Here is a 144,179-nt window from a genome sequence, read left to right as displayed (position 1 = left end):
CATTTTTGTATAGTGATAGGACGGGCGCGTTAGCAATATATAAGCGCCAGCGGAATGCTGGCGAAACTTTAACACCCTCTGCTTTCCTTTGCCTTGTTATTTTGTTTAGAAGAGTCGAGCGCTAATTCTTACACACCTGCCATAAAACAGAAGTGTGAGCTTTAACTATAGCGACATTTAACATTGTTCACTGGTAAAAAAAGACACTGTAAATGAAACAATTACAATTTTACAAGGATAATAAATGTATATAGTATTCGGTACTACCCAAAATAATAAAAATGATCCATGCTATTTTTTGGTGAAGAGACAGAATGCGCGCGCGCTTTCCCATAGGAATGCACAGCAGTACCGCAAAAGTAGACTGGCTGCTGACTGCTTCAATTTGTATCCCGGAAGTCGCATATAAACAAGCGCCCGTTAAGCCTCTAGCGTACATTTTAATAGGGAGTTTTAGCTAATCGTTTTCACACGCACGGTTCATCCTCGAACGCAACGGCGCCACCACTGTGCATGAGCGCGCGAGTCGTTGGGGGCTTCGGAAGGCTCTTCTCGTTCGTATCTCTCACTTCGGCCGCTGGAGTCGTCACCGGAATGCCGCCAGCACCGTTCCCGACTCGGGCACGAAAAGATGGCGGTCGGTTTGTCCGCCGCCCCAGCAGAGCGTTGTACCCCTGTCAGAGGGGCACCTAAAAGGACATTTACGCCAAAGGAACTTTAGTGTAAATGTCATTTAAGCAGTGCCACACGGGAACTCGTATGGCATTTAGCCTAAAGTTCCTTTTCGTAAACCCGAGTTCGCGCAACCCCTTTACGGCTGCTAAGGGCGTACTTTTTTTAGCAGTTGTCTACACTAGAGAAGCGAATTGAAATAAAATATCGTACGGGTATCTAATATCAATGTTTTTTTTGTATTTTTATTATTAAAAAAGGGTTTGTTTTACGTATATTCTGTACAGATCTCGCTCTACTATTAGTTTTCTGTACTGCCGGCCCCAGGTATCTAGTAGGCCTCGTCGTCCCGCTGCTGGCCTGCTCGCATCGTCCGCTTCGGCACTTCGGTTTTCCTCCTCTCGACTTTCCTTACAACCATGGTTATCTGGTTTTTGTTTCTCCACTTTACATTTTATCACGGTTTAATAGTGTATTGCTAACTGTTTTTGTACATATAAATTTCTTTATCTCACTCTTGCGTCATGCGATATGTCGAACGGCGGAGGAGCGTCCACGACTAGGAAGAGTTCGCCGCGCATCCATTGGAGCGTTGAGGCGACCTGGCCGCGGATGCGACTTTGGGAGGATCGGCTGGAGGACCTCCGACGCTTGCGATGAAACTCAAGCGCGAGCATGACGCCGTACCGTCCAGGGCAACGCGTAGCAGAAGCGTAGCAGAAGCAACGTTAGGACTTGGACGGAGTGAGCGGGGACGCTCAGGGTTGCCGCTAATTGCCAAAAATAAACACTTCTCTTGGGCTTAAAGTGATCTTTGTTGTAATCACTTGACTGAACTGGTCATTTTGTAATTTCTAATATGTTGTTTGCTTAAGAAAAAATTTAAGAAAATATTTATATTGCAAACATATTATTTTTCTGGCATGAGCGTGATATATGCGTTTGAAAGAGCTACGATACTTCAGTCGCTGTAAACATCCTCTGAATGAGATTTACGTGCGGCGTCTGGCACGGCAGAACGTAAAGGTAATTTGAAAATCCTAAAGGTCTTTGGCGTAAAGCTCCTTTTAAGTGCCCGTCTGACAGAGAAATTAGGCTTATGACAGCGGGTGTCAATTCACTATCTATGTTACTTTGCTTCATTTGAGAGGTTTAACCAAATCATTCCGAAAACGGCTGGCAATGGATAGCGATAGCGGATGCTCTTAAGTACGCACGCTATTTATTGTTTGCGACCTGCGGGCTGATTAGCGGCGTGGCGAACCCGAGCAGGCGAAATGATTCGGTTAGACTGAACAGAACGTGAACGATCATTCAAGCTCAAGACGACGCTGACACACCACCTACATTTTCAGCCGTTCACTTTTTACTCTATCTAGCTTCGAAGACCTTTAAAGTCTGACCGGAAATGTTATGTCGGCCGTCCTTTTTATTTATTTATTTAAATTGACCTTCAAGTACCCCTCAGGGAGGGCATTTCGAAAGGTTTTAACGCTTTCGTTTGTAAAATTAGTGAAGAAAACAAGAACGGCAGGAATAAAATGGTAAAAAAAGTTTACATAATTAAACTGAATTCAGTCAAAAGCCAAACATTGTAAGGACACTTTCGTTCTCTTTCTCTTCTTTTTTTTTTGAACTATGAGGCAGCCGTGAGAATGACTTTGCTCAATTTCTCTTTGAAATGAAGAGGATCAGATATGGAAACGATGCTGTGGGAAAGTCATTCCATTCCTTCGTTGCGCGTGGGAAAAAGGAAGCAGACGAGGTCACTGTTTTAGTTTCGGTGCGCATCACGATGAGTGGATGACGGGTGCGATAAGGAGTTCGTCTGGATGGCATGATGTAAGCTGAATCAGGTCGGGAATTGGAATAAACTTTGTTATGGAGTGTGTAAAATATTTTCGGCGAAGGGATAGGTTATCTAGTTGAGCACATTCCTTTATGACCGATGGCGCTCATTCACGTGAATGGATAGAAAAAATGAGCCTGACTGCACGATATTGAATTGCTTCTAATTGATGGCCGAGGTATTTTTGCAATGTTTCCCATATAGCGGCAGCATACTCTAACAAATCTTAAGTTTATTGGTGCGAATTTGAGGTAACGTTTTAGTTGTCCGAGTGATCGGTTATACTCGGAGATGACATGATTAACATGTGGTGCCCGAGATAGGTTACTAGAGAAATGCACACCTACAGGGTGATTCAAGGAGAGGCCAGGCTCTTTAAATCAACCGCAAAATTCGGTTTCTTAACCTATCGCGCTACAACTTGGTGCAGCGTTGCCCACTGATGGTGCATTTATTTTGTAAAATTTGCAAAGAGCGAACTTACCTGAGGAAAAAGTAAAGAAAGAAAAAGGCTTAGCTCCTATGGAAACGCAGCGAAGCGACCGGTCTTCAAACAGCACGGCGCCGTTTCGCACGGGAGACAAGAGATGGCGCAACGAACGCCGCCAACGAACGAGCATACGGCTCCGAGAACCGGTGTCTTTAGCAGACGATCTTTTCGTCTCAAAAGCGGCGCGCGTTCCGCAGGCGGCGGCAATCGCAGAAACAAAAACAGGCGCGGTAACAACCAGGAAATGCAGTTCCTTGTCTGCTAAAGACGCCGGCTTTCGGCGTCGTATGCTCGTTCGTTGGCGGCAGTTGGCGCCGCGACAGCTTGCGCCATCTCTTGTCTCCCGTGCGAAACGGCGCCGTGTTGTTTGAAGACCGGTGGCTTCGCTGCGTTTCCATAGGAGCTAAAAAGTTTTTCTTTTTTTACTTTTTCCTCAGGTAAGTTCGCTCTTTGCAAAGTTTACAAAAACAAATGCACCATCTGTGGGCAACGCTGCACAAAGTCGTAACAAGATAGGTTAAAAACCGAATTTTGCAGTCGATTTAAAGAGCCTGGCCTCCCCTTGAATCACCCTGTGGATACATCGGTCATACGCCGGACACACGAGCCGTCATGGTTTTGTACGCTGAAGAATGTTTCATACGTTTACTAGAAGATGGCGCTGTCGGACTAACAGAATCATCGTCATCGTTTGCACAGTGGCTCCAGTTTTACGGTTTGCTGAAATATGTTACATTTCAGGTACGGTTTTGCGGAATGGACCAGCTGCACCGTTCATGACTTCGGAACCGTGTGTCTCAATAACGACTCGCTAAAACTCTATGGTTGCGCCGTCCGGACGACAGGGCTACTCGGGCGCGCGCCGATAGGACTATCTTGTTAATCCCGTCACAGTGCTCGCCGTGTATATATATATATACATAATGCGTGATATATAATGCGTTCCCCTCCTCCTTTGGGGGAAATATAAGATTGCGTGATTGATTGACTGAATGGATGATTGATTGGCTAGCAGGTTTTGAAGTGATAGTTTTATTCGGGGGCCCTCACGGGCCTTAGTTGCTGGTGTTGGTCGCACCGCAGCAAGGTCTTGGGGGGGAGAGTTAGCAAAAAAAGCGCAGGTGTTGGTTTGTAGTCAAAGCGCTCCGGCCAATGGCGTAGCGTCGCGCGGAGTGTTCGTGTGTGTGTGAGGGGAGGGGGGTGTCAGTGGTACTATAACACTACCATCTTTTTCCTTTCTTTCCGAAGCGTCTGAATGAGAACCGCGCAACAGGGTAGGAGCTGCGTGTTTTTCAAATGATCTAGAAGGCGCGGAAAAACTTTATGGTCAACGTGTACGCGCGGCGCCATTTCTTAAAACAAATTATCAAATCCCCCCAAAGAAGAACTGCATGGATGCAGAAGAAGTCCTTCATACATTTACAATTTCTTCGCTACGTATAACGCTGCTTGTCACTCCAGTAGTGAGTGCTTCTTGCTAAAAAAAAGTATATGCCCTTAAAGTGCTACCGCAACTTCGTAGCGCTTGACAGAATTTCTAAGCCAGATGATGTATTTTTCTTGCGGGAATGAAAATGCGCGTTGTACATGTCGGGCCCGAAGTCTTACTGCTTGCGCGCTGGTTTTCTGTTTATTTATATATATATATATATGAACAAATATGTGCAGATGAATGAACCGTACTTAATCCAATGAATCAAAGAATCAAAGCTTCCAGGAACCCGCCAAAAGCCAAAAATTGGCGGAGCCAATTTTTGGTTTTCGGCGGTTTCCTGGAAACTCTGATTCTTTGATTCATTGGATTAAGTACGGTTCATTTATCTGCACATATTTGCTCATATCCTCCTCGGAGACCACGTACGATGGTGTGAAGTGCCCCTGTTGTATATATATATATACAGGGTGTTTCAGAAAACGCAAGCCAAATCGCTCCTGCGAAAACTACTCATCTCAACGAAAAAAAGGCTTGTGGCGTTTTGGTCCTGAGCCAGGGGCCTATTTGGGAAAATTATTAAAGTCCGGGATAATTAAGTTGTTAATTATTTTTGCACAATTAACTTTTTTAATATTGTGTTTAAGGGCATAGTTTAAATTACAAAATTGGTCAGCATCGTCGAAAAGTACTAAATCATCAAAATGCAGAACGATAGAAGGCACGCGATGCATTTTACCGCTTTCTGAAAAACTGCACAAAATCGACGGGTTTTAAAGTTTCGGTCTGCTATCAGAGCGCATCTCAGCCCCGGCGGCACCGCGCCCCGTGGAGAGATAGTGCAACCAACCTATATATATATATCATGTTTACATTTAGACGGCGGGCGGTTCGTCCGCCCAAGAGGGCATTAAGCATCTCCGCTGTAAGTGAAAAATAAAGACGGTGCAATACGACTGCTAGCCTGGCGTTTTTGTCATGGTTCGCACAAGGTAGAATATAGTTACGCGCGGCCTTATATATGCGAGTACGACAACCGTAAATATCAAAACATCCCTGGCTTCTGCAGCGCGAGCTTTCACCTAGACGTACTCCGAGAGTTGGAGTGAGGAGACCCACTCGGCCGCCGATATATGCTCTAGAAACGGCGGCGACTCATTGACTCGGTTTTCGACGCTGGCGGACCGTGCACACGTGCAGGGCCGTGGTCACTCTGGTGCTGTACCCGGTCCTCTGCTCGACGGGCTACGACCTCACTTGGAAACACTGCCTGGTCCTCGTCTGGGTGAACTTCAAGGGAGCGATAGCCCTGAGCTTCAATCTGGTCCGGTTTAGGCCCAATCTGAGTGTCGACTTCGCCCTCACGGTACGGTGACTCAACGAATACTTTCAGTGGACTGGAATGAACGAATGACTTCAAAGACGTCAATTTTTTGTGGTCGCAGCCTGCAACCGCTACGCCTTGAGGACCCAGAAAGAATCTTTAAAAGATGCGTGGAGTTCCATTTTTACGCGGTGCACGCGGATACCCAAGCGTGGCGATCGCGTCTTTCGTGATTCTAGGTACTGACAGTTTAAGAAACGTTGGGCGCCTCAAGTTCCTGAGAAGGTTATTATCTCTCCGCAGTTAATGAGTTTGCGGAGTCCATAAAAGCGCTGACGAACGACGTGCGAAGCAAGAAACTTGCTCCTAAAAAGCTACGTCCCTAGTTTCTCAACCTCTCAGTGACCGAGGAAATTTTAGAAAAACTAAGACGTTAAGGTTAGAAAACACGCGGCGTGTGGCTCTAAAATGTTAGATGTCCCAGAAGTCCTTGTATTGTAGAAGTGCTTCTAATTGGGCTAGTTCGGGAACGTTAGAAAACATGGCGTAAGGCGCCAAAGCAACGGACACACGGAAGAAGACACACACAGGCGACGGTGCAAAGCTTTCTGTGCTTTCAGTAAATACGACATGCATTCTTATAAAAGAAGCTAGGAATTTCAGCAGTGACTACCTTTTTTCTGATAATTACTAGCTTTTTACTACAAGTTACTACATCAATCTCGCAATAGCTCGTAAAACGTTGGTAAGTGCAGCAGTTACTACCTTTTCCCGACCATTACTTCCTTTTTACTATCTATTTATTACCTCAAACGAGAACATGACTGCTGGGAACCTATGGGTATGCTGTTTTATAGAGTCGCAAATCATTATTATTTTGTGTACACTTACTTCTTAGTAAGGGATACATTCCCTGAAATGTTTAAAAACAATTTTGGAAAAAAATATTGCTGCGAAGGCAGCACTACATGTGTAGCATCGTTCACGGACAAAGCGGTTACTGACCAGACGACTTCTTTTGAATAATCTGTATAAAAGACGCATAGCTAGCCTTTGGCAGCAGCTATCGGTTTAGCTTGTTGTCGCGTCTGTGTTGTGCGTGTGTGTCATCTGAGTTTCAATTGCTTGTCTGAGTTAAATGTATAATGCTTTTGCAAATGTGCTCGTAAGCAGCGTGAAAAAAACAAACAATTCTATATTGCGATAATAATTTGCCAATCTTGAATATGACGTTAAGTAGCGCTACCTGGGTGCTGTGAGAGTCGGTGCCAGTTACTAGCTGAAAGTAGTGAAATATACTAGGTTGATTAGTAACCGTTACCAGCTCATTAACTTAGTGACTTTACTAGCTTGACCGTTACAACCTAGGGTAGTTACTAGCTTTGACCTAGTAAATACTACTAACTTTTTTTTAATATAGTGTATCATTAATGTTTCGCTTTCATAACATACAGAACAAGCATTAGTTTTTATGTTTGCTCAATGGTATGCTCTGTTTCACATTGTGTTGTACCGCAGAAAAGGCTACAAGCGCGAGCTCCTTGCTCTCGGGCACATATCGGCTGCACAAACTGTCGTGCACCAAGGCCAGCTGCCAAGGCTATAAGCTCGCGCTTCTAGCCTTCGCTGTGGTACAACATAAGGTGAAACGGAGTATACGGAGTATTCACTTGCGGCCATATCCGTGCGCGCTGCTGTTGAGCGCGTGCTGACGGCGAGCTTCCGCAGTCCTTTTGGAGCGTGCATTTGGCACCACCAAGGTCGCCGGTCTTAGGAGGCTATTCATGTGAGCTCGTTCTGAGCATGCGCTCTACACATCGCCCTCAAATATGGCGTCCAGTGAATACCTCCTATAGTCTCAGACAAAAATCGAGGGTTAAAGGCGCAATGATTCACACTCTTCAATCACTTTCGGAACAAGCGGTCACTTGACCTAGGGCCGACTATCTGCCCTCAATGTTCACCATAGACAAGCTCTTGAATCGGCAAGGCAAAACATACGCGCTGATTTTCAAACATAGTGATATGAAGTTTTTACTGGCGGCCATAGCTGTGTGCGCGATTGCTGAGCGTGATCTGATGGAGAGCTTCTACAGTTCTATTACAACGTGCGTTCCACACCATCAAGATGGCCCATCCTCGCAGCCTAATATTTTAAGATCGTTCTGAGCATGCGCTCTAAACAGCGCCCTCGAATATCGCGTCCAGTAAATATTTCCTTTAGACCTTTTCAAACAAAAGTGTGTGGTCGGCGCCATTTTGAGTTTTCGCGCGTAAAGCGCGTGCTTTGCTTGCTTTCCGAAGCGGTGGAGACTCACGTGCTGATTTGTGAAGGTCGCACCTGTACTGTGATTTTGTAAACATTGAAAAGGTCTATATGAAGCATTCACTGGCGGCCGTAGCTGAGCTCACGACAGCTGAGCTCGCGCTGACGGCGAGCTTCCACAGTTTTTTTGCAAGGTTCATTCCGCATCATCAAGACTGCTTGTCTCAGCATCCTAATATTGTGATCTCGTTTTAAGCATGCGCTCTAAACATGGCCCTCAAACATGGCGTCCAATGAACACCCCCCTAGGGTTATATACCTTTCCAAAAAAGGGCTCCTGGCGGGTTGCTTCTTGAGTGCTCTCGCGAATGGCGCGTGATCTGCTTGGGTTGCGAATCGACGAACGTGCGCATGCCGGGCTGAGGAAATCAAACGCTAGGCTGAGTACTTGTAAATATTAGCATCGTGCATACACCGTTTCAATGTTTACAAACTCAGAGTCCAGCGTGGAAGCATCGCAGCTCAGAACGCGCATGGTCATATACCCCAGAAAGCGACCGAAACCTTCGCCATACGCACCAGTTCTGAAAGTTTCACAGACCAGAAGCCTGTTTTTAGAATAGTTTGTAATCTGTTTACCCCAACGTTACTAGAACATTCAGTTGGGAAACTCGCCGTTGAAACCTGGGCCGCTGGCGTCCACCGAGGCCGAGCTAAATACGACAACAGCGCCACTCTTTCTCAGTTGTCTGTGCTGTGGTCACTGTATCGTGCAAGTCACGCACGCGCTGCATGTAAACCGCGATGTCACATCTCGTTAACAGATAAACTGTTGACACGTGCTGCGCTGCCGCGCAGCCGCGTCGTACTATATAACTAATCGCTTCCTGAATAAACGTTGTTGTTGGCTTGACACATCACGACTGATACATGGTGTCAGAAGTGGGATGCCGTCCACGTCGGCGGTAGCTCAAAGTAACGACGTCAGTCACCATAGCTATGGAACTACTCAAGCCACCGGAGCCACTGCTGCTGTCTGGGAACATCGCAAAAAACTGGGACCTGTTCAAGCAGAAATTCGAGCTCTTTCTGAGGGCAACGGAGCCAGCCAAAGAACCAAGGTCGGCATCGGTCAAGACCGCTCTCCTGCTGAGTGTAGCCGGGGATGACGCTTTGGAGGTATTCAACAATTTTGTGTTTGCCGAAAGCGAGAATAAGGAAGATTACGCGACGGTCGCACTCAAGTTTGAGGAGTACTGTAGACAACAGCAGAATGAGGTCTACGAGAGGTACATCTTTCGAACAAGAACGCAAGTTGAAGCAGAACCTTTCGAGCATTTTTTGAGTGAATTGAGGAAAGAAGCACGCGGCTGTAACTTCGCGCAGTTGACCGACACAATGATTCGGGATCAGATTGTGTTCGGTACAAACAATTCAAAGTTGAGAGAGAAAATGCTCAAAGAAAAAGATCTAACGCTGCTCAAGGCTGAACAGATCTGTAAAGCAGCGGAAGTATCCGCCCAGCAGAACGAAGTGTGGGCGCAGGCGGAAAAACAAGTGGCGCTGGTGAAAAAGAAGCAACAGTACAAATGTGCCAAGTGCAACCGGCCGCACGAGCCAGGACGGTGTCCGGCATTTGGAAGGTCATGCTTCTTGTGCAGAGGTACTAACCATTTTGCGGCTTGCTGCAAGAAAGGGCCGCAAGTGAAGGAAGTACGCGAAGACCACGAGACCTTCGACATCCTCGACCTGAAGATAGACAGCGTCGGCAACCATGCGGACTGGATCATCCACGCAATGGTGGCGGACCAGCCAGTCGTCTTGAAGGTGGACACGGGCTCCCAAGCTAACCTGCTGCCTTATTCGATCTATCGGAGGTGCAGGAACAAGGCGAACTTGAAACCAAGCGGCTCTGTGCTTCGATCATACAGCGGGGACGCCATCAAGCACATCGGGGTTGCAACTCTACGAGTGGTAATGGACAATCGGTCCGGCGACATCGACTTCTTCATTGTCAAAAAAGGCAGCCAGGCACTACTCGGACTGCTAGCAAGTGAGGCGCTGGGACTTGTGTCGCGCTCGGTGAGTGTTGTGAACACCAGCAATACCGAGAAAATAGTGACAGAATTTCACCAGCTATTTCAGGGTACCGGCTGCCTGGCACGTCAGTATCGGATGGTCCTGCGAGATGACGCAACACCGGTAGTTCAACCGGCACGACGAGTACCTCTGGCGCTGCGAGAGCCTCTTCGAGAGGAGCTGGAGCGTATGGAACGAGCTGACATCATCCGCAAAGTCAATGGGCCAACGGACTGGGTAAGTCCATTGGTCATTGTACGAAAAAAAGACGGAAAACTACGCGTGTGTATGGACCCCAGGCGCATTAACGAGTGTCTAAAGCGCGAGCACTATCAGAGGCCTAAGCGGGAAGACATTGAGGCCGAACTAGCAGGAGCTAAATATTTTTGACGCCTCGACGCGAACTCTGGGTTTCACCAAATTCCCTTGGATGAGGATACCTCGGCAATTTGCACGTTCGGTACGCCTTTTGGTCGCTACCTGTTTTTGAGACTTCCATTCGGGATTGCGTCGGCACCCGAGGTGTTCCAAAAACTCTAAGCGAGATATTTGATCCGTCCCCAGGGGTGCGCGTATACATTGACGACATTTTGATTTGGGGATCCACTAAAGAAGAGCACGATTCACGCCTCAAGAACGCACTGCAGTTAGCCAGTCGGGCGGGTTTGACATTCAACGCCGCAAAATGCAAGTTTAAGCTAACTGAGATCGAATTTCTCGGTGACGTCATCAGCCAAGAAGGAATAAGGCCGAGCTCGGCATTGATCACGTCACTGGGGGAGATGTCGTGCCCTACAGAAAAGACAGCAGTGCATAGAATGCTTGGAGTCGCAAATTACTTTGGGAAGTACCTACCGAATTTGGCAGGAAAAAAAGAACTTCTGCGCAGTCTTATAAAAAAAGAAACAGTTTTTGAATGGACAGACAACCACGCCAAAGAATGGAAAGATATCTGCCTAATGCTTACCAGCACGCCCGTGTTGGCGATCTTTGATCCAGCCAGAGATACGAAGATCTCGTCAGATGCGTCAAGGAATGGATTAGGGTCTGCACTTCTGCAGCGTCATGGTGACAGCTGGCGGCCGGTCGCCTACGCATCACGCGTTATGACTGACGCAGAACAGAGGTACTCGCAAATAGAAAAGGAAACGATGGGTATCACGTTCGGCTGCGAGAAGTTTCATCACTTCGTGTACGGGCGTAAGATCACTATTGAAACTGACCACCGTCCACTGTTAGCAATTGCCTCAAAAGGAATCGGTGATATGCCCCCGAGACTTCAGCGTTTCTTTCTGCGGTTACTGATGTACGATTATACCCTTCAATTCGTACCAGGAAAACTGCTACTGCTGGCCGACATGCTATCAAGGTCGTCACCAGTTACCACAAAGGACACCGCTGGCTCTACGGAAGACGTGGAAGTCCACGCAGTGAGCGTCGTCTCAGACTTGGTAAGCAAGAAAACCCTGGATCGCCTTGCTGAGGCGACCGCGAAGGATGCAGACCTGCAGTCAGTCATTTGTTACATGAACGGCAAGGGTGACATTGACGGCATGCTGAAACCGGCCTCCTTGCCCACAAGACCGCCTACGCCGGGTTTGCAGGACCACCCCCTGACGCCGGTCCCACGACGATCCACAAGGCACACCCGTCAACCAGAGCGCCTGCAATACGACAGCAATTTCAACCAAGTGCATCCCATCTACCATTGGAACTCCTAATGTTATTTATGAAACAAAGGAAAATGTATCGTGCAAGTCACGCACGCGCTGCATGTAAACCGCGATGTCATATCTCGTTAACAGATAAACTGTTGACACGTGCTGCGCTGCCGCGCAGCCGCGTCGTACTATATAACTAATCGCTTCCTGAATAAACGTTGTTGTTGGCTTGACACATCACGACTGATACAGTCACTTTGAGCTTTTATAAATCATGTTTTTGCGTAGAAACAAGCGGAAAAAACCTTTTCTATTAACTTTGTTTGGAGTTTAGTACAAAATGACGGGAGCGTGACATTTTCTAAAATCTTAAATTTGCAAGGTTTTGCGGCACAATACACCAATTGCTATATTACCCAAGCATCAAGGAAAATGCAGGGATTGGTGTTCCACGCGCCGCACGTGCTGGCCTCAGCTGTAATAACTTTTCTAAAGTAAATACCTAAAACAAATTGCATATTGCACGAGCGTTCGTCAACGCTTTATTTTCGTTATTTACTTCGAATCTTTTATACGGGGAAGGCGTGCGCGTTTGGCGCGTAAAACACCAATCCTTGCATTCGTCTTGATGCTTGGGTAATATAGCAATAGGTCTATTAATATTGTTTTTATACAACCATGTCTCACCGGTGATTTCAAGTAGCGCCTCCCGACCTGTGCGCATCGTAACTTCGGTAGGAATTCGCGGCGCGTCCGCTTGGGAGATGGGGGTAGCACCCCTAAAACCACTTCCATCGTGTATGTTTCGGCGCCAAAATGGCCGATTGAAGCCAAGTAAGTAGGTAGGTAGCACAGCTTTATTGAGTCAAAATAGAAGTCACGCGCAGTTCCCCGAGTGGCCGCTGCGGAAGAAATGGCGGCGATGCGATTGCCACTAGCTCGGTTCTCGAGTACGGATCGGGGCCACTTTTTCACAGCAGGCTCTATAGTAGTTTCCCAACTGAGTGGCTCTAGTAACGTTGGTTCACACTTAGGCTGAGACTGCAGTCGATCCATGGTGTAAGATAATACTTTTACATCGTGAGTAGAACCTACACGCGCGAGATTGCCCGCGTTCCTGGATTTGAGGCAAGCATTTTTAGCCCGAGCGCTCGTTCTGCGGAAGAACACTTCAAAGCAGCGACCTCGATCTTCCTTGCTTGTGGAATTGCGTGCAGTCTCATCGCTACTGATGAAATTGTTATAAGTTCATTTCTGATATGTTGATTGGACAGCTTTTTATATCAGAGCTTATTGAGTATTTCGAATCAGTTTCACATTTCGCATATTAGGTTTTTGATGTTTCATATTAGTTTCAGCTAGGATAGGTGAAGCAAGGAACCGCCCAGTTCATATGCTACAAAAATGTTTTTATTTGCTGACGCCACCATTACACTTCGGGCCTTTCGGGCACCTTTATTATAGACACATATAAATGCATTGCCACAAGCATCAGCTGAACATATTCATTGAGCGCATATACGCCTACACGGTACAACAAACATGAATACAACAGCACACCCGCTAACTGCTAAAGCCAGAGCCGTGTATACAGAAAGTTTGGTCGATGGGAGGCGCGGGCAGAGCGAGCGCGTGCACCGGACACAGGAGGAGGGCTTGACATACTCTCTTCGCCAATCAGAAGCCGAAAAGAATCCCCCAGTGGTGGTAGCGTAAAACAGTTTTAATCGTTTTAATAAGCGGGTAAGACCTGAATGTTGTAACCCTTCGTAGTTCAAAATAAGGTTTGCGTGGTGTTTCGATCATAATCACGCAGAAAGATGTAAGAAGCGAATGTGCCGCTCGAACTCTGTTTTGTTCGAAAAGGGTGTGGCTGCTCGGACGGCAGATTCCGGACACCTCGGCACCTTGATTATGTCGATCATTCCGGTAATTGCGCTCTTCCAGCATGATTTTGTATGGCCGTGATTCAAACATCACGTGCACCATATTTTCATTCACCAAGAGTTACTCTAACCTACACCACCTAGAAACCAAGGCCTGCGCAACACGTTTCGTTAGTAGATCCCCAACCTGCCCCAAGTGGCAAATAGGCTGAAACATGAGGAGGGCATGAGCCACGTGCAGCCACAACTGCTGAGCCAGAGTGTTGGCGCGAGCTGATAGCGAGGTTCGACAGTTAATTTGCAACGTGCATGCGACACCATTAAGATTGCCGGTCCTAGCAGTCTCTTAAAGGGCCCATGAAACGATTTTTGGGTTGGGATAGATCATTTTAGATTGGGACTTTACTAATAGAACATCGTTCAGTGGGCCAAAAGAAAAAAAGTAGGAAGTTAAAAGCCTGAAATTCAGTGCGAAAATTTGAAAACACAGCCGACTATTTCGTTCCCCCTCCCCTTCGTAACCGCTCTGCCTTTTCACTGGGATACATCCGCGGCCCCAAAAGCGTGTCGTCGGGTCCAAACTGACGTCACACAAAACCGGACCTCATTTAGACCCTTCACCCCTAAGCTGACATTGTGGTGGAAGCTACGCGCTTGCCGGACCAATTGGCCACCTTCGTTTCATCACCTGACTTCATTCTCTGCAGCCACATTTGCCACGCTTACGTGGCAAAAGTGTGGTTAGCCCAAGGAGCACGAAGCTTTTACAGCACTGTCAGCTTAGGGCTGAACGGGCTAGGGAAAGAAGCTTTTGTCTGAGTTTTGAGCGACGGGCTAATCTTCTAGGGGGACAATGGCTCTCTCCGGGTACACAAACCAAGTTCCGAGCGAGAGGGGCCTCCCGTCTTCTTGAACTGTTTGGTGGAATGCATGATTTATGAGTTGAGGAGGAAAGCGAAACAGGAAAAAGTTGGAAAAGCGTTTCACGACCCCTTTAATGTGAGCACATTCTGAGCATAATAACTGAAGCAGGCGATGGAGCAGATGATGTCGCAGTACAATGTCGATCATCCGGGCTACCTAGGGTCGCTGTGGAAATTTAGTAGCGATGACGTTTAGAGAAGAAAATGACAACGTTACTAGATTTTTATTTTGTTTCTTTTTTAATTTATTTATAGTGTTAGCCCGTAGGGGCTCTTACAGGAGTGCAACAGTATACAAAATAGAACACTAAGTAGTACATATGAAGGCACATTTTTGAAGACTACAACCCACGGAAGTCAAGAGTAAACTATTTTGGTAAATCCCACTAAATACACAACAAAAGCATTTTTACGTATAATATCTTCTCAGTGCTAAAACTTACAAGAGCGTGCGCCACTGAACGCGCAAAAACAACATCGAACAAAGGCAAATAAAGAAAAACAGACAAGAACAGATGAGCGGATAATAATTATGGAGTCACGGAAGTCCCAATCCATTTAAGTATCAAAAATATCTAACTGAAATTATCCAGTGCCAGAGGGAGCAGGTTCGCTAGTACTGCTTATACAATTTGGAAATGCATGTTTCAAAAGAAGCTAGGGTATCACTTCATACTATTTTTTCGGGTAGGTTATTCCACTCTGATATAGTTCAGGAAAGAAAGAATACTTATAAGTATCATTATTTGGTTTCTCTAAATTTATTTGACATGAATGAGTACTTCTTAGATGCCTACATACACGGAGCGTTATGTAGTTACTTGTATTAAGGTGAAACATGTGATTTCTCAACAGGAATAGGAATTTTAAACGAGCTATTTTCCGGCGATCAGAAAGGAGGGGAAGACTTAGCTGCTTAAGCAGTTCATTTACTGATTCGGTTCTTCGATACTTCGACAGTACAAACCTAGCAGACATTTTCTGCACCCTTTCTAATTTGCTTCTTTGGTAACTTTAAAAGGATCCCAGATAACAGAAGCGTATTCTAAAGTTTGCCGTATTAATGTTTTGTGTGCAGTTAATTTTGTTTCAGGTGGAGCGTACTTAAGGTGGCGCTTAAGGAACCAGAGCTTTTTTTTTTGGCCCCATGTTTGGAGATTTCCTCAGTTGTGGAACTCCCGCGGAAGGAGGTACCCCACCTCACTCACTTTAGTCCACCTCCCGTCTTTCGAAGTTCCATCTAGATATTTGTTTACGAACTGTGTGTTCCATAGAGTACTGTGGAACACCATCTAGACGGTGAGCTTCGAAACGTACGAATCCCATAAAATATACTGCAGTTACCAAAGCAGCCGTCTGGCGTGTCGAGTTGAGTGAAAGGGGAGGGGGGAGGGTACTGCTCGTGCATACAGCGTTATGAGCAGTTCCATAGCGGAGCTAATCTGATAACGCTGGGAAATGTGCAGGCCTTGTCCTCTAGATGGTATTGCTACGACTCACTTATTAAGCTTGTTTCTCGCGACCACCGCCATGGTATTATTTCAGGATTCTGGTTGGCTACATTCGAATTTGTCAAGACGCAATAAGACACTTTCCGGCCAATGGCCGGAAAGAGTCCTAGCCCAATTTCCGGCCAATGGCGCCTCTTCATTTCTCTCCTATACTTTCCAATGAATGTCCAAACTCTCTCCACAAACGGCTCTGACTAAGGCCCCTATATCTAAAGCCCCTTCATGTTTAAAAAGTGGCGCAAGCTGCGTCGATCCACGAGGGACGTTCCACGTACAACCCTTGAGAAGATGACGGCGGCACAGTGCAGCACTGAGCTAGATTTCAGATGCCATATTCTTCCCAGAAGGGGCGCGCGGCATGTCTATCGAGCATTTCCACAACAATGATTGGCGCCACTTTTCACAGGATAGAGGGGCGTTACTTCGATCCTGGGAATCGTGGCGCTATTCATTGTTCTTGAAATGCTCGACACACCTGCCGCTCGCCACTTCTGGGAAGAACATGGCGTCTGAAATCTAGCTTTGTGCTGTGCTTTGCCGCTATGTTCTTCCCAAGAGCTGCACGATGGACGCGCCTTGTGCATCGACGCACTTTGCGCTACTTTTGAAACATGAAAGGGCTTTAATAGACAGTTTTAGTATAGCGTTGCTGGATCTTACGTACGCAATACGCAATAGTATAGCGTACTCTAAAATGACCTGCTAAGACCGAATTTAGTTGTGCGTTACGTTTTCGAGTGAACATCGCACATGAATTCCGCGTGCTTATAGCGCAACCATGCTCCTGGAAAGAAATATTGAAAAAGAAAAAGTGTCCAATCATTTTATTTCAGATTAAACCAAGCCACAGCTGCCTCGTCAAGCGCGCTTTTCTGCGGGGTACAGAGGCTACGAGTATGAGTGCGTAGCCAAAATCGATCACGGAGCCTCCGTCAGTCGTCCCGTGGGAACGGCACCTTTTATCAATGCTATCGCAGAATGAAATTCATGACTCTGATGTCCAGTGCATAGCGAGAACTTCGGCGATTTCTTTTAGAGTCCGTCCGTCGGCGATGAACTGTGGGAATAGGCTTAGCGTTGAGCAGATCGCAGCGTCGACGCACACTGCGAGCGGCGAACATTTCCACTGTGCACTCCTTCAGCTGCAGGGCGATCTGATTCGACCGCGGTAGGTCCCAGAAAGAATCGCCGAGCTGAACACCACGCAATTTCACGTAAAACAGAACTTCGAAAGCACCACGTCGCCCTTGCTGCGCCAGTCAAGGCAACCGCCATCTTGAAACTGGCGCTCTCGTTGGGTCCGAGATCTCTCGAGAGCGTCCCGCAAGGCCGGCTAGCCAGCAACGCAAAATCAACAGCGTTGCGTGCGTACGCAATACGTTAGCCCTTCTATTGCGTTCTACGCATGCGCACTCACGACCCGCAATCTCCGTGCGTACGCAAAGCTATAGCGTACGGTCCACTAAAACTGTCTAATAACTACTACTGAGCTTTGCGTTTCCGCCTTTTATAGTGAACATTTTGAACGTACGGATTTTCTCGGTGACCACCTAAGCAGTAAATAATATTTCTAGAATGTTGATCTGTGGTTGTAGTGTCACACCTCTGAGAGTATTTTATACGGCTCAGGGGAGTAATTTCTTAGTAGAATTATTTGAAGCGAATAAATCAAGCCGCTCCAATGCGGTTCCAAGCCACGTGCTTGCTGGGCCGCGCGGCACTCGTATAGTGAAAAAAAAAAAAAACATATGAAATTATTTCTGATATGATTATTGGACACATTTTTATATCAGAAGTTATTTCATATGAAAATATATAAGAGCTCATATGACTCAAATCATGTATTAAAATACAGTGATGGACTAGCAGGCAAGCTTATTATCAAAAATATATTGCAAACGACAGAAAAGTAGCAGAAGTATGACAAACAGATATGAATTGAGATATGATTTGCATAATGTGGACATCCTTGTTAGTTCTCATTTAGGCAGTGTGACGATTCGTTCTGGTCGTCAAGAGAAAAGGGCTTCGAGCTCAGGAAAGACACGTCAACCTCCGAGATTCCATGCAGACCTACTTTTTCTTTAATCTTTTGATATCCTTCTCTCGCGCTCGCACGAGCTCGCACGAGCCGCGCGAGTCGTCTATTGCGGCTGTCACATGCCGGGGTTTTTGAAACTGTCGACCCGACAGTATGGTGCCTGGAGCGCGTCTTCGACTGGTGTGTTTAGCGTCCTATCCCGCCCATACATCAAAAGTGGTCCCGATGTGGCAACAAATGACGCGAGTGTCATGCTGTTGCCTGTCGCGATCCTGGCGGTTGGCTGTAGAAATGCTGGCGAAAAGCACGAGCGAACGCGAGTGTCGCTGTCGTCACGGCGTCCCGTTAGGCGTTTCAACTTCCGGCTGCACTAGCTTTCGTGAACTCTCACAGTGGAAAGCGACCTGCAGCAGAACAGGCACCTGCTACATACACCACAGCTGGTGGGACGCCACCAGGGTCGTGACCGGCGACAGCATGACACTTCTATGACGTCATCAGGCGGAAATCGAGGGACCACTTTTTTGGCCGCAGTAAACACACCAGTCAAAGACGCGATCCAGGCACCATACCGACAGTGCGCTTTCATGAGACAAAAACAACACAACATTAAATAAATACCGCGCTCTGAGATATGCACGAGAGTGAATGAATATGTACATACAAAATGCTAAATGAGAAGGCACGCTAGAGACAATAGCACACACTATAAATTCCAAAAGTTCAGTCATCGGGTAGAGGCACTTCAATTCGCGGAAAGGAGTAGACAGTGTCATCAGTGACCGCTTTGATCCTTCTGTAGTCGACGCACATTCGTGTTCATCCGTCCTTTTTCGTGACTAAAACCAAGGGGGATGCCCACGGACTGCGCGATGGTTGCACAATCTTGGGATTGATAAGATCCTTGATCATCGCCTTGACGACATCACGCTGCGCCGGCGACAGCCGACGTGGTCTCTGGGAGATAGGTCTCACATTACCTGTCGGAATGGAGTGGTGCTCAAGCCGACAGTTTCCAACGTCAGTGCTGCTTCGCACGAAGCAAGCCATGTTTTTCGCAAGAAGCTCTTGAACTTTTTGAAGCTCTTCAGGTGCCAGCATTAAACCAATGTTGAACGTGACACCCTCAACCGATAGCGGTTGATGTTGAGGGCCGACGATTTCCAAAGCATTTGAGCGATCCAGGTCCTCTGACGAAGGCAGGCTTGAGCCACTTAAGATGGAAGCAATTTCGTCGTCGCTAAGCTCGTTGTCTTCGACACTTGTGACCCCCCTAGCGACTCCGACAGTAGCATCAGAGGGTAGAGCCACTGGTCGAGATGAGGGGTTGGCCAGGAGTACGAAGAACGTGCTCTCGGTCTTATCCATAAACATGGGTTCAACTAGAAGGCAGTGACGGTCGTAGAGCAATTTCGTGCCGCTCACGTCTATCTTCCTTGATTGTCCTCGGACAAGCTTTCGTGACCGCGGAGGTATCAGCTGCTCCGTAACCAAGATGACATTATGATGACATGTCGTAGGCGGAGGAATCGAGAAGCTATTTGCACCGCAATCGATCATGGTCTTGCACGCTGTCAGGAAATCGTCACCAAGGAGCAACTTTTCTTCCTCCAGATGTGGGACCACGACGACTGCCTGGTTCAGCGTCTGTCCGTCAGCTGTCACTGTGGCAGTCGCTTCGCCGAGGTTCGTGAGGGATTGATCACTTGCACCATGGAGATGGATGGAAGAAGATTGAATCAGAAGGTGCAACTGGTCGGCAATGGAAACGTTGATGAGACTTCTCATTGCCCCTTAATCCAAGAAAGCTGTCAGGGGCTGTCCGTTTAGTTGAACCTGAATTGTTTTGGTGCCCACCGCTGCGCCACATGGGATGCGCCGAACTACTGATGACCTCTCGCAGGCGTCAGAGGCATCAGCTAGTCGTTTCCCTGCGTCGGTGCTGCAGTGGACTCGAAGCGCTGTTGCCACCCCAAAAATTCTGGTGTGAGCTCCTGCCGACACCGTGTGACGAAGTGGCCGCTGTTCTTACAATTGAGGCACAGCGGACGAACTTCCGGGTGACGAAACGAAGAACGCCGAAAATTCTGGGAAGCTTTCGACGGGTGCTGAGGCGACACGTGCTGCTTCTCTTGCTTCTCACGTGAAGAAAGAGGCTGCTGACAATGGCCGTCGTCCGCGTTCTGACGAGACGGCGACCGGTCCTGCCTCAAGAGCGGGAAGGAGGACGCTTTCTTTGTTACCTTCGGAGCCTAAGCTGGCTCTGCAGCTACCGTTAATGCCGGTGTCTTTGGTTGGCTGAAAACTACCTGGTCGAAGCGGAGGAATCAGACTAGCAACTCATTCAATGAAGCAAAGAGTCTATCGAAGTAGTGCTTTCGTGCTTTGTCAGACAGTGTTGCCAGGATAACCCTGCATTTTTCCGCCTCCGTCTCTGGGTAGTTATACTCGTCGATGAGCTCCAGTTTGCGGAAGGCGAAGTCTGTGCAGGACTCTCCCGAACGCTGACTTGCGCCGGACATCTTCTGTTTAGCTGCAACTTCGTTGTCCAGGTTGTAACGACGACGGAAAGCGGTCTTAATTTGTTCCCACGTCGTTACTTTGGTTGTCTTCAGGTGGTACCTCACCCACATGAAGTCCTTAGATGGTAGCTTGGATACAATCAATGGGATGGCCTCACTTAGCGCGACTTCAAACGTCTGGAACCAGAAATCCGCCAGGTGAAACCAGGCGATGATGTCCTTGCCTAGCTGAGGAACCGAGCTGACAGCCACGTTGGTCAGCGACTTTGTCGGACGATCTGATGCGACGGCAGTGTCTGCGGCTGACTCAGTTTGAACAGAAGTTTTTTTCTTGGGCGCTTTGGGCCTCTTTTTCTTGGCGGACTCGCTCTCGGAAAGGTCTTCGATAGAGATTGCGCTGCACAGCGATTCTGCCGACGGAGTTCTCCTCATCTTTGCCTCGAGCTGATCAAGACGATCCACGACAGGCGCCAGCAGTCCGCATGTCAAATTCTCTGTTGCCTGTAGCTGTCTGTTTGTTGCGTCGTCGCAAGGGCGCGATATGTCCTCCAGCCGGTCGATCGGTCGTGCAGAGGTCGCGTTCTTGAGCTCTGCTAGTTGTAGGCGTAGCTGATCCACCTCGGCTTCCAGGATCTCCGTGTCGCTGACGACTGATTGGTATGCGGCGTCTTTGGCGGCGTCATCCAGCCTTCGAAAAGCTTCGATAGAATGTTCCGCCATCTTGGAGTTACCTTGAAACCTTGGCCGTCCAGGGGACAGTGGTTGGTAGAGACCTGGTCTAAGTGAGCGCCGACCCCACATAGGTTGTTAGCGTGAATTTTCTGAAGACCGGGTCCCAGTTCGGGCGCTATATATGACGACTCGTTCTGGTCGTCAAGAGAAAAGGGCTTCGAGCTCAGGAAAGACACGTCAACCGCCGAAAATCCATGCAGAACTTTTTTTTCTTTATTATTTTGATCTCCTTCTCTCGCGCTCGCACGCGCGGCACCCGAGCTCGCACGAGCCGCGCGAGTCGTCTTTTGCGGCTCGTCACAGGCAGCATATGACATACCACAGTTTAATATAAATGCCATATAAGTTATCATTTAAATCACATATGATCTTGTGTGGTACATATCAGTTGGCGTATCTGGCATAATTAAAACAAGAGCAGTGGCTTGACACAACAAGAAAAAAAAAAGTTTCATTGCACATCTCGCCTTCCATGCGGGAGGCATCTTCAGTAGTTACGAACCAAATGCGAGGTTCAAGCTCAAGTCGACGCTATTTATCAGGAGTGTCCGTATAAGCTTCGTGGGGAGGGCCGCGGTTTCTGTTACACATTAATGTGTCCCTGCGGACAAACCACGATTCTAGGAGTTTCCCTCGCCAAGGTCGTCGCTGCCGCAAAGTCGAAAGAATGCCGCAATGTCCATGCATGGTCCACAAGTTCAGTCTTCAGTCGCGTCGCGAGGGATGCGTACGTGACGTCACGCTTCTGTTCTTTGAGTCTGGTCTCTCTCCTCCGTCCGGGTTTAACAATGTAGGACGCTCGGCAGTCGTTGCACGGGATCTTGTAGATGACGCCTCTCCCGACGTTCGCAGATTTTGGGTCCTTTGGTTTGGAAACGAAATTTCCTATAGTTCTGTTTGGCTTGTAAACAGTTCGAAGGCCAAGGGGCCTCAAAGCGCGAATGAAAGGTTCGGAGACTCCTTTGACATATGCGATGCAAACTACATTCTTATATCTTTCCCTTTCGCACGGTTGTACATTTTGATTTATTTGGTTGCTGACCTTGTCAACAAAACGCTTTGGGTAGTGACGTTTGTTTAAAACTTCCTGTAAATGAGTCATCCCATTTGCGCCATGGAGCTCGTTAGAGGGCGCGGTATTTCATCTGCGTTCAAACGATCGCACTACTGATTTCTTGTGTTGCAATGGGTAATGGGACAAAGAATAAAAAAAAAATCTGTTTTATATGGTTTGCGGTACGCACCCGTTCCAATCCTGTGGTTCGGTTCGTCTGTCTTTATCACACATACATCTAGGAAGGGCAACTTTCCCTGCTCTTGTGCTTCACAGGAAAACTGTATGGCGGGAGGAACACTGTTTAACTCTCGGTGACAATCGTTAGCAGGTCATGCTCCCGGAAATGAAGTCGTCGTGTTAAGTTGTGGATGTTGCAATGCTGGCAATTAATACATAAAATCACCCTCCACCTCCCCCCCCCCCCCCCCCCAAAAGAAAACAACAACAACAAAAACAACAAGAAGCGATCGAACGGGAGTATTGCTTTTATCGCATAATCCTGGCTCCTTAAATTTCCATTACCTTTTAAGCTGGAAAACGACCTTCTACAAAACAGACGTTTGCTACATTCACCATCGATTTTCTGACACCGCCAGGATCACGGCCAGTGACAGCTAGACTCTTCTTGAACGCTATTGGTCGGTAGTCGAGAGACAACTTTCTTAGGACGCAGTAAGCACACCAGTCCGAGACCCGCTTCAGGATTATAGTACGGGAAATTATCATGCCAACGTCGACCTTGTCCCGCACCATTTGCGCAGGAAGAAGCCGTGCGTCTGGGTTTGGTGTTTCTACTTCAGGCGATTAACACGACAACACTTCCGTGGCTCATGCGCAACTTAGGTAAGCACAGGAACGGTCATTTGACTTTTCCGATCTGGGAGTTTTTCCGTAGTGTAAGAGGGGCGCTTTTTAGGGTCCAAAATAAATTACAGCTGTCGGTGACACTGGTGCGCCAATAGTCGTCCATACCCGCCTTATGCGTTCACCAAACGGTCACCATTCTTTAAACCTTTTGAAGCTATCTAAAACTCAGTGTCTATACACCAACGAGGTAGAGGGGTTTAGAGCTATAAACCGGTTTCCCGTTCACCAGGCAAAGGTGACCCCTACTTGGCTGCCGCCATGTTATACAATTTTGATCACTGGACAGGTGATCGTGCCAATCCTGAGGCTTTTACGCTTAACTCAGCCGAGATTTGTAGTGCGAACGCTGTAAAAAACATAATGAAGTATTTTTTAAATACTGAGAGCCCCAGAGATCAGTGCCTAACTCCCATAAAATCCCACAATACAGCACCGCGGCTGGCGGGATCTAGTGGAGGCATAGCGAAGCTGCTCGAGTTTTTCTCGTAAAAGCACATTTTCGACTTCAGACAAACGTAACACAACTTAACTCGTCGGTACTGTTATTAAATATCGTTAGGAAAGAATTTGTGCGTGATACGTCGTTAAACTATAGGCGTGAAACGATAAGGTCACGTGTCTAGCAGTAAAAAATATGCAACATGACGGGAGCCAATTCGGGTCACGTTTTGCTGACAGTTTATTGCTCTAAGGCCCTCTACCTCTTTTCTATACGCTCAGTGAACACTGACGTGACGCCAGTACGGGGGCGCTGTTGTTGGCACCCCGCGTGCTCAGGCACTTTTTGTCACGCGAATCTGGTTTCTGTACCGGCGCAACGCGCATACCGGGCGATAGTGATGGTGATAGCACTTGATTTATTTTGGCTCAGGAGAGCCGCGACTACCTAGAACAACTAGTCGCCCATATATTGTGAAGGCCCGCTGCGCCCCGTCTGCCGATGATGCGACAGTGCTAAACAGATGAATTAAAAAAGAATGGTGACGATGGTTTAAATTGAGCTTGTGTACGAAGGCGAGGGGTTGATGTTGCGGTTGCAGGTGACAAGTGTTAGGCTTGCAGTGGTCTTCGTGACGGTGGTCCTCGTGGGGCCGCCATGGGCTACTGACTTTTAGCCGGTGCGGACAAAAGCAGACTTTTTTTGTGAACAGGGTGTAGGCGCATCACTGCACACTATTTATTTACATTGTATAAATCTGGAATTTGACTTGTACTAGGGAAAACAACGTAAGGCTAGGAGAGCACCCCCTTTTAGGAGCGATCGTGTACACCGTTAAAATACTGTGCTGGAAATCCCAGCATCATCCTTGAGCTATTGTTTCTGCGAAGGACATGTTTACGCACAACAGTCGCCAGACACAAAAAAAAAAGACAAATACAGGCGCAAGAAACCTCGCACGGGACCATAATGACAGAATCCAGCCGACTCGCAGAAAATCATTTCGTCGACGGCCACTTCGTCGAAGGTCACCTCGTCGAAGCCACCTCGTCGAAGGCCACCTTGTCAAAGGCGAACTTGTCAAAAATATCAACCCGTCATAGGCCAATTTGCAGAAAAGGCAGGTACTCGAAGGGGACAAGCCGATGGAGGGCAACTTGTGGAATAGCTTAACCAAATAATTTACGAAGAAAAGACAGTACACCCTCCCATTTTGTAACAGACAGTTTGTTAAGAGCGCAAAATTTTACCCCAGCGGTTCGGAGCCCCCGCGTTCAAGAAAACGAATGTGCATCGCGCTGCGCCTAGGAAGAGGGCTACTGGCACCGCAAACAGATATCGGATTTGCCAAGGCTGCTTAGACGGCTCTCCCTGCTGTCTCTACGGGCTTTCATAGCGATCGTTGGCGGCAGCCACACTTCAAGATTCCGAGGGAAAACCCTGATGCTCTGCGCGTCCAGCCATTCCAACCACGCAAAAGTTGCTGGCGCCAATATTATTGGATTTACTCAGAATGTGTTGAATTCTCCGGTGAGATATTTCGCGCAACAGGGTTCTTGAAAAATGGAAACTAGAATGGAAACCGTCGTGTTAAGATGAGTGTATTCGTTCGCCCGTCCCTATGTTTTGCGTCGAAAGTGCTTCGCTGGATTGCAGGCCTGGTGGAGATGTCCGAGGCCGACAAGACCAACATCGACATGGTAGTGGAGGCGCTGCACACCAAAGCCAGGACGTCCACCTCCACGCAGCGCCGAGAGAAGAACTATAGCGGCGCAGACTGGAAGTGGGTCCAGATGCACACTTACATTGAGAACCCGTACGACCGGGCGGTTCCGGTCCAAGTCAGGGTACTTTCTGTTCCATCTTTTGTGATCGAGGTAGGGCAACCAATTACACTGAACACGTCGGCGCCGCGGGAAACAACCCGTTGGACCAGGGAAGAGGAGATTAACAAAAAGGGTAAAAGAAAGGGGCCATGTGCTCTCTAAATCATTGCTAGCGCGGGAGCTTGGGACTGTTTGGCACCGAGTGGTTTAGACACTGACAGCCCTTTCATAAGGAGGTAGAGACTCTTGGGTATCTTCTCTTCCCTCGCTCGCTTTTAAGATTGCGCCGTTAGCCGATGCGAACGACAACGAGCGAATTTCAAAGCAAGAGGCGTGATTATCCTGTGCTTTATAAAGAGATTTTTCACCTTGTGCTTCTTAAAGGGAGACAACCGAAATTTGGATTTCGCAAACTAAGGCCACAAAAGCGTTGAACGGGGCGCTACGAACTCCTTAGCACCACCATGCATTTTTTTCAAACCTATGGCCATCCGTTTGAGATATCAATTGATATTTCAAACGAATAACCGTAGGTTTGGAAAAAAAAAAAGGACGAGATCAAGCGAGGGCTATACGCTGTTGTCCTGCTGTAAAATTTGAAAATGAGGGGAAACGGCCTCGCTACTCTCCTCCTTGCTTCAGTTCGCTAGTTGAAAGGAATGGCGCGAGGAGGCGACGGAATGAGAATCGTAACGTGACTCGTCTCGTCGGCCTCGTCGGCCGTGTTCAGTCGCAAACTTCTTTTCCAAAAGCTACGGCGATTCGTTAGAGATATCGCTATATGAGTGATGGTTTGGAGTTTTGCAACATCCCGCCTATTCCTCGAGCCTTGTTTTGTGAGCACGAAATTTCGGTTCAATATCACTTTAAAGGGCCCCTCAAAAGAAAAAAAAAGTTTTTTTTTAGAAACAGTCTGGTTGAGACACGCGTGTCAAAAAATGAATTTTACGCGCCAAAAAAATTTTAGAGCAATATTGACTGCGCCAGACGCAATTTAGTCGGTAGTCACCTCCTTTCAACGTTCCTTTCCACCTTTCTCTCTCTCGGCATTTCGGGCGCGTGGAGGAGAGGTAGTCCCCGCCTCTTCGTAATGGATCGGCTTGGCTGCTTTCCTGGCTTGGCTGCGCCCCGCATGAGAGCCATTGCTACTTCATGGCCGTGTTCCAAAATTTACTCGATCTTACCCCAGGGTAACGGTTTTGTACCCTTGGCGTTCTAAAACTTACCAGCGTACAGCGTTTTTCAACCTGTGCTGTCACGTGATACGATCCGCCGGAGAAACTTGGATCCATTTGGAGATTTGGAACATAGCCCTTGGCCGCTTGTCTGCCGGTCGCACGACGTGCCGCGTCGTATCGTGCGCGTACCGTGGTCACCGTGGCGCCGTGGTCGTACATACAGTACATAGTCGTCGAGGCACCCTCTTAGCCGCGGCGAAGCGGGTGCCTCGACGAGTTCGTCCGAGCCGCACGATCCTTCAAGCCGCCGCGAGGACACGCTGTGGTAACTGATTTTTTTATTAAACGTTGAGTGCGGTGCCGCGTGCCTCACTAAACTCCTTTACGGTAACCGACATCTAAACAAAAATTGGCACTGGCGCGCGCCAGAAAACAAACAAAAGATGGGGTAAACGGGACACACGAATCGCGCAAAGAAGAGCAGAAAAACAGAAACCTGTCACCCCGCGCCACTTCCTAAGTACTTACGATGACTGACTAACTAACGCAAGCAACAAGCCCTTTTCAGAACGCGAGACACGAAGCGATGACCATGACAAAAAAACAAAATGGCGAAGCTTTTGTTTGTTGTTTTGTTGTAGTATCCGAACGGAAGTTACGATTTTGTAAAACGTTTGTAAACAATTGCGACATTCATTCGATGGATTCTTTCTTAAGCCTAAAAATATGTAGTTCAAAAGGCGAGTTCAAGAGATCACGAAAATTTTATAACCAACATCTAAGCTGTCACTCATTCTATTGGCCAATGAGAAGCCGATTTCAATGACCATGGTTACCAATGAGAAGCCGAGCTGAATGACCTGGAATTTGCGCGCAAATTTTCAAATAAATCTCTCGCCGTCAATATTGCTCTAAAAAAAAACTTTTTTTTCGCGTAAATTTTATTTTTTGACACGCGTCTCCCAATCAGACTGATTAAAAAAAAAACTTTTTTTTTCTTTTCAGGGGCCCTTTAAGAAATCGGTGACTGTTTAACGCGCCTCTCAACGTCCCGGCGCCAAACTGCAGCCCATCCGCATCGCTGCAGTTGCACTCAGGGCACTTAGACTGCTCTGATATTAACCGATGTCATGCACTCCAATTTTGCAGCTAACTTTAATTAGGAGAGTACATAACGTGACTCGATTTTGCATTCTAAGAAAACAAAGTCTGTGAGTTAACTTCCCTGCATAGCATGCAGACAGTCAATCAGAGCGAACAATGGAAGGATGCAGCGAATGACCAAGTACAGAATGGGATGTTATCTAGGAAGATACGACGGTCGCAACGGCAATGAACCAGTGAAACGTCATGCTCACTGAGCCTACGCATATCACATTATTTCCTCTCTAAGTGTGTACCTAGCTTTGCAATTAGCTGGTACTTCTATTCTTCACCGCGATCAGCTGTATCCGTGGTTGCAAGACTGTGAACGCAGGTATGAATTGTCACCCTAAAAATGGTCTTCTGACGTATTTTTGAAGGTTCAAGTGTGCAATATTTCAGACCACTGGTACATCAGGTTAGAAAGTGCTGGTTCAAGAGCCAACTGATTTTGTTGGGACTAGTGGACTCTCGAGTACCACTCTCTACCGCGGATGGGGGGGGGGGGGGGGGGGGGGGGGGTGGTAGATGCGGTGACGTCAGTCTGAAGGTTATGAAGGGGACAGAGCTCTGGGGTGTGCCGTCCAGTCATTGACATCGGACAAGTGAGCGCCTTGACCGTTCGGGAGGCGGCTCCGTAGAACCTCTGGGGCCTGGGCACCTCAACGGAGGCGATCCATTCTGCAACTTCGAGTTAGTACGTCGCTGCATGCCCCGGATTATTTTTCGCGTTACCCCATGCCATACGCATCCCTTCTTTTGTGACTTCCGGTTCCATCTCCTCATACTACAGGAATGAGTTGAGCTAGTTGGTCATGATACATTATGGGTGGAACCAGCTGAACATTTAAGGAAGGAGACACAGAAAAGACAACCACTCGCTGGACTACCAACTCTTTTAATAGATCGTCCTCCTCTTCTACTAAATCTGATGTGTATCAATTGTTTTTTTCTATTCCTATTTTTAGTTAGCAGAGAGGGCGCCCTTCAAAAAGAGCTTTTCTTGCGGCTGTAGGGTTATTGAAGTGGAGCTCACGCAGTTTTCTTCTTCGTTGACTATAGCCAAGGCCTCCAACATCTCCCTTGCAGGCTGGTTTTTATGGTGCCCTATGATGCTGACTTGCTCAAGGTTTGGTTTGCACTTGCAAGTTCTACAATGGGCAGCGAGGTGTCCTGGTCCCGCGAGATTTTTAACGTTGGCCGCATGTTCACGTGCACGGTCATTTATGCATCTCCCCGTCTGTCCAATATAATATCGTCCACATGTTAACGGTATGCTGTAAACGACTCCTTTTTGGCACGGTAGGTATTTTGTCTTGTGTCGGGTGTCACACCTGTCTTTTATGTCCGTTTGTGTCCGATTAATCTTGCGGCAGAGGAAATATGCCTTGTTGAGTATTAGAAGAAGGGGAGAGCCCGGCTACAGCGCGGGCTCGCGAGCCGACGCACCGGCAATCGAGTCTTTCTTGTAGATAAAATGGACGCAAACGGTACGGAGCGGTTCTAGTCCTTTCTTTAACATCTGGTGCCGAAACCCGGGAAGGCTTTGAAGGACCGTTCCGGCCTCACAACGAACACCGACGTTCATGGACCGCATGAAGAGGACGCGCGCCGTCGTCCCTGATTAGTTTCGTGCGCTCATCGGGGATCGCCTGTTACCTTTAGCCTCCTCCCCCTACCCTTCCCATAATCCCCTTCCCCCGTCACGATTGGATGACTTTATCAAGAAATCGTGATGTATCCCATTCCTTTAATAAGTACGTTTTCTCACCCACTCACTCCGTTCAGCCGTTACCCGTACACTGAACATGCTCACCGATCTACTACGAGGCCCTGACGCCGACTCCACCGACCTGCAAATAGACCTCGATTTCCTGCTCCAAAAAGAAGCGCAGCTGATGGACCTGGACAAGGAGATCAGCGATCTGGTGGACGACGACGGCCTGGAGAACGAGGTTGCCGGCACGCTAGAGTACAACATGAACATCAGTCATGCCGTCACCCGAGTTCGTTGTGCTCTAGCTCGAAACCATATCGCCAGCGATCCATCCCAAGTCACGGACAACGCTACCGTCATCGGCGACCAGGGTCAAGTTTCTGCCGGAGCAGGAGGCCCCTCTCACACACCCGTTCAACGAACACCGCGTACCGTCGCTCTACCGAAGCTGCAAATACCTCCTTTTTCGGGGAACCTCCGGGACTGGCAAGGGTTTTGGGATCATTTTCGAGCGACGATTCACGACAACGTCGACCTTCCACGCATAGAAAAATTCAAATATTTACAGACTTATCTGACTGGGCCAGTGAAACAAGCAATTGAATTTCTGAGGCTATCGAAAGAAGGGTACGAGCTCGGTATCAAAAGTCTTTTTGAAAGATTTGGACGGAACAGCATTCTGGTAGACGAGCATATCGACCAACTGCTAGCGTTGGCACCCGTCCACAGCTCCAACAACATCGCGCAGCTGCGACATCTGTATGACTCTATACAGTTCCGCACAAGCTGTCTAGAAGGCTTAGGCGTCCCATCTACTCAGTACGCTGTCGTACTCAAGCGCGTTCTTATGAGATCGCTCCCCAATGACCTCGCTATTTTCTTTAGACTGAACCTGAAGGAAAGGGAGTCACTGAACGACTCGGGCAATTACCAGACCGGTGTCAGCGCCCCAGATACAACCGAAGTTGCCACGATTTTGAAGTTTCTTCGAATACAAATAGAAAGTCGCGAGGAGAGTCAAGGAGGGAGTCAATGGTCTTCGTCTGTGCCACCGCAAGAAGACCGAAGGGGGACACGACCTTCAATCGCCCATCCCAGTTCTCCATCGGCTCTCGCCCTGCCGACTGCGTCGATAACGCCAGGGCCTGGGTCATGCTTACATTGTAGCAACGTGGGACACGAACTCCAGGACTGCGATTCTAATATATTGCCAGATATGAAACGGAACCGACTGAGGGCTGCAAGGTGTTGCTTCAAATGCGTCAAGATTAACCACGTAGCCCGTAATTGCCGTACATCGACACGACTGGTTTGCGGTACTTGCAGCGGACGTCATATAACTATCCTCTGCGACATATGGCGCTTCCCTCAAGACGAGTCCAGACCGAACCTCGCTGCGCTCAGCGAATCACGTAGAGACGAGAACAGACTCCGATAACCACGCGACCAGCGCTCCCACTAGCAGCGCGGGAGCTTCATCGATTTTCCTCCAAACCGCGAAAGCATGGGCTACGTGCACCACTGACAGTACCCTGGTAAGAGTTCTCCTGGACACCGGAAGCCAACGGACATTCATAAAGCGAGACGCCGCCGAGAGGCTTCAATGCGAAGTCCTCGCTACCGAAGAGGTCACAGTCTACACATTCGGAAACACTGGACACCCGACAAATTATCGTTGCCGCCGTGCGAGCTTGACGCTACAGAGTCAGTACAGTACGAGCGAGGTTACCATGGAGGCGCTCGAAGTACCCGACCTCTGTACCGTACGAACACCTCGCCTCGACAATGATATCTTGAATCAGCTACATTCCGAAGGGCTGATTGTGGCTGACGTCGTTCCCCCGAGTTTACAGGCCGACACAGAGATAAGCGTACTTGTCGGCTCCGACCTCTACTGGAAGGTAGTAACTGGACAAATCCGTCGTCTAACCGAACAACTGACAGCAGTCCATACCCTTTTTGGGTGGATGGTACAAGGGCGCTACAATTGCTCAACTGATTGCCGGAGTAACACAACAGCCCTTTCATTAATCAGCTACGAAATAGCGAACACCGGACCGTTTCCTGATCCATCCGAGATGTGGCGACTGGATGCAATCGGAATCTCTGACCTTCCCTCCACTGACCCGGCAACTCACCCAGCGTTGCTTCAATTCAGAGATCAGATCATTAAAAAGGGGGACCGCTATGAAGTACCTCTGATGTTCAAGTACCCAGAACTTGGTATCAGTGACAACAATCGCCTGACAGCTGTCACTCGATGACATGCTCAACTTCGGCGATTTCAGCAAAATCCAGAACTTCTGATACAGTACGACGACTCTATCCGACAGTATTTTCGCGAAGGGCACGCTGAGCGAATTCCAGCCTCTTCCACTCCTTCTTACCCCATCACGCCGTGGGGAGCAAGGGGGCAGTCACAACTAAGCTTCGCGTAGTCTTTGACGCTTCGTCCCACGCTCCGAATATGCCGTCATTGAATAGTGTTTTGGACAAGGGCCCCAAACTGGACACGGACCTGCTACAACTCCTCCTCACGTTCCGCAGCAGTCCAGTCATCCTGACCGCTGACATTCACAAGGCCTTTCTTCAAATCGGCATCCGAGCACAAGACCGTGACGCCGTTAGATTTCTTTGGATCGAACATTTGCCACCAGAAGATGGGCTTCCACCTCCCATTGTCGAATGGCGGATGACTCGTGTTCCATTTGAAGTGTCATCGAGTCCGTTCCTTCTGGCAGTAACGCTCCGTTATCATTTTGAATCAATGAAGAATCACTACCCCTCAGTCCTGTCCGAGCTACAGAACTCATTCTACGTCGACGACCTCGTTGCGGGTGCTGCGTCAGAAACGGTGGCCCTTCACATTTACCGCGATGCCACGTCCATCCTGGCGAAGGCTGGGATGAAACTCTGTAAGTGGTCATCGAATTCTTCTCGCCTCCAGAGTTTGTTCCTGCAGGATGGTGTTTCGTACGACAATGCGACAACGGAAACAGACACGATGAAGGTGCTAGGTCTGGAATGGGACCGCACAGCTGACGAGGTCCTTATCAGCACAAATGGAGCCTCCTTCCCACCGCATCGAGCGACAAAACGCACACTCCTTCAGGCATTTTCACGAATTTTCGATCCCCTAGGATACCTCGCGCCATTCGTGATCCGTGCACGACTTCTGTTTCAAACACTTTGGATTATCAACCACGCATGGGACAGGGTCCTTACCCCCAAGGAACAAGGGGAATGGGAATCTTGGTATTCCGAGCTTCCGTCGCTCTCCTCTCTGCGTCTACTACGAAACGCCCTACCCTTAACAATCGAGAGAGATACGCCGGTGGAGATGCACATTTTTGTCGATGCTAGCCCCCGCGCTTACGGTGCAGCAATTTATCTGCGAACACCCGTCAAGCAGGGCTCGTTCACGACAAACATCCTAATCAGCCGCTCCCGCATCGCGCCCATTAAACCAGTGACGCTACCCCGCTTGAAATTGTTAGCTTGCTTGTTAGGAGCTCGCCTCTTCGACTACGTAAAGAAGACAACAAGAATTGCCCACCTGCAAGTCCGATTTCGGACGGACTCCGCGATTGCTTTATGCTAGATCGCCGGTGACGCAGCAAGATGGCAACAGTTCGTCCGCAACCGCGTGACCGAAAACTAGCGTCTCACCGAAGGATTCCCTTGGTCTCACTGCCCGAGTCACGATAACCCCGCAGATCTACTCACACGAGGGGTATCAGCTACCTTTCTACTCAAAAGTCAGAAATGGTGGAATGGACCCCTCTGGTCAACCCAGTCGTCGACAGATTGGGCCGTCGAAGGAACTCGCAACCAACTCACCATTCTTCCAGAGACGGTAGCATCGTCGAGCACGATCTCTCCGGTCACGACGTCAAACAACACGAGCCCGTTACTCGAGTTGTCTAATTGCGGATCGCTATCTCGCGTCATCCGTCTCACTGCGTGGATTCGGCGCTTCATGAACAATGCGTCGCCCAGTCGTATTTCTGTCTCGGGACCCTTAACTTCGACAGAAGTGACATCTGCTGAGACTTACTGGATTCGCGTCGTCCAAATCGAAGCCTTTCCACATGATGTCGTAGTGCTACAAGAGAATCGACCCCTGCCTTCCAGCTCAGGCATGTCGTCTACTTCCGTTCATCAGACCACAAGGTACAATGCGTGTTGGAGGCCGCCTACAGGAGCTGAATGCATCACAAGATTTGAAGCACCCTTATTTGTTACCGCCCAAGCACAAATTTACACACCTATTAGTGTTGGACGCACACAACCGACTGCTGCATGGTGGAATACGAGATACCCTGACTGAGGTACGGGAAAGATTTTGGGTACCGAGGGAACGGCAGACCGTCAAAAATGTCTTGCACACCTGCTTACCATGCAAGCGCCGGAGGTTCGTACCAGAAACTGCACCCACGGCTCCTCTCCCGCGTGAGCGAATCACAGAAACAGGTCCTTTTAATGTCGTCGGCATCGATTTCTGTGGACCCCTATATGTTCGTAACACCGCGGTCGATACGAAGGCCTACATCGCAGTTTTTTCTTGTGCGGTCACCCGAGCCATACACCTCGAACTTACTTCGCGCACGACGTCTCAAGCCTTTTTATTCGCCTTTCGTCGTTTTGTCTCTCGCAGAGGTCTGCCATCTATAGCCTACTCGGACAACGCTCGAACATTCCACCAATCCGCAAAACTCCTCAAAATCGCCTTTTCTCCTGAAGTACAACACTACACAAGCGGACTCCGAATTCAATGGCGCTTCAACGTGGAGCGAGCCCCTTGGTGGGGAGGATGGTGGGAGCGCGTCATCCGCTCTGTAAAGGACTGCTTGAAACGATGTCTGGGTCGCAACAGTGTGTCATACGAGGAACTGACCACCGTGCTCCTCGAAGTTGAAGCCGTTTTAAATTCCCCCCCACTGACTTATCTAAGTTCCGAACCAGACGATCTTCAGGCATTGACACCTTCGCACTTCTTCCTAGGAAAACGCGCTATCAGTCTACCGCTGGAAGTAGAGCCTACATCGCTAAGCTCGGCACCTGTGGACCTTCGCCGCCGTGCTCAAGTTTGGAAGCGGACGTTGGAACACCTTTGGAAACGGTGGAGAAAAGAATATTTGCTGCAGTTACGCTACGCCCACATCAGCACCACAACATCACCACCTCGACTACAGATCGGCGACGTGGTCATCGTAGAGGTCGACAACACACCTCCTCTGCTATGGAAACTTGGTCGGGTGACGACTACGTTCCCGGGCAGGGACGGCGTAACTCGAGCATGCGCGCTACGCCTTTCTAACGGCTCGCAACTGCGCCGCCCTGTTCAGCGCCTCTATCTCCTCGAGGCGGGAACACCATCCGCAACGCCGCCGGGGGGAGGATGTTGAATATTAGAAGAAGAGGAGAGCCCGGCTACAGCGCGGGCTCGCGAGCCGGTGCACCGGCAATCGAGCCTTTCTTGTAGATAAAATGGACGCAAACGGTACGGAGCGGTTCTAGTCCTTTCTTTAACATGCCTTATTGGGGGCTGAGCACACAACTTGAACGTTTTGCCGGTTTGCTATTTTTTTCAATTTGTGGGTGACCCCATGAATGTACGGGATTACTGCGAAGGACTTCTTTGTTTTCTTTGCTTGTTCTTTACTTTGAGCATTGTTCCTCTTGACACTGCGGCATATTTTTTCACATATGGAGGCCAATAAGGTTTTCGGATATCCGGCATTGTGAAGTCGTGAAATCTGTGCATGAAAGCTTCATGACCAAGGGCACCTCATCGCTTCTGGTTTTTCTATTGATGTGGAGGACATGTATTACTCCGTCCTGCACGCAAGCCTCATGCATGTCCTCCAAACCACCATCGAAGACAAAGGGCTCACCAAAGTCCAAAACACCGCAGGAATGAGCTTAAGCACCTTCTTGGAAATCTTAAGATTCTACCTGTCAGCGACGGTTGTGGCCCAACAAGATCACTAGTATGTGCAAAAGAGTGACATTTGTATTGGCTCTCAAGTAGCAACGCATCTATGCGAAATCTTTCTTGCGAGGTGTGGAATAGCCATCCAGGAAGCCATACAAGATACACGCATAGGGGTCATTTTTAGGTATGTAGACGACTTTGTCATTTTGTGCACCACAGAAGTCGACGAACAAGCCGATGGATGCCTTAAAACCACCTTGACACAATTCGAAAAAAGCCGCATGGGCCTCACTTTCACCCACGAAATTCGAGTGGATAAATCAATTCGGTTTCTTGATTTGGCATTGAAATTCCAAGCAGGGCATGTCTGTTGGCAATACAAAGCACGATCGCGAAAAGGGTTTCTTCTTTATGATTCTGAACACTCAAAAAATGTTAAGCAGGGAGTGGCCATCGCAGCCCTTTCCGCAAGCCTAAAGAAGACCTGCCTCCATCAAGTCCAACAAAGCTTTGATCCACAGATTTCACGACTTCACAATGCCGGATATCGGAAAACCTTATTGGCCTCCATATGTGAAAAAATATGCCGCAGTGTCAAGAGGAACAATGTCCAAAGTGAAGAACAAGCCAAGAAAACAAAGAAGTCCTTCGCAGTAACCCCGTACATTCATGGGGTCACCCACAAATTGAAAAAAAATAGCAAACTGGCAAAACGTTCAAGTTGTGTGCTCGGCCCCCAATAAGGCATATTCCCTATGCCGCAAGATTAATCGGACACAAACGGACATAAAAGACAGGTGTGACACCCGACACAAGACAAAATACCTTCCGTGCCAAAAAGGGGTCGTTTACAGCATACCGTTAACATGTGGACGATGTTATATTGGACAGACGGGGAGATGCATAAATGACCGTGCACGTGAACATGCGGCCAACGTCAAAAATTTCGCGGGACCAGGACACCTTGCTGCCCATTGTCGAACTTGCCAGTGCAAACCAAACCTTGAGCAAGCCAGCACCATAGGGCACCATAAAAACCAGCTTGCAAGGGAGATGTTGGAGGCCTTGGCTATAGACAACGAAGAAGAAAACTGCGTGAGCTCCGCTTCAATAACCCTACAGCCGCAAAAAAGCTCTTTTTGAAGGGCGCCCTCTCTACTAAGTAAAATAGGAATAGAAAACAAAAATTTATACACATCAGCTTTAGTAGAAGAGGAGAACGATCTATTAAAAGAGTTGGTAGTCCAGCGAGTGGTTGTCTTTTCTGTGTCTCCTTCCTTAAATGTTCATCTGGTTCCACCCATAATAATTCATCTCGTCACTTCTCAAGGCTGGCAACGATCATGATAATACTGATGGCTCCTGAATTGTTCAAAACGCCGCAGCATTTATATCAGTTCGAACTGACGGCTGACGGTGGCTGTTATAAAATTAGTTGGGACGTTATCCACAAGCAGCAATTATGTTTGGCTTGCTCTGCAGCCTGTATGTGTGAGAGTTTTGGTTCATATGTTATCTATGCTGCACCGTCTATGAGCGTCGAGATATCTTACGAAACACGCGCATAAATTTTAGAGCGCAGCTCTTAGGCGCCCGTTTCCGGCTTGAGCGGCGTCGGCGTCGCCGTCGCCGTAACTGTAAGGTCATGCGGCCCCCCCGGTCACGTGATCCTTCCTGGTCACGTGACTCCCCACGTCACGGGACCTAAGGGGTGGTCACAGAGGGTTGAGGGGTATACCCTCCCCTCAGTACCCTTCCCTCCTCCTCCTCAAGAGCTACGATCCAGTTCGGCGTTACAGCGAGTTGTAAACGGCTTTCATTTTTTTAAAGGCCCCTTGTGCACACTGTTGAAATATGCACATAAACGAGACATATAAGGCCATATAAAGTAAATATCTTCTTTGGAATAGGAAGTCAGGTTTGCTGAAGACCAGCAAGATACGGAAACCCGTCAACATCACCGGCATACTCTTTCGGTGCTCGTTGTCTGTAACATGCGGGCGGTAATCAATCGAACACAGCGTTGTGCCCGTTACCGAAAAAAAGTAATAAAATAGCGTTACTCGTTAGTTTGGTAAAAAATAACGCGTTATTGAGCTACGTTACTTTTTTACAAACGTAACGATATACCGTTACCGTTACTTTTTAAAGATAACGAACGTTAGTTTTACGTTACTTTTGTGTTCGAGTACATATGTTTGGCAGAGATGTATGATAAGCCTCCTAAACAAGCTTCGATAAAGATACACATTTACAGAATGGTTTCATTGTGTTTTGATGCGCGAAGCAGCTTAATTTTGTGCATGCAGAGTAGGCATTGAAACTAAATTATCTGATTCCGTCTCCTTTGGTCGATCCATTTCATTCAGACCTAGCCATGGCGACGGAGTTTTGTTGTTCATGTGCATCTCACACGCAGAAGGAGTCGGAGATGTAGTCAATCGACTTTTATAAACTACAGCATGCGAACGGGGACTGCTGGAACACAATCAGCCAACCAACACCCCTCATCTTTACGCCGGTTTTAGTAACAGTCCGGTTTATACTATTACCAGACTGATTTGCTTCTCTATGTGGAACAGGACACCGGTTACCTGCAGACTGGTTATAATCACTTGCTGCCTCTTACCAGCAGTAGCTCTTAGTTTTCCTGCGAAAAAAAAAAGGTTTCGTGTTTGTAAGTTTTCTTTCCAGGTTTAAAACTTTTTTTTTATATTTTTATTATGACTTAGGGAATTAAAGACTAATCAAGTGAAAGATTCTTCTGTGTACAAAAGTGGGTGAGAAACTTTCAGGCAGTGAGGGGGAGAGCGAGGGTAACAAAATTCCACAAAGGGTGCTTCTTTCTTTTTTTTTTTTTTGTAACTAGAGAAATGAGCAAATCACTTCGACACTAGTTGTCCACTGTTGTAAACGGGTGTCTCTCCCCCCCCCCCCCCCCTCTCCTCCCGCTGTCCACCTCTGCTGCACACAGCAGAGGGAGAAAAGGAGAAAGGGGAGGGGAGGGAGCTGTCACCCAGTCGTTCGTTGAAGCCTTGTTGATGGTGACACTATGAAAAAAAGAAAAAGGAGGACGAACGGAATCAGCTGGTAGCCGAAGGTTTTTTTAGCCTTCGAGAAGCAAGTTTGTTTTGTTTATTTTTTTAAGTTTATTGTTGCGGCAGCTGGTTCCCTCCAGGGAAATGCTATTGCAGGATTTTGAGATGGATGGGTGAATAGGTGAACTGATAAGTGAAAAACCCACTGTTTTAGGAAATCGAAGGTTAAGAAGTCTTAGCAGCAAGAAACGGCATTGCGTGCTCGAGCGCAAGTAGTTGCCCCTCGAGCAGAGAAGCTAGATCCTCCGTTGAGCTTAGTGACCTACATTTAGTTCCCCTAACGTCTTCAGTTGTATGCACAAAATTGCTATTCTAAACATTAGATCAGGCGTCGTGACCTTTTCCCGAATACCTAATGTATTTCACCAGTTTGGGTCAAAAGTAACGAGTAACGTAATTTGATAGCCGATACCGTAAAAAAGTAACGAAAATACTTTACTCGTTAGTCATTCAGAATACTAACGAGTAAGTTACTGCATTAGCGAAAAATGTAACGCATTACCAGTGACGTCGTTACTAGTAACGCGTTACCTCCAACACTGATCGAGCATATATATGTGCATGGGCATGCGCATGTCGTTACGTGTTGAGCCGAAGGATAGTTGATGGCAAGTGTTTCGTTAATTTCGTGTTCTTAGAAGCACTTCTCTGGTTCGTTCTGTCCCGTTCACTTTCAAGGTTTCCTATTTCTCGAAAAACCTACAGCACCACTCGCGAAAGTCGAGATGGCACTATTATGGAGAACGCAGAAACAGCTTCGGGTTCTTACATTTACCTTTCTTTTAGAGCGCAGCTCTTAGGCTCCCGTTTCCGGCTTGAGCGGCGTCGCCGTAGCCGTCGGTGTAACCGCGCGGTGCATTATGGGTTAATTTCTCCGAGGGGACCCGAGGTCTTCCCGAAAAAACCCGAGGTCGTCCCGAAGGAACCCGAGGTCCTTCGGGAGGACCTCGGGTCCCTTCGGGAGGGTCTCGGGAGGACCTCGGGTCCCTTCGGGAGGATCTCGGGAGGACCTCGGGTTCCTCCGGGAGTTGCATGCAACATGTTGCATGCAGCTGGCTTGTAACCTGGGTTGCATGCAACCTGTTGCATGCATCTGGCGTGCATCGAGTTGCATGCAGCTTGTTGCATGCAATCTAGGTTGCATGCAGCCTGGTGACGTCATCGGCATCCGCATCGTCATAATTACAGATGACGTCATCAGTGATATCACTGATGACGTCATCGGCATTCGCATCGTCATCGTCATCATTACTGTCGACGTCATTGGCATCAGCATCGTCATCGTCATCATCACTGATGACGTCATGAGTGACGTCACTGATGACGTCACCGGATCGTCATCGTCAAGGTCACGTGACCCCCCGAGATCACGTAACCCCCTCGAGGTCACATGACCCCCCCTTCAGTACCCTTCCCTCCTCCTCCTCAAGAGCTGTGCTCTAATTCGGCGTTACAGGGAGTTTTTAAACGGAACTTTAACCAATGTCTCCCGAATGTAAAAGCAACTGTATATTACTCCAACGAAAGACCAATCCTAGAGTACGCCAGTGTTTTGTGGGACCCAAAAGATCGCTGTCTCAGAAACATACTGGAGCCAGTTCAAAGCAGAGCAGCTCGATTTGTTACAGGATATCATAACTACAGAGAAAGTGTTACTGTTCTTAAAAACAAATTAGAATGGAGACCGCTATGCTGAAGAAGAAGACGACTGCACTTGAAGGTTCTTCATGCATTATGTGATATATCATGATTGTACGGGTATTAGTAAACCGAAGTTCACATAACAACGTCACTTCGTCTCTCGAAGATTGGACCACTCTAGGAAAATAAGAGGATACACAGCCCGAACCAACTTTTAAATATCCATTTGGTTCCTAACACCATAAAAGAGTGGAATGAACTTCCTGACGAAACTCTTCACATCTTGTCCGAGTCTCCTTTTTACGACAGACCACCGCGCGATTTTTGGGCAGGCAGTCATGACAGGAGAGAATGTAACATCTCCCCTGCGTTTACCATTTCTAGTGCAAAATTTGCCGGGTTCTGTGGGTAGTAGTGTATTACACTGGTCTCGCGAATTTGTATTTTTTTTGTAATGTTATTGATTTCCGTGCTTCTTTTTTTCTATTGTGGTTGATGTGAGTGGAGAGGCTCGTGCCCCTTTTTGTGACACTCTAACGTGTTTTTTTTGTCACTTCTGTTTGCCTGATACTGTGCGAGTGTATATTCAATTTTGAAGTTGTGTTTTTCGTCTTTGTTCATTATGTACGAAAGTACCATGTCGCCTTTTCTGCAAATGTACTACAACCCCCCCCCCCCCCTGCTATACTGCCTCTGGCGCTGCGGGGTAAACTGAAATTAATACATAAAAAAAAAAAAAAAAATCCTGAACATGGCTTATTTAAAACGTTCCCCTCTGTGTGTTCTTCTTTGTCCTCGAAAGTTCCTCCTTCCCTCTCACTCCGCAGTCTAGTGTTTTACTCGGGCTCCATATTTTTGTCGGCATATTCCTTTGAACTCGTTCTTTTCTTTGTTTTGTTTTTTATGGGCCGCAAAAAGGGGGTGGGGGGTGCAGTTGTTCCCGCAAGTTAAGGGTTTTTAAGCGAGCGTCCATTTCAGAGTGTCACGCAAGCGATCGGCTTTGATCAAGCTTTTTTGAAAAGAAATATGGCACCAGTAGAACTTTACAACCTCCTAGCAATGCGCGCAACATCGATGCTTTGAAAACGCCTCAACGCCCACAAGAAAAGGAAACAAAACGAGAAATATTATTTCTAAAGTCCTTAATAATTTGAAAAAAAAAAAAAAAAAAACATTTTTTGTGTGCAGATTTTTGGAGGCCTTTTACCGGGTCGACACTGAATCAAAACGTGAAATAAACTTATTTCCGAGAGGCTCGATATTTTTCTTTCTTTTCTCAAGTACAGTGTAATACGAGTGTTTTCATTTTCAATAATTCACGATTACGAGAAATCCGGCTGGGTGGGTAATTGTCGGTGTTTGTCGCTATTTACGAAAAACACGGTAACCTCAATGTAATTATCTACCACCTGCTGGCCTACGCACTCCACTGCAAATTCTCTCTCTCTCTCTCTCTCTCATTGCTGCTCTCCAGGGTAGCCTCTCTCCTCAGGCCGAGGAAGAAAGGACAGAGACGCCGGCGGAAGCCAGACGCAATGCCAACAAAAACATCCTTCGGCTTCAGAAGGTCCGTGCACAAGGAGCGTTGGGAAGCGAGTATTTTAAAGGAACGTATTTTCTTTTATATAATTGCGACGCTCAATGCATACACCCGCAAACAAGCATTGGAATCGCGTAACATACTACGTTAAGCTCTAAGCTGACACGTCGCTGGAAGCTACACGGTAGCTTCCAGATCCGTGTAGCTTACCCCAGTAGGAAGAGGAGGAGAAGACATAGCGTCTCAAGCCAAAAAAACGAGCACATTTCTAGTGATGAAGGAAGTAGAGGTCTAGATCGGTGCGAACACCCGCAAGGGTGACCAAAACGGCTATTGGCGCCAAATCAATTGTCCTTTTCGTCTAATCTCCATGAGTCATAGGGTCTTCTTGTTTTGCTCGTTTTGATCATTGTTGGGGGCATGCCCAAACAAACCGGAAGTGTCCCCGGTGTCACCTTTGGTAGCGTCATGTCGCTTCCGGAAGCCTTCTACTTCTATGACTGGGTCCAGTATCCACGTAATGTGGTGAGATTTCTCAAGCGTTTTACTCTAGGCGTTTCGTACAGAATGGTGATTTTCGGTCACCATCGACACTGGACCGGATAAAAAAGATCGTTAAGGCGAAAGACACCCTTACTGCTCTACGTCTGTCAACGGACAAACCGCCGCTTAGCGTTCAAAAAGGTAACTGAAATTTGAGACACGTGGTTTCACAGAATTGCCGAAAGGGTTTATTACCGGGGTTTTCTCTGTATTTCTTCGATTGTCGAAATGTAACCATCAAAACCACTCTAGTCACAGACATGATAAGATGGCAAGGCTATTTTTTTTTAATTCCCTGCGTGTAGCACGCTCTCGTCGCGTTCCGCCGTGCTTTGGCTCCTAGTGCACACTCGAGACCCACGAGACGCTAAACATTTATTGAAGGTAGGCAGCTCACACTCAAGGCAGGGCAAATGAAGGACCTCCATGCTGTTTTTCCGTCAGGCAATACGATATGAGGGAATCTGCCGCTAAGCTGCCGCAGCCTGTGCTAAAAAAAAAAAGTTGGACTCTCATCTCTACGACAAAAAAAAACAGCAAAAAAAAAAAACACACACTATATTTCACCAAGCAGCAAGGCAATGCTTAACCAGTGTCGTACCACTACCGGTCGAAAATCGGATTCAACCTTGTCAAAATGTCCAGTCTTGCGCCGAGGCAGGTATTGGCAGGTATTGGCGTACCCTCGTTCCGCCACAACTTTAGTATTCGACAATATCGTGCGACTACTCTACGGATCAGACTTTTGGCTGTTTGTAGGCGCGATACCCTACGGGTACTGTACAGATCGGCCCCAGTATCTGCCGAGCGTCGCACGTGCGTGTGCTTTTTATCGGCCGGACGTTGTGGGTGTCTGCCTTGTATCGGCTGTGGCATATCACATCAATGAGATGTACAGAGAAGCATAATAGTTTTCGATCGCTTCCATACGTTTTTGAAACCACTATTATTCCACATAGCTTATTTTTGACGCATTTATAAAAGTCATACTTCTCTGTGGAACACACAATATTACTTATTAGTATTACACTGTTTTTATGCCAGGTAAAACTCACAAATCAAACACAAAGGACCGTTGAGATGGAAATGAAAGCAGGACTACTATCAGAAGCCTGCTTGAAATTTGGGTATGAATAAAACATCAATATCATGTAATCCATGGCAGATGCCCAATCAAAATCGGGCGCCACAGAGCAACGAAAACACAAAGTAAAAAAAAAGGACGATCGCCCACATTCAACGGAAAATTTGCTGTCGCCGATAGGCAGTTTTTTGTTTTTTGTTGCCTTTGCGCGTCCAACAAACACAGCACAAGTATTTCATGGACTCCGACGAAGGAAACGGCCATTACCGAAAAGTTGGCTTGGACGTCTTTCGGCCGTTCACAAAGAAAAACAACCACCGCGACTGATGCGCACAAAAGCAGCAAAGCATTGAAGAGCTCCTTTCGGAAACAGGATCTACGCGCCCCCCCCCCCCCCCCCCCCCCTAATCATCATGAAAACTTTGCAAACGATACAAACTACGCCCCAGTGAGCCCTTCACCGCGCCAGAATGAGTCACGTGACAAATGGTCGTCCAGACATTTTTTCGTCTTACGGAGAGCCGTCCCGTATTTGCTCTCTAATTTGCTTGAAGAGGCCGTCGCGCTCACTCACAGCCCGACGAAAGCACACAAGAAGGTGAGGGGGCTTAGTAAAAGACGAGGCCGAAAGCAGATGAGCAATGCCTCTAATCTCCCTCCGCGTCTTTGTATGTTTTATCGGACTATAAGTAGGCAGATTTCGTTTTCCTTAATCTTCGTTTTTCTTTTCAACGTCGATTGTGATGCGGGAAAGCAATAGAAATACCTCGCTTGCATAGCCGATCCAGAAATGACACTCTCGACACTCAACCAAAAACGGTGGCATGCATGGTATGCCAAAATAGTGTTGGCACAATCCATCCGATACTTCACAGATATCGTGAGGATCAAAATAGTATGGGCACAATCTTCCCAACTGAACGCCAATATCGGCACAATACTGTGTGCCGAGGAACACCGAAAGAGAAAGGAAAAGGTGGAGCAATGGTCGACGTTCATTTTCTTTCAGCTAACAACTGCAGTATAATGTCGTAGCGATCTTTTTTCGGGTTCCCACCTTCTAGAAAAAAAAACGAAATGAAAAGACATGGGAAGGAGACAAGAATTAGAACACATGGGAAAAGTTTTAAAAATTAGCAGATTAAAAGGAAGGATGACTTAATTGTAAAAACTACATTACTTTCTAAAATTATGACAAACGGCTATGCCAGGGGTGGCCAAGCTGCGGCTCTTCACGTGCTAAAGTGCAGCTCACGGCTCACGGCACCTCTCCCCCCCCCCCCCCCCCCCCCAAGCCCCCTTTCCGCACCCCGCCTCTATCCCGGTCACACAAGCGCTTCCCCAAAAGAGAAATGGAATGCGTTTAAATTTTAGATACAGGTTGCGGTTTGATAGTCTTGTGCTACTACTACCTTACCTACTTCTGACCGTGATCGATTCAAATCAGGGCTTGCGCCGTAGGGGGGGGGGGGGGGCTTGCGCCCCCCCCCCCCCTTTTCTGCGGCTCTAAGACGTTTCGTGGCTTTGTTTGCGGCTCAATTTCAACTGTCGGGCGAATCGTGGAGCACCCAATAGCAAATTCCGTCTTTGGACTATCTGTGTAGAAGCTTACATATTTTCGATACTGACTTAATGACAGGGTACTCCCAATGCGTTCCCGGTACGGTAGGATGATCTGCAGGAGGCCTCCGATTGAGTCCGATGTTCTGACAGGCACTTTTCAATCTCAAAGAGAAGGAAAACACAGTTGTGACTTTGTTTTGAAACACCTTTTCAGAGCTCATGTTTTTCACAGCTATCCGCGCAGGGTGATCAGAGATCGCCCTGACTCTCATGGAATACACAAAGCCCAATGAAAATCTCCTCTTCTCAAGAGACAGCTCGTTGGCCTCTGCATACAGAGTTGGCACAGGAGACGTGCGAAAGGCACCCGTCGCCAATCGCTGCCGAATATGATGTATAGGGTCGAGCAGTTTTAAAATGTAAGGGCTAGTTGAACCGTAAACAAAACTGCCATAGTCCAGTCGTGATCGCACTATCGAGCTATATATATTCAAAAGGCACGCCCGATCAGAAACCCAGGATCGGTGGGACAGAACTTTAAGAATATTAGGTGATTTGTGAGCTTTTAATTCTAGATTCTTAATATGGGCACTAAAAAGTTAGTTTGCTGTCAAATTTAGGACCCAGACACTTGGGCTCAGGCTTCACCGAAACTGTGGCATTGTTTAGTGCTAGAATAGGCTCTAGAAATAGTTCGCGTTTCCGAAAAAAGCACAGAAAAACTGTTTTATCTGAGGAAAACTTAAACCCATTTTGATTGGCCCAGGTTAATAGCTGAGAGATTGCAAGAGGACACTGATATCTGAAGGTCGTTCACTTCGAGTGAATATTGCACCGATGGGAGGATAGCCCATGCAAAGGAGTTTAATTGGACAGTAAAAAAAGTGAAACTAATAACGCCTCCCTGTGGAACACCATTTGCCTGGACAAACATTTTACATAAAGTTGCTCCTATCTGAACACGAAAGGTACGCTTGCTGAGGTAGCTCTCAATGATACAAAGCATTCTACCGCGAATACGCAGATGATACAAGTCCCTCAGTGTACCACAACGCCAGGCTGTACCGTAGGCTCTTTAGAGTTCGAAAACACAGATAGGCAATGTTGTCTATGAGCCGTACTAAATGGTCAAGAGTGGACTGAGACGACCGATACTCGCATTGATTCACATCTAGATGTTTAATTTCATTCCAGGAAGTACATCAGCCTTCTATTAATTATTCGTTCAAGAGTCTTTCCAAGGAAGCTGGTCAAAGCGATAGGCCGATAATTAGCTGCACAGGATAGCTCCCTACCGGGCTTGATTATGGAATGACTGTTGCCATTCTTCACTCCAATGGAAAGTAGCCCTCAAACCAAATGCAATTGAAAAGGTATAAAACAATATCGAGTTTGGAAGGATATAGATGTTGAAGCATATAGTAGTGAATACCATCTGGGCCAGGAGATGATGACTTAGAGTTTTGGAGCACTATGTTCAGTTCGTGTAAGGTAAAGGAGGAATTATAAGATTCGCATTCACCACCGGATGTTTTCACTATCATACTTTCAGCTTTACTTTTATGCTTCGGAAATCCAGGCGAATAGTGCTGCGAGCTGGAGATAAATTAAAAATGCTCGCCAAGGATGTTACCCTGCTCTTCAAAGTTGCTTGGGCATTTTCCATTTCCTGAATGAAGTGGAATGGCGAAAGCGTGATAAGAGCCATTTACTTTATGAATCCTGTGCCATACTTTTTTGAGACAAGTACTATTTTGATAGAGGATGCATTATTTTGCCTACTCTCACGCTTCCTTTGCGACGAATGTACTTAGCACGAGCTTCCATTTTTCGGAAACATACCACGTTATCCCGAGTTGGATAACGTCTTAGAATACCCCAACCTTTGTATTGCTATTTGCGACTCTCTTTACAGTCTTCATTCCACCATGGCTTCGGTCGTCGAGGAAGCTGTCCAAATGACCGAGGGATTGAAAGTGACGCTGCAGTGAGAATATCGGATGTTAAAGGATGATTCAGCTCATCAATCGAAAGCTGATCGAGGCGACAATAGGCCAGGAGTGATAACTGCTTAAGAAGGCTCCAGTCTGCATTTTCAAACTTCCATCGTGGATGGCGCGTAGGTGAAGACTGAAGTGTGTCTTTACATTTTAAAATAATGGGGATGTAGTCACTTCCATGGGGATTCTGCTCAACACTCCATAAAAAGTCAGGTAGCATACTTTCACTGCCAATAGAAAGATCGATGCATCTACATGACAAAGATGATCAACTAAAATATGTAGGATGGCCAGTGTTAAAACGCATAGTGGATGTGAATATAACATGAAATCGATAATCTTCCGCGTGTATCTGTATGACTACTTCCACAAAGGGTACGTTAAAATCACCGAGTAAAAGAAAGGTATCTGGAAGTTTGCTTAAACGGGAGTCGAGATCTTGTCGCTTCAGAGAAAGAGAGAGCGAATGTACTCTGAACATAGAGTTATTGCTTTATGCAACAAGAGACGAACAGCGATAGCTTCGAGTGGCGTCTGAAGCGGAACCTCTGCACATGGAATATGTTTTGGAAGCACCACCGCAACGCCACCACACGAAATGGACCTGCTAGGGTGGTCTTTACGAAACATACTGTAGTGTCTTAGAAAGTTAGTGTGAAAAGTATTCAAGTCTGTTTCCTGCGAACATAAGGCCTTATATTCTTCTAAAAGGAGCTGAACATCTGCAAGGTTAGTGAAAAAGCCACGGCAGTTCCACTAAAGAATTACAGAGCCAGTTTTTAATGATAAAAGATTTAATAAATAAATTAAGCAATTCTGCATGTGCATTCCTTAGGAGGAACCACCGGCTTTTTTCCTTTCTGTTTCGATATAGAGGTTTGCCATTCCATGTCCTCCTCATCCGAGGAAGGACCTGAACAGTCGGCAGTGTCAACAGCACCCACTGCATCCTGAATCTTGGACACAGGTTTGCCAGTTCCGACGTAGTCGGAGACCTGAGACATAAGTTTCCGGCCACGGCCAGACTCCGCCGAACGAGGCTTCGGCGTACCAGGCCGTGACCCACCCACATTCACGTTTTCAACATCTTTTGTCGTTGATGGAGCAGCAGAGGGGCCTTGTTGCTCCCTAACAAGGCGGGCCGCCTTCGAGGAAGTGCAACGACGGTTTCGCTTACCATTTTGAGAAGAACCTCTGGCACGAGGCTGCCAGTCAGGCGGAGGTCGTGCCTGAATCGACTGGGGTGTCTGTGTGCTCCCAGCGTTACCTGCGGCACCCTGCTTCCCCGCAGGTTGTTTAGGGGCCTGAAAGGGGCCTGCCAAGTTCTCAAAAGAGAACTGAGTGGCCCTGGATTCCTTACGTGGTGCAGGGCCCCTGCGCTCCGCGTCGGAGTAGGTGCCTTTGGAAATGAAGGAAAACTTTTGTTTTGCTAAAGGATACCACAGGTTCTGTTTGGGTCGTAAGCTAAGAATTTCCTTTTCTTGTCGCAACAAAGGGCAGGAGCGAGAGTAAGCAGGGTGAGGACCCCTGCATTTAGCGCAGGCAACTGGTTTCACAGACGTCGGCCACGTGTCGTTGCTGTCGCTGTTTGCACACGTCTCCCTCCCCCGACAGCTGCGTGACCCGTTACCAAAACGCTGGCAACGGAAGCATCGCCGCGGGTTTGGGACGTACGGTTTGACATGGCAATTTATGTAGCCATCTTGGACGAGTGCAGGAAGCGTGTGACATTCAAAGATCAGGATAAGGTGTTTAGTTTTTACCTCTGCGCCGTCACTCCTCGTCATAATGCGTTTGACCGCCACTACTCTAGATGCCCGAAGGCCTTCCAAGATCTAGTCTTCAAGTCACCCCTCAAATAGTGTTGAGGGTTCTGTGTGCGTTCACTGTTACTTGCACGTCACCTAGGATGTCAATTTTAGAAGCGTAGTGCTCTGGGACGTTTTTGCAGCTTGAACACGCAGATCACCAGATAGCAGTTTCTTTGCTTTGTAATCACCACCTATCTGACTGTCGAGAACCTTTGCTACAAGAAACGGTGACATCTTTAAGAGAGGTTTATCAGGGACCTCGGAGTGTAGCACCATAAATCTTGAAAAAGTTTCATCTACCTTATCTTCGCTATGACTGTTCGTTCGGGACGAAGCCTCTTAGTGGCACGTCCAGAACTGGGGGTTTTGGTTTGAGAGTTTGCCATGAGACGCGAAGTTTGTTCGGAACCTGTGGTGTGTCGCCTACCACGGAGCCCAACAAGGAAATAGATAACGCACCATAACAAAAAGGGCTTCTTGCTGGAGACCTTATGCTATTAGCACCGCCCAGGAACTATAACCGAGTGTGGTTCTGGGCAAGGGGCTGTCGCCACCCAAGGTTAGCCCTTGCCACCAAAGGAGCTCAAGAAGGAAAGAAGAGAATTCAGAAGAGTTAAAAGAACGAGAGGACAAGGGTTAAAGAAGGGAGGGCATAGTAGAAGTGGCGACTAGACTGAATCATCCTGGCCGGGCCTTACCAGGGCTCCCGCCTATGAGAAGCGGGGGCCGAAGTGGTGTATTACCTCACTCGAGGGGCCCCAATGTGTCCAAACCTACCCCGGGCTCGGCTCAACCACGAGGATGCCCTTTTTGCCCAGACACGGGAGTGCCACGCACAGCCAGACGTGGGCGGGTGAACCCGCATGGCTTGGGTGCGTGTGTTGACGCCACTCACCAAGCACCTGCTTACACAGGTGCCCCCAGCGGGCGTCTCCAAACGGTGCGCTGAGTTGTGTTCATAGGGGATGACAGCAAAACAATCCAAATTCTTACTTTTGGTTACAGATCTTGGGCGGTTAAAACGAAGAATGAATACTAGTAAAGTGTTCCACAGAAAATCTAAAGGAAAGCCCGCACTGGCTAACCATTGCGCTAAGCATGGAAGCCGTCTTTCAATAAGCAAGGATATGACTTCGAAAGGAGGGACATTTTTTAGACTTTTCGCAGGCCTCAACTCACAACTGTCACTCTATCGTGGTTCGTTTCTTTTCGGTCGGTGGTTGCATTCTATGTTTTGAGCGAACCAGCATTGTAGAAGTACACCATGGCATGTTCGGCAGATAGATAAAAGAATGATTCAACATGAACAAAGCCGAAAACAAAAGTTTCAACTCCGTCAGTCGTTTTAACTCGAGATTAGACTGGGTTCTTGTCTTCAGAATGGACATAGCGCCGTTTGGTCATAATTATAGGAAGTTATGTAGATTTCAGCGTCAAGTTAACCTTCCTTTTCATTTTCTAATCCTTTAAATTTTCAAGATATCCACTCCTTTCTTGCCCCCCCCCCCCCCTTACATTCCTCTTTCTTCGTTTTTTACTGTGAGGTGTGATTCCAAAAAAAGATCGCTGCGGTTCTGACAGCTTTTATTGTACTGTTGCTAGTTGAAAGGAAGTGTAGGTTCGTCTTGGTCTCATATGTTTCTAACACTTTCGGTGTTCCTCAACGCAGCGAACACGCCCATCAATCTATGTTACTGTGTGCTGCCTGGAATTTTCCATCTTTTGCCACACAGTGTGTAATAGGGATGAATATTATATGGTGAAAAGTGCCCGTGACTTCTGCTACTCGGGAATAGCACAAAGCGATGACGAGAGAAACAACAGCGTAGCTAGGTTATATGCTAGATTTTACATAGCAGATCATAACTTGGGTGACAAGCTCTGTCTACGTACGGTCGTCGGCATGAATGGTGTGCCTCTTGTTCAGGTGCGCTACAACAAACAGTACGAGGACGGGATGATTCACAAGCGGACCAAAATGACAATGTTGGCCGCGCTCCAGTATCCACTCGAGAGAGAGAGGTAAGTCTCAACATAGTGCTTAGACATTATCTAGTGGGTTTATCTGCAGATTTAAACATTTATTGTCTCACTGGATAAGAGTGAAATTATATATTAAAACAGTTCATTTACGTTCTCACTACTATTTTTGAGTATTGGTGACACCCGTATAAGCAAGTAAGAAAACCCTGCCCATGCTAAAAACAACGAATTGCGCTTATCCAAAATACAAATGACCAAAGCCACTCCGCTCCGATCTTTAGAAAACTCTGGGTAATAACAATTATTATTGTTTATATAAAACTTTAATCTCTTGTAACCAAATTAAACTCGAACCAATTATCTTTTTAGAAAGGTATATTTTTGAAATATCATTTATAAAGTTTCGGCACACGAGCTACACAAAGAAAACAAAAACGCACAAGCTATGGCATAGAGGAAGTAGATTCTTAAATACATGACCTTTCAGTAACTACCCTGATTTATAATCATGATCGAGGAAATTATGCTTGTCTAAGCTCGAAACAAAAAATTAAAGACGTTTAGAATTAACTGTATGCCAAATTAGAGCGCAGCTCCTGAGGAGGAGGAGGGGAAGGTACGTAGGAGAGGGCACGCCTTTCATCCCCTTCTGTACCCTCATCTTCTCCTCTCCTGCTGCCCTCCCATTTAGCGGAAAATTTTCGCTAAATTAACCGCTAAATTTAGCGAAAATTTCTCCGCTAAATTTAGCTGAAAAACCGAATTGGTGTTGAGCTCACGTGACATCAATTTCCCCGATAAACCTAGCTGGCAAATTGACGTCACGTGGGTTATTGGATTAAAGAATGAGTAAATAAAACAAACAGGACCAGTGCTATAGCTGTCGCTCGTTTTTTAGGCGTTCAAGATCAATATGTATTAGTTTAAAATTGCCGATGCAACTTCAGCATCGCATGAAATCGCTGTGTTATGTTTCAGGTATCTCAACATTGGAATGATGATGCAATATATTACAGTACCAAGGTGGATATACGCTGTGGTGAGTGTCCCACGTTTTAGAGCAATTAAGTTGCCGTATTTAACAGAAACATGACTATATGAGGCGCCTTATCTATATAAAACAATCCGCTCCCGCTTTTACCCCCTCGGTTGCAGTCTTGTTATATAAAATAAATTTCTAAAATTCACAAATATATTCTCTATGTAACTTACCTAATTAACACAACCCCTCAATAGTGCCAATTTTGTTTTTATCTTGGAAGAGACAACAAAAAATTACTTAAAAATATCAATCCTAAGACAATCAAAAATTATAAAACAGAGAAGACGACACAAACAATATTTGAAAAGTAAGTTACTGCGTTTGAGATGTTTTGTGTTTGTCCCCCTCTTCGTCCGTCCTGTCAAGTTTTTTTCAAATATGTGACAAACAATATGATGGTTCTTACTGACCTGGCGTGCATAACTTCGCTTCTCGCAAATGACTACCAAACAGCCTTTTTTGCTCTTGTCAAACCGATACGCAAACAGGTATCACATGGAAAATATGTAAGGAAGAGTTTTGTGGTATCAAACTGGTATCAAGCTGGAAATCGGGAACGTTTAATAGAACCAATTGGGTGAGGCTAGTCTATCCGAACAATTAAACACCTTCGAAGCTGCAATATGAATCGCGCATCATAAATTGTTTTCACTTATGCATGCGTAATGATTACAGTAAATTGTGATGTTGATAGTTAAATTATAACAAAGTTTTTCACTCAAAACTTTTGACTGTTTCCAACAGATCTGCACCAAAAAATGTTTTTGAATGTTCGTTATCGAACGATTATTGATTGCAACAATACCCACACTAAATCAAACTTATTACATAAGTGTCCTCTTTCTTAATGTGTCTTTTTGTAAGCATGTGTCACCTATACAAGTGGCTTAAAGGTACACTGAACCAAAGAATTTAGTGCCCGTAATAAGTGGCGCACGTTCTTCCCACGAGCCAGCAGCCGCCAGTGTGCGCGAGCACACACAGCGAAAATGACGTCAAAGACCTCCATTCGCGCTTAAGAGGACAGTGAAATGCATGGCCTTCGGGCCAAAGGAGAATAAAGATGGGCTTTTCATCTCTACAAGTGAAAGCTACGTGCTTGTTAGACCAATTCATCGCTTACTTTTTACACCAGGCAACACTGTGTAGATGAAAAACTTGTCTTTATTCTCCTTTGGCCCGAAGCCCATACATTTCACTGTCATCTCAACCACGAATGGAGGTCTGTGATGTCATTTTTGTTGCGTGTGCTCGCGCACATCGGCGGCTGCTGGCTCGTGGAAAGAACGTGCGCCACTTATTATGGACACTAAATTCCTTGGTTCAGTATTCCTTGCAAAACCTGGATTTGAATTCCAACCTATTAAGTTCTTGACCAATATCTTACGTAGCATAGGCGTGCAACTCACGATGATCAACAACATCATTACACTCTACCCGTCTCCCGGCCTTATGCGCATAGTATGAGGATACACTTAATTTTATTTAAAAGTTCCTCTTTTTAGATATCACTTCCACCCTTAATAGGTCACCCAGCATTCCACCTCCCACCCCGCCCCCCTTAAATGAAAAAGAACAAAAGAAAAGCCTTTATCCTATTTAAAATGTACAAGCGATTATCTAAAGCATTCACTGAGAAAATTGGGCTCCTTCCCATTGGTTTGAACCATTTAACCTAATTTAATTGTTCGTTCTAAACCTTTGGCACCTTGTTTGGACAGCCAGCGAAACACTCGGGCCGAAACTGAACATTCGAGGATTCATTTCAATCCGTTTCATTTATTTCACCCTTCAATGTCCACCAGATGGCTTTACATAAAAAAAGAGGGGGGGGGGGGGGGCAAATTTAAACACTAAAGCAACACAGCAAACAAAAAATATTAGAATGTTTGTGGACACGTGCAAACAGGACGCAAGATGGTGACGATAGAGGAAATGGCAGATCTGAAGTTATTGCATTCTGGAATACTCACAATAGGTTCCGGGAGGTTGTTCCACTCAGTAATAGCCAATTGTAAGGAAAGAACTTTAGAGAAGTTAGTCCTAGGTGTAGTCACTTGAATTTTCAGTGGTAGTTGAATTTTGATGTGTAGAATTATATTGTGAGTAAAATAACATGGAACATTCTTTGGGGGACCGCCCTCTGGTACCGACTGGCTTTGCAGAAAGACCTTGTCCAACGGTTCGCCGGCACTGAGGTAATCGAGAAACGCAGCTCCCGCCGGATCTCAACGCGCATCCTGGAGGACACGGACACCACGCACCTGGGGATGGACATGGACATGCTGTCCTCGTCGCTCACCCAGGGCTGGTTCCACGTGCTCGTCGGCAGCGTTTCCATCGGTTTCATGCTGCTACTCAGCGGCCTCGCCGTCTACTCCAACTACCGAATGACCGATGTTGTGCTCTCGCTGGTCGTCACCTCGCAGGGCATCTACGTGCTCCTCTTCGCCATGGAGATACTCATCGTGGTACGGTCACTACTTTTTCACAGCGATTCGTGTGCAGAAAGACCCAAAGGACGAGCACTGCCAGCAGACGTGTACAGCTAATACCACATAAAGGGAGGATACACATGATGTTCTCACGGCTCAAAATCTCGCAGGACACCGCGCACTCTAAAAAAGTGTGCAGCCATTACACCCGCTGTCACATATATGACACCTGAAAACTTAAGTTCGACGTACAGCGCACGGACGTCGAACTTACCGTCCCAACTTTTACGGCTTGATGAGGGTGCGCTATAAGATCATGAACAGCTAAAGAACGTATCAACGACTACAAAAAAGCACTTAGGTTTTGCGGTTTGGCCAAGGAAACCCCGATCACTTGTTTTGCACTCAGTTACATTTGCATTTCCTAATTTCTTGAGTTGTCCATCTCGGCTATCAAGCCGATCATGAAAGTTTGTAGCGTCGGTTTAACATCAGTGTGCTGTACGACCAACTGAAGTTTTGGGGTGTATTATATACGATGAGCGATATAAAAATATAACATTTTCTTATTGTGTATTGACGATATTTCGTCCTATAGATATGTCTTTGTATGCCCAGAAGTAGTGCTCTCCAACTCGGTCAAGGTTTTTTGCGTCATAATCACGTCTGCCCTAATAGTCGGGAACATTAAAAAATAATCCGAAGGTACTACCGCGGACAATATGAGCTGAAACAGTGCTCCGGCCGGCGCAGAATACTACCTGCGCCGCCTGTCACCTTGCTCCGCACACACGGCGCACCCTGAGGCTGACATAAATTAGGGAGTTTTCGTAGATCGTTTTCGCCGTCCCGCAACGTCCTCCGCAGCCCACTACAATATCCCGAACTCTACAGTCAAGGCCGTCGGCGCGCTGGCGCAGTAGCGGCTTCTTCGTTGCGGACGGCTTAGCGGAGGGGGAAAGGCGGTCAGTCAGTCAGAGTCTTGAGAGCAAGGAAATCAAAGGAAGTGTTGCTGAGCCCGAAGCAGGAAAGGCGGTCTACGAAAACTCCCTGTTAATACTTGCGGTCGCTGCGCCAGTGAGCTCTTCCGGCCGTCTGCTCGCGAGACGGCGTGTGCGACAGCGGGCGTGTGTGACAGCGGGCTTGCGTGTGGTAGGGTGGCGGGGGGGGGGGGGGGGGGGGGGGGGGCAGAAGATTACAGTTGTCGTCCATATTTTGAAATTGTTTTATTCCATTCTATCGCGTAAAATCGCGTAGAAATGTCGCTTACTGGTGAAAAAAAAAATGCTGAGGTAAATTAAACTGAAGCTGTAATTATCGTTTTTGAAAGTCACATCAAAACATGTTGCAGGTTGTTTTTTGTGATTATGTGCATGCACAAAATAGGACATCATTATAAACTATCGGCCACACGTATATCCCTTCCTTTTCTTACCCTTAACGGTGTCTTTAAAGTGGGTGTGCAACGACTCCCGAACTTCGTTCATGAAATTGTGGAAGTTGCCTTCTGACACTTTTGAAGTAAAGAACAGAAAAGCAATTTCACCTGCGTGTCCTAGTTGTTGCGTAAAAAAGAAAAAAAAGAAAAGATAAATATTGGCTGAGACTCGGGGTAAGAAAGTACTGCCAAAGCCAGCGCCAGAGCTGAGCGGATCACCAATCGCGTATCAAGACGCTCGCGCGCCCCAGCCCTTGCAGTGCTTCCTTCTACCCAGTCTAAGCTGAGACGCTGCTCTAGGAAGCCAGCCTTGTTTCTTTTAGATATTTGTCATCGAAGTTCGCGTACCGTCACATCTGACACTACCGGCATCTCAACTAAATACATAAGATTAACTTCTCATCAAGTTTTTTTTTTTTTTCAATTGTACCAATTAGTTTAATACTACATCTTGTGCTCCTTGTCGTTTTCTTGGTGTTTCTTTTCTCTTGAAGTTGTGTGACTGTCATAGAGCGCGGTTCTTTACTGGAGCTTGTTTCTGAAACATCTAGGTATCTTGCACGGAGCACATTTAGCGGAGGGTGTTTCATGTCTTGCAGCGTAATACAGAGAATTTTCGTTTATACGAATTATCTTTTTACCCAGGCAACATCATGCTCCGATAGTTTCGTGTTCTACCCTAACCGCTAGCGTCACATTCTCACGGAGTTTGAGCTTTCTGCAAGGCATGGCTTATTAACACGGGCCGAAGAACGCGTTTTTCTTTTCTCGGTAACTCCCGGTACTTTGGTATACGATACATGCAACGAGAAATGTTTTCATCATACTTGAAACAAAACTTTTTGCAAGCTTCGATTGAGACAAAGCTATGTTTCTTGTGAAAAGGTTATGGAAGTATGTACAATGGATATACTGTATAGTATTCTAAAAATTCCGCTTGTATAGTTTAGATCAGCTGTGTTTACTACACAAATGACATAATACCTCTTTTAATAATTGGTGATCTTTAAAAAAATGCCACTGTATTTCGATCTATTAATCAAGCTGTCCCATGCGGTATACATTTATTACTATATTACACGAGCACAGCGGAGCACGTCGCCAGTATAGTCGCACGCCGTGGTCACGTTTTTATTTGCAGCAATATTCTAAAGCAAATTTCACATGCTACGGTCGTTCACCAATGCCTTATTTTAGCTATTCACTTTGTATGACAATGCGAGCACATGCAGCGTGCGCATCTACATTCACAGTGTTTGTTGGTGCTTGTATAGCTTGGCCACAGTGAACTGCAACATGGATAGTTCTTATACCGGAGCGGCGTCTTTCTGCTACCCTCCCCATCCGCCCAAACCCACGCTTGCAATGACACGAATATGAGTTATCTTTCACCAATATTCAACTTCTCGTCATCCATAATTTAGAATGTTTCACACGTCCTCAAACTTCCTCATAGTGGAATCGTTAAGGCGATTAAGAATCTTAATTTCGACAAATCTATACTGTTTCAAGGGAAACAGACATCCCCAATGGAGATCATTTTTCTACTCTGGTCATAGACGCCGCAAAACTTAAAAGATTAGAAACAAAAAACACATTCCCGAAGTGGCGTGGCGTCGGCTGTCTCCTGATAATTTTAGTCTTCTCAATATGACGGCGCGCGGCATCTGTGCTGGGGGCGTTGTGAGGTCTAATCTCTAGGGCTGCTAAGGAGAATATGTCGAGCGATCAGCCGCACGCCATTTCCCCTCGCGTTGCTCAATAAAATCTGCAGTACGTCGCTTTAGCGCAGAACTTGTTTTCTCCGCCGAATTTTATGAGAAAACCGTCACGAAGAATCGTCGAGGACTGTGATGTCACGTGACGCCATGGCATCTCGTGATCGTGCAGGCGGTGTTACGTGACTTCATAATATCGCTTCACGCCAAGTATGTGACTTTGCGACTTAAGGTGTCACGTCATGTGTGTAACGTAATTTTACGTAAGGGACTGTTGGGATATGACGCACTGAGAGAGCTAATTTAGGCGGTATTGAACGAGCCTACTCCAAATGCGCGTGCACGAGTCCTGCCTTGACAGACGACCCTCCGTGTAGGTGTACACGACGGGCACGTTCGCACTCAGCCGGGACGCATGGCAGCATATGGACGTGGTTCTCTTCTTTCTCGTCGTGGCCGAGTTCGTGCTCATCAGCTTGGTCACGCCGAGCTTGACCGAGAAAGTCTACGCCCTCTACCTTCAGGTCAGCTTCATCGTCCTCCTGCTCATCAGGAGTTTCAAGGCGCTTCAGAAGAGGGCCGTACGTACGCTCTTCGCAGTCTTTCCTGTCTCGTTTTAGCTGTTAATAGGACTGAGTTACTTGTTTATGGACCTTACACCATGGCAAATTCGCCGAATTGTACAGGTTGTCGCAAAAATAAACGACGTTTACAACACCCTGCAACGCCGAATTGGAGCGCTCTTGAGGAGGAGGGAAGGGTACTGGGGGAGGGTATACCCATCCTTCCTCCTCCTCGTCAACCTCTTCTTCCTCCCCCTCTTCCATCTCCCGTCCCCCTCCTTCCCCCTCTCCTCCTCCTCCTTTCCTTCTCCTCCCTCTACTCCTCTCCACCCCCTCGTCCCCCTCCCTTCGTCCTTTTCCCCTCCCCCTCCTCCTTCATCCTCCTACCCACACAGTGCATTATGGGGCATTTTCCATAACGCACCGCGCGATTACGCCGACGGCGACGACGACGCCGCTCAAGCCGGAAACGGGCGCCTAAGAACTGCGCTCTAAAACAATTTACAGGGTTTTTTTACAACAAAAGTAAACTATGCATCGCGGAACGCTCATTCTCTGCCCATATGTGGCGCTAGAGGTCACAACCAGATGGCAGAGTTTCAGCCCAATCCGATACCTTATTCAAAAGTTATAAGTGATTTTCTGAAAGTACAATGGGAAAATGGCGGCCGACGAAGTTTTCGAATACATGCGGCCCTATGGCACCAGAAACCGAAAATGAGCAAAAATAAGCTCCATTTTTCCATTGAAATTTTCAGAAAATCACTTATAACTTCTGAATAAGGTGTCGGTTCGGGCTGAAACATTGGCATGGTAGTGACCTCTTGCGCTACCTTTTGTCGGAGAATGAGTGTTAAGCAATGCATAATATATTTTTGCGGTAAAAAAAAAAAAAAAAAATCTGGTAATTTTTTTTTTTTTTTTTGGGGGGGGGGGGCATTTTGTACTTTATTACGATGCCTTAACAGCGTCTCTTATTCGTACGCTTACGCATCCTGCACCGGCGATCTATATAAGTATCCTAAAGATGGCAACAATTAAAATACGCAAATGAGGTCCCCAAGGGAGCCTCCCCAATTGCGGCGATACCATCGTGACTTTAAGGCGGCTCTGACAGCTGTGTTTACCGCGCTCTAAAAATTGGTCCATCAAATTCTGCCTCATGACGTCATAGAAGCACCATGCTGCAAGCCGACCGCAATGCTGATGGTGTCGAAGAAACAGAGGTTTTGTGGCCGGCGCCGTGCCTACAGTGCACTTCCCTCTCCAATTGCTGACATTTCGGGGAAGCTTCAGCAGCCAGTAGCCGGAACGGTGGCGATGACAGCGACATTTGCGTAGGCTTGTAATTTTTGCTTGGGCGTCTAGCACGAACCGCAAGGGTCTTGACAACTAAAATATGATGCTGCGGCTTCTGCAATGTCCTTTGTTCCCATCCCGGCATCACTTTTTTTTCGCGCATGGGCGTGATAGGAGCCTAAACTCAACAGTAGAGGACGTGCTCCAAGCGATGTTGCGATACTACGAGTTCGGCGTAGAGGTGGTTGAAGCGACGGAATGGGATACCGAGGGTGGTCAGTGTTGCTGGCGTGATAACCTTCCACGACTGGTGATTGGCTGGACGCAGAGTGGGCTAGAGTGCAGACGTGTGCGGTCGATCCCCCTTCCCCCCTCCGAACGGTGCCAGGCGACCGCCAAAGCCGTGACCATTCGAAGTGCCATTGATGTGTGATGGCACCCAGTGAAAATTGAGATAAAGAAGTGAACTCCTGGGGCCGTTTGCTCGAAAGCGCTAACCGCGACTAAAGTTAGCCGCAGCACCTAGGAGGGGGACCTTGAAATCACGTGACTGGCTCGGTAGGGATGCGGGGGAAACATGGCGGTGCCCCGGTGAGTGAGCGCCGCTCGCTTTGGAACTAAAATGTCGTCGTAGCTGCAATATCGGGCGCGTTACTCAGCAATGAATGGTGCAGGAAGCTTTCGGTTTGCCTTACCTCACTTAAATTGCAAAGCATGAGCAATGACCTCGCCGCATTTTTTAGATAATCTTTTGACTCTGGCCATTCCTAAGCCTAAATGAACGCGATAATTGTGGATTGCATTGACTTGACTCAATCGGCCTGGTATTGATAGCACACAAAAGCAGACAGCGTCCCAATAGACCTTTCTCTAAATTTTCCAAGCACTGGGGTGCATGCTACGAGCGTAGTTACACGCGGTGTATGTGCTGGTGTCTCCAGTAGTAATTGTTCTAAAGCAACAAGTTTAAAACAAATTTTGCCTTGCACGCGCGTTCGGCAAAGCCTTATGAATATTTACTTCGAATCTTTGAAGAGGAAGGCCAGCGCGCGCGGACCGTAGAATTACACTTCCAGTGTTCCCCTCGATGCTTGGGTAATTTACTAATGGGTCTATTTTCACTCGAGCCGAATTACAGGTTTTCCAATTTATGATGGTGTTATATACAGTTCTTAGATGCTGGCCAAGGATGCTGCTGGTGTATACACCAACTCATGTTTACAAACAAACCGGAGCGCCCCTAGCGGACGCCACTGGCGCCGCGCATGCGCAGTGGACGGTGGGCAAGAAGCTCGCCGTCGCCCATAAACAAACCATTGAATTGCGTTGTTGTCGGCGTCGGTGTGAGTCGCCGTGCTTTTTTTCGCGTTGGAATTGTTGATTCTACGTCTTCCTGGCGATGTCTGACTACTTCAACAAAATTAACTAGGCTCGTTACACCGCAAAACTTTGCGTGAATAATGTGACTTGCGGCGATTCATTTCACGTGGACGCCGCAGATTGGGCGCTAAAGCCTGACTCCCACGATGAGATTCATCTCGCTATTTTCAGACGCAACGTCGCTCGGGCTGCAAAAGCGGTGACCATAGCTCAGATGGTAAACGCCGATACTGAAAACCGCAAGTAGAATCGGGCATTACAAGTCAATGACGGCCACTGGAAACAACTATCAACATCTTCTTGTATCTACTGTTTACTCTTTAGCCTACTTACCCCAATCAACCTTCAAAAGTGCTTTGAGGCCTGCACTTACTTCCTATCGCAATTACCGGGTCAACCTTTGGTTTACGGACCGCTGTCGTTTGAACGAGCTGACGACAAAAAGCAGACAAGTGTGAAAGAGCAGACGACAGTTCGTACGCATGCGCAATAGAGTGCGGGCAAGAAGCACAGCGTCCCGCGTCAGCAAACCATTGGAATGTCACGTTGTCGGCGTCTGTGTGAGTCTGCACACTTTTTTTCGCCTTGGAATTGTCGATTCTACGTCCTCATAGCAATGCCTTACCACTTCAATCGCCTGAGCGAAATTATCAAGGTTCGTTACGCCGCTAAACTTGGCGTAAATAATTTGACGTGAGGCGATTCATTCGCTTGAACGCCGCAGAATGGACGCCAAAACCATGATGAGATTCTTCTAGCCATTTTCGGTCGCCGCAACGTCGCTCGTACTGCAAAAGTGTAGAAGGTAGCGGCGACGATCGACGTCGATACTGAAAATCGGAAGTGGAAACAGATCAAGCGTAAGAAGTCGGGGATAGCCACTGGTACCAGTGATCAACATCTTGTATCTACGGTTTACACCGAGCCAACTTATGTCTTTTGAGGCCCGCAATTACTTCTTGTTGCAATAACCGGGTGAAAGTTTAGTCTACGGGCCGCTTTTGTTTGAACCAGCAGACGACAATAAGCAGACAAGTTCGAAAGAGCAGACGAAAGTTCGAACGATCAGGCGGCCGAGTGAATTTGAAGACGCACTGAACCCGCGGGTGGTCCAGACAACTTAGCGGTTTTCTCTCGTTCATATTGAAACACAACAGCTACATCTGGCGAGCACAAAGTGTGTACCGCACAAGCATTCGTAGTTCGACAGCGTCTGGTTTGCTTTTGTCACGGCTACTATCAACGTTCTCGGACGAACGGAGGGGGCAGAAACACATGAAAACTGATCTTTAAACCTTTCCAGACTCTCTAGGTACAGCCCCGTCACAGCATTTTGACGAGAAGGCAAGTTTTTTGTCTGGTTTCTCCCAAAAGAACGCAGGAATGCATGTCTCGCACCGCGACTTCTGCCCACCACCCCACACCGGAAGAGCGCCCGACGCGCCACCACCGCGGCGTGACGTAGGAAAGTTGAGTTCGTGTATACCGCCCGCCTTTCACTGCTCACTTCTTCCTTGTCGTTTCTAGGACTGAACTTCGTCGTCCTCTTTCAAACTGGGAAGCAAATTTCAACGAGACTTCTGTGCTGATTGAGTCAAGCAATCCACTTTCCAAAGTCGTTGCCATGCCGACAGCTATCACGTTCATTTAGGCTTAGGAATGGCCAGAATCGAAATACTATCTGAAAAATGCGACATGGTCATTGCTCATGCTTTGCGATTTAAGTGAGGTAAGGCAAAGCGAAAGCCTCCTGCACCATTCATTGCTGGCTAGCGCGTCCGATATTGCAGCAACAACGACATATTTTTTGTGAAAGGATTTTGGGAAACAAATACGCCTCCCCTACGCAAAATATCAAGGTGTAGAACACTGTGTTTTGTTTCGCGGTAGGCTATTCTGACAGATTTATGGTCATCTGCTCTGACTATAATAAATACAGTTGTAGAAATCTTACGTCGTGGATTTATATGTAAGTGAACCACTAAGGAGGCGTCTAGCAGATGGTGGGTCGCTAAAAATATATATAAACAAGAACGAACAAAACGTAGGTCATCGCTTTATCGTTTTTGTTTAAAATTGGGGAGAACAAGCAATCCCTAAAGTTGGATTCAATACTCAGATGCCTTTTAAGCTTCACAGACATCTTTAAAAACAAAATTCGTAAAAGCTACACGAATACGGTCTGAGAACTTTACTTATACGGCCAGGATACATGCCAAAACGAAGAGTAATCGCGATAAGTCTAATACATACCTAAATTTTAGTAATTCATTTTAACTCCTGGAAATAAACACACAGCACAAATTCAGGAATGACTGAGCGGAATCAAAAGTCGGAAGACACCTAAGCACTTCTTATGAGTTGTGAATGCAAAAATATGAATGTCCGACGATGTGGATGCTAGAGGCGGTGCCATGTTTGTCTGCGGCGAGACGAGTAGAAGCACCGCTGAGGATGTGGATGATGGAGGCGACGGCTTGTTGGTCGGCGGCAAGACAAGCAGAAGCCTCCGAGCGCGCGCCAACGTGCCCGTTTTAATTGGTGCGGGGCCCGTTGTGGCATGGGATAGCGGAAGTTAGTTTTATGGGCGCGCTGGCGGCACGGACACGCAGCGCCATCTGGCGGCGGTCATTGAAACTGACGCGCGCCAGCCATTGGCAACATCGTCGCCGCGCCTTAGCCAATGGGACATGTGGGATCCAGGAAGCTAGGTGCCCTTTCCGCGCTTCAAACTGATGACGTCGGCTCGCTCTATGAGACAGTGAAGAATTTCCCATTAAAAACCACGAAATCAACAATGTTTAAAGAGGTGGGAAGCGTGTAGGAAACGTGGTTTTGCGCTAAAGGTACCACTTATGCAACCGGTTTAATTTTGGCGGTGTGGAAACGCCAATGATAAGCACGCGGGTGGTGTTATCATCCGCTTTTTTGCACAGCCAGCCTTGCGCCTGATGCACGAGCGGTAACGTTAGCTCAACACCGCTCTTCTAAAATGTACTGATTGAGCTGTCTTTAATAACACTCAGCAAGTTTCTGCTGTGGAAACATGTTTGTTTCCACTAACTAAAATGTTAATTCACAAAGAATTGGTTAACTATCTGACTTATCGCGATGATTAGCTCCCTATAGTGTGTCTCCCTGGTCGTATTACTTACCTTCAGAAAGCAGATTAGTATAGTTGTTTACGACTTTTTTAAAAGAAACGTAAACGAGAAAATTACAACACCCGGTAGTGAAGAGGTGCTGTTTGCAGCTTTCTATGCCAGACATCTACTAATAAGAAAAGGAACTAGTTCTGGTACAGTTTGCCATGTTCAAAATTAAAGCAAGTATTTTACCCGTTTTCGTCCGCCAGAGTTGATGAAATGCTCACTCTGGAAGGAAAAAAGCAACGCTGTTCTTGCAAGGGTATCATTTTATCGTAGTGGGCACATGTGGGGCTCAAGCGTGTAGTTATTTTTTTTTATATATTTCCGTATTGAAGCGTAAAAAGCAGTCGGGTCTTTCTCGGGTGAAAGTCAGAGATCACTTAGTCCTCCTTTGCATCGAACACAGGTGTTTCTCTTCCAGGACTGATTTATTGTTTAGCTAATGTAGTGAGACTTCAATGCTTAGGCTCGCTCTAAATCGCCGGGCAACAATTTACGCCTACACGAAGGGATCTGAATATTTCAGGAACATGTGTTTTTCGTGAATCAGTTGTCCTTGCCAATTTTAAGACTTAGATATTTTACTTCGAAACATTAGACCTATTCTTGATATGCACAATGGCGGAAAACGGCACAAATGTCCTAGTTCCAGAGGATTGCGCTTATGGTGCCCTCTCCCGACACTTGTACGTGAAGAAGGTGCATTTAGTTGATAGCCGACGACGTAGTCGCTTGCTCGATCCTCCTACCGTGGGATAGCGCCACAAGCATTTCCTTTGCTCGGAGAGCCCATGTTTCAGGAATAAAAGAACTCAAACCATGAGAGTGCTTACCGTTTAATGGTGAGCACATCCTGCGGGAATTCGTTTCAGGTGCACGCGTGAGTTCTCGCGTGGCGAGCAGGATAGCAGGTGAATGTCAAACTTAGGAGTTTTACATGCCAAAACAATGACGGGCATCCGGCACTCCCCAGCGGGCGACTGAGGATTAATTTAGACCACCTGGGGATCTTTGGACGTGCAACCGAAAGCTCGGTTACACGGCGATAGCAGGTAGAGAGGGAGGCAGGAATGCAGGCGAAGACTTTTGGAGCAGTTTCAGACCCTTGGTGCTTTAGAACCCACTTCTCACTGTGAATTGCACACGTGTTTTATATATCACATGACCCTTATCAAGCTGTTACATTTACGCACCACGTGACAAGATAGAGCAGTTACAATCAGTTTTAAATTTAGGCAAACTACTCTCTCTATCACGGCTCTCTGCGTCATCGTCTCCCATTGTCCGTGGCGGATCACAATTTTTTACAAAAAGAAAGCTGCGCCTTGAAGTTGTACGTCGTAAAATGTTTTCTTAATATACGCCTTTCATCAAGAAAAACAACGCGGACAGAGGTGCACAGAAACGATGCGCTGACTTTCAACAGTTAAAAGTCTGCGCTCTGTCTGTCTAGACCTTCCCTGTCCGAGTCGTTTTTCGCGATGTTTATTTGTTTACCCTTTTGCAATGATACACCTACTAGCCCAACTTATTAATGCACGTCTTTCATAGAAATTTCAGTACGCTATATTAGGCGCAAAGTTTGTTCCAGGGAATTTTATTGCGAGATTGCGTTCGGTGGACTACATATACATAGTGGGGACGGGCGGGAACCGACTCAGGTCCTGTTCGTCTGGCTCTGGGACCTGCTGGACAGCGTGCTAAACCACAAGCTGTTCTACGCGTACGACTTGAGCTGTGCCTACATCACGGCCGAGGATGAGGCCATAGACAAGGTGGTCCGCTTCGTGCAGTCCTCTAACCTCGCAACCAAGATCAAGGGAAGCTGCAGCAAGAACAAGCTCCAGGTGACAGCAAACTTCCACCGAAGGCCGTAAAAATCATAGTACAAACGCTACGTAACGGGAGAAGGCTAGAGCTAAGCTCGCTTTAGCAACCCGTGCCACCAGAAGCAAACACACAATAAGCAGTGACAGTAGGAAGAAAAATTAACCGCATGACACTGTGCACTGGCCACTACCCTCGGCATCAGGAGACGTGACGTTACGGTGTCATATTGAGGCGCAGGTGACCTCTCGTGTCGCGATGTCACTTGACGGCACGACGTGTCAACGGGAAGTCACGGTGTTTCGTGACGACGTAGCGTCAGCGACACTGCGACCCGCAACGTGGTATCACCTAACACTGGGACGTAACGTGGCAATACGTTATACGACGGGACGTCAACGAACCACCGTGTCTGCCGAAATATTGTTCCTTTGGAGATAGGTTTAAGCAGCAACCAGGGCGAAGGCCTGGTTTTCTAACCTGTGAGCGTCAGCAAGTGACCAGGAAGGAACACGTTTCTGAGCAAGCGGCACTGCGGGGTAATATTCGCTTGACCTGGTGGCAGTGCTAGATGGGTTAGCACTCAATGTTCGGTGTTTGTTAGCCAAATGAGTCTGTATTCATAGGTAATGCTAGCCGACGCAGTTATTAAATCGAAGAAACGCGTAATGTTTCCGACGCACTAAAACTCCACGCGTTCATTGAGACAAGATGCAAATACACTTCGATCTTATGTTACTTTAATTCATTGTAAGCGTTATCCCACTCGGGTAAATATTGTTTTTGTAGACATTTGAATCCTAGAGAGTGGGGACAGGAGGACAAACACAGCACATATTTCCAAACCAACTCCGAGTCACATAATTCCTTTCTCATATCACGCACAGCTCTAAAATGACGATTACTAGTCCTAAACCAACTGCCAACAATGGTATCTAACCGTTCCACAGATTGGTTTATAAAGGCTGACCTGTCATTCTTAGAGGAAATTTTGTCTATTCTTGAGGGTTTTACGTTTAAAAAAACTTGGTAACTTTTTCTAATACGCATACCTTCAAGGGTTAAAACGTCTATATTCAACCAGCTCACCTGCACCCTTGCTTTAACTTGTTTTCGTTTCGCCGCGCAACTTATTAGTGCCACACGCAAGAAAAGGTTCGTGTCTATCCGGTTCATAATGTTCAATGCCAGTTGCTGCGTATTTTATTTATTTCAATCTTCAAATACCAATAGAGGGCTTTACGTAACGGGGGGGGGGGGGGGGGGGGAAGATTTATTCTTAATATTTAGTGTATTTCGCCCTCTAGACAAATGGGAAAGGGTATTATCTACTAGCAAATGAAAATCGCGAGCCATTCTACTCAGTGAAGGTGAATGACCAGCGAAGCTGTTTAGCACACAACACAGACGTGACAGAGAATTTTGAACAACTGAACGAACAGATTTGTTGTCTTGATCGGTGGTCACCCTGACGAAAGGTAGGCACACACATTTCGAGGACTGTCGCCACTCCGAGGAGCCTGAGGAAACTAGACACGCGCGACGAGACCACCACCCGGCGGAAGGTAGACACGTGCGACGGAACCGCCACCCCGGAGAAGGAAAGGTAACTAGGCACGCAAGCGGTTGGAACGACAGAAAAGAGAGGGTGGTGCGAGCGTAGACATCGCCTAAGTTTTTGTTGAGGCACACCAAAAGCACTCGAAACCCTAGCAATAAACAGCTTCGCTCTAATATAACTATGGTATCAAATAGGCCTCGACGCAAGACTGTGTTGCTATACTCCGTTTCACACGAAGTCTGACTGCAGCCAACACTACGGTTAAGTGCAGCCAATGAGGCCGCCCCAAAGGTGCCTCGTCATGACGCTCGTCACCTTTGTTTTCTACCACCGGCACTATACCTATGCAGAGATCGACTTATATGCGCGCTATATCCGACGCTGCTCATGCGCCCAAAGCTCAGTGACTCAGCATTTTTCACCCGGGTGATAAGCAATGCAAAAATATCTACCATGGCCTTCTTTATACTAACAAAGCCTGGCAGTTTGACGACAGAGCCTTAGATTGCCCGGTCGCAGATTTGGAGCTCGACTGACGATTATCAAAGAGCTACTCCGCGCGGGACCGGGCGTCAGATCACAACTTTTTCAACGGCCAGTACCAGGCACATACTTCTTCGCTCGGAAGAAGTGTGTTTCGTCGTCTCGCGGAAGCGGGGCGCCAGTCATGTGGCTCTCTTCTCATTCGTTGTCTAAAAAGATACGTTTGTACCACAAGGGAAACTATGACATGAGGAACTCTGAGCTCTACGACTATTTTTTTTTAATGAAACCTTCGACTGCCATAACGCTGATGAAAATTGGCAAGCTTCTAAAACCAAATTGTGTGAACTTATTGAAAAATACATACCGTGAGCAACAATTCGAACTACCGCGTCTAAGCCATGGTAGAATGATTCCCTTCGTCGTGTATCTAACAAACAGAAAAGATTTTTCCGGAACGCTAAAAAAAGCAAATACACCAGAAGCTTGGTCTAAGCATGCCACTTGCTCTTCTGAATATAAAAGTATGTTGAGAGAGTGTAACCGCCGAATTCAGAAACCTCACTCAAACTACACTCAAACTGAAGGGCCCCTCCATTTCCTCGAAGAAGGCGCGAGGGCCGGCGCTGGCCAATCGCGAGGACGGATCCGTCCTCGCGATCGCCTTCTTCGAGGAAATGGAGGGGCCCTTCAGTTTGAGTGTAGTTTGAGTGAGGTTTCTGAATTCGGCGGTAAGCGCACATTCTTTCAGCACACTCTACCTAATGTGTTACTAAACAACCCTAAAAAATTGTGGAGCTTTGTTAAAGAAAAACCACACTCAGGAATCAACCCAGTGATTAGCTCTGGTGATAATATATTGAATAGTGAATGTGCAAATATTCTAAACAGGGTATATTCTGGTGCTTCCACTGTTTTTACACCCATTACTGAGATTCCTCCTGCTACAAAAAATATTTTCCAATGTATCTTATTATTATAGACTTTCAAAGTGTAATCAGCATGATAGAATCCCTCAGAATGTCTTCATCATATGGCATAGACGGTATTAATGCGAAGGTTCCAAGTAACACTAAATTTGCCTCCGGCCTTTACTTCACAAAGATATTTCAGCAGTCCCTGGATACACGTGTGTTACCTTCTGACTGGAAAATTGGTAAGGTCATTCCGGTCCACAAGTCCGGCAGTAAAACATCTCCACTAAATTATCGGCCAATATCACTCACCTGCATCTCCTGCAAGATCCTCGAGCACGTCATCTACAAGCACCTGATTGACTTCCTGGATTCCTGCAACTTCTTCACTAACGCGCAGCATGGCTTCTGGAAACACCTGTATTGTGAGACCCACCTACTTGTTCTCACTAACGACCTGTTTAAAAATCTTGACACTGGTTATCAACCTAATGCTGTTTTTCTTGATTTCGCCAACGCTTTTGATGAAGTTTCACACAATCGCCTTCTCTTTAAACTTAGTTCGCTAAAACTGGACCCTCCTGTTCTTCAATGGGTTGAATCATTCCTTACTCATCGCTCTCAATTCGTTTTCGCTAACAGCACGCCCTCCGCTTTCTCTCCCGTTTCTTCCGGTGTTCCACAGGGAACCGTGCTTGGGCCCTTACTCTTTTTACTCTACATTAATGATCTCCCTCTTCACCTCTCGTCCTCTGTTAGTCCTTTCGCTCATGACTGTGTTGTTTATAGACTAATAAAAGACCCAGACGACCATATTGCACTCCAGAACGACATTTACAAAATTGCTGAATATCAAATATATAAATGTCTCTCAATATTAACAAATGCATGCACCTCTGCTTCACACGTTCCTCCTCCCAGCCCTTAAACTCTTTAACACTCAACGGCATTACCCTTCAGACCGCTCCACAGTACAAGTATCTTGGCGTCCATCTAAACACTAATATGTCCTGGAATGTTCATGTAGACAAGACAATATCCTCTTCAAACCGCTCACTTGGCTATATCCGTCGCAATTTCAAGTCTGCTCCTTCTAACCTCAAACGTCTCCTTTACGTCACGCTTGTTCGCTTTAAACTAGAGTATGCTTCAGCTATCTGGCACCCCCATCAGGCCTTTCTAACCAACGCAATCGAATCTGCTGAAAATCGTGCTGCTTGATTTATTCTTTCTTATTACTCTCGCTTTTCTAGTGTCACTGCAATGAAATCTCAATAAACTCTTCCTGACCTTTCCGTTCGTCGCAGAATTTCCCATCTTTGCCTTCTCAATAAAATTTACTATTCTGAACCATTACGACAGGCTCTCCTCAGCCCGCCGAGCTATAATTCTGCAAGAGTGGATTATTCATGCAAGATCGCCCGTCCCAAGACCACTTCAGCAGCCCATCAACATTCGCTCATACCAGAAGCTATTGTGGACTGGAATGGCCTTCCCGATGACATCGTCACCATCAACGATAATGAGAAATTTAGAACTGTACTAACCAACCACTCCCCTCTATAATGCCCCTTGGGGCCTTGAGGGTAATTGTAAATAAAATTAATAAAAACAAATCTTTTCTTTAGTGTAGATATAAATTTAGAATGATGACAACAAGCACAAATACGCTACAAAATCAATCTTATTATTTCTGTAGTACACTGAATACGCCAGCTGACGTACTATTTTGTTCATTTAAATTTCTTTTTAGCCCTTTTAGACGCTTGGCTACGATGTATGCTAGGATAAGGGGGTAGTGATGGGACCCAAGCTGTCCGCGTGAGCCGCGCGGTATACATCGGGTCTGGTGTTGACACCGCCGAATTGCTACTAGCATCACTAGGGTACTAGTAGTGCGCGTTCGCCGCGCGCACGCGCAAGTGCCGGACTTTCTATTATCATGACGACTGCACCGCTTAAATCTTCTACACACAGTGCCGCACGAGCACCGATCGCCGAGACCTGCCGCTCCAAACAATACCCCTTACTCAGCTCTGTTACCGCGCATAGACAGTTGCTGACAGATGCTTGTAAAAGATCGCGGCCTTCTATATACCGTCTATATACCGACGAAGCCTGGGAGATCGCCACGATAACCGGCTGCCGAAATGGACAAGTTGAAGTGGCAGGCAACGGATGAGAGGAGAACCACGTGACTGGCGCACCGCTGCGGTGAGACGCCGAAACATACTTCTCCCGAGCGAACAAGTGTGTGTTTCAGGTCCTCGCCGCTGCAAAAGCTGTGCGCTAAAGTCTAGGTTCCCAAAAAATGGCTCTTCGATGCTCTGTGCTACCAGATTCTCGCTCTCTAAATCTGCGACCGGGCACTTTATGGCTCCGTCGGCGAATTGCTAGGTTTTGTGAGTATAGAGGAGACTATGCTCGTGTATGATTCAACTCTGCAGTGCCGTTTTACGCTCGAAGCAAGCATTACACGTTCGTGCCTTACGGACGCGCCCGCGCCACCTGATTTAGAAAACATGCCTATGGACGGAAACGGCGGATTCGCTGGAACGTAGAATGCACCATGCCTGCGGTGGAAAATGATTAAATTCTTGTTTCTATGCTAAACATAAAATTTGCGCAAACGTTAGAAAAAACAAATCGCCGTTCGAAAACTATTATGTTCCCGTTGCTCGTGAAAGCGTCGCCTCCGTTGGCGGTATGCACCGTCCACCCTTAGGCTAAGACTGTAGTCAACGCCAGAAGCACGACATCTCGAGGTCGCTGCTTTGAAGCGTTCTTCCGGAGAGCGAGCACTCGCTCTCTGAAGGCAGTTATAAAAGCCAGGAGCGTACGGGCATAGGTCTCCCGCGTCGCTTGGGCATGAAGATCGCGAAATGGGCGTGGCCATGGTGCTCGCGTGGAGTGTCAGTGGCGTAGTTGACAAGCTGTAAACGAGGCAAGGCCAGAAGGCCGAACGTTCCCCTATATATTTCTCTGAGTAAGGTCTATTGTCGGCGCTAGACTCTAACAGACGCAAAAATAGTGTAGTTCTTAAACGCTCCTTCATTTTTGCCCGAGGAGGCGTTGACGCTGGTGGCGCTAGGAACGCTATCCGCTCGTACCTGCTCGCGTGCAGGTAAACAGACCGATTTTGAACGCTCCTCTTCAGTGGAGCTTGCCAACTGATAAATCTAAAAACGCTGAAGCCGCCTGCCTCTATTCAACTAACTCTGTCGGCATGACGCGTGCGCCGAACAATAAGTGAGATTGGTCAATTCCCTCGTCTTACTAGAGCTTTTCCAAATGTGGTTGGTATCTACTAGCTGGTGCGCATTTTACGCCAGTTCTCTGAGCTTCTACTGGACACAACGGCGGCCTCAGTGCTCGGCGTGAACTAGGCCCAGCTCATGCCAAGGACGAGAGCTGCGACAGCGGTCGGCGAAGAGTCTGATTCACTTACGAGTTTCGCGTCAAAGAAATAACGACCGCCATTGTGTCTCGATGGGGTTTCAAAAGGGGTTTATGTGTGCGCTGTGCAGACGCTGAAGAACGTGATGGATATCCAGCAGAAGTACCCCAACATCGAGGTGGCCACCAAGACACGGCAGTGTGCCCGCAGGTGCCTCAACAAGGCGCTCGACGCCCTGCACGAACTGCACGACGGAGGGCTCCTGGACGACAAGCAATTCACCATGTTGCTCGAGGTTCGACGTATGCGCATCTTGAGATTGTGGTGATAGTATTGTGTATTCACTGAAACTTTGTTTAAAGTTATCATAGCAGCCTCCCTTTTGTGTCAAGGAGTATATAATGGGCCGGAGGTGGCATTCGTATTCTTCGTATATGGAGCGTTGTATAACAGAAGTAGGCGTGACCACATATTGTCCCCCGAATCTCCCGGCGTTCTCATACTGCTGGCTTTTTATTGTTCCAACTTGAAAGTTTTCAATTTCATCGGCACCACAGTCTCAGGCCTTACGCTGTGGATAATTTTCACGAGGAATCCTGCACTGTTATATAGGAAACTCAACTTATGGGCTTCTCCATATAAATACGGGGCAAACAACCGTGTTATTACGGGAACGCCCTGGAAACGCGGTGGTCTGCCGAACAATTACACGAGGCCCATTTACTGACCTAAATAACAGTGAGTGTGCGGTCGAGCTGGTGATCATTATTTACAATATAGCACCAGAGATTGTGGATCGGTATACTGACGCAACTTCAGTTGAGGCAAAAGACTACCGTGTTGTCACTTCCTTTTCATGACAAAACGAGGTCGTGTGCTCCAAATTAGCATGGCGAAGTTCGTTGAATCAATGTCGAACAGAGGAGATTTGGAGCCAGATACTTACCGGGCCAGAAGGAGGTCAGTGTGTGACGGACGTTTAAGAAACAGCGCCAGCAGCATCGTCTAGAGCAAGGCATCTTAGCGCTGCTTAGAGTGCGCGCACATCAAGCGACGTAGGCACGAATGCCGAGAGTGGCCCCAGGCTGAGAAAGCCACAGAAGTCATGCTTCTAGTACGCGTTAGTTACATTCCGTTTAGATCAGAATTCGCATGCCCATCTAGACTTCACTTGCTGCTCCGATCGCATTGAAAGCCAGCCGTGACAGTGGGTAGACGAAGCAGACCACAGGCTCAGAGCAGATGTAGCCTAAACTTAACGTAGGTGCACCATCTCGCGAGCAGACTGAGCAGACATAAAGCAGACGACAATGGCAGCGTCGGTGCGCAAGGGAGTCGAAGCTCCATTTACATGGATGCAACGGTATTGCATCGAATAAAAATTTGATTATCTTGATCGGTAGCAGGCGTGTAGAAGATTCCGAAGTAGGAAGGCAGGCTGTGTGCGATTTGTCACTTCTCGCTTCGATCGTATTCATGTGAACGTAACCTAAGATTCAGCTCCTCTTCCGGTGTCGCAGAACCTGACGTCTTACCGAGACCTGGGGTATTTAAACGGCCTTGCGTTATGCGCTGATAGAACAGTGTGACGCCATTCTTTGTTGCATCAGATTCTGACGGCACGTGTTCAGAGGGGGAAAAATATAAGCCGGTAACAAATATCCGCCATAGCACTGCCAATCCCTAGAGCTCACACTGGGTGACTCTCTTTACCGCGTTCAAGAAAAAAAAAGAAGAAAAAAAAAACCTTCAGCCTTTCCACTCTCGTCAAGAAGGAAGACCAACGAAGCTATACTATGGTGGGAATGAAGTAATGGGTCACCGCAAGTCGTCAAACCAGAGTAGAAACGCTCGAAAGGTTGCCGCCGTCGCTCATAGATGGCGGTAGCTGTCTAGAGTTCTGGGTCGTCAGGTAATTTGAAAATGGACACGATCTTGGAAAAGTTAGCCCTTAACATCTGCGCTGTAAAAAAACGTTTGCAACAAAAATGCTTCAATGTTGCCACCCTAAGCAAAGTTCACACGAAGTAACTCGAGGGTGGGGTGCCTTCATTTGCGCTTTGCTTGCGGTGACGCCATCTAACTATTTTGTTCCCATCGCTTATTTTTCTCTTTCACCGGGAGCACATGAAAGACCGTTTTCTGGAGCGCGAGATTGACAGCTATCGGGTGGAATTTCGCTACGGGCCATTTCTTTATATTTTCCTTGCGAGCGCATGCAGTCAGACTGTGTCAGCACAGTCCTCGAAAAAGGTAGCGCTAGTTCTACACTGACGAATTCTTTCACTATAATCAGATGCGTTAGTGCTAAAGGCACCTTTGCTCAGCCTTGCATCTCGTTCCTCGCTAGCCCTCATCATGACAGCTAGGGAAAAAAAAACAAAAAAAAAAACTCAAGGTCCGAGTTTTCGCTAGTTGTCGGGCTCCGTACAGAACGCAGAAAACGCAAATAAATACAAATAAAACGAAGTGTTCAAATACTACTGACATTGGAAAATATTTTCGATCTCCTGGGAGTCCAGGTAACCACAGGAAAGGTCAAGGCGCCAACAGACATCCGATATCAAAATCTTTTAAAATGTTATATGCGGTGTTGAATTTTAAATGCTATCTAAACATAAACTGGGGGCTTACTTGTGTTAAAGTCCTTGAGTACTCCGCGTGCAGCAAGTCACAAAATATATGGCAAATATGAAGAATACCGTCATTTTCCTTCCCCTACATCCTACGCAAATAAGATGGCAATACTGCGGAATGGATATGCACGCAGTAAGCCTGGCCTGCCATGCTTTGAATTTATTATTGGGGTACGGAAAGCACTGCAGGACAGCAAAGATCATCTACGGAAAATTTATAATCTTACACTTCCCAAAGTAGCGTGGGAGCTTCTGAGGTCTTCGCAAATGCTGCAAAACCCGGCGCCTAGTTCATAACCAGAAGTGTTTGGGGCCTATTTTCACAGTAGCGCCACCACGTTTCAATTCACGCAAGAAATAGCTAATGGTATGTAACATAAAGAATAGATGCATCGTCTCCCCCATGCGCTCGTTGCATTTAGGCATTTTTGTCTGCGCGTGCACCAAACTGTTAGCGAATATAAAATGCGCTGCTGACATTTTATCGCAACACAATACATGGTCTAAAATGTTCACGATCAGATAAAATTAGCGCAAACGACAAGAAAAGAGAAAGGTAAGACAGGACAGAGCGCTACTCACAACTGACGTTTTAATAGAAAAAAGACAAGAAGGAAATGAAGCATTTTAACAATAAAAGGAAGAGGAAAACCCAACGAAAATACGACCGCGCCCTAGGTTGTCGTTATAAAAGAAGAAGAAAAACGCCAAAATCGTGACTACCTTGGGTTGCTGTACTAAAGGAAGAAGAAATAAGAAAAAATCTCAGAAAATAAACCAGAACGTTCAGATGTTGAACACTTCGTCGGACCTAATGTGAAACACAAGTTAAAATTCTATCTTAATGTACACTACACACTTCTTGCGGCGTATGGATCGTTACTGGTGGAGTTCAAGATAGTGTAGTTCTTTTGGTGAAAGGGTCACCGAAGGGGCGCTGATGCAGGTGTTCCCGCGCGTGATGATGATTTGCGCCTCGAAAAGTTCTCCAGCTCGTTTTTCGCCGTAACGCCTCAGCATTTTGGTATTGTTCAACAAAGGCGAGCAGTGACAGTCTCGTACATGCACGGCGAGGTGTCCTGCTGGTGACGACTTTAGTGCAAGAGCATGTTCTCTAAGACGGTCTTTAACAGATCGCCCTGTCTGGCCCACATACACTTTTCCGCATGTTAACGGTATCTCATAGATTACACAACAGCTGCGGTCCACGTATTTGTGCCGATAGTTTACTCCACACTGTGCATGTGGTATCTGCGTGTTGTTGATCTTCGGACAGAGCTTCTTCAACTTATCCGGTGCAGATAGCACGACTTCAGCATAGAACTTGGAGGCCACCTTCTTTAAGTTATGCGAAATACGATGAATGTATGGCAGGACTGTTGGTGGGTGTCTTCTGTCCCTTTCTTTATCTCGTTTACCGCGTGAAGTAATCAAACACTCAGTGACTTCATACAACAGGGAACTCGGGTACCCAGAAGACTTGAGTCTTTGCACTTGGGCATTAAAACTATCACTTGCTGAATGTGCACATGATTTCTTTAGTGCTGAACTCAAGCAACTGGTAACAATACCTCGTTTTATAAGCTTGGAATGGGCCGAGTCAAAGTGTAAAAGTCCTTTCTGGGTTCGTGGGGGTACGACCAGCATGTATGGTCTTGAATGAACGTCAGCCTGAGGTCTAAAAATTGCAGGACCGCATTCGCTGGTGTCTCATAAGTGAAATTGAGGCCCTTTCCTCCTTCCAAGAAGTCTGAACGTATGTTGTTGATTACTTGTGCTTCTTTGTCATCCGGACAACATGTAAGATGATAAAATGTTCACGCTTGCAAATAATACGAATACATTTCTACCCGCTGTTTGAAACCAAATACTTTGTTGTTGTTGCTTTTTGGGGACTGTTTAATTAGAAACTGTGATTAATCTTTTGTAGCAATTAAATGCAGAAAAATTTTTAATGTAAAAAATGTACCTCCTTGACCGCAGACCGTTATTGCAATAAACGCTTGTCTAGAAATTAAAGTAAAGAAAAATGAATAAAGAAAACGGCAGGAATTGTCTAAAGTATATTGACGACACCTCATGGACTATAAAAATATGCTCAGATTTCCCCAACCTGACCGCAGGACATGACCTGGAGGATCCACGCCGTGGACGGCATGCCGACCAACATCAGCGTGGGTCACCCCGCGTTGTCCATCATGCAGAGTATTCCCTGGTTGCCGCGCAACGTCGTGCAGACCTTGCTCGAGGTCCGGTGCTTTCCTGTGCATTCTTTATAGGGCCTCTCCGAGAGGAGATTCACCAGGGCCGGTTTACTGATTGCCCTGGGTGTCTTAATCGGTGGTGAGATAAACGCAAGAAAGATTTTAGGTCACGTGGACGGATGTGCTGGGTTAAACTAACTAGCGGGTCGGCCGCTTTCGTAAAAAAATTCGTAAAATGCCCCCTGTCGCTTTCTGTAATTATCGTAAAATGCGGTCTTTCTAAAAAAACCATTTACATACCGCTTCTACAGGAAATTCGGGATCAAAATGAGCTGGCTCGTCGTAATGCAGGGTGGAGGGAAAAAGAGCCCGCATGTGGCGCCGCTGTCGCGATAAGCCGCTGAAAGCTGTGGGAGAAAGAGTCTCCCACCACGGCAAGAGGCCGCTGCCAAATGCCCAAACTGGACAACGGCCGAGGCGCGCAATAGCGCACGTATAGGACAGGCGCAGAAGCCTATAAAAGAGGGCACACGCACACAGAAAGAAGGAAGACGGACCGGGGAAACGAAGGCGTGCAGTTCGAACGCTCCGGCAATGTTTTACGTTGATACTAACAATCCAGTCCTGTTACTTTAATAAATGAAGTTTCTCGATTTGGAAACCCCGGCTTTGTTTTGTTCCTCCCGGATGGGCATGCAGCAAGGCAACCCTACCACAAAGCAAGGCTGGAACGAACTGCAGAGATTTCCTGCATGAGGGATTTTTATAGAAATGATAATTCGCGCATCCATAGGGTGCACTTGACGCCTCTCCTTGCGTTGCCGGCTGTGAGCTTTGATTCATCATCGCGCCATTATAGTGTCTGTTTTTTTTATGATTAGTTGTTGTTGCTTTGTTGAGCACTTATCTACACGGCTTATCATTACTATCAATTTCCTCTGCATAAAATAGCAGCATCCCGTGCTAACCACGCTCTCAACGGCTTATCGCGACAAGGGCTCCCCCTACGAAATGCTTCAAGCTCTGGCCGTCGTTCCGTCGAGCCAACTAACTCTAATGCCGACTGCGCACCAATGCGGTTCAATTTACTTACATTTAAAGCCTTGATCTATTTTCCGTTTGTGAAATCGTACATCAATATACGAAGTATAGGCAGACTCACGGCAACCATTTGCTTATAACGCTAATTGCTCCACATACTTGCTTGTCCCCACGTCGCCGGTTATCTAACCAGAAAATATTTCTTGCGGCTGTTTTACCGGGCAACATTATTACCCGCAGGTATGAGCTTACCGGCCCAGGTTAATGGTTTAGTATAGCGGTAAGGAACCAAACTTTGAGCTTAGTATAAACAGCCGCGAAAAGGCTTAAAGGGGGCGCAATGCATCCACATATACATACACCAGATTGCCTTCATGTGGACGCTTTGTCTTATGTATGGTGTGGATAGCAGGCCCTCTTGTGGCACGCTGTTTTGATGTACAATTATTGGAGCACTTTGAAGAGCGTTTCAAGGAGTGAGCTGTTAGCTTTGACCTATGCTTTGCCTACATTCCTGATCAAGCGAATTAGTACCACTAATGACCCAGTCGAAAATTCCCGATAGGCTTAATCAGAATATTAGCCAAAACCATTCCTCTGTCCATTCAGCACACATGCACGCCACGCCCGCAGAGTCATCGCCTCGTGTCCGTATGCCCGCATGCATGTCCTCAAGCATTGAGCAACTTCTGTACTCACTCATCAGCACAGCGGGATCGGTGCAGCCTGCAAACGCAGTGGCATATCCGGCTCTAAGCCCCTTGGTCGCATCGGCTTCTGCCCCTTTCAGCCCAAGAGCGGAAATGGTTGGAGTCACGTGACCGTTCCTTTGGCACGCGCTCTAACCGCTCCCACTTCGACGTCAGAGCGCCTCACAGCGCTTGGAGTCAGAGGACTGTGCGTTCCGAAAATATAGGAGCGCTCCAAAAGGACTAACCGAATATAACTAGAGCGCCCGACTTCCAGCAGCCGAATGCATATATCGGCGTTTCAAAGCACTCTCAAACATTCAAAAGCGACCAACGGAATATACCATGAGAATACCATTGAAGGGTTCTGATTCCAACTGAATAATTTAACTTTTTGGCAAACAGACCTCTCTTGAAACATTAAAAAGAAAGTTAAAAATACTTCACCAGCCCGATTTGTCGGCAATCGCAACGTTTTCAAGGTCATTCTTCCCCTGGTTAGTCTCCCATTCGCCCTTAATGTGATTTACTTGGTCGTTTCACATATCTCTCGGACATTCTTTGCAGAGGTCTATACTCGCGTCCTAACTAAAGGATGTTAGGAGGAAACGACAAAACTTCCCTACTCAAGTGCAGCCATTTTTTTTTTATTTCGCGTTTTAATAAGATCAGCCATTTGCTCTCGCATAAAACATTTTAGGTTCTTCTATTTAATCTAAATTTAATATTACGACCGATAATTTTGAAGCGCAATTACTTTTAGGTATTTGCTTAACGAGAATGTATAGCTTTCGAACAACGCCAGGCAATAAGATGTTGTTAGAGAACATAGCCCTACGTTAAAGGAAACAGTAGGTTTTGAAGGTCCGACCTGGCCTAAATTTCGAAGGTCCGACCTGGCCTAAAGATTTCACTCGCCATTCATATGAACGCGCACAGTATTCCACTAGGGATCCAGGCACGTCCAAAGTTGTTTAAGCAGTGGACGACTTTGTGTGACAATTTGTAGGAAAAGAACCATGTCATCAAGTGTTAGGCGCGTGCGTGACGCCATGATAACTAGAATTCTCAGCAGGCAGGCAGCAGGGCACGAGACGGCTCGCCCCGCCTCATGCTCTGCATGTCCGCAGAGCTGGAGTGAGGTCGTCGCACATGCAGAAAGACAAGTTTCCTCAATGCATTGCGGCAGCTTCGATGTAACGAAACTGGCTGGTGAGATCGGTATATTGAAGAAAGCGTATACCTTGGTTTTATTGACCAATTTAGGACTTTAGTTTCATACAAATGAATAATAATTTTATTCTAGTGATACTTTAGATGCCTTCACGTCTGCGCGCTTTGGGCGTTTTGTCGTTACGCCTGTGGTGAAAACAACACCACCTGTTTTCATGGGACTAAGCATGACCCCTGCTTTAGAACTAACAAATATGATTTATATTACAATAAACACATATTGTAGAGGAGAAAAGCAGAAAGAACATCTCGGTGTTAGCAGGTAAATGAACGTTTGCCTTGCCGCAAACTAACCCATCGAATGTTATCTCTGAGGTATCTGGTGTTCAGCGATGACGAACCTGTCGAGAATGAAGTTAGAATTACCGAAATTGCTCGCCTTTTAGGCTGAAGCTTAAATTATTCTGATCTAAGCTAAGCTTCGTGAACAATGAACATAACCAATTAAAATACCAAAGCCACGTTACGTAGCCACGAAAGAGTGCGCACACCGCGCTGACTATGAAATTATAATTTTCTTTCCTTCAGCAAAAAAAAAACAAAAAAAACTTTCAAACCATTGAATACGTGCTGTGGTAGGGTTGACTCGCTGCATGCCCATCCGGGAGGAACAACACGAAGCCGGGGTTTCCAAAACAAGAATCTACATTTATTAATGTGACAGCAAAAGTTTGTTAATATTGAAGTATAACATAACCGTGGCGTTCGATCTACACGCCTCAGTGACCTTGGTCTGTCTCCTCCCTTCTGTGGGCGTGTCCCATCTTTTAAAGGCTCTCACGCCTATTCTGCGTGCGCTGTTTTGCGCCTCGGAGGTTGTCCACCTTGGGCGGTCGGCAGCGGCCTCTGGGCGTGGTAGTAGACTCTCGCTCTCACACTCCCTCCCTCTCCCTTAAGCGTCTGGCATGTCGATGACAGCGTTGTCGTGGTCGTCATTGGGAGGGGGTTGTCGCAGAAGACGTGGACGGCGGCGCTGTATGAGCGCAAGGGCGCGCTCCCGGTCGCGGCCGTCCTTGGTGGTCGTTCCCGGCATCGTTGGCAGAGGCATTGTACGGTGCCTCTGGCTCGGCTTGCCCACTGGCGGCGGTTCCGTAGGGTGGGTCTGACCGGTTGCCGCCCTCGGTGACTGGGACCACCACGTGTCCTAGGACCTTGGCGTCCAGATGAGTGGGATCGGTGGTGGTGTTGACCATGATCCATCTTCGTGGACCAAAACGAGGCATTGCTATTGGTTACTTTCATGTGTAACCACTCCTTCTATAATGCATAAGAAATAAAGGATCTGGGGTGGGAATATAATTGCGCAATATTTCCCGCCCTCAGAAAGGCGATCACATCCTTGGTATAATGTAAGAGGTACAACGCTCGAAATTCGAAAGACAAAAAAAATAAAAAATAATAGGAATCTTGTTTATCGCTCTATAACTCTCTCTCAGCCGTAACCGACGTCGCAAGTTGTACCGCCTATGTGACGGCGAGGGGGGATCCGGCATCGGTCCGATCCTGCGAAAAACCATCTTCCGAGATGTGGAATTGTTTAAGTTCGGTGACATGAGTTGGTCCTGTGGACTCACCACTGAAATAATGAATTAGTGTGTACATAAGCGGAGAAAGCTTTTTGCCTATACGAAATGGACCATCCCACCTGTTGGCCAGTGAGGCCATTAAGCCTTTGGCCACGTCACTCAGGGGCGCCTGAGCACCAAGTCTCCCATCTCGAACTGCAGGTCTCGGCGTCCCTGGTCGTACTGCTCGGACTGCTGTAGTCTGAAAACATCAAGGTTCTCTCGGGCTTCCTTCAGGTTGATAGTGAAACGCTTTCGCAGGTCGTCTGCGACCTTTGTGTAGTTGCGGATCTGTGCCCTGGACTCTGTCAAACGGAGGGTGTTAGTGAGAGGAAAAGAAAGCTCTCTGCCGAACTTGAGCTGGGCAGAGGTGAGCCCGGTTGACCGGTTAACCGTGGTGCGGGGGGCGAAGGCCACTTCTATGAGCTTCGCATCCCAGTCTTTGTGACGCTCCGTCTGAGCAACAAGCCTCCTCTTAAGGTTTCGATTTACACTTTTGGTTGTGGATGATACGGCGAAGACCGTTTATGTTCAATTCCCAGAACTTTGCTCATAAAATATGATGCATTATCCGAAATTAGGCTTGCGGGGAAACCGAAACGTGCGCAAACTTGAAGTAGGCAGTCCCATATTTTTTGCGAGTCCAACTTTAGTTAAGGGGACAGCTCCACCCATTCGGTGAAATTGTCTGTTTCTACGAACAAGTACTGGTTTCCGCGTGGGCTGCATGTAAATGAATCCATGACGTCACAGCAACAGATCTGCCAAGGGCTCTGGTTAGCGATCGGTTGCATGAGTCCTGGGGGTTGACCAGCATGTGGCTTCGCTTTCTGGCATGACAGGCAACTACGCGCATACCTCAGTAAATCTTGCCGCATGCCGGGCCACGTTGCAATCTGGGGCCACTTATCGTAAGTTTTGCTCCCACTGCTGTGTCCGGCTAGGGAAGAGCTCTGCATGTATTTCATAAAGAACTTACGTAAGTTCCGAGGTATCACTATTCGAAACGCAGAACTGCCCAGATCATCATCAGCCTGAGGGATCTAGCACTACAGGAGTCCGTCACTGCTCAGTAAGTAAGAGTCGAACTGTTCATCACCCTTTCTGTTGACTGGGCTGTACGCTGTCAGCCAGGCAGTCACTTGTTGGCAGAGCCCATCGTCGTGCAGGGCCTTGAAAATATCCTCTCTTGAGACTAATGTTCCCCACCGCGAGTCAAGTAGTCCCTATGGTGTATTAACGACTGCAACCAGACCTCGAACTTCCTGCACGTGCTCCTCAGGAAAAAAAAAGGGGAGGGGGGGGGGGGGGGGGGCGCGGGAAAGTGCATCAGCAGTTTTCTGTATAGCACCCGGCCTCTACACAACAGTTTAATCCTATTGTTGTGGCGTAAGTCGTCCAACGAGCGAGGCGACCAGTGGGACTCTGAACTCTCTTCAGCCATGACAACGCTAAATGATCACATTGGATTTGGACTGTTGCGCCATTCAAATACATGCCAAATCGCTTTAACGAATACACTATGGCTAGGTATTCTCTTTCTGCAACACTGTAGTTACGCTGTGCGGTGTTGAGGGTCTGACTTGCGAAAGCAACTGGGGGGTTTCTTTCGTCATACTGTCATTTTCCGGAAGTAGAACAGCTTCCACGCCGCCATCTTTTTCATGTCTGCAAAACGAATGGTTAGTTCAGGTCGGGAAGGTGCAGACCCGCAATTTCTTTCACTGCCTTTGATAAGGCTACGAATTCGCTTTGTTGCTTTTCGCTCACAAACCATTTGACGCCTTTTCGTAGAAGGTTATTAAGCGGATGAGAACTCTCGGAGCTGTAAGGAATTAAATCTCTATAGAATGCAATCATTCCGAGATATCGCTGCAAACCTTTCACGTTATGGCGGCACGGGTACTCAGCCAGTGCGCGCAGTTGTTCTTTGTTGGGACGGAGCGTGCAGCTATCGACAACAAATCCGAGAAGGTTAGTTTTGGGCTTGGCCAACTGAACTTTCTTCGGATTGATTGTTAGGCCCGCGTTCCGCATCCGCTCAAGCACGATAGTCAAGTGTTCGAGATGCTCCTCGAATGTTCTCGAGAAATCAGCAAAGTCATCCATGCATGAAATCGCGAATTCGTACTTGGCGTTTCCGAGCACAACGTCCATCAAACGCTGAAAGCTCTCTGGCAATTTGGACAAGCCAAGTGGCAAGCGGGTGAACTCGTACAGCCCTCTGTGGCAAATGAGAGCGGTTTTCTGCACGTCTAACGGATGCACTTCGATCTGAAGGAATCCGCAGCTGCAATCCAACGTGGTGAACACCGTCGCGTTACCGAACGCGTACATTATAGAGGAAATGCTGGGAAAAGAATGACTGTTCCGTACTGACACTTCGTTAAGCCGTTTGTAATCTACGCAGAGTCTGGCAGTCTCATCTTTGTTCGGAGCAAGATCTACAGGAAATGCCCAAGGGCTCTTTGGCTCGCGTACTACCCCGGTGTCCAGCATCCCCTAAAGGGCCGCGTCAAGGAAGCATTTTTTGTGCACGCTGATGGGACGTGGATCGCACTCCAAGGCGGTGCGTTGCCGGTTTCAATTTGATGCAGCAGGATGTCTGCCTTTCCTGGTCGCTCTGTAAACATCGGAGAGAACGGCCGCAGGACGTGCTCCAGCTGTCTCGTTTGGAGGTCAGTGCCAGGACACTTGTGTAGGGTATCCGAGACTTCGGATGGTACGGTAGCTGCAGGCGTTGTGAAGTGGGCTGGAAGGGTTGGGCCAGTGATACAGTTCTCTCGCCTGGTAAACGGAGTCAGGTCCGTTTGGCTCCCCACACTATAGCCGCCACCAGGGAAGTCCTGCGTCGTGCTTACGCCTTCGATGAAATCTCGACCCAAGATCACGGGTACGGCGAGTACCGGGAAATACAAAAAGCGCAGACGCAGTTTCTTTGCATTAAATAAAATGTTAAGACTTACAACTCCGTCCGCCATTATTGTTGACCCGGAGGCTAACTGCAGACGTGTGCCTGCCGAACGAAATATCATTATTATTATTTTTTTTTTTGCATAGTTGGTAGGCAGCGTTCCCTATAAGCGAGATGGCAGCCCCGGTATCCAAAAGCGTGGCAAAAAGGAAAACTGAGCAAAGGGATCGTCTTCCGTGGCTGTATCATCTCGCTATTAGCCTGAATTCGACATTCCGATGGAACAAGGGACGCTGCGTGCGTGATCCTGGCTTTGATAGTGGCCATCGACGGCTCTGGAGTGGGGCTTACCGGCCGCGGCCGTAATAGTTCCCGGTTGGGTCGCCACGTGACCACCCGGATTTTCACGGCCCATAGGCGCACGAGGGTTGACCGGATATTCACAATCCCCCCGCTCACTTCCAGCCATTCCGCTATTTGTTTCGTTCTGCCTGGAATTTGTATTCGGGCACTCTCTTTGGAAGTGGCCGTGCTGTCCTTAGTTGTGGCGTTGGTTCGAAGACCTGTATGAGTCGCCTGCAAAAGGGCGCTCTTCGGACGTTTTCCAGTGGGCCCGCATTGAACCAAAATTGGAGCGGCTCCGGCTGCTTTGATTGGGCACTCTGTGCCTGTTCCGTGGAGGTCTTGGGGTCGGGATTGCCTCGGGACCCTGCCAAGCACCCGCGGGTTCGAGAGAGCTTGCGGCCAAAGGCGGTAGAAGGTAGCTCTTCTGAGCGAGGAAGATTTCCTCTGTGCTGGGGGGTGCCGGGCTAGCTTCTCAATGGTCTCAATCGTGCGGCCGTTTAGGTACACGTGGTACTTTGGGTGACATTGTCTGAGGACCCGAGCTATAATCTCCGACTCGAAGGAATTAGGTTGCGCCCTTCGTGTGAGTTCCTGCAATGTGCAAATATATTGAACCAGGCTTTCGTTCGGATGTTGCGTTCGGGACTCGAGTTCTCCCAAGATTTGTAACTCGTAACGAGGTGGCAGCAACTCTGCTCGAAATTATCGCTCAAACTCCGCTAGGCTGGTGAAAGTAGGTTGCAGCCATAACCAGCACGCAGGGCTAGACTGTAGAGCGAGTGGGAGTATTCGGTTTATCAGGAGGGATTTCGAGGCGCCTGGAGGCGGCTTTGTAGACGTCGAGCTCACGCCGAAAGTCGGCGATTGACTTGGCGTCGTTGTAGCCAGCGTAGACCGGCACCGTCAGCTGGGGACGCAGCTCCGGCTTACGTGACTGCCGCACAGTGAGACGCTGTGTGACACCATCACACATGGCTGCCACCTTCAGTAGCAATTCGGCTTGCGCGTCCGCCTAGCCTTCTCCGGGATCCACGCTTGCTCCAGGCTTTTCGCCATCCTTCATCTCGGTCCGCAGTGGAAGACATGGCGGGAAAAAAACAGAAACGCCAAGAAGACAAGAATAACGTGTGCGGCAACAGACGGTAACTCCCCTCGAGAAAAATGAACACGCCCCCAAAGCGATAAACACGCCCCCGCGCGACTATGGAATGCATTGAGGCTCCGATTCAACGAGCAATCGCTCTGTGGCGAATACAAGCACTACTTCGAAAAGAAACACCGCAGTTGAAAAACAACTTGCCGAGGGAAGAAACCCAGCCCCGTGTCACTCATGCGACAGAGGGGCAGCAAAAGTATGTTTTGCGCCATGTGGTAGGAATGCCTTGCTGCATGCTTATCCGGGAGGAACAACACTAAGCTGGGGTTTCCAAAACGAGAAACTACATTTAGTAAAGTAGCGGCAAGCGGTTGTTAGTACTGAAGTATACCATGGCCGTAGCGTTCGATCTACACGCCTCCATGACCTCGGTCCGGCTCCTCCCTTCTCTGGGCCTGTCCCATCTTTTATAGGCTCTCGCGCCTATTCTTTGTGCGCTGTTGTGCGCCTCGGGCGTTGTGCACTTTGGGCAGTCGGCAGCGGCCTCTGGGCGTGGTAGCAGACTCTCGCTCCCACAGCGCATAGCGTGAAGCAAAGGCTGGTTCAGAATTTCCCCTTTAAGTCCGACTGTCTGCGTTTATACTGCAAGTTAGTGCGTACTTCGAGTGAACTGATTGAGACACTGGCGCAGATATCTTGTCCAGATATATGTTTTGTGATTTTTTTTATACATGTCAAAATGTTGATTGGAAACCGTTGGAAAGTGAGTCAATAAATTACTTTTCGAGTTGTTTTAAATTAGCTTGTTAGATACCGATATTTCATTATTGACGCAACTTCACCCGCAAAGAACCGATCTTCGTAATTTTATTTTCATCCACTATGAGCGCATCACAAAAGAGGCATAATATGAGAATAATAATTTTGATACTCCTTTTTCCAAAACTTTCATCTGAACTGCATAAATTGCCGGAAGCTTTAACTTATGCCTTATTGCATTTTGCAACCCTCGCAGTTTAGTAAAACTTCGCTTTTTTTTTCCTATTTCAATATGTTATTTTTGCTTCATTATGCTTATAACTTGAGCAAACGCAACTTTCAACATTTTAGAAACAATTCATTTAAATATTAAAAATTTCACTTTTTATAATGATCCTGTATTCCATTCTGTGTTTCATTTTTCACACTAATGCTAGAGTTGCTGGGGGTAGGAACTTTATATTTCAATCTCTGCAGTAGCTAAACAAAACAAAAATAGTTTAATCGTATTTAATCGCATCAAAGCCATTAGAATCTATTGTCAAAATGTTGTTTTGTGCGCGCTCTAAAACGGCATTTTAGAGATTTTGGAGTACGGAAATAAAAGCCAAATAATATTGGTTGCAGGCATTTCACGACTCCCACAGGAAAGGAGGAGTGCTGGTGTTCGCGGGTCACCAGCACGAATGTATCTCCATCATTATATCTGGAATCGTGAAGGTACGTGCTCGGTTTTCTGGAAGGTCCAAGGTATATACACTGGAATATGCGCACTCTTGTCACTGGTGGTCTCTTGCCCTTTATAAAAAAAGTTGAACCGCTTTTATAAGTTTGACTACCGAAGAGGAATACTTTATTTTCATGGCGCCCAAGTGGAGGTTATTGCTGTGTCTCTCAACTTCAAGGTCACGCTCTTTCCTACACCAGATATTAAAAAAAGATGTAACATTGTTGTTTTTCAAGCGAAGAAAGGGAAAGTAGGGTTAGTTATTAAAAAGGAGAAGACGATGAAATACTGCACTCCTCCAGTGTTCCTGCTGGGCACATTCTGCTACACCACAATACGCTCCTGCGACTCTTGACGCGCGCTACCCAATAATGTACAACCTTATTACAGAAAACCGCATGTTGCGCCGGCGTACTCAAGCTCCTGGTGAAACGATTGGTGAATTCTTCAGTGCATTACGAGGATTTTCTCAAACTTGCAATTTCGGCTAGTCATCAAATAAAGCCATACGTGACCAACTAATAGAAGGATCTTCTATGACTCACGTTCGAGAACGACCCCTTCTTGAAGATTCCACACTATCTTCCTAAAAGTTTTGAATTTAGCCCGCAGCGTGAAACAGTTCAAGGAGGAAGTGCAAGCAACAACAGTCACTGTTGCAGTTTTACAAAAACTTCGCGTATCCAGGGGGGAAATACTCGAAGTTAAAATAAAAACCAGGCACTGACTCATCAGCCGGGCAGGGAAAATAAAAAAAAAAAAACATGATACCGCTGGGAATTGGCAAGTCACCTTGCAAGTGCTGCTAGGTGTCCAGGAAGGAAAACAACCTGATCGAATTGCAGAAAAGAAACATTTAGGCTCAGTTTGCGTTGGCAGAGCGTCAACAATGAAGGTGGTGAGTTCGTATCTCACCACTAATAGCGAACTTCAGTTCAATCGCACGAGAAGAAACTGACCCTATCACTAAAGTTGTGGAACTTTCAGAAGGTCGCAATGCCAGAAACTTCATAAAAATGTAGATGGAACAGGAAGATTCCAGATCCATACTTGACACTAAATCTGCATTTTCTTTTTTTTCTTTTTTTTAAATAAAATCTACCAGAATAAATTTCAAGTGAGCATCCACTTTAACCAACTATTACAACAAACAAATACTCAAAACGGCTCATTTCAATTTTTTTTCTTCCTTTTGTTGCCAAATTTACGTGCAAATATTCCTTAGCAGCGCAAGTGCTTTACGTCGTCGTGTCGCGAGGAGTAGCCCTGATCGGACTGGATGTACTTCCTCTCTTGCAACTTGCAACTTCGCATTCAGGGGCCCACCACGTAGTGTATGCTAACCTCTGCAGCAACTTCCATTGACTTAAAGCCTTCGTTAACTTTATTCACGCTCACATGTTCACTTCGGGAATAGGTCTTGCAAACGGATACGAGCACCAGGTCTAGGGGAAGAAAAAAGTTCATCTTGTTGGGCTAGCTCACCGTCAATATAGAGTGGTATAGCTCGCGCTTGGTTCTTTGGCTACAGTCTCAGCTTAAAGGGATGCTGAACCAAAAATTTCAGTGTCTAAAATAAGCTGCGCACGACCTTTTCACGAGCCAGCAGCCGACTATGTGCGCGTGCACACCCAACGAAATTGAAGTCATAGTCCCCCATTTACGCTTTAGATGACAGTTGAATGTGTGGGCTCCGGGGAAAAAGAGAATAAAGACAAGCTTTTCATCTCAACAGTAAGTTCTGGTGTAAACGGTAAGCGATTAATTGGTCTAACAAGCACGTAGCTTTTCCTTGTGGAAATGTAAAGCCTCTCTTTATTCTCCTTCGGCCCAAAGCCCATACAGCACACTGTCATCATATGCGTGAATGGGGGACTATGACGTCAATTTGGTTGTGTGTGCTCGTGCACACCGGCGGCTGCTAGCTCGTGGGAAGAACGTGTGCCACTTATTATCGACACTGAATTTTTGGTTCAGTATCCCTTTAAGGGTGAACAATGACAAGTCAAATTTTGGGAGTTTCACGTGTCAAACCAACGACGGGCATGTGGCACACCCCAACGGGGGGTTGAGGTATTACTTTGAGCACCTGGAAATCTTTTAACGTGCAACCAAAAGCACAGTGATACGGCGCCTTCTTCGCCATAAGCCTCCGTCGGATGACCACAGTGTATAAGGAGTATTCACTGGCAACCATATCTGTGAGCGCGGCTGCTGAACCTGCTATCTGCTGACGGCGGGCTTCCACAGTTCTGCAACGTGCACTCAGCACCGCCCAGATGGCCGGTTTTAGCAGCCCAATAATGTCAGCCAGTTCTGAGCATGCCCTCTAAACATTGCCCTAAAAATGGCGTCCAGTGAATACCCCCCCCCCCCCCCCCCCCCAATACTGCACACCGTTCGCAAGACGAAGCACGTGCTCTCGCAGCAGCGTGGGGTTTCATTGTTGTAGAGACAACGCCAGTATTTAAAACGTAGAACAAAATCGTTACTGCCGAGAACAAAGACCATGGGTGGTGATTCTTGCTAGACAACGTTATGAACTTCGCAGTCACCGCTTAATTTTGAGGTTGCTCGGTCGTTAGGGCACCGCTATCGAGCTTCATTCCTTGTTGAAGTCTGTCTTTCATGTTCTCATGTGCAAACGAAACTTAAGTTCGCATGCCAAACTTATGGTCTGCTGTCACTGGAATATAATTAGGGCTCCGCATTTTCGGCCGCTGCCGATAAGTCATAAAGTCACCGGTAAAAAGCATTACCTACTGCTTTATTCGGTGTCAAACCGGAACACAGATTACTGTCTGCAATCCAGAAGACTATTCTTGCCTTCGCGATCCACGCCGCGTTTCTAAGATCAGTTTCTTATCCGTACCGAGACTGTTTTTAAGTATTCCGATCGCATACGGGTTTCTTAGAAGTTAGGGAATCTCGTGCAAATATCTCGTTTTGTATATAATAAATTATGATAAGTTTTTTTTGCTTCTTTTTTGCAAACGGAATAATTTTAAGTATAATACCCCTAAATATGAAGAAAAATACCCCAGAAAACCGCTGAATCTTTATAGTAATTTAACGTGATTTCAATACAACGTGTACAGAAGGCCGCTTTTTCCGCGCAACTTGCGGCTCGTGCTCAGGTCTCTGGCAAGGGCTACGACAACTACTGTAACGTCGAGGGCCGGCTCGAGAACGCCGATTCGAACCAGCACTTCCATAACGAGGGCGACTTTAAGGACTACCTGGTGTCCCCCAGTGCGCTCGGAGTTATCGGCTTTCTCACGGACACGGTGTCCGTCTGCCACGCCGTCTGCGAGACAGATGTCGAGGTAAATACTTTTTCGAGCATTCTTGGAGATGCTGGGGAGCTAGGTATGCTTGGGAGGAGAGCATGTTGGTTTAAGTCATGGATGAAGAAAGAATAAAACAATTAAACAATTAAACAGGAACAACACAACCACATCTTTCAACTAGCAAACGAGTAAACTTTCAGCAGCGAGCAGCCGACTATACCCAGGAGGAGAAGGGGGGAGGGGGAGGAAGGGGGGAGAAGTGAAGATAACAAACGCGAAGTGCAAGTCAGAGTGATGGGCTTATCTCGGATTTTAGAAATTCAACCTCAGTTTTCGTCAGCAGGAGGGAAGGGTTTGACACGTTGTTCAACGTGAATGTGAAAGAGAAAAATGCCGAATTCACATCACGTTTATACCTCTTCCCAAGAGGACATTTCAGCTAAAGCACAAAAATATTCCATTTCCTCTCGTGGTTTTTTGGAGAAAAAATGCATACTTGGCCTCGCCGTCTTCGTGGCTTTTTGCGTGAATCGGGGCGCCGTGACCCGTGGCGCACTCTAAAGATTCAAATACACTCGTGTCCCGAAATTCCCTCCTGGTAGCTTTGCAGCATACCAATGGAGGTGATGCAGCGCATCGTGGAGCGACACCCGGACGCACCGACCGTCATCTACCGCATGTGGTTCTCTGTGGCCGTCCGAATATCCCTCGGGCTACTCATGAACGATAAGCGATACCTGGTGAGTCGCTTGTCTTTAGCCTTGTTGGCCGCACCCTGGAACAATACACCTATTCTAAGCTATTTCATTTCGTGAGATGATCAGGAAATCTTAGACAATATCGGACACCAAAGACGCTGTCAAATGTTTATTTGAATATATATTTTATCCCCTCACCTTCTATGGTAGTCTTTCGTAGGTTTTAGGCCCTGTCTACGGTGATACGTCTAGATGCGTCCGAGCACATGCGCTGGAGGACACTACGTCAAACGCCTTACAATGACATCATCATCATCATTTATTATCCTTGAAGGCCCTTACGGGCAATACACAAGGGAGTGGTACATTTGTTATTTGTTTCCTTAATCGAACACTTCCGCACGCAATTTTAACGCAATAGAAGAGGGAACTAGTCGGATAAAGCAGAAATTAAAGTGGTTACAAAGGCGGCAAATTTATGTGTGTCAGTTATGGTAACAATGTCATTTGGTAGTATGTTCTAATCGTTTATTGTCAAAGATGATGTTGAATTACTGTATGAAGTAGTTACCGAAAAAATGAGCCGCAACTTGCAGGAGTGGTCAAAGCGGGGGAAAATCTGCCACGGGGATAAAAGCAGTGATTCACGAAGAGGCATGCTATGGTGAAAGATTCGGTGAAGGAGAGAGAGAGACGGGACACTCGGCGCCTCAATGAAAGCGTATGAAGGTTAGCTGCTTCGCGCAATTTAGATATGCTCGTGAATGGTGAGTAATCAGAAAAAATAAAACGAAGAGCCCTGTTTTGGATGGATTCAAGTTTGTTAGATAGGTAAGATTGCCAAGGGCGCCAGAGAAGAAGCGAATTCAAGCTTAGACCGAACTAAAGTTGAGTATGCTAGTTGTTTTATCTCTGGTGTTGCGGGTTTCAGGTTTCGGCGCAAAAAAACTTAGGGTACGGTTTGCGTTTGCTACTATATTACTGATGTGAGACGTCAATTAAAGGTCAGCTGTTAAATGAATACCGAGATATTTATATGAACTGCAAGCGATGATGGGGGACGCGTCAAAATGGTAAGAAAAAGGTTGAAGAGCACCTTGAGAAAACGAAAGGAATTTACATTTGTAGAAATTGAGAGTCATCTGCCATTCATTGCACCATTGAAGAATTTGTGCAATTTCTGTTTGCAAGGTATGGTGATCGTCGAGCGAGAGAATGGGCCTGTAAATTACGCAGTCGTCTCCAAACAACCGAACTGATGACGTGATGTGCTCATGAATCTCATTTATGTAGATTAAACAGAGTAAGGGCCTGAGCACACTACCCTGAGAGACGCCTGAGGTTACCGGGCAAGAGGGGGATTTAGAGTTATTAATGGTGGTGTAGTGGGTGCGGTTAGTCAAGAATTCGGATATCCAATTTAGGATAGCGGGATGGATCTTAAATTCGTTAAGTTTTATTTTAAGACGTTGATGAGGGACCCTTTCAAACGCTTTAGAAAAGTCGAGAAAAATGGCGTCTGTCTGAATGTTGGTATTAAAACCTGCGTGAATGTCATGAAGAAACGCCGTTATTTGGGTTTCGCAAGAGTACGCTTTCCGAAAACGATGTTCGAGATTAAAAAGGAGGTTGTTATCTTCTAAATAATTGATTATATTGGAGTAAATTACGTGTTCCATGAGCTTAGATGATACGCTAGTTAGGGAGATGGGCCGATAGTTTGTAATTAGGTGGCGATTACCAGATTTGAACACAGGGGTTATGTTACTAGTTTTCCAATCCCTCGGAATTTCATAGTTTAATTTACTGGGAAAATATGTCACAAAGAAAAGCTGCGGAAGTGTTTCGTGTTCATTAGAACCTTCGAATTGATTTGGTCATCCCCTGAGCTGGAAGACATTGTAATTGTTTATCGGAAGGTGGAGTTCGGGTTCCTCTTTGCGGACTTGAGTCGACAATACCTGATGGCTGCTAGGTGTGGGCTGCTTTTAAAGTATTTAGTATGTCAATGTCTCCCCACACAAGGAATAGGGTTCTCAAGGGGGCCGGTATCGCATCCATGAACAACTTCCAATAACCCACATAAAAAAATAGCTGTCCTTGGAGACACAGGCAGTCTTCGGAAGCTCTGCTAGGCAATGGCATCCTTTACGATGTGGCCAAAAGCCATGGTAAATTTGCTATTCAGTTTATTGTTTTTTTTTTTTACCGTGTCTTTCAACGGCATTATGTACCTTGCGCCCCACCCCACCTTGTTCGGGAGCGTAAGTAGCGGTGTTAAAAGACCCACCAGAAAGGTGCTCTTGGAAGCAGATATACATGGTCATGATCAAACTGATCAGCAGCTCAAACATCTCGGCGCTGATGTAGGAATAACGAAACTGTCTACTGACTCTCAGCAGAAGATATAAAATTTGTGGCGAAGCCACGCACATATACAAGAACTCGCATGCATATTAAAAGATGCTCGGCTTGGGATACGGGTCCTTATATCAATATCCGACAAAATGTTAGCCTAATTGATTGGGTGCGGACTCCCTTTAGTGCTCGCTACCACTCTAGCTCTTCATATTGTTCTGCTTTTTGAGTTGACATATTATTACTGTGGTCGGTTTAGCTTGCTGCATATCCGACCCGGAGGAATAACACGGAGCCAACAGTGTCAACAACAAGAAAGTACATTTAATTGGACATGAACGGTTATACTGCCGCGCGCAAGGCTGAGAAAGCAACGCTCGGTCACGGTCCTCAAGAAAGTTCCCGTTTATTCATGTACCGCACGTAACTTCTATCATTTATCCCTGCTTTTGTTTTCTAGAAAGTGCGTGTTCATTCTCGCCCCGATCACGCGACGCTCGAACCGCTTTCGACGAATCTTCGAGATAGCGGCGCACTCTAGATAAGAGGCCGCCCGCGACCTTGTCGAGTCAGTCTCGCCCCAGCGTTCGACTCTGCTGCCACGCCGACTTCGACGCCCGCGACGCTCTATTATTATCTTTTGTACTCTTTTATTTTTGGCACAAGTTCGCCACATTAAACGTTTATTTCTTCTTGTTTATTTCCTGTTTTCTTTTGGTCACCACCCGTGACAATACTACTAACAGAAAACCAAGAAGCACCGGTGGCGCGTGAGTCCAGCCAGCGACTTCCTTTGCGCGGCGTCTGATCCGCCTTATCCAGGCGGCGCACGCGAATTGCGCGCAGCCGGCGTGACGTCGCCGCCACGCGAGAAAAGTTCTCCTCCTGTGACCCGCAGTCGGGCCACGGTGTAAGATAATACTCTTCAGGCGAGGAGAGCGCGCTCCTCGCGCAGTGCAGATAAAGTTCGGCGCCGGCAGAGGACTCGTCGACCCGTGGGTACGGCAAAGACGGCTCGTGCGCCTCATGCTCCACACGCGCAGAGCTCCAGCGAGGTTGTCGCTCGTGCAGAAAGACCACTTTCTTCGCTCACTCACAGTTTCGCCGTTTGGCCGCCGGCGACACTGTCAGCCGCGGGCACGGTGGCCGCGGAATAATGCAGCCTTTCGGATGCCCGTCGAACGAACACTATCTGATTCCTCGCGCCGCGCGTTCAGCCCCGCCGTGTCCTCACCTAAAGAGTATATCTTACACCGTGAGTCGGGCACAGGTGGCGAACCTGTGCCCGACTGCCGCCAGCGTGTGGGCACCCTGGCGACTCCCCAGCCGCCAGGGTGCCCACACCTCCCCCTCCTCAAGCTTTCGTCCGGCATGTCGATGACGGAGACGACGTTGTGGGCGTCGGAGGTGGATAGCGCTGATGGGCGGACTGGCGTAGCGGGTCCGGTCGGCGTCGCTGGATCAGCACGATGGCCAGTTCCATGTCGCGCTCGCCCCGAGTTCGGTGACGGGCGCGATGCGTTCGGCGCGTCCGCTTCTCCCCAGCTCCTTGGTCACATGCTGCTTTTTCTGCAACTGTTCGGTCAGCTCCAGCTTATCAAAGACGCCCTACATCTCCTCCAGCTGTCGCTTGAGCTCCTTGTTCTGCCTCAGAGCTCGGCTGGTGGCCACCTTGTCGCACTAGATCATCTCCAGCAGGTGGCTGCTTTCCACGTGGTCCTTCTTGATCCGAGCCACCTGCTGCTCCGTCCTGGGGGTGGCCGCCGTCCATGGTTCCCGGGGCCGCTCCTGACGCGCCAATGTCCTTGGTGACCCGGTCCACCACAGGCCCGGCCACCGTGTCGTTCCTAAGGCGGGTGTGGTGACAGTGTTTTCCACAAGCCATCTTCGTAGAAAAACAAGGAAGCAGACGACATGGGGGCTTAGTTCAGGGTTGAGCCTGACGTTATCTTCGCACCCTGTCCAGAAAGTTAGAAATAACGGATTTAAGGGAGGGGGTTCCCCCCCCCGCCCTCTCAGAAAAGGGGAACAGACACGCTGAAGTTGAAACCTACCCCCAAAATGCGAGAAAGGCGAAGTGGAGGAGAAAAAAGATTCCTCTCTCTTTAATGTCACTGTCGCCGCAGGTTCTACCGCCGCCCTGCTGAAGGCGAGGAGGCTTCCGGAACGGCACTGTCGTCAGTGTCGTTCCGGTCCTGCGAGGATCTTAGTCTTCTGCTTGAAAGAAATCGTTTAAGCTCGGTGACATGAACAGGTCCGGTTTTTTCACTTGACTCGTGGTGAACTAAATTGTAATCGTGTAACGAGCACCTTTCATGCAAGCGAAACGGACCTTTCCACTTGTTTGCGAGGGAAGCTGCGAAGCCTCGAGCGGCGTCACTCAATGGGTCAGTACGCCGGAGTGCTAAATTGACAACCTCGAACTGCAGATCACCTCGCCCTTGGTTGTACTGTTCCGACGGCTGCACCCGGGCGACGTCGAGATTATTTCGGGCCTCAAGAAGGTTGTCGGAGAAACGCTTTCGCAGCTCCTCTGCGAACTTCACGTATGGGCGAAGCCTCCCCCAGACTCTGTAGTAAGAAGACTGTTAAAAAGCGGGAACGCGAGCGAAATTAAATTGGGCAGGAGTGAGATCAGTTGACCGTTTATTGGTCGTACGGGTTGCGAATACCAGCTCCGGCAGTCTCGCGTCCCAGTCCTTGTGGCGCTCAGTGTAGGCCACTATCATAATATTAAGGTTCTGATTAACCCTTTCCGTGATGTTCGCTTGCGTGTGGTATGGGGAAGTTCTTTTGTGCTTAAATGCCAGCACCGCGCGTGCGTCCAGGAACACCTTACTCGTTAGATAGGAGGCATTATCGCTTACAAGCTGTGTAGAAAAGTCAAACCTAGCGAATGTTTCAAGTAGACACTCCCAGATCTTTTGCAAATCTAGCTTCCCCAAAGGAAATAACTCAACCCACTTCGTGGACTGGTCGGTTACCACGGCGCTGACTCACGATTGGTTGCATAAGACCGGGAGGCTGACCACCACGCGGTTTCGCCTTCTGGCACACCGAGCAGCTACGAGCGTATCGGAGCACATCCTGTCTCATGCCTGGCCATGTAGCGATTTGGGATTACTTTTCGTAGGCTTTGCTCGCACTCCTGTGTCCTGTCAAGGCAGAGTCATGCATGTATTGTATAAAAAGCTTAAGTAGCTTGCGGGGTATCGCGGTCCGGAAAGCCGAGCCATCAGGATCGTCGTCTGCCTGGGGGATGTAGCGCAACAGGAGGCCGTTATCGCTCATCAAGTAGGAGTTGAACTCCTTGTGACTTGGGCGGTCGACTGAACCTCTCTCCACCAGCCAAGCGGGAACGCGTTGGCAGAGTCCGTCATCCACATGCTCTTTGTGAAGCTCGTCGCGGCTCACCAATGTACCCCACCGTGAATCTGGGGATCCTCATGCCGTAGCTGCGACGGTCACAAAGCTGTGGGTATCCTTCGAGTGTTCCTCGGGAAGTGGAGCACGAAAGAGCACGTCAGCAACTTTGTTGGTTGACCCCGGGCGGTGCAGAATGGAGTAGTCGTTTTGTTGCAGCAGGCACCAAACAAGCAAGACCTCTAGATGAATTCTTATGTCCTCTTAGCCATGAGAGCGCTAATTTATCAGATTAAATGTGGGACGTTGTGCCATCTAGGTAGATGTTGAAGCGCTCCAAAGCATGAATAATGGCGAGACATTCTCGTTCTTCGACACTGTACCTGCGCTCGGCTGGAGTTAGCGTGTGGCTCGTGAAAGCAACTGGCCGAAGCACACCGCCATACTTCTGCACCAAGACAGCACCCAGGCCAATGTCGCCCATACAAAAATGATCTATGGACGTCTATAGAAAATCTTATGGTGAGCTATCGCCTTCTATGGCCCTCTATGGTCAGCCATTAGAAACCATAAAACACGCTATAGCCATCTGTAGGAAAATGTATGTCTTCAAAGCTTTAGAATCTCGACCATTCCGATTTCTATACCTGGCTATAGAATAATTTATGACTACGCAGCTATAGACTCGCGACTATTCAATATTCTTTAGCGAGCTATAGGAATATGTATGTCCTTGATGCTATAGATTCGCGACTATTGAATGTGCTTTAGCCGGCTATAGAGTGGTGTATATCCTTAAACCTATAGAATCGCGACCATTGAATTTTCTTTAGCTTACTCTATAGCGTTTTATCTCACCAAAGCTATAGGCCTTTGACCTTTCAATGTTCTTTAGCCGGCTATAGAGTGGTGTATGTCCTTAAATCTATAGACTCGCGACCATCAAACTTTCTTTAGCCGTCTCTTTAGCGTATTATGTCACCAAAGCTATAGGCCTCCGACCATTCAATGTGCTTTAGCCGACTATAGAGTGGTGTATGTCCCTAAATCTATAGAATCGCGACCATTGAATTTTCTTTAGCCGAATCAAAAGTGTTCTATGTCACCAATGCTATAGCCTCCGACCTTACAATGTACTTTAGCCGGCTATAGAGGGATGTATGTCTCCCGAGCTATAGACTCGCGACCATCCAATTTTTTTAGTCGGCTCACTGGTTCGCTTAGGCTATAGGCCCGCGACCCTCTTTTTTTTTTTTTTACTGCAGATGTACGAAAGTGGAAGAGAGTCATGCATGCGCTCGATCGGGGCGAGAATTTCCTTCAGCCAGGTTAACAGGTTATACGCCCGCGATCACAAAAGCGTCCATAGCTGCCTATAGGGCTATTGCAGTTTTGCCGGCTGCTTTCCCTGCGCATTGCCTTATTTCGGCGTTGACGTCATCTCAATCTTCCGTTTTTTAGCTCTAATTATCTGTCGTTTCCAGTGTATTTTGTAAGTATATGTATTTCGTAGCGCGCCTTCTACGTTGTCCGTGTCCCTGCCATGTTTGTATTTCTTTCTGCCTGCTGTGTTAAATATATTTAATGTTTTTTTTCTGTATATTTCGTCGTTCTCGACGCGGCGTAAAGAACGCTGCTTACGCCACTACAGAGGTGAGCTTTACTCTTGTCACGACGGTTTATCGCGCTATAAAGCCGTCTATTGGACTCATATAAAGTCTCGAGAGGGCGGTTTTGAATGCCGGTGCACATGTCATCGGTGTAGGCAGAGCAACGACGTAGCAATCGCGACGCGAGTGCTACGTCGTTGCTCTGGCCGGCCGCGCTCGCTCTGTGGAAATGTAAGCTTGGGACTCTCGAGCCCCGTTAGCTTACTGAAGATGCAAGACACTACTTGGTCGTCGCGAATCCTTTGCCCTTCGAATGGCTTCGAAGCCGTTCCAACGCCCGGCGTATACCCTACGCAGCGTCCTCCAACAACCGTTCGCACAGCATCGGAACCCTCCGTCTGCGAGCGCCGGCGGTTCGCCGTCGCGGGGATTATGTTCGCGGAAGTTCATGTTCGCGGTGTTTCATGTTCACCGCAGGAGTTCATAAAATGCTTCCATTCAAGCCGCAACGATAAATCGTCGGCGCTCGCAGACTGCCAGTAGGCTCCAGAAAGGTTGCGATGCTGCGCGGGCGGTCGCTGACAGGCGCTGCTGCCTAGGGCACGCCGAGCACTGGAACGTTTTCGCCGGCGTTCGCAGGACAAAGAATCTCAACGACAAAGCAGCGCCTTGCATCATCAGCAAGTTAACGCTGCTCGAGAGTCCCACGCTCGAGAGTCCCACGCTCGAGAGTCCCACGCAGTCGTCTCTCATTTCGCGATTGCTGCGTCGTTGCTCTGACTAAACAATTCACAGTTCTCTTGAGACTTCATGAGCGTTAAATCGACGCGCCTATAGCGCGACAGAGTGTCGTGACAACAAAAAGCTTACCCCGGCAGGGGCGTAAGCAGCGGTGCAATGTCCGTCAACGCCCATGTCGTGAACGGCGAAATATACAAAAATAACAGCCGAAAAAAAATATTAATATCATTAGGCACGCGCTACCCTAGGTGCGTCCCATTATCTTTCTGTTCTGCGAATTCAACAAATCAGCAAGCGCTGTGGCTAATTTTTTCTTTTTTTTCTTTAAATTATGAGACATTAAACTCATTGGAGCTTCTTAAAGCACACATCCCCACCATGAGTCATCATGGTGCTCAGAGATTGTAATTGATGGCAGTGATATAGACTGAACTCACGGATGAAAAACGTATTACGGCACAAATTTCTTAAACCACTCAATCATAGATGCCAAAAGGATGCAAAGATTCCCAAAATTGACGTTTAAAAATGCGAACCTAACAGTGTACACATAATTCAAAAGTGCTGGGTAAAAAAAAAAAAAAAAATATATATATATATATATATACACACAACACGGGCACTTCACGTCATCGTACGCGGTCTCCGAGGAGGATATAAACAAATATGTGCAGATGAATGAACCGTACTTAATCCAATAAATCAAAGAATCAAAGTTTTCAGGAACCCGCCGAAAGCCAAAAAACGGCGGAGCCAGGATTTGAACTCTGGGCCTCCCAATGTCCGGTCGGGTGTGCTAACCTCTACACCACTCCACCTTGGCTTTCTGGCGTTTCCTACCTGTCTTATTAATTAACGCGGTACGACGCTTAGTGTCACGTGGTACGTGCTCGTTTGTGCCACGTACCTCGTGACACTAAGCGTCGTACCGCGTTCCACGCGGCGGCGTGTGTTTCCAGAACACTTCCGATTGGACACATTTCGTTTCTTGTGCATTAATAAGACAGGTAGGAAACGCCAGAAAGCGAAGGTGGAGTGGTGTAGAGGTTAGCACACCCGACCGGACATTGGGAGGCCCAGAGTTCAAATCCTGGCTCCGCCGTTTTTTGGCTTTCGACGGGTTCCTGAAAACTTTGATTCTTTGATTCATTGGATTAAGTACGGTTCATTCATCTGCACATATTTGTTTATATCCTCCTCGGAGACCACGTACGATGACGTGAAGTGCCCGTGTTGTATATTCAATAACGTGGCTCTTGATTCTCGCAGATGATGATGATACCGTGTCTCTAAAAGCTCATAAACAAAGAATACTACATGTACACGGGGCGAGACAAACAGTGGGAGGATTTCTGGAGCACAAACGAGTACGTACCACGTGACACTAAGCGTCGTACCGCGTTCCACGCGGCGGCGTGTGTTTCCAGAACACCTCCGATTGGACACATTTCGTTTCTTGTGCATTAATAAGACAGGTAGGAAACGCCAGAAAGCCAAGGTGGAGTGGTGTAGAGGTTAGCACACCCGACCGGACATTGGGAGGCCCAGAGTTCAAATCCTGGCTCCGCCGTTTTTTGGCTTTCGGCGGGTTCCTGAAAACTTTGATTCTTTGATTCATTGGATTAAGTACGGTTCATTCATCTGCACATATTTGTTTATATATATATATATATATATATATATATATATATATATATATATATATATATATATATATATATATATATATATATATATATATATATATATATATATATATATATATATATACGGAAAAAAACGCACCTGAGACGGTTGTTGGAGTTTTTAAAACATATTATTGGTAAAGTTGGTCGACGTTTCGGCCCGAGACAGACCTCTGTCTCGGGCCGAAACGTCGACCAACTTTATCAGTAATATGTTTTAAAAACTCCAACAACCGTCTCAGGTGCGTTTTTTTCCGTATATACTTTTCGTCATCCTGCGCTTCGTTTCTCTCTCTCTCTCTATATATATATATATATATTTATTTATTTATTTATTTATTTGTTTATTTGTTTGTGGACATCCTGCGCAAAGAGAAAGTATTCGCCATTAATTATTCATTTTGAATTAGAATATGGGCTAAAAGGCGTAAAATATGATATCTTCAAACATGCCTCGTTTTGGGTCACTTCTGGGAAGTGCAGCTTTAGAAAGAAGTCCAAAAGCTGGGGGGCCTTCATGGAGCTGTCCTGTTCACTCGGTAGTGACAGCAGAGTAGACGCTATGCGTGTTTGAGGCCAATCATGTCTCCGGTTAGGGTCCCGTGACAACTGTCTCGAAGCTGGTGATAACGCTGGACACGGCACCTGCCTTAAGCCCAAGGCCACACATAGCATCCACTGCACTATCAACCTTGGCTCGAACTGTCAACAGGATATAAGTGACACATTCTCTCGCTGTGTTCATTGTTGGTATGACCCTGAGGATTAGTCTTTGTGATCGCACCCCCGTTCTGGCCTTGAAGGAGCTCTGCTTATCAATTTTTCTGTTTTCTCTCTCTCCCTAAGGTAAAAGCATTGCAGAAGGTGCGGACTCGGCAAACCAATCAACCGTAGACTTTCTATCGCTTCACTCCGCTCTCTGTGCGCATGTAACGGAAGGAGCGTGATCACGTGGTTTGACGGATGACGTAATAGCCGCTGCCAATCCCGGAATGAGGCTGCTTGCGGACCTAGTTTCGCGTGTCGTGCGGTCTGCGGGGCTGCTGTGGATTTCGCTTCTATGTTAAAAGGTATCCCGATCGAAAAGTCCTACCCGTATGTCGGCAACAAGCGATTTCTTCAAAGAAACCCAAGACATTCTTGTGATGCGTTCAGTGTTCGGTTCGGCAAATGACAGCTTGTGCTACATCGTGGTGAATCTTCACGGATCCCTTCCTTCTCGGTTTTGTGTTTGAGTGGTTGGTTTGCAGTGCCCGTGTCGACGTACATTTCAGATTACATCTTTCAAGTCCGGTATTTTGAACGTAAGTGCGCTGCAACCTACTCGGCGACAATTAACCGTTCTGTAGTGTCTTTCTCCTGGCAGCGCCTATCTTCTGACAGCTGGGAGAATAATTTCCCCGTAATTCTACCGCAGTCGCCTGCCATTAGCTCTCTGAAATCATGTGAAAATTGTAGTTAGAATACTGACATTCTTATTCTCTCTGCGTTTTGTGAAAAGACGTTTCATAAACACCTTTTCGTGGATAGACGCTTCATGGACACACGTTTAGTCGGCACTCGTTACGCGAATTGCACGCTGCAGGGACATTTCGTCGCGCCTGTATTCCTGAGGCGCGTGCTCACCGACTCAGCCCACCCGTTCACGCCACTTCTTGGCAAATCATTACAAACAAACAAACAAAAAAAATATTTTGAGTTGTTTATAAACGTCACGTGTTGATGAAACGATCTCGATGAAACGTCTTTTGATAAACTGATTGCAGCGCCAATGAGTGGCGACTGGCATTAGAATTTCGGGGGAAAAGGGGGGGGGGGAATTCGGCCGGCTGCCGGGGGACTAGACACTACCCAGGAATTGCCTTTGGTTCTTGTTTGCTTTACAATATTCTCAGTTGTATAACAGCTCAGTAGTACCTCTTCACATAGTAGAGATTGCTTAGTGTGTGCTTGTCTACAGAATGGGCTGTATGTACTAAACTTCTAGGAGATTTGAAAACAATACCTTGTGTCTGTTTACCTGTGCTTTTGCAAACACCTGAGTGAGTGCATTTGTTTTTTGTTGTTGTTTTGTTGAAATGTTAGCTCTTTGTTTTAAATGGGGCTACGAAGTTCGGCACGTCTCCCAAGGTTTTTTTTAAAGATGTCCAGTGACAACAAATAATTTGTTTCACATTTCACACGATTGCGGTAAAAAGAAAAAACTACAGGCAGCTACGGCACGATGGTAAAGAGACTCATAAGACGAGATATAGAAGAAGCTATAGCAAACCATACAGAGAGCAATAGGCAGCTAAAGAAATCATAGAAAAAGCCATAGGCAGCTATTGCACGGTGTCTAAAAAGATCCATAGAGTAAGGCATAGAGATTTCTACAGCACACCATACAAGATGCTATAGGCGGCTAAAGGAACCATAGAAAATTCTATAGGCAGCTGTAGCACGGTGGGTATAGAGAACCATAAGACGAACTTTAGAATGAGCTATAGCGGACCATACAAAGAGCAATAGGCGGCTAAAGAAACCATAGGAAAAGCCATAGGCAGCTATAGCACGGTGTCTAAAAAGATCCATAGAGTAAGCCATAGAGATCTCTATAGCAAACCATACAATATGCTATAGGCGGCTAAAGGGACCATATGAAATGCTATAGAAAGCTGTAGCACGATGGGTATAGAGAACCATAAGGCGAGCTATAGAATGAGCTATAGCGGACCATACAAAGGGCAATAGGCGGCTAAAGAAACCGTAGGAAAAGCCATAGGCAGCTATAGCACGGTGTCTAAAAAAGATCCATAGAGTAAGCCATAGAGATCTCTATAGCAAACCATACAATATGCTATAGGCGGCTGAAGGGACCATATGAAATGCTATAGAAAGTTGTAGCACGATGGGTATAGAGAACCATAAGACGAGCTAAAGAATGAGCTATAGCGGACCATACAAAGGGCAATAGACGGCTAAAGAAACCGTAGGAAAAGCCATAGGCAGCTATAGCACGGTGTCTAAAAAAGATCCATAGAGTAAGCCATAGAGATCTCTATAGCAAACCATACAATATGTTATAGGCGGCTAAAGGAACCAAAAGAAAAGCCATAGGCGGCTATAGCATCCTTTCTAAAGAGACCCATAGACTAAACCATACCGAATTCGATAGCGAAATTTCCATTGAAAAAGCTATAGACAACTATAGGGGAGACCATAGAGAAAGCTATAGACAGCCATAGAACCGGCTATAGCTAATTGGGCCAATTTGCTATAGCCGGCCATACAAAGGATTTTCTATAGCCGACCATAGACCATTTTTGTATGGGCGGTTCCATATGTCGGCAGATCGGACTGCTTGCCCAAGTGAGCGGGCTGTAAAGAAGTGTTATCATACACGGCTTTTGGAGGGGCTGTGAGCACGGATCGTTGTTTTTCGGCGACACCACTCGATGCTTTTTTTTTAGAAGGTGATTGAGGGGTTGGGTTACCTTGGAACAGTGTGGAATGAAATTCTTCTAGAATGCCATCATTCCGAGGTACTTTGTAGGCTCTTTACGTCATGTGGGCTTGGGTATTCCGTTAGCGCGCGCAACTTATCTTCGTTGGGGTAGAGCGTGCCTTTATCCACAGCGAATCCAAGAAGGTTAATCTTGGGCGCGGCCAACTAAACATTTCCGGGATGAATCGTGAGGCCAGCATTACGCATTCGCTCAAGCATGATGCGAAGGTGTTCGACATAGGGTGCCTATATGTTTCCGCCGCTCCGGTGTTTGGGGTGGCGACAACGTTTGTGGTACCTGTTGCCGAGAAACCAGTGTTGCCTACCTCGTTACCATGAAAACCTCCGCTGTCTTCGTCGACCATTTTTTCACACGCGCCGCTCGCGCGCTCAAACTACGCCGCTAGTCCTCGCTAGGGCTAGGGAGCGATCACCGCTCTCGTTCCGACGGCTAGGTTTCGGCGTTCAATGCCGGTCTGTGGCGTTCCTTTTTGTCACGGGAACTCACATTTCGATAAAAGCAACGCGCACTTCCTGCTCGCAACTTCAAAATATGAAACACTCGAATAAACTGAGAGACAGCCACGAATACCGCCATCCCTCTGAGCCTCCGACTCCTTTTATGAACGGAAACGGAAGTGGCCTCACAGTGCTGCCGGTGTGTCGAGACTACAGAAACTCAGCGTTGTGTACGTTTAGCGAACAAAGAAGTGGGGAAAAATGGCGGTGGAAAGTATCTGGGAAAGGGTAACAAGAAGTTGCGCCACCCTAAAGCGGAGCGGAAACATGTAGGCACACTACTTCGACACGCTCCTTCATAGTTCTAGAGAAAACAACCACGTCATCCATGCATTCCATGGCAAATTCATACTTCGAGTTCCCAAGTACAACATCCACCAGGCGTTGAAAACTGGCTGGAGAGTTACACAAGAAAAACGGCAGTCGGGTGAACTCGAAGAACACTCTATGGCAGATGAGCGCAGTTTTTGGAACGTCTGATGGGTGAATCTCGATCTGAAGGAACCCGCGACTGCAATCCAGCGTTGTAAACACGCTCGCGTTACCGAGCGCGTACAGTCTCCGGCAATATGAAAGACCCACTGGGAGCGCTTGGCCGAGGTGGTGGTTGGCGGGGGCGCTGCGAGCGCTCCGGGCAGTTCCATTCTGCTTCAAGGGGAGGACGCTCACTCGGGGCTCAGCTAAAGCGCGCTCCTATCAGTTTGTGCTGAGCTTAAGTGAGCGTCCTCCCCTCGAAGCAGAATGGAATTGCCCGGAGCGCTCGCAGCGCCCGCGCCAGCCACCGCCTCGGCCACGCGCTCCCAGTGGGTCTTTCATATCCCCGGAGACTGTACATCACCTAGGATATGCTGCGGCAAGGGTAGCTGTATGGCACGGACACACCATCAAGCCGCCTGTAATCCACACAGAGTCTGGCTGTTTCATTTTTTCGGGAGCGAGAACAACGGGGAACGCAAAGGGGCTCTTCTACTCACCTACTGAACCGGTTTAATTTCCTCAGTCGCCGCATCAAGGAGCGCCAATTTGTGAACGCTGATCGGTCGAGTGTTGCACCTCAAATGCGGCGCGTCACCGGTTTCAATGCGGTGCAGCAGGATGACAGCCTTTCCCGGTGTTTCCGTGAACACCGGTGAGAAAGACTACAGGACGACTTGCAGCTTTGCTTCTGCTGGCTGCTTGCGGGGCACTTTCGCAACGATTCTCGAACGCCGGCAGGCAAAACTTCCGGCACCATGGTAAAGTAGACTGCAATGGGCGGGTTACGGTTGCAGTCCTCTCATCTGGTAAACAGACTGAGCTCCGACTGCTGTCCCAGCCGGTATCCGCTACCAGAAAAGTCGAGTGTCATGCTTTCGCCCTGTAATGAAATCTCAGCCCAAGATAACGGGTCGCACGAGTCCAGGCAGATAAAGAAATCGCTGACGGGGCGTCAGCGATTTCTTTATCTGCCTGGACTCGTTTCCATTAAACCGAGTCTGCAGCCTCACGGCTCATCCAGTTGTTATCGCTTTAGCAGAAGCTAGCTGCAAACGGATTTCGCACTACCGGAGGATTATTATTATTATTTTTTTTTTGCTTTGCAGAGTCCGAAAACGAAATCCCCTATACGCGAGATAGCGGCCCCAGAATTCAAAAGTGCGGCAATGGGAAAAATCGAGCAGTGAAATCGTCATGCGCGTTTAAATGATGTTATGCTCGGGTTGGATTCGCTATACCGATGGAATCTGTGCCGCAACCTCACTGCTCCCAGGGACTGCAACGGCCATCGGCGAGAGGAAGTCTGGTTTCAGCGTTGTCGGCCGTAGTAGTTTCTATGGTGGTTCTGGTTCCGGCCCTTTGCTGCCGTCCCGTGCCACCTCTTGCTTGTAGTGTCCAGAGGTCTTGGGCACTGGTTGCGGTGATGGACAGGCTGCTGGTACTCGTAGCAGCAGTCTGACAACCGTTGCCTGCTTAAGCCAACCGCACCGAGGTGCCCCTCGGTCTGCCTCCAGTGATAGGGTAAAGAACCACTAAGGGAGGGCCTCCACCGGGCTTGCGACCGGCTGTTGTGGGGAGGGCCTGTTCCGTTGCGGCGGGGGTCAATTCTGCTTGGGTGCGGTATTGCGACCGCACCGTGCCAGTTTTCAGGAGAATTTGCAGGAGCAGGCTAATGGGTATGGCTTGTTTTAGTGGTGGTCTCCGTTGGGTCCCAGCTTACAATAGGGCACGGCCAACGAGCTCCCACCTGTCGTGGCGACCCCCGCCCGAGATCATTACGGGCCCCGCTGTGACCTCCGAGGGCCTCTCGATGAGAGTTAGGCGAACATCCGCTTATCCCGCACGGAAGAACGCCATGCATGCCAAGCGAACTCTTCTGGTTGACGTGGTGGGAAAGGGAGGTCTCGTTCAGACAGTCCACCTGCGTGGTGGCTTCAGGGCCCCGCCATGCGTATGCCGCTTTGAGCGCGTGCTTGGCTGGTGGTGGCGGGACGTAGTTCCGCTTGGCAAGAAGAGCTTCCTACCTAAGGCGGGCGCCCCAGGCTAGCTGTTCAAGGGTCTGAAATGTGAGGTTGATGAGGTAGACATTGTACCTTGGGTGACACTGTCTTGTGACTTGAGCTACTCTGTCCGAGTCCGGTGACTTCGGATCCGCCCTCTTGAAGAGCTCTTTTATGACTCTACCGTACCAAACCAGACATTCGTCCGGGTGCAGCATCCTTGCCTCGAGCTCTTGAAGAATCTACGTCGCGGAGCTAAGTCCGCCATGCTGGTGAAGGGGGCCGCAACCCCAACCGGCACCTGGTGCTGGCTTTCAACGCCAGCGGGACAATCCGGTCCACGATGAAGGCTTCCGAGGCACCGGAGGCGAGGTGGTAGGTCTGCAGCTCGCCCAGGTAGTCTGCCACTGACTTGACGTCGTCGTACCTTGTGTACACTGGAACAGTCAAGTCTGGTCGGGGCTCTCGCGGTGAGGTCTCCTGTTGGCCAGGCGTGAGGGCCAGGCGCTGCATGACGGAATCGCACGTCTCCGTGACCTTCGCGAGTTGGGTCACTTGTGCCGCTGCGGATATCGCGGCTTCCTGCTCCCGTGTGAGCATGCCTGCAAGCACATAAAAAAAACAAGAAACGCCCCCCAAAAGCTGACACAAGCGCAAACGAAAGAGAACGCCCCCCAGAAACCAGCACAACAACGCAAAACCATTGTCACTGTCACAAAAACGCAGTCAGATACACGCCAATACAAGAAACGCGGACGTGACAGAAGCAAGGAACGACTGTAGGAAACACAGGGATTGAGAAAAAGGCTTACCGAAAGAACAAACCAAGCTCCCTGAGATTCTTGCGAGTGGGTAGCATAGCACGCATGGGCGCGATTGTGGTCGGTTTGCCTTGCTGCATACCCGACCTGGAGGAATAACACGGAGCCAACGGTGTCAACAACAAGAAACACCACTTAATTGGACATGGACGATTATGCTACTAACAGGAAACCAAGGAGCACCGGCGGCGCCTTACTCCAGCCAGCGACTCCCTGTGAGCCGCCTGTGATCCGCGTTATGAAGGTGGCGCACGCGATGTGCGCGTGGCCAGCGTGACTTCGCCGCCAGGCAGGAAAAGTTCGCCAGCTGTGCCCCGCCGTCCGGCAACTGGGCTGGGGAGCCTCCAGGGTGCCCACAATACATAGGAAATGTCTTCAAGCAATACATTTCTTGCTGTTTTTTTTATTTTTTTATTTCCGACTATTTTTGAGAACACAAGATAAAAAAAAATTATTAATATTGTCATTAGGGTAGTTTCATCTCAATTAGACCAAACGAGTCGATTTTTGGAAAGTAAGTAGAGGCGATATCCGAAACCTGGAGTGAACAAAACTGTGCTTTAAGGCACTCACAATGTTTTTATAGAAAATGCTATAAATTAATTGGCAGGAATGCATCTAAACTTAATTTGATGCTTTTGCAACTTTGGTCGTTGTTTAGAAACCGTTGAATTATTTCACTATGCTAATATGTTTTTAACATCTAAAGACGATCGTTTACTATTCCTAAAATAAAAAAAAAAGTTTTATGTTTAGCCTTCATAATATATTTTTCTACAAAACATTGGACACTTGTTATCACGAAAGATTTTGCCTAGAATTTTAGGTTATTGTAAGAACTTAACCAATAAAAACTATGACACAAACCAAGCATCAAAGTGTAGCTCTAGACATAAGTTATCTTAAAATGTATTGTGCGTTCAGGTGAGATTTATTAAATTAATTTTGCTGGGCTCCAAACTTACTCAAATATAAAATGATTTGAAATTCTTCATTACAACTCTTCTGCAAAGGCTATATTTTAAATATTTGTGTAGATTCCCCATGAGGGTGCCATTTACCGAATATAAATATTGATGCACGTTTATTTTGTGTATTTTGAGATAACCAGTTTAATAGGTTTTTGCTTCAAACTTGTAAAGAAAACTAAAAGATTAATTTATTTTTGAATAAAGTTTCTAAAAAAACCTCACATTAAAAAAAACCCTTTTTGTGGATTGCTTTTGTATTATATAATCACTCTATGTAAATATTGGTAGAGATTTTTTTTCTTGTGTATTCCTTGGGCAAGCGGGTAAAAAAAAAATACTTTTACTTAACTTGCAAACTGTGGCTCGGCAACCCTCTAATGTGCTAAAAAATAACACATGTTGCAAAAAACGACTTTCGCATAACATATTCTGTTACATTTTTTTTTCAATATGAGGCTCAATTCATTTCAACAATGTTCCTAGCTAAAGTAAAGCACTTCGCCCTAAACAAACCGCAGAGAAAGTCTCCATGCTTCTTATTGTAGCAGGAAAGTGTTTTATCTTTCTTTTATTTCAAAATAATCCCTAAAGGATCAGGTTTGACAACGAGCGATGAATAAAATGGAGAAGTGATCAATGAACCAAGCTCCAACACGGCAGGTTAGAACTTGAAATCTGTGTCATGTTTGTGCGCCATTGGCGCGTGTCGGATTGAGCATTGATTGAGAACGTGCTGGGACAACAATAATCCGTTTTCTAAAATAAATACCATTGAGTTTATATAATATTGGGTAAACCCTACAAGAAACAACACTGTGTACTTGCCTAAACTTACCTTCTAGCACCTACAGCAAGATTCGAATTAAATTTGACCAGCAAGAGAGATGTACGCACTAAGCACAACTCCACAACCACTTTGTTTCCTAGCGGTGAATGAAAGCTACTTAGCATTATTTAGTTTGTGAATTAAACGTTATAAATATATATATATATATATGTATATACTAAACGGGCAAGGTGGCAGGAGGCCGAAGGCGTGGGTATATTACCGAGAAGAAAAAACCCTTGGTGAAAACAGCAACAACGGACGATTTATTCTTCGACGTTTCGGCCGGAGTCCGGCCTTCGTCAGGAAGCTTCAAGACAAAGGCCGGACTCCCGCCAAAGGGTCGAAGAATAAATCGTCCGTTGTTGCTGTTCTCACCAAGGGTTTTTTCTTCTGTTATATATATATATATATATATATATATATATATATATATATATATATATATATATATATATATATATATATATATATATATATATATATATATATATATATGATATAAGATATATAAGAACATAGAAGCACCATATAAGAAGCTTTTGGGAAGTTTCTCGTAAGTTTTTTTATGATTCTTATATATCTTATATAATTCTTATATTGTTCTTATATGGTTCTTATATGTTCTCTTATATGTTGTATAATTCATATCTATTTATTAGACGCAAGAAAGTTCTCATAAAAAATGACTTTTTTGCTAGGGTATGTACGGTGCTTTTTTCTTTTAATGTAACAGAATTTTTACAAATTAACTATCAGAGCAGCGCGGATGGCGTTTTCAGGAATGGGTTGTAAGGCGAGGCGGAAAATACACTGCGGAAGAAATAAAACTAAAAGACGACTAATTAACAAAAAATCTGTAATTAACTTTTTAATTACAGTTTTTAGGGCAGTGATTTATATGACAGATTTCGAGGCAGTACATAATAACTGGGACCAGCCCAATTTTGAGAATCCCGGAAAGCGCTAGTAGCTTGAGACGTGAGTTATGGAGCTTTGGGCATTCAGTCCAGCGTAAACCGAAACCAAGCACACGAGGAGGGTCGGAAGCATCATCCCTATAAAAAAATCTCATTTGTATGAGAAATTTCTGTGTCGAATAAACACATATGAATCACGCAGGATATATAAGAACATAGCCATATAAGAACCACACAAGAGCTGTATAAGGTATATAAGAGCATATAAGAACCATATAGGGGAAAACTTCTGAGAAGTTTCTTATAAGTTTCTTATACGGCTCTTCTAAGATCTTAAATATCTTATATAGTTCTTATATGTTTTTATATGTTCTTAGGTAGCTTGTATGATTCATATGTGTTTATTGGACAAAAGCAATTTATCATACAAATGGCTTTTTCACTAGGGATACCATCCCACGTCGTAAAGCAATGACCAGTGACGAAATCCACTTCATGATTTTGATTGATGGCAGTTCGAAAATATTCGCAGTTGGCCTATAGCTACTGGGCAAATATAAAGACGAGTTATCTGACGAGCCCGTACGCGCCGCCTCGTTTGACGTCTGATATCGGAGACGAGACATTTAATTACGATTTCAAGAAAACGTGACGATAAAAAAAAAATTAGTACCAGTAGAGACGCTGATGAGTTCTGTAACCGGTGCTACTTGGACGAGAACGCTGATCGCGCTTCTCTGCAAGAAAGACGCGAGTGTAGAATTGATCGAGATTTGCTGCTGTGCTTACGACCACCCGTTGCAAAACACGCGAAAGAAAATTAGGGAATCGCAAACTACATTACAGCGCAGTGCAGTGCAGACGACTAAGACTGTCTTATACGCGACCTTTGAGGCTACAAGGACCTGTTATTGTCCAGATCATAGCAGCAACAATCTGGTCCCGCTGTATCCGCATTGTTACTCCGCTACAACCATCCTTTTCCCTAAATGTTCTTGTGAGGTTTTTCGCCTAGATTTTGTACAAATACGACGAATCTGCGTGTGTTGTTTTTGTACTCGTTTCCCTCTTTCAAAGTTTTTCTTCATAATCTGTTAAGCCTTTTCTAAAGCTGCGGCTGGAAACAATCACAGCTAACCAATGTGGCTCAACCGTGTGGTTTACTTCGCATATTTCTATACCGACCGGTTTTTGTAGTGGCGAAAAATAAATTCAAGAATGAAAAGTTCACAACGACAAAATTTATTTGATTGATCACCCAGGATCGATACCTAATACAAACAGTACCTATCGTATGCATAACTCCTGAGCAAAAACACAGCTTAAATCAAAACAGCAAGAGAACAATTATCAGCTTACTAAAATCATTGGATTTTTTAAGGCGGAACTTATATCTGGCCCTAGTGGGAACCAAATTTCTTTCTTATAAAACAATTATTTTACCTAAACTAGAATATGCAAGCATTCTATGGCAACCGCATCAATATTATAAAATTTCAAAGAAAGTATGTTCAAAACAAGGCTGCCCGGTTAATATTAAACGATTCCTCGCCTGAAAGTACTGTCTCCGCTTTAAAATCGTATCGTGCACTTTCTTTGTTAACCAACAGGCGAAAACTTAATGAAATAAGCTTTTTCCATGTGATGTACTGCAGCCGCTCATACTTGAGAAACATATATTTCCATTCCGACCATTATATTCTTCCTCGCACCAATCATTCATGTGAAGTTCAGCAATTACGCTCTCGTGCTTTATATTTTAAAATTGTGCCCCTCATACTGTCGATTACAAAATTGAATGACTTGCCAGAAGATACAAATGATGAGTCATTTAAAGAAATGTTTCCCCAGTAGACCATGTTTAACCTCGTACGCTTTATGTTCTTGCAACTCCCTTTTTGTGTTAATTTAGCAATGAGTTCTGCGTAACGCGTTAACCTGATTTGGCCTCTTGGTTTTCGGTAATTACTTATGATATGATTATTTTGTTATGAATGTATCTTGCCACCCACCCCCCTAATGCAATGCCCCCTTAAAAGACGACTTGGAGGTAAATAAATAAAACAAGATGAAATGAACCTATCCACAACCCACTTTTGTCTGCTGATGTTATCAGAGGAGAAACGTCTTTTATGGCTATGTGGCGCAGGACTGGTCGTTCGACCGACTCAAACGCTTCCTGGAAAACGGAATCATGCCGAACCTGCAGTACGCCATCGAGTTTGCACTCGACGACGCCGTGCAAGACGTCATCCTGATCCAGGGAACCGTGAGCTCTGTCGACGGCGAGGAAACGTACACAGGCCCTGTCTCTCTGCCGGTCTCCCTCAGGAACATGACGCTACCCGTACGTTCAATCGACTCGTCACAAGTCGGCCATTAGGCTCATGCGTAGATCTCTTGGCGGCTTAAAGGCTGTCCATACAAAATACAACAGCTGCCAAGGATGGCAAAAAAAAAGAATAAAAAAAAACGCGCTTTATTTCTGAAAGGTGTGATTGTTTCGGTCCACGCTTACATTTCCATCGGGACGTCACATGCGCAAACAACGTGGCTTTCGTCCTCGCCTACTCGCTGTCGTGTGCTCCTCTTTCTTGCTTTTGAGAGATTGGGGACCGACAACGACTGCAGAGGCCTTCATGACAGCGAGCAGAGCGTGTGATTGGCTGTCTGGACCCACGTGATGGGCACGCGTCGAGGTGTTTGTCCAAAAACGCAAGCGTAACGAAAAAACAAAACAAAAAACAAATACAGGAGGGTACTTCAAGTGGCCCTGAGGATGTTTCTCTGATCGCCTAATTAAGGTGATAACTCACTTCGCGGGCTCTAACCATCCTAGAAATCTTTGAATCGCGAAAATCCGCGCTCGATTTCTCCATTAAAAAAGCAATCAAAGACAGAATACACCGAGGCCATCGCAGAGAATGGGAGGAGCCTTTCAAATGAAATCAAGTCAAATCAAGTTCTGTTTGTTGTCACATCTCCTTACATGACAATGGGGGACTTGGTACAAAAAGCTGCTGGGTAGCAGCTCGATGAAGGTCCCAGGCGCCGTGCAGTTCGAAACAGCAAAAAGGTAAACAAACCCCCCCCCCCCCCCCCAAAAAAAAAAAAAAAAAAAAAAAAAAAAAAACTAAATATTACATAAATGTAGACACATATTATACAAATGTTTGGTGTAATGAGCACTTTGGGCAAAAACAAACAAACACAATACCCGACAATAAACAACGGGAGCGGTGAGCAAATACACAAAGATAGCACACAAGATAAAAACAACGCCAGCATTCACAAACTCATAGAGAAGAAAGTCAAATTTACTAACCCTTTGTGGAAACGTGCCTCTAAATTTATACTCTTTTTGTTCAGAGTGTTCAGTTTCGTGGACAAATTAAAATGAAGCGTCTGATCAAAGTAACTTTTGCGGGATGGACGGATTGCCCAGGGCTGATTTTGCCTAAGGTCACGCAGGATGATGCGACGTTTTAGGTTAGCTAAGTGAATGTAACCCTGTTGGAAAAACGTACAAGGAACACACCTGCTGCTTTTACACTTCTGCTATGACAGCACCTTAATTTCTTGTTATTATTAATGCAGCGAGTTTGGTTTGGCGTTCTACATAACTAGAGATACCGGCACCGCTATGGCTCCGCGTCTGTCTATACTGGCAGCCAGTTTGCTTGCCCATATGATTCGGGGTGGCTGGTATGATTTTGCGTCCGATGACGCAGGCGACCGCCGTCTTTTTAACGATTACGCTTACATCACAGGACCACCGGTATCGTTAGATATACAATCCATGTCGAAACGGAACATAGGCCGACGTTGAGCTCCACACGAATTCCTCGGTCAACTCTTCGCGGCGACGTTTTGGGGCGACTGTCTCGAATGATGTGCGCCACAAGTATTCGACAGCCGCACCAGCCGTACCGCATAGCAAAGCCAACGTGCACGGCAACAAACCGATCGTGACACCAAGCCGAGGATACCGCATCACCGATCGACAGCGGCAAACGGCCCGTTGCTGGTACCGTGACTCGAACTCGGCCAACTCGGCGTCTTTTCGTGGCTCCTCTCGCCGTCGCAACCAGCCGCCACCCCACGATGCCCATGACCCCAGAACCGAAACCGGGGTCGGCTAAAAGCGAAACGTAAAGCTTCCGCTCATTGACTTCCGCGTCCGCTGCTCGCCTCCCAACCTACCCGACCGGAGGAGATGGTGGAGACGTAGCGGCCTGGGGGTCGTCGACTCGTTCTATGAATACGGGACAGATGTTTGGCCGTCCGTTTCTACTGCCACTCTGGTTCTCAACTGGACGGCGACTCTCCTAGTTCAACCAGGTGTGGTCAGCCTGGGTCAGCCCAGCACGGCCGGCTCGACTCGTCCGATCGCCGGACCGCCGACCACTGTGAAGTCCGTCCGTCAGGCCTAGGATCCGAAGCCGTCTGTCTTTCCATGAAGCGGTAAGCAAATCTCGTCCCCTTTTCGTTCTACTTGTAAATAGACTACTTCCATAAAGCCCTGCATGCAACACGGCGCGCGTTGCACTCTGGGAACCAGTTGGCCACGGAGGAGGGTGGCATGGTTTCGGTTTCGATAGACACGTCGACAAGAGATTGTTTTTTGGTGCGGAGAGCGTCATTTGTGGTCTCTAAACTAACCTAAATGGCCAGACCTCGAAGCTTAGCGAAAGCCTGAGACGTATAGCTTGTCTTAACACATGCTTGTTGTATTTTTGCACTTGAGCCTTCCTATTAGCGTTCCAATCGAGGTATGTGGACGAGCCAGTGCTGGGAATCTCGACGCTGCGAAGTACGGGGATCTTGCTTTTGTACGAATCAACAAGCTGTAGCAACCAATAAATATGCACACATCGAACTCGCACCTTGACATTAGTGTTGTTGATCAGGAAGTTTGTTTCTTTCGTGAGTCCGTAGACGAAATAATACTTTTTGCAATTACTGTTTTGCTTAATATGCCCGAGTATGCGAGGTAAAACTCGGAGGCGCTATTGAAAAGCTAAATTTTAACACACTTCTTATCTCTTATCTGAACAAACCCGCAGCACTGCACGAATTGAAGTCCCCACCCGCTTGCATTCCACTAATATTCAACATCGCGTATCCGCATAAAGTTATCCTGCAATCATATAGGAAAATTCGCACATACAGACTGTTTTAAGAAAGCAAAAGTCGAGCAATTGTGTGAAGAATGTCGCACCGTTCGCCGGAAGTGCGCCGGACGGGCATGAACCCTATGCGCACCGCATAGGGGTTCATGCCCGTCCGGCGCACGGTGCGACATTCTTCATACAAGCGCTCGAACGAATTCAAAGCGCGTTTGACGGTTGCTAATGGCCATAATATTTGTTAAGTGTTTGCTGTCTTCCTGCCTGAGTATGCCGAGGTAATTTCAGCCACACCGTTTAGGCACAGATCTTGGGCGTCAGTAAAAGCTCGTCCAAAAAGGTTTAGCGAGGAGTAGGGGACGCTTGTTATAGGGCCTCCGTCGTAGCTAGCCGATCTCAGCGTTTGCAAAACGTTAATCTTCTAACAGCATAAAATTTGAGTGGGAGATATATGATGACGAAGAAGACATCATAGTAATTTTTGTGCAGTAGTGAGGGCGAATTTATTGCGTTTCCTTCAAAGTTCATGCGTAAACGCTGGGCTCAACTTTGATTCCCTGTGAGGATGCGGCTTGCTTTTCACCCACTCAAGTAACAAGAAGCGGACGCTTGGCAAACAAAATACGTGTGAGGCTCCAGATGAACAAATTTCAGTTCTAGTTCACCGGTACGAGACGGGATTATTGAAATTGAGCTCAAACATGCACTCGTGGGGTGAGGTGACCAAGCTACGACTTACTACGTTCGCATACGCACGTACAATATCCGGTGTTTCGGGAACCAAGGACAGTGCCCCGGTCTTCGTTTTGTATCGCTCGAAAATGAGTGCATTGTACGTCAGTGAAAAGTCAGATAATCGAAAACGCAAGCAGCGCGTTCGGTCGTGGCGTGATAGCATGAGATGAAGCTGCTCAGTCGAAACCGAAACTGAGTGGCCAACTAGTTCCCAGAGTGCACTGCGTGGTATTTCGCCGCAATGGGGCGCGTCGGTTTTGGAAGAAGTTCATTATGTTAGTTGCGCTGAGGTGTAAATATATGTGTTAGGTGTTCGTGACAATTTTGAGCTAGAATAATGGTGCTTAGTCACGGTTTGTCATTTATCGTAAATGTAAATCGAGCCGATGAACGAGGAGTCATGCTTGAAAACGATTTATGTACTATTTTAAGGCGGCTTAAAAAATATAAAAAAAAGTTTATGGCTGGATGCGAGGCTGGTGCTAGTGCCGTGGTAAGCACTTTAAACGCCTTTCTGAACGGCATGTAAGCAATAGAGCGATCGACGAGACGAGCGACGGCGACGAGCAACAAGTGCCAGCGACGAGCGACTATGATTTCTCAATGTCGCTGCTTGCGTCGCTCGGTTTTTGGGTTTCTAAAAAACGTCGCTCATCGCCTTGGTCGCTGGAACCAATCGCTTTCATAAGGTGTGTCTCGCCGCACGGCTGACTGAGCGACAGCGAGTGCTCGTCGCTCGCCAAATCACTTAAATGAAGTACACCCCTACACCTTTCTGTACCGGTGCAGGAGGTGCATCTAAATTGAACGAACCTTTCATACACCGCGAGCGTTCTCTTGACTAACTCATACTAGCGATTGGTTTCACCCTGTCGATTACACTTACGCAGTGTCGAGCGTTACGCCCGACGGAACCTGAAATAAAAATTAAAGTTACGTCAGACGCAACTTTACGTCAAGGTTTTGAGTTGCGCCCGACGTAACCCAATAGGAAGATTAAAGTTACGTCCGAGGGACCTCCAAATAAAAAATAAAGTTACGTCCGACAGAACTCGAAATAAAGAGCGAAACAACGTCGGACGGAACCCGAAATAAAAATTAAAAATACGTCAGACGTAACTTTACCCTAAGGTTTCGAGTTACGTCAAACGGAAATAAGTTACGGTCTGTGTGATCTACAGAACCTTATTAAATGGCACGCTTTTTGGCCGAAACAGGACGTAAACAGAAAAAAAATATTATAAATTACTTCTGCACTACGTCCGATGAAGCATTCGTGAATCGATTAAAATCGCGAGTTTATCCGTACCTTCAGGTTTGTGGAGGGGGTTGGAGTGTGTTCCCCCTATATAGAAATGATTAGTCTTGTGCGAAGAGTAAATTTTGAGTCCGAAGCGAATTCGAAGCGAATAGTGGTTTTGGCCGAATATGTTCAATTCGAATATCGAATAGTTTTTCCACGCCTTTCACTAAAATTGCATAATGCTTAGACGAAAACCCAGCTAAACCTGTAAAGGTTATTCCACTTTTTCATTCATAAGCTAAGCTTAATCTATCTATATTTATGAACTGTGATCTCAGAAGGTCTGGTGTCTTGGGATGGCAAGTAAACGACGGATTTGACATAAAATGAGTCCGATATCGATGGCGAACTATACCAATTGAGTGAATTTACGAATCTTGATATATAAAATATTCTTTAATCTCAAGTTAAAAAAGAATGAGTTGCGCATGATGAACACAGGTTGTAAAAGCATCTCTGCCTAACATAGTATACTCTTCCATAAAAGTTTGATTTTTGAACTTTTACTACAATGTAGATATACACATTCACAAAGTTTCCATTTATTTTCAAATACAGTCGGCACGGGTGCACCATCCCACTTTGAATGTATGCTTTTCTTGAGCACGCAATTACGATATTGTTTATCGCGGCGGGTTACCCCGTTAAGTGCGCTTCTTAGCGAACACCCATATAATGCGGAGAAGCAGCACCCGCGGGGCTCACTTCCGCGGGTTTTGCTTCTTCGCAGGGCACCGGTGCTTGGTAAGAAGCGCACTCAACAGGGATAACCCGCCGTAGTCAACACTTAGAACGCGAATAGTGCAGTTCTTTTCGAAGCGAATATCGAATAGTGTATTATTCAGAACTACTATTCGAAATTTCGAATATTCGCACAACCCTACAAATTATGTAGGCCGGGCGGATTTGATACCCGTCATGTACGCTTTTTTTTTTTTTCTGGTTTCTTTTTCCCTTCTTAGAGATTTTTTTCTCTTTTAAGAGTATATTCGTTTTTTCCGATATGGAATTACTTGTTTTTAGATGCGACATGCAAAAGAAAAGAAATACATTAATCAAATGAAAACCGCATCACGCATGCTGCGTGCCTGAGACACCTGAGACCCTGAGATATCAGTGTTGGACCCTGTTGGTTCGTTCGACAGATTGAAGGCCCATCCTCTCGTCTAAAGCCCCAATACGTGCTGTGATCTAGAAAAATCCTGTTGCTCGTATGTAATTAAATGAACATGCGTAGTAATAATTGCACGAACGCCTGCCGGTACCCATACCTACACCGGTACGAAACTCATACAGGTCGGAACGGGCAGCGGGTGGGGGTACCTTTATTTTTTGCCTCGAGTTCCGTCAGGCCTAACTTTCCACATATCGTTATGTTAGGCATAACTTTAAGTTTATTTTTGGGTTAAGTCTGGCATAACTCAAATCCTTGGCGTAAATTTACGTCGGACGTAACTTTAATTTTTATTTAGGGTTGCGTCGGACGTAACGTTAGACACTGCGTTACACTTATGCAAAACGGGGGCTGCTGGATCGTCATATAAACCAAATATTTTTGTGTTTATTAAAACACATCACTCGCCTAAAAAATCCTGCTACTCTAGAGTTTATGCTAGAGGAATGTATCGCTTCAGATAAATTTGTTAGTTTCCACTTTTAGCCCCTGCCCCGCCAGATACAACATCTGGCAAAATGAGTGTTCCGGATCTCCTTCCAAGACCTCAGGCGGGTCGTCATTCCATCCAGGAGTCGGCGGCGTCTCACATTGGCCGTGTTGCTGGTGCTTCTTACTCGAGTGTGCTACCGAGGGGCAAGTGATCATGCTTGTGAAGGGCAATTATGGCCGCCATAAGTACACATATTGTATTTACCTTTGCTCGAATCACGTTTAAGAAATGCACTGTTTGCATGTGCGCATATTTCAATGCTTCTATAGTCGGCGTGTTGTTATCCCGGAGTGCTCCACCTCTGTCAGCGCTAGTTTCTTCACACCCTGCAAATGAGATGCAAGACTCAACCATATGCTATTGCAAAAGTGCCGGGCAGAAACACTGTGGACGCTACTCTAGCCTTAAAAATGCGGCACAAAATAGCTGACGCCAAGTATAGCTACTTTTGAGACTCCGTTTTACGAAAAGCTCTGTCGAAACAAATCTGCCACCTTAAAGGAAGTGCAAAAGAACCTCGCGTGCATAACCTGGAGAAGGGCGCTTTTTTTACTAGGCCCATTTATTCTTAAACCAATACTTTCAGCCTCCTCGAAATGTTAACATCATGTGACAAACGGAAGTAGTATTCTAAGCCTTTTAATGTTGGCGAGCCCTTAATTTTCGCAGCCTTTAATTTTGCGAAATTTAGTGGCAGCGATTATTTCCTCTGTGACCGATTCGAGAAGAAATATGGCCCATGAAGGTAAGGGGTTTTGTTGTACATCAGAGAAAAGAGGAGGTCACTTTTCTTCGTATGTAAGAGTACACGCAACAACAACAATCATGGTGTCGTCACTTTGTCAACCTCTCTGTGTCAATTGAATGATATGATTTTTTTCTTAGTTCGGTAAACGTTGTTGCCTGTACATTGTGGGATGTCGTCTTCAACTCAAACAGTGGTTTTCCTCTGAAGCAGGCAGTATGGACGCGTGCCGCTGCACAACAGAGTTCATTTGCAGGTTAAACCGCAGTTTGAAGGAGGATTCCCGCAATATGGGGGAATCACAATTCAGTGGTCTACCTTGGGCGTGGGCAAGATTTGCTCATTCTAAAAAAATTGGCTACAAATCACGCATTTGCGACAAATGTACCCGCATGGTTGAAAGGGCCCGACAAGCCTTGTGAGCGCTTTGTTTTCTAGCCTCTTAGTCCTGAACCCACTCACGCACCAAACTGTAGATGTTCCAATAGGCAGGAGTATTTATTTGGAAAATGGAGGATGGCAATACGCATACACTCTTATTATGCTTATCAGAATTCTTCTTTATGCTCAAAGGTGGACTACATATTTGCAATATTTTACTTACTTAGAAATGTCGTATTAAAAATGTGTAGTATAGCCGATGACAAAAAGAGAATTGCTGGGCGTGCCCCAGCACGCCCTTGTATTTTCACCCCGCTTTTAACGGACATGCTCACTCAAGGCTCATAAGACGCTGAAACGTCATCGAAGATAGCCGAGGGGCTGATGGCGGAACAACTAAGACTTCTCCCTGCCTTTCTTATTTTTACTAGTGAGCATGTACTTCTATACTCAAACTCGGCTTAACCTGGATAGAGCTGAGGAGAAGAGGCTTGGCAATTGTCCTTAGAGTACATGCCTTTGTACAGAAAAGGCACTTTCTAAATCAAGTACCTTGTGCATCTTACCTTCAAAAACGCATCATTTGGGGGGTGCAAAAGGAATTCTAAGTCTTATATTTGTTTGTATTGCCTTATTACGCATCGACTCCTTCAACTAAATGAGGAGTTGACCCAGCCTGTTGAAAAATTTAATGCCTGCCAGGTAATTGTTTTGCATTTAGTTAACATATCGGTATTCAGTTAGGTATCCCAAGTCATTAGTCATTGAGACGCAGTCTCTCTGTAAGTCACTATGTTTATCATTCATAAAAATGCTTGTCAAATAACGGCACTGTGAAGGACATGTATTCAGCTCGAACAATCGATGGGCATAAGCTGGTCGTGTGGTTACAGGCAGCAAACATCCCGGATGGAACGTTCTACCTCCCAAAGTAGCTGAAGACTAGGCCAGGACCCCACTCACAAACGTCTATACTTTGTATCTATTTAAGCTGGACCACTTTTGACACTACAAGCCATTGCAGCAAAAAAGCGTGACACATGATTATAAGCTCGACGTACCATGGCATCCAACTACAAGGTCACATGGCTTGCTTTCTAAACTGAATTTGCAAGGATGGCTTGAAGCTTCTGTCGTGGTTAACTTTAAGCTGAGATAGTTTGGAATCATGCGTCCGGTTTCAGTGTTGCCCGGCACGGTTAAAAATGTGGTGATATAGTGGTGCATTGAAAAGTCGGTGCACTCAAGACTGTATCATGTAATGTATGCAAACTAGCTATTAAACTCTCCGTTCTGCAGAGATATGAAATGCACTTTGCTTCCAATTGCAGCTGCTTCTGGAACTTCATGGTGTGAAGCACCTTATGGCTGCAAACTCTGACCGATCTTGTTCTGTGGTCTGCCTAGGTCCATTGCAGGGAGTCATCCTGAGAGCCTCACCAGTGTTTCCTGCCCGTGGTCGTTCTAAATTTTTCTGTTGTAGGTATGAATCCTTTGTCTTTCTTTTAATGGTACTCGTGGGTTTTCTTTTCATTGTTGCCGACTTGCCTCAAATTTGGTTAAGCACGCGAATAGATGATGTAAAAGGTATCCCACATATTTTTGTCAAGATAACTTTTCTTTGCCAAAGTTAGATTTTCTTATGAAAGTAGGTCTTCCTTGTTTTTATTTACAAATTTATTTCAGTCTCCACGGGCAACACTAAACCGTTATGCCAGTGGCGAGGACAAGTTCACTACTCAAACGTGTTTTCAACTGATTGTAAGAAATATTGTTGTGAAAAATGGATGCCATGAAACGTCCTTCCAGCACTTGTTCTGCAGAACGAAAAATAATATGCATAGACATACCCTGTTTTCTAGACTTCTTAGTCATTCTGCAGGTCTGCTCGCCATAGATGTCGTGCTACTGGAGAGCAGGCGAATTCGATTTTTGATTTTACCATTGCTTTTTTAGCAGTTGTCTTAATAGTTCTCGGAAATCTAAAGATTGCCCTAGGAAGCAAGCTGGGAAGAATATGTTTCAGGTAGCTGAAAATAATTATTGAGTACCATCTAGTCAGTAAAATAGATACTGTGTGCCGCTGTTAGCACTAAATCGAGATTGGCGCTTTTTGGCATTTTGCTCAGAGTAGTACTCATTTTTATCAATTAGCGTCTTGGTGCACCATCTAAACTCTTTCTATCCAGACACCTGCCCTGTGCTGGTACGCTCTACCCTCGTGCTCAGTGAGTGTATGAACTGGAGTTGGTATACCCAGTCGACAGTCGTTAAGCATGAGCGTATAGAAAAATCTTTTCATTGCACCAGAGCCATATATTGGGAGAGTTTGGCCGGTGTATGATCTCGCTGCCGTAACGTCTCCCTTCCGAGTGAGCCAATCAGCCCGCGGCGCAGAGCATGAGGCGTGAGCGCAGGCGCGTCAACTCTCGGCTGTTCCCAGCTGAAGGAAGAGGGCCGGCATTTTTATTCACTCGCCCGGCATGCTTGAATGGGATCAACATCCAAATTTCGGTCCTTTACTTTTGCTTAGAATGCTCTGGCAAGAAAATGATATAATGTTATTTCTCGGTGGCTTCAAAAGCTAACGAAATAAGTTTCCTTACGTTTTAACGCAAACTTTGAGTGAGGCGAATAAGAAATAAGCCCGTAGCAGACAACGCGTAGCCTCAACAGTGCTTCGCGCCGGCAGCGTTGCATAGAAATGGCGGTCGTCTCCTCTTTGTTGGATTCTTTCTCTCTCGCTCCTTCGGCGCTCTCCTTCCTTTCCTCCTCTCCGGCACCTTCGTCGCCATACCCGCCGGCCAAACTCTCCCTATATACGGCTGTGCGTTGCAGTAATAGTGTTTTTTATAGTCTTTACAGTTCAATGTGAATATTCGACAAAAATCTCTCAGGTTGGGACGAAAGAGGGTTAAACGAATGCGTTTAATATTTGCCTTAATTAGGTACGCCTCATTTCAAGGCCTACATGGCCTTGTCCTCGGGGGTGACTTTGGCAGTAGCAGTGAAGGAGCAGTTTATTAATAGGTACAAGTACAAAGTTTCAAAATAAAAGAATCTATGTGCTGATCACGAAAGAATATGCTAGCCATTCTAATGTAGCTCTGCCAAGTACTTGATTGTTATTTTTTTTTATTTTCAGCTACTTGGGTGCCTCATGATCTAGAGATCCTAGTGGCCACAAGATTGGATTCAATCTTCTTCTGTGGTCTGGCCAGGACCATTGGCAAGGTAATCCCAGCAACAAAAGCATCGCAGTGTCTCCCTGCCTGTGACTTTTGATCAACGTCACGACAGTGGAGTCCTCATGCCACCAAGTGTTATGCCACTCGAAATAAGCATTCTTCTTACATATTCCTTAAGTGAAACACCAAGAGCCCTACTAAGCCTAAACTGCAAAGGGCATATTTAAATCTTGGGTTGAATGGAGTTCCAATTACAAAAAGGAGTCTGCGGACATGATTAACACGTGAACTTAAAGCCCACGGATATAGGTTTGACGGTGTCACAGAAGTAACTTCCCGCAGATGGCTTCGCTCTTGCTATACACCAAAAAAATATTTAAATAATCATTGTGTTACGTTGGTGTCATCAATCGTATGTACCTATCACGCCCAGCAGTCAAGAGATGTGAAATATAAAAAAACTGGAACTTGCAGATTGTCAGCTCTGCAATAATTATATAGTGAATAGAGCATAACACGTTCAACTTAAGAAAGCAATTCAGTGGAGGCATATATTCAAGGTTCACATATGTGTAACCGCTCTTCATAATGCAGCAAAAAGTGCTTAAGTTATGGCCCACTACAGGCTTTCTATTAGTGTTAAAAAGTGTTATGGTGTTTTAAAAAGCACGCATCAAATGTTTTCTTAAATACACAGGTTCATGGAAATTATTTTGTTGATGTTTGCAGACAGTGATAGTGAGACCAATTTTTAATGTCAAGTGTTCCACTTATTCAGAGTTGGTTGAGGTGAGCCATTAAATATTAGGTTGCAAATTAAATTTTTATGTGGTGGAGTGAACAAAAACATCCGTAATGATTAGCTCTACCTAGGGGAACTTTTTATGTTTACTACGGCAAGATAGTTTCGCAAAGCTAAGTATTTAATGAACTCTTGCACTAACCTTGTCTCCAGAAACGTTTTATACTCTTTGCGATCCTGAGATAAGGTTATAGAAATAGTTTTTCAGGAACTAAGGTAGATATTTCCAGTTGATCAACTTTCTCGCAAATCATTCGAGAGAGCCAAACCCTATAATGTACGGAGGGAACTCGCCGAATGACGCGGCTGACAGTTTGAAACAGTCGCACTGTAACAGTAGCAATTGCATGCCCTTGCTTATGTAATGCTCATTGTCGCAGATCAAACTGCTTTTTTCGTCTGCACCAATTTTCAGTAGAATCATTCACCAAAACAAGCGCAGCAGTCTCGAGAGAGAGTCTCGAAACTGCAGCGCTTGGTTCTCCGATGTAATTTGCATAAATATAGATGCAACAGGTTTCTTTGAGTGTACGTCTAGCACATATTCTTCATATTGAATGTGCTAACTGTATTATTTACCATATTCATCATTGTATCCACATTCTTTTTAATAGTTATTATTTTGACATTTAAGTTTTCGACAGTACTTTTCGACACATCTGTGCTTGTTGAGCCGTACTCAAACCCATATATCTTGTCTTTCAGCATTTCATCAATATATAAGAGTGTTGATGCCGAGTGAGAGTTCAAGGTACCGAATCTGTCGTCCGAGTTAAAAAACCAAGAAATAACTCTATAGAGGAAATTCAGGTAAAGGGGTCTGTATGGACATCAGAATATCACATGCTATGCTAAAAAAGATTCAAACACTTGTTAGGTATGCAAGGATGACAGTGCTGTGCCGTTTCTGATGTGTCACAAAAAACTCAGTGATATACAGTGTTCCTTATTGATGTTTAAACTGTCAAAGTCAAAGCCTCGAAGTTTTATTCAACAATGATCCTCAGTACAAATGCACTTAGAGATCTGAGCCACCGACTCATACATGACTATGTGGCAAACATTCATTTTCAAGTGCATTATAGTTTACGAGGTCTAGTCTGAATTGGTTTATTGCATTCATGCTGAAACTGGGAGGGGTTCTCTTTGTATGAATAAAAAGGTAAACATTTCTTGAAATCATAACATTTGAGATTGGACAAAAGGAATAATCTTAGAACGGTATCTTAGACTTTCTTTTCTTTGTCTTATCTCTAAATTTCACTTTATTTCATGTAAGGCATCTAGTTTTTTAGAGTGCAGCTCTGAGCCACCCGTGTCCGCGTTTCGCGGCGTCGCTGTCGGCGTAACCGCCCGCTACACTTAGCAGGAAATTGAATTAATGTTGAGTTCATGTGAAGTTAATTTTTCGCTAAGTCTAGCTGAGAAACTGAATTTGTTTATGTATGACGTGACACGGTTATGCGACGTCAGTTTACGCGCTACATTTAGCGGAAAAACTGAGTTGGTCTTGAGGACGTCAATTTCCCCGCTAATTAGAGTGGGGAAACTTAACCCGCTAAATTTAGGGGCAAATTGTTTCGCTAAATTTAGGACAATTTCTTCCTAGATGGGAGGGAGCAGAAGAGGAGGTGGAGCGGGGGAGGAGGGGCATACACTATCATCCTCCTCCTCAAGATCTGCACTCTAATTTCGCACTACAGAGAATCATAAATGTCTTTAATTTTTTACCTCATGTTTATTCAACTTTTATATCGCAGGTGCACTCGCAGCACGAATCTGGGTCGTGCTGATCTTCTACGCACAAGTTAGGAACTCCTGAGCGGCAAGAGTGGGAGTTTGGTCTGACAGCTAAAGGGACACTTTTGTTCAGTATTGAATTTTTAATTGTCATCATTTGGGCAAAGTTCGGCTTTGCTGCATACAATTCTTCTAGAAATAAATACTTGCAACCAAATTTACCATGTCACTACATTTCGCATCTGCTATTAGTGCTTTTCAAGGACCTCGGACAAGAGCTTATTGGTGTGCAAATATCATGCTTGTTTAAAATCACTCGTTGATTTAGTAACTCGTGGACATCTAGCGTTCCAATCGAAAGCTAGATGTCCACAAGTCTTTCTTGAACGATGCAAGCGGGGAAGGAAATATACAGTCATATTGTATTAGGGGACATTCTACAGAGTCTTTTTTGTGTGCTTTACGGAAGTTTTGAAAAAAGCCGTAAAAGCTACACTTACGTGGTTTGTGCACGTTTGTTTGTTTGTTTATTGGAACTTTTGACAATACAGGATTGTCATGGTGCTGAGGCAAAAGGTGACAGTAAGTCACCTTTTGCCAGACTTGCAGCAGATGCAGCAGGCAGACTAGTGGTAGAGTGTTACAGTTAACCATAAACAAAACGAAAAATACACAGTAACTAGATCACTACACTACATATGCTCTTGCCATGAAAAATAAATAACTCGCAATATGCAGCAAAAATATATGAACTAGATTACTACAACTACATCGGTACACATAATTTAGAAGACAACAGTATTATGCAGAAAGTAAAAAATATGTTTTTGATTGTTTTCTGTAAGTAGAGAGGTTTAAATTACGATCGATTATATCGATCAAGCCAGGATGGAGGTTGAGAAGATTGGGAATCTGCCAACAAGCCCCCCTCCCAACACGGTTCTCAAATTTACCAAAACATTACGTCAGAGTCCACAAAAAACTCGTCCCCGCGGCCAGGAATCGAGCCCTGGCTTTCGGCGTGGAAGGCAAAGGCGCTAACCGTTAAGCCACGAGCGCGTGGCTTAACGGTTAGCGCCTACGCGACACCACCAAGGTATGGTTTGGCAACCACAAAGATCAGATAGCCTTGTGGGACGCATTCAAGACCCGTCTATCAGATGACTTCGGATGCCCTACCAGCCGAACACCGGACGCGACCCGCAAGCTTGCGACTCGCGCTCAGTCCTGACTCGAGACAACCACGGCTTACATTGAAGACGCACTGGCTCTGCGTAAACGCGCGAACCCGGCGATGCTTGAATCGGAAAAAGTCAGCCACATCATGAAAGGGATTGCGGAAAACTGATTCAACATGCTGATTTCCCGGAATCCAACCACAGTTGCCAGACTCCAGGAACAGTGCCAGCGATGGGAAGCGCTTCGGAATCGGTGCATTTCAGGAACAGAAAGCATCAACGCCTCCAGAATTGCGTCGCGTCATCCCCACTTTCATCGACCGGCGACGTCGCTTCCCTCAGCCGAACAATAATCAAAGAAGACCTCGCCGCCTTGTCTCCCGCGCCTCAACGAAGCTTACCAACAGAGGCACATCTTACCCTCGACGAGTTACGAACACTCATTCGAACTGAGTTGTCTTGATTTTCACCTCCTCGCGTCGAGGCCACATCTTTACCTCAACCAGAGGGACCCCTACCACCCGACGCAGTAGGCGCTACGTCTCCGGCACAATATTATCAGCCAATCAAGGTGTACCATCCTGACCCTCGAACACGTTTTCCCCGGTCTTATACTGAACAACGACCTTGGGCTCCTCCAGTAGTTCTTCCGAACTACCTCACAGACCGTCGACCAACTTGCTTCTACTGCGCTATACCAGGTCATATTTCGCGCTTCTGTCACCGTCGGCTGTCGGACACTGCAAGAACCGCATCTAGCTCCCGGCACTTTGCGTCATATGAATACAGCCGGCTCTACAACCAACCTAACGAGGTTGATGATCCCCGCTTCGGTCAACGACGGCGCTCGTCATCTCCTTCCGACCGTGGTCCCAAACACCGCAGCCCCTCACCCGCATAACGGCAGCCTTCCCCTCTGCGCGGGCAGTTCACTTTTCCAAAAGCTTTCCTCGACGGGGAAAACTAAATGAGCTGCTAAAGGGGTACGGCTGCTTCTTGGTTTCCTCAACATCCCCAACCGACTGTGTCCTCATCTAATTTAATTGACATAATCATCAAAAAGGTGAGACTGGCAGCACTTGTGGATACTTGAGCACAAATTTCAATAATTAGCGAGTACATTCGAAACACGTTAAAGCTTGATACCACGGCTCGAACCCTGGCAGTCTCCGTGGAGCCAACACGTCCTTGATACATCCTCTTGGGCTAGTTTCCGTTGAAAGTTTTATCGATAACGAGCCTCATCGCCGTTGCTTTGCTGTCTTGGACAATGGCACACATGACATAATTTTAGGATGGAATTTCTTAGCCAACCGACGAGCGCTTATTGACTGTGGTACACGCACACTTTTCCTCGGCGAAAATGCGAATGACGCTTCCACATCTCGACAACCATGTGTATCTTTCCGCGCAGTGAATCACACACGGATAGCACCATTTACTGGCGCTATTGTACAACTGGCAGAACCAAATCGCGAAGTGTTATTTCAGAAGGGACTTGCTTTACCCATTGCAATTATGACGTGTACTGCGGCCAAAGCCACCGTTTTTATAGCAAATACCACTAACATTGCACAAGACTTGTCGTCTGGTACCTGCGTGGCGTTCACAACAATTAACAACATAGAGTATGTAAATACTGTCATTGATCATACTGTAACTCTGACATCTCATTTGAATGACCACCATGACTCCTTCAAGTTCTTTCGGAAAAACGTTAGGACTGATGTGCCACCAGAGCAGCAGGATACACTATACAAGCTATTATGCTCCTTCATTGACATTTTTGATTTTATCTCTCGGCTTCTGGCTCAAACATCTGCTGTTAAACACACTATTGATACTGGAACAAAAAAAAAAAAGAAAACCATACGCAGCCGTCTGTATCGAGTTTCACGTTCAGAACAAGAAGTCATCCAGAGGGACGTGAGTGACATCTTACAGCAAAATATAACTGAAGATACCGCAAGTCCCTAGTCTTCTCCCGTAGTGCTTGTGAAAAAAAAAAAAAAAAAATGGCACGTGGCGTTTTTGTGTTGACTACACACGACTCCACAAAATTACCAAAAAAGATGTTTATCCCATTCCCCGAATCGGTGATGCCCTTGATACGCTACATCATGCCAACTATTTTTCGTCGATTGACATGCGCTCGGGCTACTAACAAATTAGCGTTGACAAAAAAAAAAAAAAAATCAAGAAAAGACAGCGTTCGTAACACCCGATGGACTTTACCAGTTTCGAGTCATGCCTTTTGGCTTATGCAATGCTCCTGCAACTTTCGAACGTATGATGGATTCGCTACTCCGCAGGTTGCGCTGGACAACATGTCTGTGTTACCTGGATGACAATGTCGTATTTTCGTCTACTTTTCCCGAACATCTATCTCGGTTGACAACTGTTTTCGAATGCTTCCAAAACGCCGGCCTTCAACTAAACTCTAAAAAAGTGTCTTTTTGGTACACAAGAAATCAAAATTCTTGGACATGTCGTCAGCCGTCACGGAATATCACCAGACCCAGAGAAACTCCGCGCTGTTACCGACTTTCCACGCTCGCAACAGTTAAGGCATTCCGTTCATTCCTTGGACTCTGCTCATATTTCTGACGATTTATTCGCGGATTTGCTGCCATTTCTGCGCCTTTAAACTCTCTCCTCAAAAAAGATCGACCGTTCGTATGGTCTCAAGAACAAGAGGATGCATTCGCAACCCTGAAGAGCGCATTGACCACCAAGCCAGTTTTGTAACATTTTCACCCTGCTCTTGATATTGAACTTCACACCGATGCTAGCGGTTATGGACTTGGTGCAGTACTGATGCAAAAGCAAGACGCTCACGAACATGTTGTCGCATATACAAGCCGAACTTTGTCCAACGCAGAGAGGAATTACACCATCACTGAATAAGAATACCTTGCCGTAAATTATGCAGTCAGCAAGTTTAGACCCTATATATTTGGGCGTCCGTTTAAAGTGGTTACTGACCACCACGCTCTGTGCTGGTAATAAAACTTGAAAGATCTTCCTGGACGTCTGGGACGATAAGCACTGAACCTCCAAGAATGCGACGTCTCCATATTCTATAGGTCCGGGAAACAACATGACGCGCCTGACTGCTTATCTCGGAGTCCCATCTCACCCTCCCAAGAAACTCCCTCTGCTGCCGTTGCCGCAATAGCTTTGACCTCTAGTTTAAATTTTGCTCTGGAACAAAAGAAAGACCCACACTTACAACATATTTTTCACTGTCTAAACAAAACCCACCTCACCCGCCACGAACAGCGGCTTGTTGGCCCCTGCACAATGCAGAATGACGTACTGTATCGTCGCAACTATGACCCACATGGTCCTACTCTGCGCTTTGGCGTTCCAAGACATCTCAGGCCCGATATCTGAGGTGCTCTATATGATGACCCCACAGCTGGACACCTTGGCTTCATTAAAACTTATATGCATGTGCGCAATACCTTCTGCTGGCACGGCATGTACCTCGACATCTCCAAGTGCGTATCATCATGCGTCTAATGTCAGCGACGAAATGGCCAACGACCGCACCAGTTGGACTTCTACATCCTCTCGATCCACCTCACTGACCATTTGAACGCAGCGGTGTCGACCTGTTGAGGCCCCTGCCTCTTACACACAACGGTAACCGCTGGTTCATTGTTGCCGTGGACCATTTGTCACGTTATGCAGAGACCGCTGCCTTACAGTCCGCAAACTCAGACGAAGTCGCCATATTTCTCTTACACAATATCATTTTGCGACACGGCCCCCCTCGTCACATACTGAGCGATCGAGGAACGGTATTCCTTCCCCAGGTGATACAAAAACTGTTACATCTTTGTGGAACCATTCATAGGACCACAACAGCATATCATCCACAAACAAATGGCTTGGTGGAACGTTTCAATCACACCACTGCCGATATGATTTCCATGTATGCCCAGTCTGATCAATGCCAATGGGATGCTGTTCTTCCGTTCGTTACTTACGCATACAACACTACCGTTCAAGACACTCATGGCTATGCTCCATTTTATCTTCTCCATAATCGCCCTCCAACTACATTTTTGGGCACCCTCCTACCTTACCGATACTGCAGCACATTTCGTGTGTCGTGCTGGAGACGCGCGCCAACTTGCCCGGCTACACACACGTACACCCCAGCAACGTCAATGCCGACATAATAACAAGACTCACCGCCCCGTTTCATATGAAATAGGTGACCTTGTTTTACTCTAGAAACCTCAACGTCACCAGGGCTTGGCTACCAAGTTTTTCCACCGCTACATTGGCCCGTACGTAGTCGTGCGCAAGCTATCCGACCTTTCATACCACATGCAGCAACAGCAAGACGCTACTGACCGACGCCGAGCAGCCTTCGATGTAGTCGACGTCGCCCGCATGAAGCCCTACACCCCCCGACCCACAGCATAAAGCACCACCACCCGCGTTACAAAAAAAAAAAAAATTCTTCGTTAATTGTGGACGGGACAACCGCGAAACAAAAGTGGGGATAATGTTACGTACATGAAGATATAGAGCGCCAGACAAATGGCCAGGGCACGCGACAGCTCGAGCTGAGCCCAACAGTTCCAAATAAAAGCCGACCGCCAGAGACTGTCTACTCCTTCAACGACAACACCGTAACAATATATATATATATATATATATATATATATATATATATATATATATATATATATATATATATATATATATATATATATATATATATATGTCAGATATGGTGCAATGGTATCAACATATTTTATCGGTTTTAGCTGTATATTTTAGGCGTCAATACTTTTACTATTTTTTTAAAGATTAATGATAGTTGAGCAGACTTCTGCCTCATCAATGGGGAACAAAAATATTGTATTCGTCTGCGACGATTTTATGAACTTTAGGGCTTTTTTTTATACAGGAGGATGACACGCACGTTTGCGTACCAACATTTACAAAGAAATCATTAAATGCGTTTGCCATGGTTACGTCTGTTATTTGAGCGCCGCTTATTGTTACTTCACGAGGTACGTTTTGGGGTGGCTTATGGTTTATTAAAGATCGGATTCTCTTCCATATAAAATCAGGTTTCAATGTTTCTAATGGATCAAAATGTCTGTTGTAATAGTCACATGTTACTTTCACAAGCGGTGTTTGCTCGGCCCTACGAGCAAAAACGCTGCCATTCCGTACCCAAACGAACTTCCAATTGCACTCCTTTTTTGCTACTGTCATTCCCAGCAATTTCTTTAGTGCGCGGCACAGATGCTTGTTTACGTAACCAGAACCACCAGACGTAATGCCGATGTCACTGCAAGTGATGCGCCGTTTCTTGGTATGAAGAAGGAGATTCATTACACCAAGAAACAGCAGAAGCGCTGTCAGCCAGAACCGAAGCAAGAACCGCTGTCAGCCAATAGGAAGCGGAAGATCCTCGCGTTTACGACCGGCGTTCTCTTGGAGTGATATCTTGAACGCGCGCGGCATGTCGCCCGGGTAGCCCGGATGTAGCCCCGACTTCGGACGCCCAGACAAAGTTAATGGTCATCGCCATCACTTCATCGCATCGCGGATGATGACGGATCACGGATCGCAAAGCACCTGCGTTTCTGGCGGAATCTGCGCGAGGAAGACCGATGCCTTGAGCCAGTCCAGCGAGTGCACGGCCGGGAGCAGACGACCGGACACATAACTTTCGCGGAAGACGAAAAACAGAATAGTGCGCGGTTTCGAAGAGGATTATTGGAATATTACGTTCCCCCTTCGTCATATATTAACGTTTTTTCTCATACTCTCGATTAGTCTTATTATCTACAAAAAACTTATACACGTTATAAGAACATCGTTTCTAAGCCCCACGTAATGTCGCGTTTACATTGGTCATATGTAGTTTTGGTTGCCGGTACCACGCTTCTCCTCTTCTCTGCAATGAGCCCGGTGGATTCGAGCTTTGATTGTTTTTTAATGGGGAAATCGAACGCGCATCGTCGTGATTTAAATATTCCTAGGGTTCTTAGAGACTGCGGAGTGAGTTATCATCCTAATTAAGCGATCTCAGAAACCTCCTCAGTGACCCTTTACGACTTCTTACGTCTAAGAATGCTTTCGCATTCCCACACGCAGCGCACTCCTACAAGCAGTGCGACACGTATTCCTATCGCGCACGGCGCGCCGTTGGTGACATCAAGCTCCCCCACTGCGCAGTTGCGGCGAACCCCAACGGCTCCACGGCTTCTGTGACGATGCATCTGCGTTGCTGTGTTTTTCTTTGTGTTTCATTTCTGAGTCGCGTCCGCTTTGAACTCGAGCGGCCTCGCCGGCTTCCGGACGGAGCATCTGTATTGACGCGTCGCAGCCAATGGAACTTTAGGCGCCGTTTCGCTCAGCCAATGAGAAAATGGGAATTTAGGGGCCGTTTTCGCTGCTACAGACATCGCCGGCTTCGCTCCTTGAGAGATTTAATGCTTCCGCTTTAAAAAAAAAATCGTTCTGGGTGTGTCTTGTACGCGTCACTCGAAACAAATCATCGATTACGATTACTACTACGTTTAGTTAAAAAGATCCAGTGAGGTCTATTGAATACGTGAGAAGGAAAGCAAATGGCTCGTCTTTTTCCAAATACTTCATGTATTCAAAACGACAAAGATTTTCTGCCGGTTTGAGAACGGCTATTCATGTTCATTATTGGTTCAAAGTGACCAAATTAAAGTTGCTTGTCTGCTTATTCTGCGAACGTTGCTAATTCATTCTACTTTCGGAGACTTGGTTCGAGGATTTTTAAGTCGAAAACTAATAAAAACAAAGGGCGCCCTTTGAAAGGGGATGAGGATATAGTGACGGTTAAAGGTAAGTTAATGCTTTCGAAAATTATCAGATTATTTTCGTGATTACTTCCTAATGAATGTATTCAAGCATTTAAAAATTACTCTCAAAAATCTTTCTGTTACAACTTTCTTTATTTCTTGTAATGAGTACCCTACAAGCCTACCCGAGGCAGAATAGAAGCGGATGAAAAACTTCCTTTACTGTTCAGCAAAGGCCGTGCACGGCATCCGCTGTGTCCAGTTTGGACAGCCCTTGCACTTTGGCGATATTTTAGCTAACTTAACAAACTCTACTTTCGGAACACCGGCGTTTACCCTTTCTGATGTGCTATTTAGTATCGCGAAACTCAAAATAGTTATTGTGAAAGCATAAAGTAAAAACAATGCCGAAACCAACATTCAGATATACCCGCGCTTTTCAATGCCGTGACGTCATGGGAAGGCAGGCATGCAGGTAAAGCGTGCAGTTGAAAAAGGGACTACGCCGAGAATTGGTTTCGGACTGCTGCGCCCGTGCTGGAGCGTGCTCTCCAAGTATTTACTTGACACCAAGAATTCTGCCTGTAATCAGTTGGAAACAATGTCTACAACTAAAATAGTGAACCCTTGCGCTCCACCTACGCCATTATTTCATTGTTGCCTGTAGAGATCTTTACTTACAAAAAACAAAAACAAAAACACGACGAGGAACAAACTTGAACTTCAATAACTTTTCGAAAAAAATTATTTTGGCATAATAACTAGAGGACTTTCTCAGTGATGTTTGTTGGTGTGTTTATTACATTTTCAAGCTAATCGGAGACTATAAAGAAAGCAGCGTAGCACCCCTTTAATCAGTCGACACCGATACTTACAGACGTGAGCGGGCAGAATATCGCACTATTTGTGCGTAGCCGAGTAACACTGGCTGGCAGTAATTAGGGTGGGGAATGGGCTTCTGGCGCATTCATCACTTGCGTCTGACATTGGTTGGAACTCTTGTGCTCCGCCAGGGTTCCCCTGAGGACCGCCCACGGCCCATAGTGCTGATAACGACACCGATGCGGTACCACATGCCTGCGGAGCTGGACTGGTACCACCAGCAACTCCACAGCTACGACTACATCTCCAGGCCAAAAGCGTCGGCGGATGTATTTATGCGCTGGTACGTACCGTCTTGCATAGCCGTGGCATACTTTCAACGGAGCATAAGCTGGAGGTTTCGTATCATACACCGGAACTTCACTAATGGACGCTAGAAACTTAAGGGACAGCATATTGAAGATTGCAGGTGCAATGTGGCAGCCACATTCATATTGCGAGAACTTGTCCTTTTGGCATTTTGGCACTGTACAGTGTCAGAGGGGGCAAAAAATCGGATGGCAAAAAAGAAAAAGCATTTTATATCAAACTTTTCATCATAATGTACTCTGAAGGATAGACTGAAATGATCCACAAACCGTTTTCGGCGATCTCTTCCACCTACCAGCAAATATGGATGAGGTAGTAAAATATTCGGGGCTTAAAGGGATACTGAACCGAAATTTGAATTTCGCAAAATAAGGCTCTAGAAGCGTTGAACGGGACTTTACGAACTCCGAAACATTGCTCGTACATCGATATCTCAAACGGATGGCCGCACTTTTCGAAAAGAAGGGCGCCATCAAGCGAGGCCTCTGACATCACTGTCCTCCGGGAGAATTTGAGAGTGAGGGGGAGCGGCCTCGCCTCTCTCCTTCTCGCTTCAGTTCACCAGCTCAGCACGGGACGTAGTGAGAAGGAGAAGGAATAAGAAACGTGACGTGCCTTGCCTTGTCGGCCTCGTCGGCCGGGTTCAGTCGGGTGCTTCTTTTCTAAAAATATGGCGATCCGTTTGAGATATCGCTGTATGAGAGATGTTTTGGGGTTTTGCATCGTCCCGCCTATCTGTCCAGCCTTGTTTTGTGAGTTCGAAATTTCGGTTCAGTATCCCTTTAAGTAAAAATAGCGGTGTTACCAGAAATTTGTGCAGATCAATGGGAGCTGTGGCACACTTCGTTTTAAACGACTTTCATTTTTATTTTGTATTGTGTACACACTGTAGCTGGAAAACCCAAATACCTGTTACTTGAATGAACATGTAGGTGGGCCAGGCTTTAATATCAGCCCACCGTTCTTTTTATATCTGAATTCCTCATTTGTTTTCAAAGTTTTGGTGATATATGTAGAGCGCAAGTGGTAGGAGGCAACCTCTGCCTCTTAAGTTGCATTCGGCTGATCTACATTCAAACTAAATTGCGTTTTTGATTCATTTTTATACTCTGTTATATACACACTAGGGGGCCCCGCTTTTGAAAGGGGTCATAGTAAACAGTACTCATGGCAAATATCCTAAATAAATTGCACAGTCTAACTGGGATGTATGGAGAGAAAGGGGTTATCTTGGGATTGAGTTTTCATAGTAAAGCGACTGGAGTAATGGTGTTTCAGGACGAAATGAGGTATCCCCTGGGAATACAAGTCATACTTAGAGATAGGCCATGTTAAAAAATGCGAATACCCAGAAGTACCTTTGAGGATTGAAGGAAGTTTGTAGAGGGACATAATGGTATTTAACTAGGAGGGAAAGTAAGTTCAGCGATTTGACACACATAGCAGAGAAATATTAATCGACATTGTTACGTGCTGTTCTATTTACAGATCCTTGGCTTTGAAAGATAGGTAGATGGAAAGATAAATCGAATGCGAGCTTCCAGACCGGTGAACAAGGCGCTATAACAATCAGTCACGATCAGGAACAGTGCGTGGACCGTGCAGCTGTCGGAGACAGGGACGTTCCTGCGTTATTCGGCCAAAGAGCGTTGCTCTGTCAACCTTTGGAGCTTTGCTACACAAGTCTTTTTGACCATGTGCACGGGCAGATGGTCAAAGCTACACAAAGCTACACAAGACTTGTGTAGCTTTGCTACACAAGTCTTTTTGACAATGTGCATGTTCACTCTCGCTCTGCAAACCAGAGCGAGAGTGAACATCAGTTCTGCGTCAAACTCGGCAATTATAAAACGTATACCTTTAAAATGATTAAGCACGCTTGTGTCAGAAAGCCGTGAATTTTCGAAGTGTTTACAGCGACTCCCGCTCTTCAGGAATGGCAGAGCATCGTTGGAAGACGAAGAGCGGTAGGGCGACTTTGTCCGACCTCTGCTTGACATCAGTGACGTTCTGCCATACTTGAGGCGCGAGTGCCACTCAAAACACTTCGCACACCTCATTGCGTTTTGACGTAAGGATTTTAAATCAATTTGAAAGTCTCTGTTATACATTTGCCGAGTAAAATTTATGTTCGCACACGCTTTGGTTAGCAGTCTAAGGGGACATCGCCATTATGCTCGTGCGTGTGGCCAAACATACTCGTGTAGCACAGTTTCAAATGTTCAAAAAGCGGCAGCTTTTGGAAAAATGACCGAGAAAGATCCATGCCTTCGACTGTTGCGCGCGCATCACTGTGCTGTCCTCTTTTTTTACGCTACAAAATCAGTCTCAGGACGTTTTGATCACACCTCGTATGTGCCCTATGCCATACGGATAACGATACGCTATAACATGCGGCTTAGAAGTGCACGAGGATTCGTCTTGCCCTACCTTGAGGAGTAAAGTGTTTGGCGGGAGCGCTTGGTATTCCTAGCATAGAGAAAAAAAACATAAATAATATAATCACATTAATGTAGGTAAAATATTGGTTGAGAGGGTCTAGAGATGTGTGATAATGCACAAAGTTAATAAAGTAGACGATTTAACACAATTTATACCTCATCGCACAAAGGGTACAGCCAGTATCATCCATTCATGTACGCACCTAAAATCGAAGGCATACGCTTGCTGGATGTGTTCTGGTCATTTTCAATATTCCTCACAAGAAAAAGGCCGTCTTCACAACGCCTTGCAAGAGAACAGTGTTTGGCTAGGGACAGAAAAGCAAAAGGGGGGGGGGGGGGGGGGGGGTTACTTGTAATGCTACAACCAAGGGCTAAAGATAGAAACGAGGTTTGTTTGAATTAATTCAATGGATTAGGACCTTCAGAAAAAGACATCGAACTATTTTGCCATTTCGAAGTAGTCTGCAAATAAGCAGGGCAGAAATTGTTTTTCTGCCCTACTTATTGCAGGGCAGAAACATTTTTCGTTTTCGTGTCGGTTTTTGTCTTCATATAATTCACTAACGTATACGACGTTAATACTATAAAATTGCCGTCTATGTGTGAGTTATAATGAGGCTATAAAAATGTTACACTAGTCAACCACAAGCCGTGATATCATAACTTTGGTGTCGTGAGAATGTTCACCAAGCGAGACCAGCCTGATCTCGTTTGGTAAGTTAAACATTACGGTCGCCTTTCTCAATTTGAGTGTTCATATTGAAAAAGCAACCGATCTCAATGGAACGTTCGTGATGGCTTTATCTAGTAATGACCCATATCTTTCAGAGCTAGTGGTAAAAAATTACACAAAAACATAGAAATTTCCGCATTTACTCGCATGTGAGTGTCATATATCTTCAATGAGAAAGTGTCTAAACACCTTAATTTATTTACAGGTGAATCATCACGGAAGACGCACCTTCATTTTTTTATACATTACGAAGTCATGAATAGGGCAATAACTTCACTTTTCATACTTAATTTGTTTATTAAAATGGACATTGGTGCTTAAGTGTTTTATGCACTTTTTTCATTTTCGTGCTCAAGGTTCTCAAGTTTCGCAACATTTGTAGTGCAGGGATTCCCTAAGCCTACCACACAAGAAAATAGAGAGAGAAAGAATAAACTTTTATTCTGAGCATTTCAGCACGGTGGCAATTGCCGGATGGAAGTAGTTCCCTCTTCACGAGATTTCATATGGTGCCTTAGCGGCCTGGCCCCTGGTGACCAACCAAAGTGGTCTTTCAGGGCGGGTCTGGGCAGCAAGTTCACCCATTGCTTTACAAGGGGTAGGGGGGGTAGGAAGGATAGGGGTGATGGGTGTTCCTGGTTAAATCTACACTCGCCTACCATGGGACGGAGGGTTCCCATCTCCTGGCCCATTGGCCAGTTCCCACCGTCTTAAGAGAGGAACATGCCATTGGTTAAAAGGGGGTGGGGGAGGGACCCCGACTGAATTTTCCTATACGCTACCTTCCTCCCGCGTTAACTTAGGATGCGGGGCCGGCAGTCTTTGGCTTTCCTTGCGGTAGAATGTGATTGTTTCCTTGTACGTCCTCGTGGGTTGATTCTGCACCTCTTCCACGGCTGTGGCCCGGTAAGTCAGCGCCCGCGCCTGCTGGTGAGCAAGTAGGTAGCACTCCACCGCGGAGTGGGCAGGTACCCATGCAACTTGTATGAGTTCCTTTCGACGTCTCTTGTTTTTCAGCAACCGCAGCACTTTTAGGGACACCCAGCTAGACTGCACCCTATTGAAAATCGCTCTGGGGGAGCTTCAGGAATTCTTTAATGAATGTGAAGGAGACTTCAGGAATTCTTGTGATGTTTGAAGGGTGCACCGATATTTCCTGGTGGGTTCGTTGGCCCCGTCAGAGGCTATCCTGAAATGTCTGAAGTCTCCTTTACAATGCCTTTAAATGTCTGAAAGCCTGTCACTGTCACTGTCACAACCTTTCTAATGGAGTCGGGACAGCATTCAGTCTTCTTGAGATGTCTGTGGGGCCATGGCCTAGTTAGAGAAAACACATTTCGCAGAACTAGAACATAGCTACGTATTGTTCGCACAGGGAAAACCAATAAATATTTGGAGAATGTCGATGGTATGTGTGTACGGTCAGTTTATTTACTACTGCTCTTCTATCAGGCACAACTGGGCTCCTCGACACGTCTGTCACTGGCCGGGTGTTCGGTCGCCAAGGGATTTACGTGTTCGATCGCTCCATGTTGAGAATTGACAAGGCGCGGGCCTTTTGGCCGAGCGGCGTTTTGAGGGGAACAAGCTTTACTTGTTGCACTAATAATAATAAAAAAAAGCAAGCCGAGAGCAGCGCGTTTCCCAAACTCAGGGACGCTGGGGAGGTTCTGAGGGCGAAGCGGCAGCGACTCGTCCCGCGAACCGATTTCCGCGCGAGGGACGGTCCCCGAAAAAGAAAAAAAAATAAACAAAACCATTTTGCTTTTCACCAGAGTCGGAAGTCCTCTCTTTTGCGTCGTCGTCAATAACACGAACAGGCAACTCCATATCCCCCCCCCCACTTTTACAACGCCTGCACACACACACACACACTGTGCTTCTCTCCGCCCGGCAATGGGGAGTGGGACCAGAGGGTGCAATACCGCCAGGGCCGGACAGGGACAGCATGCTTCTCCAATAGTCAGCTGGAGAGAGTGGTGTGAGGAAGCCGAGGAAGTCAGGAGGCCGCTATAGCCATTTTCTTTCCGCTCGTGGGCGGTTTGCTTCTCACCGCCATGGAGATCTGGAACGGACCAATTTTCTCCATCCAGAAAGGTAAGCACTGCTTTGAGGGCTCGCCCCTTGGTCTGTTTTAATCCGTGCCGTTTCTTCCTTGGTTCCGCAGGTGAACTCCAGTTCGGCGTTGGCCGCCTTCAGCACCGCTCGAGTGCCATCGTGTTCAGCGCATTTAAGGAGATGGTGGCCAGTGTCGGCCTAGTCGCAGCAAGCCTGGCAGTCATGATCAGCGTCCCACCGCATGTAGTCCGTGCGCACCGGGATCATAGCACTGTGGGCCCTGGGACGGTGGATGACGGCCGCTGTCCCGCCTTGTTCCTTGCGCCTCTTCGTCCGACCGGCTTTAGAAGCATCCAGCGAGCGAAAAATACGCCGAAGACGCCGCCCCGACAACATCATGGACGAAACCGTGACTGAGCTCGGAATTTTTCAACGGTGACGGGATCTGCTTGCGAGTTCGTGGTTTTCCCTAAATGTGCTTACTGAGACTTTGTATCTGTACGTGAGGTGCACCTGCTTCGTTTTATTAGCTGAACTACCGTACATCAGGAATTTACCCAACGGCATTGTGAGTACTTGAAAGATATTTTTTGTTGTGATAAAGAAGTCAGTCGTTCCTATTTGATATGATCTCTTTCGTCGAGAGCTGCTTGCGCCCGGGTTTGAACAAGCGTTGGGTTTTTTCGTCTTTTTCAGTTGTAATACGCATGTAATACTCAATGTCCGCAATAAATTTAGAAAACGTCTTGAACTGAACTCTTGTCTATGGTTCACAGTCATTCGGGCGTCTAAAGGGTTGATGGGCTAAGGGATTTGGGTTGAATTGCTGTGGGGCTGGAGGGTTTTTTCTTAGGGGTATACTTGAAGGGTAGTTTTAAATGGTTTTGAAGTCCTGCGAGGTCCCATAATCCTTCAAATGTGTTTGGCCCTTTAGAATTTATTTTCAATAGGGCAACCTCCGGTATGCTTGCTGTGAGTCGGTGACAACCCTGGTTCAACCTGACAGAGTGATGGTCAAAGCGATCACCACTTCTTCCGCCTCTTCTAGACCTTTATTTCCGCAGACACACCCGTTAGCGTCTTCTCTTCACACGTTTGTGTAAACGACATTCTCCCCGTTCCCTAGCTGTCTGGTTGGAGCCCGAGCCCTGGCGTTTCTTCTACCATCATGGCAAGCAGGATTAATGTTCTTTAGGATGGGCTTGGTATTGATCTTTTCCTGCCAATCATCTGCCGGTTGTCCTCTCTCTTCCAGTTCTGCACCATTGTTTCATATCTTCCGTAGGAGTTGTCTTCCTGTTTGCGTCTGGCTCAGCATTTGCCTTTGGCTGGATAGGTGCCCCTCAATCAGTTTGTCCACTGTATTTTGTATTCCCATTTCTAGAAGTTTGTTGATTGCGGCGCTCACGGGGAATCCAATAGCCTGCTTGACTGGCTTCGGGGTGATTATGTCCACCTGCTTCGTGTTTCCGTTGCTAAGAGGTACGACATTGCGTACGTGACTCCCTAGATTATGAAGGCTTGCACCAGTTTGAGTGTGTCACCTCCTTCATGCCTCTCTGCCTTGTTGCGACCCGCGGAAGCATGTAGAGGATCTGCACCGACGTGTGCTTGAGTTTGCGCAAGGACGTCGTCTCTTTGTTGTCTGCTTGAATGGTAAGGCCGAGGATCTTGACGCTGGGACCGGGAACAATGTCCTTGTCCTTTAGGAACACCTTCCTCCCTTCCGTGTGTTTTGCGTTTGGCGCCCTAGGCCGGACGATTATCAGCTCCGATTTCTGAGGTGAGCAGCGAAGCCCGCATCACCACGCACATTTTCCGACCACGTCTGCGTCTGCTTGCAGCGTGTCCTGGACCCATCCCGAGGAACCCGATTTCTCCGTCCAGAGCGACACGTCGTCGGAATAGAGTGCATTCTCCAAGCCCTCAATCGCTCCAAGCGCCCTGGGCAGGCCCAGGAGTGCCATATTGAAAACGAGGGGTGAAATGACTGATCCCTGGGGGGTCTTTCTGCTTCCCAGCTCTATGGGCGAAGATATTTCTTCCGCCACTTTAATTCTAACCCGGCGTTCTGTCAGAAATTTCCGCGCGTAGTTGTATGACCGCTCTCCGCAACCCGCGCCCAGCAGGTTAGCTAGAATACAGGCGTAGGAGACATCAAATGCTCCTTTGAGATTGAGGGCGAGGATGTCTCTGGGGGAATGCCTCGTGGCTTGCTTCATCCCTTCCTCCTTGAGAAGTAACAGTGCAACTGCAACGGAAAAAGAGTAGCGCAAGTGACCGACGACGGGAACGGCAAAATCGCGACACGTGGCGCTCTTGTTCCCGAGCGCGCCAATAGTGAGAGTGACAGTCACGTTCCATGTCTCAACGCGGGGGCGGCCGGCAGAAAGCAGCTTATTTTAAAGCCTGCATTTTAAAAGCTATCTTATCCCTCAACGTTCTGCCGGCCACCCCCACATTGAAAAATGCAACATGACTTGCACTCTTGCTATCGGCGAGCTCGGGAACAATAGCGCCCCGTGTCGCGATTTTGCCGTTCCGGTTATCGGTCTCTTGTGCTACTCTTTTTCCGTTGCAGCTGTACGTCCTGTGTACTTAGGTCTGAATCCGAACATGCTGTCCGGCATCTGTTTAGAGCAGTCCATATGCCTTTGAAGTCGGTTGAACACCATTATTTTCATCACCTTGCCTACGACGTGAGAGAGATGGGTCGCATGTTGTCTATGTGTGGCTACTTGCCGAGTTTTGGGAGGAATCTAACTTCTGCCTCTTTTTAGCGGCCTGATAACTTGCCGCTCTCCCAGGCGTTGTTTATGTGCCCAAGGAGTTCCTGTCTGGCTCCATCACTCAAGTTGTTAAGCAGCGTGTGTGTGATGGTGTCTGGCCCTGGGGCGCTGCTTTTGTTGCTCTCAGAAATGGCGAATCGCAATTCCCAGTCGATAAAAGGCTGGTCCAAGCTCTCGTTGGGGAGACCCCGGTACATGTCACCGCAAGAAAATAGAGCCACCCGTTGTTAAATATACTCTACCGGCATCGTATCTCTTGCCTTAACGATAAAGGCGGCAATTGGAGC

General features: G+C 46.7%; 2 protein-coding genes across 2 annotated transcripts; both read left to right on the top strand.

Annotated features, from left to right (window-relative positions):
• Positions 1–8,980: 8,980 nt before the first annotated feature.
• LOC121837778 lies at positions 8,981–19,964 on the top strand. Its single transcript, XM_042293587.1, has 4 exons — positions 8,981–10,115; positions 10,170–10,349; positions 11,448–11,513; positions 19,713–19,964. The coding sequence occupies exons 1-4, from the start codon at positions 9,033–9,035 to the stop codon at positions 19,962–19,964; spliced, it is 1,581 nt and encodes a 526-aa protein (XP_042149521.1). The 5' UTR covers positions 8,981–9,032.
• Positions 19,965–50,736: 30,772 nt separating this feature from the next.
• LOC8037422 lies at positions 50,737–139,264 on the top strand. Its single transcript, XM_042293586.1, has 12 exons — positions 50,737–50,855; positions 51,795–51,855; positions 54,024–54,329; positions 57,827–58,030; positions 65,502–65,687; positions 72,153–72,317; positions 76,782–76,907; positions 90,330–90,557; positions 91,124–91,261; positions 113,147–113,344; positions 135,691–135,842; positions 139,251–139,264. The coding sequence occupies exons 1-12, from the start codon at positions 50,737–50,739 to the stop codon at positions 139,252–139,254; spliced, it is 1,887 nt and encodes a 628-aa protein (XP_042149520.1). The 3' UTR covers positions 139,255–139,264.
• The last annotated feature ends 4,915 nt before the right edge of the window (positions 139,265–144,179 follow it).

The sequence above is a fragment of the Ixodes scapularis genome, unplaced genomic scaffold, assembly GCF_016920785.2.
Source record: "Ixodes scapularis isolate PalLabHiFi unplaced genomic scaffold, ASM1692078v2 PGA_scaffold4__175_contigs__length_147842914, whole genome shotgun sequence".
In the NCBI taxonomy this organism is placed as follows: Eukaryota; Metazoa; Arthropoda; class Arachnida; order Ixodida; family Ixodidae; genus Ixodes; species Ixodes scapularis.
Note: the sequence above shows the minus strand (reverse complement) of the source record. Positions and strands in the feature narration are given on the sequence as shown.

Excerpts from the sequence above, each read along its gene's own strand:
- LOC121837778 (XM_042293587.1), top strand. The coding sequence starts at position 9,033 with ATGGAACTACTCAAGCCACCGGAGCCACTGCTGCTGTCTGGGAACATC. Across the intron at positions 10,116-10,169 it reads TGGGACTTGTGTCGCGCTCG|CTATTTCAGGGTACCGGCTG; the intron begins GTGAGTGTTGTG and ends GAATTTCACCAG. Across the intron at positions 10,350-11,447 it reads TCAATGGGCCAACGGACTGG|GAAAACTGCTACTGCTGGCC; the intron begins GTAAGTCCATTG and ends AATTCGTACCAG.
- LOC8037422 (XM_042293586.1), top strand. The coding sequence starts at position 50,737 with ATGAATGGTGTGCCTCTTGTTCAGGTGCGCTACAACAAACAGTACGAG. Across the intron at positions 58,031-65,501 it reads AGGCGCTTCAGAAGAGGGCC|GTCCTGTTCGTCTGGCTCTG; the intron begins GTACGTACGCTC and ends GAACCGACTCAG. Across the intron at positions 72,318-76,781 it reads AATTCACCATGTTGCTCGAG|GACATGACCTGGAGGATCCA; the intron begins GTTCGACGTATG and ends ACCTGACCGCAG.